Genomic DNA, 144,179 nt, shown 5'->3' with positions numbered 1-144,179 from the left:
TAGTATGGAAAAAATTAAGCAAATTAGCCTTTTACAGAACTCAATTTGGATTTTATTTGAATTAGTTATGATTTTTTGAAGATTTGACAAAATCGAAATGTCTTGATATTTTCCTGCGATCGCATAACTGTCCGTACAGTTTCGAATTTTTTCTTTTTTCTTCAATTTTTCATACTTTTTCATGGAATTAACTTCCAATTTTTTGTATGTTTTAGTATATATACTATTACTATTCCTAATTCAATTCTAATTATCATTTTGAATTAATTTAATATTTTTTTAATTTAATTCAAGATATTAGTGTAATTTGAATTTGAATAGAATTAGTATTTATCTTTTTGCTTAAAAATCTATCTTATTTTTAAATTTGATTATATTTTTTTTAAATTTAAGGTCAGATTTTTTAAGATATTTATAATATCTTTTAAGATATTTTAAAAATATCTTATCTTTTAAGATATTTTAGAAATATCTTATCTTTTAACATTTTTTTTAAATTAAATCTTTTTAAATATTTTGACCTTATTTAAATTTAAAATAAGATATTTATAATCATGTAATTTTAAATAGATGTAAGATATTTTACTAACTTTTAAATTTTGTTATTTTATTTATTTAAATTAAATTTAAAATCTGAAAAGATATTTTATTTATCTTTTCTAATTTTTATTTTTAAAATAACATTTAATTTTTAAAAAGTAGTTAGCAAATTTTTGAAATGATATTTAGGTTGGTTGAAACCTAATTTTTCAAAAAGTAGGTTTAATTTTAAATATTTTTTTTTATTTCAAAATTTAAATTATTATTTCCGAAATTAAAATAGATTTTTTTTTATTTTATTTTATTTTATTTTTCGAAAATTAAAATATTATTTAATTATTTATTTTTCGAAATTATTTATTTAAAATTAAATAAATCCTACTTCCAACTATCCAGCTAACCTTGTTGCAGGAGTATGTGTTTTTAGCTTGTGTGTAAGTTTTAAAAACCTATTATTACTTGATTGCAAATAGCCATGGTTACTTTTTGCCAGATCTAATGATCTGATGGCTCCCTTGGTCAAGTTAATAATTTGTAACAGGTAAATTTTACAATCTTCTTTCATCTGTGTATGACCTAGCAACATGATAGGATCCATCCAAAGTGTGCCTGTGTGAGCCTATATGTTTATTTTATTATATAGATGCATATAGGTTGTTGCTAAATAAAATGTCACACCATGATAGATTTTATTTAGGTCCATTTAGTTATTGGACCTATTCAATTAATAACATTTATTCATTTTAAGGTTAAATTCCTCTCTTTTGGGCCTTGTGTGAGAGTTGGGAGCCATAGAAGTGGGTACGACATACTGAACCCAGTACCCCCTCACATGAACTACCCCAATTGTGAAGGCCCATTTGCCTGATTTGAATAACTGTACTAGGTTAATTATATTAGTTTGACCTAATAAAATTGAATTAGCAACATAATTAACTTTTAAAATATATAAAAATTTATTTTCATTTTAATATTTTAAAGTTAATTTTAAGAAAAACACTTTTAGTTTAGATATTATTTCTAGATAAACTATTTTTATTTTTCTTGTATTTAATTAAATATAGAATTTTAACTAACTAAGATTCTTTCCGGAGCTTATTTAATTAAATATTCCTATTTAAGTTATAAATTAGTTATATCAACTAATTTTTCTTAACTAACTTAAATTTGAATATTTGATTTAAATTTTAAATCAAGTTGAGGAATCTTAGGCATTATTTATTAAAGATTCTTAAGATATTTTTTAAGTTAATATCTTTTCAAATATTAACTTGAAATGGAATATTTTAGATATTTTTTTTGTTAATATCTTTTCAAATATTAACTTTAAAAAGATATCTTCAAATTAAGTGGTTACAACTTAATTTGTGATATTTAATTAAATCTAGATTTGAAATTATTTAAGTTTTAGATTTTTTCTATATAACTTAAATTAGATATTTTTCAAATTTTGAAAAGATACTTAGTCAAATAAGATATTTTCTAGATAGTAATTTCTAGACTACTTATTATTTCTAATATTTAAATAGGAAAATATTATACTTTTGTGAAATTAATTATTTAAATAATTAATTTTGGTACAATTTTATTAAGTATATTTTTCCTAGTATTAAATAGAAATTAATAATTAAGCTTTCTCTACACTTAATTATTATTTCTTGAATTTAATACATTTAATTAAGTTGAAAAATCTAAATATCTAAGTTGATTTTCATCATGATACTTAAATATTTATTGATTTTTCATGACACTTAATTAAATAGAAAATTATTTTTAGGTTGAAATTTAATTTTTCAACTTAAATTTAAATAATTTTCAAAATATATATTTTTTTTATTTTATTAATCAATTTCGAAAATTGCATTTTATTTATGCAATATTTTCGAATTTTTATTTTGAAAAATAGATTGAGTTGTAAATTAATTATTTATTTTAATTAATTCTTGGACCAACTACAATCAATGATTTTTTCATTTAATTGATTAATTTAAAATATATATATATTATTAGAAATTGAATTAACTAGTCAAAAGAATATCTAGATAGGTGATAATTTTGCTTGAAGTATTTCTTTTCTATTTTTATTATTTTTCGAAAATTGTATATTTTTATATACTTTAAATTTTCGAACCCAATAAATATATTCTCAAAGGAAATTTTTAAGTTGCTAATTATTTATTTAATTCAACTTAAATTAATTTCCTTAATATTTATATTTAAGATTACTACTAAGATGGAAATAATTAATTTTATTTCAATCACCATCTAAGTATAATTTTATAAATATTATATTAAATTCTTATTTTGAATTTTAATTCTTAATTTAGAATTTAATGAGATTTATTTATTAGAATAATAAAGAAAATACATTTTAAATAATGAGCTTTATTATTATTAAGATATTCGATCTCCATTGTGGGTTTTACACCGCGTTTGTTTTAGTGAGTAATCCTCCCTAATGGAGGAACGTTCATTAGCAATTTTGCACCGTTTAATCTCGCATGATAAGTGGTTTGTAAGTGTTTTATATGGTATAGATCACCCTAATGGTGGCGACCATATTTGACTTGCAAATTGCGAAACAATGGTAGAAGCTCATGAGATAGAATAGCCTTGACTCTCGCCTAAACGGGACAACGCTGGATTCTGATCTTGATCGAATAAAAGGTTGCTAGAATGTTTAACATTTTAGATGAGCTGACAACTCTATTCAATGGATGGTAGCTTTGACTCTCGCCTAAACGGGACACTGATATCAGTTTGTTGAAAACCTTGGAAATTATTTAGGATTGAATTTTTTCTCATATCATTCCTACTTGCTATGTGCTTATAATTTCTGAATTGATTTTGTGTATTAAACCATTATTAATTTCTATTTGTTGATTTCTATTATTTTGTAGTATCCTGTTTTATCAAAATGAATCCCATGTTATCACTGTTGACTGAAAATAAGCTGAATGGATCTAACTTTAATAAATGGAATGAGAACATTAATATTGCTCTCATAGGAGAAAGTGCCTTGTTTGTTTTAACTGAGCCGTCACCTGAAGTGCCTGGGGATAATGCATCCAAAGCTGTGAAAGAAAAGTATGAGCGTTGGCAGAAGGCAAATGACAAAGCTCTATACTTTATGCTTTCTAGCATGGTTGACACCCTCAAAACTCGGTTTTCTAAAACTGAGAAGGCTGCTGAAGTTATGACGAAGTTAAATGAGCTATTCGGTAAGGCATCACTTCAGTCACGCTTTGACGCGACTAAGAAGTACATTAACCCACGGATGGAACCTCATCAAAACGTGCGTGATCATGTCCTCCTCATGTCCAGTTATTTCCAAGAAGCCCAGGATCATGGTGCTGAAATGGACAGTGCTACTCAAGTTAGTCTTATCTTGAATAGCCTGACTCCAGCATTTCTACCATACACATCAAATTATGTCATGAATAAGAAGGAAATTGACTTTCATGAATTAGTCAATGACCTTCAAACTTATGAAAATTTGATTGGAGGACCCAAGAAGAAAGGGAGTAAACCTCATAATCCTGGTAATGGTAATGGGACGATGAAACCTGAAGCAAATGTTGCCTCTGCTTCAAAGCCCAAATCAAAGAAAAAGTGGAAGAACACCAAGAAGCGAGCAAAAGCCATGAAAAAGGCTGCTCCTTCTGGTGATGCTACACTTAAAGGAAAGTGTTTCCACTGCAATGAAAAAGGTCATTGGAAACCCCAATGTCCTAAACTTCTTGCAAAGAAACAAGGTATTTCCATTAATAAACTTTAAGAGTTTTAGTGAATTATTATCCAATTGGATTTATGATTCTGGACTAAACTTTGTTTATTTTCTTCTTCTTATAGGCCAAGCTACTTGAACTCAATTGAGTTGGATCAGAAAGCTGGACCAAGGGTGAAATCGTCCAGATGAAGATGAAGCTCTTCAATTTATTTTTGAATTAATTGTTTTAGTTTAAAGACAATTTGGATTTCAAATTTTAGTTAGGGATATTTATCCCTGTTTCTCTCATATTGTTGCAATATTTTTTTTTAATATTAATAAAGTTTTTTTTTTTCGAAATTCCCTATTGCAAATTATGAGATTGAGCTTCATTAATTTTATCTTCATCAATTATTACCACATTATATTTGTATGTTTGTATGTGTAAGTGTTTTTATTATTGATGCAAATTCTATAATATTTACAACTCTTCATAGAGTTATATTATATAAACACTAGAAATTATTTCTATGTTTATCAATAATTGTTAATTCTCATACAATCATTAAGAATTTGTTTAATAAAAGGATCTTATGATCTGATAGGGGTGGAGAAAAGTTAAGAAAACTATGCAGTTCAACGATCTTTTATATCTAATGAACTCTGGATAGTATTCAACTCCACATAAACTCTATCACACTTAGAGAATCATGATCTTTACAACCTTTAGGGGTGGATCATAATCTCTATATACTTAGGGGTGGAGGTTATCCATAGTACCTTATATGTATATTCTTAGGGGTGGAGTCTATTCCACAATTCCCTATGAAACACATATCTTGTTTAAACATAGAAGTAATATAATGAGTCAGCTATTGTCAATATAAATTCTTGATCTTGATTGTATGTTCCATTTCGATTTTACTGTTGTAAGTAAAAGTTTGATACCTTTGAAAGTTCTTTGTTAAAGTTTCACACTACCTTAATTGAGTGGGAGAATTTTAAAGTTCTATACCCATCTTCATTAGGTTGATACTTGTGATAGGTACTTAAGAACACTACTGAAAAGCAAATCTAACCATTCACATGGATAGGTATAGCTTATCAGAATTATGAGAATAAGATAAAGAACTCTAGTTCAGTCCATTCAAATGACTTGAACATAGAATTCTTAATCCTCATAAAATTTAATGGTATCTTAATTTTGATTACTTTAATCTCTGGCATGTATTTTTCACTTCAAATACTAGTCTGCTATGTTGATGACTTAGTCTTGACTCAAAGTTTCAGACTAATACAAAAGTCACAACTAGGTAACTCTCTAAACAATCAGAGGTTAAAAGTATTATTTAACCAGACATCTGCTATTGAGTGGGAGCTATCTGAGATGTAATCAAATAGGGAACATTAGAAGATATTCAAGAAGGATTTATGAAAGTGATCTATATGTCAGATATTAAGGAACTGTGTATCAGTTGTCCTTGTATCTCACCATCTAATTTCGATTTATATGAGATGGTGCTTACTTTGGGGGTGGAGGAATTATTGTATAATAATTCAAGCTCTACCAGAGAAGAACTATAACTTGGTCTATTCGAAAATACCAGGAAGTTATATCACTGAAGAAAAGTCTACACTGTATTATCTCAATTACATATTTTAAAATATGAGAGATATGTCTTCTGTTTATTCAGATGTACTTTTAAAACAGTAAAGATTTCAGTATCCCTTGATAAGTAAAGCATATAGTAAAGGATGTTTCATAAGAGTTTTTATGAACTGGTTTCCAGAAGTTTGGGTGGATTCAAATATACTACACTTGATCTGAAGATCATGACATCAGATTGACCTATTTGCACAGTTTGTTTTATATTAGTGCAAGTGGGAGTTTGTTGGGTTTTATGCCCTAAATAAAACTCTTTACAATCTGATTAGTTATCAATATAAGAAATTTGAAGTGATTGATGTTTGCATGAATTTTACATGCTAATGGTTTAATATGTTTAATATGTTTATTACATTCATACACACAAAATCAGTTAAATCCAGATCATATGTTTATTCACAATTACAGTATCGTCAACACAGTGGAATGTGATTGTGATCATATGAATCAAAAGTTTTGGTCCCTGTTTCATCAGTGTTATTGGATTTACACTAATGTGATAATCAGCGATGATGTATACTTACACTTGGAGTAAGTGTTATGTTCTTTCCAGGACATTAGTAAAGTATACTAGTTTCGAATGTATGGAGTATACATTGGACTGGACCGATATTGCAACTAAGTTAAGATATTACAAACTTACCGTTATACATATCTTTCCAAGTCAATATCAGTAGTTGATCTTAAGATTAAAAGAATCTAAATCCTGATATGCTTAGGCTCAACTCAGGAGTGCTATTCATGTTCTTAGATTTATTAGTTAAGCCTACTTTCGGGCCAGGGTGATACGTATATTTTGGGAACATGATAGTATGATTGAGTGGGAGTGCTGAACATAAATATGGAATCTATAGCTTCTACTGGTGTATAGAAGTTAAGTGATGATTCCCTTCGAGCTTAGCAAATAGAAGTAAATGGATGAGCTCTTGTTTAACTGACTAATTATTAGATCACTAAACACCGTTTACAGGTAGCTAAGTGTTTTAAGGGGCAAAATACATTGAGGGGTGAGAACGGTAAAGAAATCCCATCTCGATGTAAATCATCTATATAGAGGATCTTTAAATCACAATAAGATTATAACAATGGTTAAATGAGATAGTATATTGGTATCGTGAAACATACAATATGCTTTATATAAGTCTGAGAGTGCAATTCTAAGTTCTAAGAGTGGATTCAACGAAGAATTAATAAGTAGGAATTTACTTGGTAAATTTGGTTCACTTATTGGAAGCTCAGCATATAGATCCATGGTCCCCATTCTAGTTGAGAACATTCTGCTTGTAAGACTCATTAATTGATTCGTGATTGATCAATTATAATTCTAAAGTTAGACTATGTCTAATTTTATGAATTTTCACTAAGCAGGGGTGAAATTGTAAGGAAAAGAGTTTTCTAGGTTTATTTATTTATTAATAGACTTTATATGTCTAATTAATAATTAAATTAAATGACAATATTATTTAATAATTTATTTTAGTTATTAAATAATTAGTTTTGGCATTTAAAAGGTTAGAATTGGAAAATTGGCATTTTTGAGAAAATAGAGATAAAATTTGATAAAATTGCAAAATTAAGTAAGGCCCAATAACACCATATGGCCGACCACTTAATGATGATTTTTTAAATTATTATTTTCATTATTTTAATGCCAAATAATTCTAAACCTAGACCTAGTAGTTGCCTATAAATAGAAAGTGATGGCTCATTCACAACACAAGTTTTTAACAAGCCTTTCTGACAGAAATTTCTCTCTTCAGAAAACTGAGCCTTCCTCACTCTCTACCTTGGCCGAAATCTCTCTCTCTCTCTTTTCCCTTCATCTTTTTCGTGATCCTAGTGAAAGAGTAAGTGCCCACACACAGCAAGCAGTAACTCAATCATAGATTGGAAGACTGTGAAGGATCAAAGCTTGAAGAAGAAGGAGATTCGGGCTCAGATCTTGATTATACTCTGCTACAGAAAGGAATCAAGGGTTAGAGATCTGAGTGGAAGGAGACATTAATTCCGCTGCATCAATGTAAGGTTTTCTTAACTTTATATGTGTTTATTTTATCGTTTTAGAAAGTTCATATTTAGGATGTTAATAAACATACTTGTGAGTAGATCTAAGATCCTGGTAAAATAATTCCCATCAATCATCCTTTGCTTACTATTCGCCAGATAGAAGCTATAGATTCCATGTTTATGATAGCGCTCCCACTCAATTGCACTACCATGTTCCCAAAATGTACGTATCACCCTGACCTAAAAGTAGGCTTAACTAACAAATCCAAGAACACGAATAGCCTTTCAAGATTGAGCCTAATCATATCAGGATTAAGATCATTTGATCTAGGATCAACTAGGCGATATTGACTTGAATAGATATTACGGTAAGTTTAATAAATCTAAGTCAAAGTTCAATATCGGTCCCTTCCGATGCATACTCCATGCATCCAACCTGAGCTTTACTTTAACCAATGCTCTGGAAAGAACATAGCATTTCTCCAAATGCAAGTAAACTCTTGTTGTAGATTATTATATCAGTAAAACCCTATGTCTGATAAATCTAGGAAACTTTATTCACATAGTCATGTTTACTTTCCAATGTGTTGACGGCACAATAAACAGGATCAAGTATGTGAAAAGGGTTTCAGATGAATTTATACATTATGTACATATAATCATGAAATAAATCATGTGAACCATGCAACATTAAATGTTATTTCTGATCTATATTAATAAGTAAATCTGATTATATTGAAATGAGTTTTATTTAGGGCATAAAACCCAACAGTTACAGACCAACTTCCGGAGACAGTTTGTCGCCGCAAGAAAGGTCAATCTGGAGGTCAGAGCCTTGACTAACATCAAGCAGCTGCCTATGGAGACCCTAAAGAACTACATAAAGAGGTTCCGAGAGGAAGCCTCGAAAACTAAAAAAGTTGATGACGGACAATAGCTTGCCCTTCTCCAGGTAGGCATCCGTACAGGGACTCCATTCTGGAACGAACTACAACAGGAAGGAGCTGCAAACCTTCAGGATTTCTAGAAGAGAGTCCAAAAATACATTAACCTTGAAGAGGCCCAAATAGTGGCCTATGGAGGATATTATCCCACCGGGATAGCGGGATATGTGCTCGGAGCCCAGCCCTCGGGCACTGGGCCAGCAGTAGCTCCACCGATGAGCGGCATAAAGTTCTCTGCTACTCTCGAATATAGCCAGGGCCAGGCCTTGGCCCCCGCATTGTGCCACTTTGGAAATCCCTCAGGGATAAATGGACAAGCCCCCTCGCACTCCGCTCCAACTGCCAGCCTAGCTGGTCCTTCACATGGCTCGAGGAGTAAAAGGTCCTCCAAAGGCAGCACCCGAACGGAGGAAAAGCAACAAAAAAGGGGATACACTCCCCAATATACCCAGTACATGAAGTTAACGGACTCCCAAGAACTTGTGTACTTTGCTACTAGGCAAAATACACACTACCGGAGACCACATCCTCTGTATAAAGAAAGTTCCCGGAGGGACCCCAACAAGAGATGCGAGTACCATAACGACATTGGGCACAGCACCAATGAATGCAAAAATCTCAAAGACGAGATCAAAAACTTAATCCGATTGGGACACCTCTACGAGTGGATCAAGAATCGGATGCCTCATCTCAACCCGGGTCAGGCGGCTGGAGCTTTGCCACAGGGAACACCAGGGGGTGCGACAGGAGTATTGGCTCCAGTTGTTCCCCCCGGAGATGCCCAGCATATCCCCGGCCTGCCACCCAGACCTAACGGGAGAGTGGCCATGATCTCGGGAGGACCCCATATCGGAGGAACTACCCGCAAGGAACTGAAGCGGTATGCAGGGGCCATGAAACACAATGAGGTTTGGGAAGTTACTCAACTCCAAGCTCAAAGGCCCCGGCTGATGGATCAACCCATCACATTCACGGAAGAAGACGCTAAGACGGTGCGTTTTCCCCACCATGACCCGTTGGTCATAGAGACCCCCATTGCCAATAAAGTGGTGGCCAGAGTCCTGATCGACAACGGGAGTTCCGTGAATTTGCTTTTCAAAGAGGCCTTTACTGCAATAGGCCTGACGGACCGAGACCTCTCACCGAGTGGTTCTCAACTCACGGGGTTTAATGGAACAACACTTATCCCAATGGGGAAAGTGAGGCTTCCGGTCACCTTGTGCCCGGACACACCCCAGAGCACTTTCAAGTACTGTACTTTCGTGGTGGTGGACTGTCCGACAACATACAACGCAATCCTCGGCCGACCGGCCTTGGTAGACTTTGGCGTAGTCACATCAATACGGCACTTGTGCCTGAAGTTCCCAACCCAGGAAGCTGGGATAGGGACGGTGAGAGGAGATCAAGGGGAGGCGAGGCAATGCTACAACGTTGCCACCCACCTACCCGTGCTGATGGTCCGAGAAACTATTGAGCCAGAAATGGCTGAAGAAGACGAGTTGGATCCCCGCGTGGGGTCCGAAAAAATCGTAGAACCAATGGAGGACGTCGAGGAGATATCAGTGTGTGACCTCGACTCCACCAAAGTACTCCGGCTAGGAAAGAGCCTAGACCCGGAGGAGAAGGAAAAAATAATAAAGACACTGAAGGGTGCGATTGATGTTTTTGCGTGGTGCCAGGAGGACATGACTGGCATAAGTCCCCACGTCATCACCCATGTCCTCAACGTCAACCCAGACATGCCGCCGGTCCAGCAGAAGCGATGTCCCCTCGACTTAGTGAAGGTCGAAGCCTTAGAGAAAGAGGTGGACAAGCTCTTAACAAGCGGCATGATCCGCGACGTTTACTACCCGGAATGGCTAGCCAATCCGGTCCTGGTGCCGAAGCCTAACAGAACCTGGCGAGTTTGTATAGACTTTACTGATCTAAACAAAGCTTGCCCAAAGGATTGTTTCCCTCTATCCAGGATCGACCAGATGGTAGACGCCACCTCCGGATTCAAGCTACTGTCCTTCATGGACACGTACGCCGGTTACAACCAAATAAAGATGCACACGGCAGATCAAAAGTGCACAAGCTTCAGGACCGATAAGGGGGTATACTGCTACCTAGTCATGCCTTTCGGATTGAAGAACGCTGGTGCGACCTATCAAAGAATGGTCAACCGGATGTTCAAAGGCCTCCTGGGGCGAAACATGGAGGTGTACGTAGACGACATGTTAGTCAAGTCTAAAGCGTGCAATAGCCACGCGGATGACTTAGAAGAATGTTTCGAGGTAGTCCGGAGATACGGAATGAAGCTCAACCCAAAGAAATGCACCTTTGGGGTCAAATCAGGAAATTTTCTGGGCTTCATCGTCAGCCAGAGATGGATTGAAGCACACCCAGAGAAAATTCAAGCTCTCCTAAGCATGCCATCCCCCAAGAAACACAAAGACGTGTAGAGCCTAACCGAAAAGGTTGCTGCCCTCAGCCGTTTTATCTCCTGGTCTACAGACAAGTACATTCCCTTCTTCAACATTTTGAAGAAGTGCCAAAAGTTTGAATGGTCTGACGAGTGCGAGGAGGCATTCAAAAAATTGAAAGAGCACATGGCCAAGCCTCCAATCCCGTCAAAACCCGTTCTCGGAGATGACTTGTTCCTGTACTTGGCCGTCTCCGAGCACGCGGTCAGCGCGGCCTTAGTTCGGGAAGAAGAGAAAACTCAACATCCCGTGTACTACGTCAGCAAGCGCATGATAGGGATGGAGACGCGGTACCCCGTCATTGAAAAACTGGTTTTTTGCCTCCTAATGGCCTCAAGAAAGTTGAGGCCTTATTTCCTAGCTCACCCAATCAAGGTGTTGACCAATCACCCACTCCGGCAAGTCCTGCAAAAGCCAAAAGCGTCCAGAAGGCTCCTCAAATGGGAAATGGAGTTAAGTCAATTCTACTTACACTACATACCCCGTATCTCCATAAAGGGACAAGCGTTGGCAGATTTCATCACCGAATGTAATGAAGCCGAGGCAACCGCGAACGCACCAGCACCGTCGGTCCCAACATGGAAAGTATTTGTGGACGGAGCCTCCAACGAAAATGGATCCAGAGCGGGGGTTGCAATGATATTCCCGAGTGGACTTCGACTCCAGGAAGCCCTACGGTTCGACTTCTCAACTTCAAACAACGAAGCCGAGTACGAAGCCTTGATAGCAGGGCTGAGATTAGCAAAGGCTGTGGGGGCCCAAAGAGTAGAGGTCTACAGCGACTCCCAACTGGTCGTGAACCAGATATCAGTAGAGTATCAGACGCGCGGCGAAAGAATGGCCGCATATGTGACAATAGTCCGAGAACTGCTCCACGAGTTCACGGATTATAAAGTAGAAAGAATCCCCAGGGAAAAGAACGCTCACGCGGACTGCCTGGCTAAGTAAGCTTCAGACATTGAGATTGAAGGACTGGGGGTAGTACCCGTGGAATGCTTGGCAGAGCCAAGCATCAAAATAAAAGAGGCCATAGCAACGGTTGGGCAAGAGCCCAACTGGATGGTCCCCATCATAGAATACATAACGAAAGGTGAGTTGCCCCAAGAAAGGGCACTGTCCAGAAAGATTCAGTATCAGGCTCACCGTTATGCAATGATGGATAAAATTCTCTATCGAAGAGGACTCAGCATGGCTTATTTAAGGTGTGTATCGGACCCTGAAGCTAGACAAATTATGCTAGAGGTCCATGAAGGGTTCTGTGGAGATCATACAGGAGGATCGACTCTCTCAAAGAAAATATTGAGACAAGGATACTTCTGGCCAACAAAAAAAAGATTGCATAGACTACGTCCAAAAATGTGATTCGTGCCAAAGGTTCGCGAACATACCGAGAGCTCCTCCCAATGAGATTACCCTGATGACTAGCCCCTGGCCCTTCGCGGTCTGGGGGATAGATCTTATTGGGTCCCTGCCAACAGGAAAAGGGAGGAGTAAAGTATGCAATAGTAGCAGTACACTACTTCACCAAATGGACGGAGGTTGAGCCAATGAAGACTATAACTGCTAAAAAAGTACTAGACTTTGTTATTAAAAACATAGTGTGTCGATATGGCTTGCCTCACAAAATAGTCTCTGACAATGGAAAGCAATTTGATTGCGAAGAATTCACTGACTTCTGCAACCAACACGGAGTCGTAAAAAGCTTCTCCCCGGTGGCAAGGCCGCAAACAAACGGACAAGCCGAAGCAGTCAATAAAATTCTAAAGGTCACTCTGAAGAAAAAGCTGCTGGCCTGCAAAAACAACTGGCCCGAAGAGTTGCCAAGAGTGTTATGGGCCTACCGGACGACCCCCAGAACCACGACCGGCCACTCGCCCTTCTCAATGGCGTACGGTTGCGAAGCAATGGTCCCGGTAGAAACGTTATTCCCGTCTCACCGGAGAACAACTTATGATCCAGCTACAAACCAAACTTTATTACAGGAAGCGCTGGATCAGGTTGAAGAGCTCCGGGACGAGTCGCAAATACGAATGGCAGCTTATCAAAAGAAGGTGACCAAATATTTTAACTCCAAAGTTAACAGAAAATTCACTATTGAGGATATGGTCTTAAGAAGAGTCTTCCCAGCCACCCAAGAACCCGGAGTGGGGGTACTTGGGCCAAATTGGGAAGGGCCATATGAAATCGAGGACGAAATCGGCTCCGGAACCTATAAGCTAAAAAGGATGGATGGAACCATTGTGCCAAGGGCCTGGAACGCCGATCACCTCCGCAAATATTACCAATAGTCCAAATATGTAACTTAAGCTTTGTTTAAAGGATTTGTACCGTCTAAGTGTATGCAACCTCTAAATTTTAAATAAAACTGAGTGCCTTAAAAACAAAGTTTTCATGCCACTCAGGGGGTACTGAAGCATACCACACGGACAGATGAAAAACAAGCCGAAAGTAAAATATCCTGACCCAAAGGGCAGGTCCAAAAAGAGAAATTATGCATCAAAAAAGATCATATGTATAAATATCCTGACCCAAAGGGCAGGTCCGAAAGAAAAAATATGCATCGAAAAAAAATGACCATGTATATAAAAATCCTGGCCCTAAGGACAGGTCAAAAAAAATATATATATACAAAGAGCCCGGGGACAGGCCTTAATCATTGTCTCCCCTTAGAAAATAAGGCAGCTATTAAAATAAAGATTGTCTTAAATAAAAGAAAAATAGCTGTAAATAAAAAAAAACAAAAAGAAGAAGAAGAAAGAGTAATAAGAAAAAGCTTGATGAAGTGAGCTGGATTCAAACGGCCTAATCAATGCGAGGAGGAAGGCGAGGACCAATACGCGTCTCGAGCATGGCGTCAAGTTTCTTCTGTTGGATTTTATGCCCTAAATAAAACTCCATTTCAATGTAATCTATTTTATTTAACATCAATAACGAAACAGAAGTATTTTTCATTCATTTGTGTATGTTTTGGTTCACTTTATCAATTGCTTGTCTATTTGATTTATAAATTCATCTTAAACCCTTTTCACATACTTGATCCTGTTTATTGTGTTGTCATCACATTGGAAAGTAAACATGACTATGTGAATAAAGTTTCCTAGATTTATCAGACACAGGGTTTTACTGATATGATAATCTACAACAAGAGTTTACTTGCATTTGGAGAAACGCTATGTTCGTTCCAGACCATTGGTTAAAGTAAAGCTCAGGTTGGATGCATGGAGTATGCATCGGAAGGGACCGATATTGAACTTTGACTTAGACTTAATTAAACTTACCGTAAAATCTATTCAAGTCAATATCACCTAGTTGATCCTAGATCAAATGTTCTTAATCCTGTTATGATTAGGCTCAATCTTGAAAGGCTATTCGTGTTCTTTGATTTGTTAGTTAAGCCTACTTTTAGGTCTGGGTGATACGTACATTTTGGGAACATGGTAGTGCAATTGAGTGGGAGCGCTAACATAAACATGGAATCTATAGCTTCTATCTGACGAATAGTAAGCAAAGGATGATCTCCTTCGAGCTTGACCAAACGAACATAAATGGTGGAGTACTCATTTCACATAAGCTGAAATATCATTTATACGGGGTCAAGTGTTTTAAGGATAAAATACATAGTAGGGTGTTACGGTAATCTAATCCCTTTACAGTGTAGATCATTCATATAGAGGATCATTGATCAAATTAGGATTATAACAATGGATAACTAATGATGTGTCTATATGGTGGAACTTATAGAGCATTCTATATACTGAGAGTGCAATTCTAAGTTCTATGCGTGGATTCAACGAAGAATTAATAAGTTAGTGAATTTTAGTGATAAATTCTTGATCTACTTATTGGAAGCTCGGTTATATAGACCCATGGTCCCGGCACTAGTTGAGATAATATTGTTTGTAAGACTCATGTAATTGGTTTTGATTAATCAATTATAATTCTCAAATTAGACTATGTCTATTTGTGAAATTTTCACTAAGTAAGGGCGAAATTGTAAAGAAAGAGTTGTTAGGGGCATATTTGTTAATTATGATACTTTGTATGGTTCAATTAATAAATATGATAAATGACAATATTATTTAATAATTATTTATAGTTATTAAATAGTTAGAATTGGCATTTAAATGGTTGAATTAGAAAATTGGCGTTTTTGAGAAAATCAGATGCAAAAGTGATAAAACTGCAAAATTGCAAAAAGTGAGGCCCAAATCCAATAAGCCATGGCCGACCACTTTTATAGGAGTTTTACCTCTGATATTTTCTTTATTTTAATGCCAAATAATTCAAACCTAACCCTAGTAGAATGCTATAAATAGGTAGTGAAGGCTTCAGGAAAATTACACTTTCATTCAGAAAAAACCTGAGCCTCTCTCTCTACCTTGGCCACCACTCTCTCTCTCTCTCTTCTTCCTTCATATTTCGAAACCCCTTAGTGATTAGAGTAGTGCCCACACACAGCAAGCAATACCTCAATCATAGTGAGGAAGATCGTGAAGAAAGATCATCAGCAAAAGGAGTTTTAGCATTAAAGATTCAGAGAAAGAGATCCAGGTTCAGATCTTGATAATACTCTGCGACAGAAAGGATACAAGGGTTAGAGATCTGAACGGAAGGAGTCATTTAATTCCGCCGCACCTAATGTAAGGTTTCCTAAACTTTATATGTGTTTATTTCATCGTTTTAGAAAGTTCATATTTAGGGTGTTAATCAACATACTTGTGAGTAGATCTAAGATCCTGGTAAAATAATTTCCAACAACTGGCCTCAGAGCCATGGTAATTGATTTGCTTACAAGAAATTTAGACTTTAAAACGATTGTTTGATGTTTTGGATGGTATCATGTTGTATTGAGTGTTATTTGATGATTGATTGATGTTTGTGAATTTTCGTGAAAAATAATTGAATATCTGTTTCTAAAATTATTTTTATTGGATAGTATGGAAAAAAATTAAGCAAGTTACTTTTTTACAGAACTCAATTTCGATTTAATTTGAATTAGTTATGATTTTTTGAAGTTTCAAAAAAATCGGGGTTGAGCTGAATCTCCCCTGCGCGTGCGGAAATCGTGCGTGACACTCATTTCGCCGAGGATTCTCGGCCCAGCACCCATGCACGCGCGCGGACGGGTATGCACAGCATCCCGTCCGTACAACTTGCAATTTTTTCGTTTTTCTTCGTTTTTTCATGCTTTTTCATGGAATTAACTTCCGATTTTTTGTGTAGTTCTATATTTATATATTTACTATTCCTAATTCAATTCTAATTATCATAATTAATTTATTTAATATTTTTTAAATTTAATTCATGATATTAGTGTAATTTGAATTTGAAATAGTCAATATCTATCTTTTTTTGCTTAATTATCTATCTTATTTTTAAATTTGATTATATCTTATCTTATTTTTAAATTTAAGGTCAGATTTTAAATTTTTTAAATTAATTTTTTTAAAATAATTTGACCTTATTTAAATTTAAAATAAGATAACTATAATCATGTAATTTTAAATAGATGTAAGATATTTTGCTTACTTTTAAATTTTGTTATTTTATTTATTTAAATTACATTTAAAATCTGAAAAAGATATTCATTTATCTTTTTTAATTTTTTTATTTAATTTTTATTTATAAAATAACATTTAATTTTTAAAAGTAGTTAGCAAATTTTGAAATGATATTTAGGTTGGTTGAAACCTAATTTTTCAAAATTGTAGGTTTAATTTTAAATTTTTTTTAAAATTTTCGAAATTTTTTTAATTTTTTTTTTAAATTTTTCGATTTTTTTTATTTATTTAATTAATTATTTTTCGAAATTATTTATTTAAAATTAAATAAATCCTACATCCAACTATCCAACTAACCTTGTTGCAGGAGTATGTGTTTTAGCTTGTTTGTAAGTTTTTTAAAACCTATTATTGATTGATTGCAAATAGCCATGGTTAACTTGTTGACATATCCAATGATCTCATTTTAACTCATGGCTCCCTTGGTCAAGTAAATAATTTGTAACAGGTACAATCTTCTTTCATCTGTGTATGACCTAGCAACATGATAGGACCCATCCAAAGTGTGCCTATGTGAGCCTATGTGTTTAATTTCATTATAGATGCATATAGGTTGTTGTTGCTAAATAAAATGTTATAGTTCTTGATAGATTTTATTTTGGCCCATTTAGTTTTTGGGCCTATTCAATTAATAACAGTTGTTCATTTTAAGGTTAAATTCCTCTCTTTTGGGCCTTGTGTGAGAGTTGGGAGCCATAGTAGTGGGTACGACATACTGAACCCAACACCCCCTCACATGAACCACCCCAATTGTGAAGGCCCATTTGCCTGATTTGAATAACTGTACTAGGTTAATTAAATTAGTTTAACCTAATAAAATTGATTAGCAACATAATTAATTTCATTTATTTTTGAAATTAATTTAAGAAAACCATAGTTTAAAGAATTTTATATTCTAAGCTAAACTATATGTATTTTCTTGTATTTAATTAAATATAGAATTATAACCATCTAGATTCTTTCTGAAGCTTAATTTAAATTTTTCATTAAATATTCCTATTTAAGTTGATATTTAGTTATCTACAACTAACCAACTTAAATCTGAATATCTTTTGGATTTAAAATTTCAAAATTAAGTTGAGGAATTTTACGCATTGGTTATTAAGATTCTTTAGATATTTTTTAAGTTAATATCTTTTCGAATATTAACTTAAAATGGAATATTTTCAAATTAAGTGGTTACAACTTAATTAAATCTGATTTGAAAGATATTTAAGTTGATTTTTTAGATTCTTCTAAAACAACTTAAACAAGATATTTTTCAAATTTGTTCCATTATATTCGAATTTATTTTTTGAATTTAAATAATAATTGAAATTTAATTAAAGTTGATTTTTTATTTAAACCAACTTTGATTTGTAAATTTTCATTATTATATGGAACTTGTTCGATATTTATTCAAAATTATTTTTCGAATTAAATAATAATTGAAAATTAATTAAAGTTGATTTTTTATTTAAACCAACTTTAATTTGTAATTTTTCATTATTATAATATCGAATAAAATGATTATACAAAATACATATATTTTTTTTAAATAATGAACTTTTAATCAAGAGACATTCGATCTCCATTGTTGGTTTTACATCGCGTTTGTTTTAGTGAGTAATCCTCCCTAATGGAGAAACGTTCATTAGCAATTTCGCACCGTTTAATCTCGAAAGATAAGTAGTTTGTAAGTGTTTTGTATGGTATGGATCACCCTAATTGTGGCGACCATACTTGACTTGCAAATTATGAAACAATGGTGGAAGCTCATAAGATAGAATTGCCTTGACTCTCGCCTAAATGGGACAACGCTGAATTCCAATCTTGATCGAATGAGGTTGCTAGAATGATTATCATTTTAGATGAGCTGACAACTCTATTCAATGGATGATGCTTTGACTCTCGCCTAAACGGGACACTGTATCAGTTTGTTGAAAGACCTTGGAAAATAAACTATGTTAGATTTAATATTTCTATAACATATGTCATTACTTGTTATTTTCTGAATTGTGTATGAATTTATGAATCAAAACCTTACTTCTGTTTTATTGATGTGTTGTAGTGTCATTATGAATAACCCTCACCCTGATCCTTTCCTAGTTAATATCTTAGCAAAAGAACTCTATAATGTGAAAATGCATCCTGGTAGTTGCATAAACTCGCACCTGTTGATGATGAATCTGAAGTTCCAAAAGGCAAATCTACTAGGAATTGATTTATCAAGAGACCAATGGGTCCAACTCATCCTTAATAGTCTTCCTCCGGAGTATAATGAATTTGTTATCTCTTATATGATCAACAATTCCAACTCCTCCGACATGGACAAGCTCGAAGAAGAATTACGAGCCCATGAACGGAATCTGATTGCAATAGGTCCCCCTGGGTTTGCAATTCATAATCAGAGGAAAAGGACTAGGTATGAAGGATCTAGCAAAGCTGCTTCTTTAAGTACAATTATCAGACATAATCTTCTATGTTCGAATCGTAATGAAAAGGGACATCATGAAGAACGATGTCCCAGGCTTCTAAACAATTCAAACGAAGGTAATGCTTTTGTCTTTGAATCATGTGTTTTAGAGAACGACAAATTCGTTTGGATTGTTGATTCTGGGTCTACTAACCATGTATGTTCTTCACTGCAGTTGCTTGAAACTTGGGAAAATCTGCTTCCAGGAGAGTTAAAGCTTAAAGTTGGCAATGGCGAATTAGTGTCGGTCAAAGCTAGAGGAAAAGCCCGCATCAAGTTTCAACAAAGATTTTTAATTTTAGAAAATGTTTTATTTATTCCAAACTTTAGTAGAAACTTGATTAGTGTCTCATGTTTGCAAACAGAATCTTATATATTGAATTTTTCGAGTACAAATTGTTCAATTTCTCGTAATGGATTTCAAATATGTGTTGCTACCATGGAACAAGGGCTTTATGTTTTAAGACCGAATACTCAAATCTTACTAAATAGTGAACTTTTTCAATGTAGCTAGACCTAGAAACCTCAAAAGAAAAGAGATTGATAATGATGATCAAACTTATCTATGGGATTTACGTTTAGGTCATATAGGCTTTGATAGACTCAATAGGCTAACCAAAGGCGGTCCATTGAAAAATATCGTCTTAGGTGAACTGCCAGTATGCGAGTCCTGCCTAGAAGGAAAAATGACTAAACGTTCTTTCTCTGCAAAGGGAGAGCGTGCCAAAATCCCTCCAGGGTTAGTGCATTCCGATGTCTGCGGACCTTTGAATGTCAAAGCCCGAGGTGGTTATGAGTATTTTGTCACTTTCATTGACGATTACTCTAGATATAGTTTTCTTTACCTAATGCAAAAGAAATCTGAAACGTTTGAAAAGTTTCAGGAGTTTCATGCTTTGGCCCAAAACCAATTAGGTAAATCATTAAAGATCTTGCGAACTGATAGGGGTGGAGAATATATGGATATGCAGTTCAAAGATCATTTAATTGAACTTGGAATTGAATCCCAATACACTGCCCCAAGCACTCCACAAAAAAATGGAGTTGCAGAAAGAAGAAATCGCACTCTTTTGGAAATGGTTAGGTCTATGCTGAGTTATTCTACTTTGTCTTCGTCCTTCTGGGGATATGCTATACAGATGGCAAATGACATTTTAAATGTTGTTCCATCTAAAGAAGTCCCTAAGACACCCGTCGAACTTTGGAATGGTCGTACACCTAGTTTACGCCATTACAGAATTTGGGGGTGCCCTGCTCATGTCTTAAGAAAGAAAGAAGGCAAACTTGAATCACGTACCGAAGTATGCATATTTGTCGAAAATTCTAAAGAGACTAGGGGTGGACTATTTTATAGTCACAAGGATAACAAAGTGTTTGTTTCAACAAATACTACTTTCCTTGAAGAGAACTATATTAAAGACTACAAACCGAAAAGTAAAGTTGTTCTAGAGGAATTGCTATTAGATATAAGTCCTTCCAATGTTCCGTCCTCTTCCACTCGTGAAGAAGACAATCCCACTCCCTCAGTTGAACAAACTGAGAAATCTACTACTAAAGTTTCTGTTCAGAAGATCACCGCACCTCGTCGTAGTGGGAGGGTTTCAACAAAACCAGCTCGTTATGGCTTGGATGGTGAAATCAATATGGTCGTAGGTGACGGTATTGATGATGATCCATTAACCTATAAACAGTCAATGGCTAGTCCGCAACGGAAACGATGGTCGGCCGGCATGGATTCAGAAATGGATTCCATGAAAAAGAACAAAGTCTGGGAATATGTAGACGCACCTGACGACTATCATCCGATAGGATGCAAGTGGGTTTACAAGAAGAAAAGAGGAGCTGGAGGCGAAGTTGAAACTTTTAAAGCTAGACTTGTAGCCAAGGGTTATAACTAAAGAGAAGGCGTGGACTATGAGGAAACTTTTAGTCCTGTTGCCATGCTCAAATCCATCCGAATTCTTCTCTCCATAGCTGCTGCTTTCGATTATGAAATCTTGCAAATGGATGTCAAGACTGCCTTCCTTAATGGGGTACTTGAAGAAACCATCTATATGGAGCAACCGGAAGGTTATGTTCTTCCTGGGCAGGAAAAGAAAGTTTGCAAATTAAATAGGTCTATCTATGGACTTAAGCAAGCTTCTCGCTCATGGAACAAAAGGTTTGATGAAATCATCAAGACCTACGACTTTCTTCAGAATGAAGATGAACCTTGTGTTTACCAGCTCAAGGAAGACCAAATAGTAGTATTCCTGGTCCTTTATGTTGATGACATTTTGATTATTGGAAACAATGTCAAGAAAATGACTCACATCAAGGAATGGCTCAACACCCAGTTCGATATGAAAGATTTGGGTGAAGCTGCCTATGTTCTTGGTATTCAGATTATAAGAAACCGGAAGAATAGATCTCTTGCTCCCTCTCAAACAACCTACATAGACAAAGTCTTAGAGAGATTCTCCATGAACAACACTAATGGGGAAAACATGCCTTCTAGATATGGTATTCGTCTATCTAAGGAACAGTCTCCGACTGATCTTCAAGAGATAGAGGACATGGCGAAAATTCCCTATGCCTCTGTTATGCACTAGACCTGACATCTGTTATGCGGTTGGAATAGTGAGCAGGTATCAGTCTAATCTAGGACATGAACATTGGAATGCAGTAAAGTATATTCTGAAATACTTAAAGAGTACAAGGAATCTTGTGTTAGTCTACAAGGGTGGTGCTTTAAATCCCATAGGCTACACTGATTCAGATTTCCACGCAAGTCTAGAAGACAGGAAATCCACATCTGGGATGGTGTTTACTCTTGGGGGTGGAGCAGTGGTTTGGAGAAGTGTAAAACAAACCGCGATATCGGACTCAACTATGGAAGCTGAATACATAGCTGCAGCCGAAGCTGCTAAAGAACTTGTCTGGCTAAGAAAGTTCTTCACCAGTATAGGTGTCGTTCCTGGAATGGAAAAGCCTCTGGTCTTACTTTGTGATAACAATGGAGCAATAGCAAACAGTAAAGAACCTCGAAGCCACAAGAGAAGCAAACACAATGAAAGGAAGTATCACATTATCAGAGAATACGTGGCAAGATGGGATGTACTAGTTGAGAAAGTTGACACAGAGGACAACCTAGCTGATCCATTTACCAAAGTCTTGGCTGTGACAGCATTTGAAAAGCACCGTCAGAATTTAGGATTAATTGATATGTACTAATTAGTTTTATATTAGTGCAAGTGGGAGTTTGTTGGGTTTTATGCCCTAAATAAAACTCCATTTCAATGTAATCTATTTTATTTAACATCAATAACGAAACAAAAGTATTTTTCATTCATTTGTGTATGTTTTGGTTCACTTTATCAATTGCTTGTCTATTTGATTTATAAATTCATCTTAAACCCTTTTCACATACTTGATCCTGTTTATTGTGTTGTCATCACATTGGAAAGTAAACATGACTATGTGAATAAAATTTCCTAGATTTATCAGACACAGGATTTTACTGATATGATAATCTACCACAAGAGTTTACTTGCATTTGGAGAAATGCTATGTTCTTTCCAGAACATTGGTTAAAGTAAAGCTCAGGTTGGATGCATGGAGTATGCATCGGAAGGGACCGATATTGAACTTTGACTTAGATTTAATTAAACTTACTGTAAAATCTATTCAAGTCAATATCACCTAGTTGATCCTAGATCAAATGTTCTTAATCCTGTTATGATTAGGCTTAATCTTGAAAGGCTATTCGTGTTCTTTGATTTGTTAGTTAAGCCTACTTTTAGGTCTGGGTGATACGTACATTTTGGGAACACGGTAGTGCAATTGAGTGGGAGCGGTAACATAAACATGGAATCTATAGCTTCTATCTGGCGAATAGTAAGCAAAGGATGATCTCCTTCGAGCTTGACCAAACGAACATAAATGGTAGAGTACTCATTTCACATAAGCTGAAATATCATTTATACGGGGTCAAGTGTTTTAAGGATAAAATACATAGTAGGGTGTTACGGTAATCTAATCCCTTTACAGTGTAGATCATTCATATAAAGGATCATTGCTCAAATTAGGATTATAACAATGGATAACTAATGATGTGTCTATATGGTGGAACATATAGAGCATTCTATATACTGAGAGTGCAATTCTAAGTTCTATGCGTGGCTTCAACGAAGAATTAATAAGTTAGTGAATTTTAGTGATAAATTCTTGATCTACTTATTGGAAGCTCGGTTATATAGACCCATGGTCCCCGCACTAGTTGAGATAATATTGTTTGTAAGACACATGTAATTGGTTTTGACTAATCAATTATAATTCTCAAATTAGACTATGTCTATTTGTGAAATTTTCACTAAGTAAGGGCGAAATTATTAAGAAAGAGTTGTTAGGGGCATATTTGTTAATTATGATACTTTGTATGGTTCAATTAATAAATATGATAAATGACAATATTATTTAATAATTATTTATAGTTATTAAATAGTTAGAATTGGCATTTAAATGGTTGAATTAGAAAATTGGCGTTTTTGAGAAAATCAGATGCAAAAGTGATAAAACTGCAAAATTGCAAAAAGTGAGGCCCAAATCCAATAAGCCATGGCCGACCACTTTTATAGGAGTTTTACCTCTGATATTTTCTTTATTTTAATGCCAAATAATTCAAACCTAACCCTAGTAGAATGCTATAAATAGGTAGTGAAGGCTTCAGGAAAATTACACTTTCATTCAGAAAAAACCTGAGCCTCTCTCTCTACCTTGGCCACCACTCTCTCTCTCTCTCTCTTCTTCCTTCATATTTCGAAACCCCTTAGTGATTAGAGTAGTGCCCACACACAGCAAGCAATACCTCAATCATAGTGAGGAAGATCGTGAAGAAAGATCATCAGCAAAAGGAGTTTTAGCATTAAAGATTCAGAGAAAGAGATCCAGGTTCAGATCTTGATAATACTCTGCGACAGAAAGGATACAAGGGTTAGAGATCTGAATGGAAGGAGTCATTTAATTCCGCCGCACCTAATGTAAGGTTTCCTAAACTTTATATGTGTTTATTTCATCGTTTTAGAAAGTTCATATTTAGGGTGTTAATCAACATACTTGTGAGTAGATCTAAGATCCTGGTAAAATAATTTCCAACATCTTCTTCTTCTCCCGAAATTTAGCAATCATCTCCTCAGGTTTGGGGTAGAAGTCAAGCTTGATGCTCTGGCCATTTGTCGACCAGGCCATGTAGACGCCATCATCAAAGCGCTTGATACAACGCTTGCAGGAAACAGGGGAGAGGAGCTCATCTCTTTTAGCCTTCTTTAAGGCTTGATCTCTGAAGTCCTTGAGCTCCTTCATCTCCACGGCTAAGTTAGCCCTGGACTCCAAGTCCGCCTGGTGCAATTCCTCTAAGGACCTCACCTTGGCGGCCATCTCGTCTATGGCCTCCTTGGCCTCCCGAAGCTCGCGCTTGGCCTTGGCAGTGGCTTCGCCCTCCGCCCTCAGCGCCTCCCGGTGCCTCGCCTCCAGCCTATCCCTCTGCAAGACCTCCTCTCGGAGCATCACCTCCGCTTGGGTTTCCCTCTGTTTAGCCTCCTCCTCGAGCTTCGCCTTAGCAAGAGCCTCCTTTCGCTCAGCCTCCTCCTGGATCGCCCGCCTTTCAGCAGACAAGTCCTGCAGGATCCTCACGACCTCGTCTATGCCCCCAAATTCGGACAGGACGAAGCCATGATTAACTATGGTCTTGGAAAGGTGGCTGGTCTCTGCAGTAATCTGGAAAAGGAAGTAAGAGTGAGAATAAAAGCCTTAGGAAAAAAATCGAGGAAAGAAATAAATCACAAGTACTTACCGCAGCCAGGGCGTTGCTGATGTCCTGAACCTGGTAGACGGAGTTCAAGGATGCACAAGCAGCGTACCGTTTAGGCGGGAATTGAGTCAGATGGGAGACATACTCACTGGTCAGCTCCGAGGCAAAAGGGGCCAAGGTGGGCCCGAGGAAACGGTTGAACCAGTCCATCAGGGGGTCCATGTTCAGATCCCACGGATTCTGGAAGTTCTCCTCGTTAAGAGTGTTTTGCAACTCCTCTCGTAAGACCCTCTTCAAGGCCTCCACCTCAGCATGCCCCCGGGTGTACTCGTCAAGGGCGTAGTTATGTTTGGCTATCCGAAGATTCTGCCTCTCCTCATCTCCGGGGATCGGAGTCAACACAATGCCATGAGGCACTGTATACTCCTCCGCCTCGGAGGGGATCCCGGAGTCATGACTCGGGGCCGGAGTGTCCACCCTCCGCAGGCGTTTAGGAGGCTCCTCTTCTACCATCTTGCCTTTACGCTTGCGCACGAGAGCAACCTCTTGCTCTTCTTCACCTTCTTCAACTTCCTCAGGAAGTACCCCTTGCTCTTCTTCACCTTCTTCAGCTTCCTCAAGAAGTACCTCCTCCTCGTCCACTAAGTCAATAGTGTTCGGAGGGGCGCTGGAAGAAGCTTTCCCGGGGGTAACCACCTGGGAAGAAGTAGGAGGAGCGGAAACATCAGGACTGTGGGCTCCCATGGGAACGGCTGCTGCAACAAGAGAAAAGGGTTAAGTGTTAGAATATCTGTGAAAGCAATGTACACTTAAAAAGCAATCAAGATAGCCCTACCCTGACTCTCTAATTTGGCCCTAGCAAAGTCCCGAATCTTAGCACTGGCTGCTGTTGGAAGTTATTTTACCAGGAACTTAGATCTACTCACAAGTATGTTGATTTAACAACCTAAATATGAACTTCTAAAAACGATATGAAATTAAACACATAAGAGTATCAGAAATCTTACAGTGATTGCAGCGGAATATATATGTCTCCTCCCACTCAGATCTCTAACCCTTGATTCCTTTCTGTAGCAGAGTATAATCAAGATCTGAGCCCGATGGTCCTTCTTTGTTGTCTCTGAAATCTACACAGCCTTCCTCACTATGATTGAGGTATTACTTGATGTGTGTGGGCACTACTCTAGCACTTATACATTTCGAAACAGTGAAGGAAGAGAGAGAGAGAGGGTGGCGGCTCAGAGAGAATTTTCTGAGAGAAAATTCTTTCAGAATAAAGCTGTGAAAAGGTTGTATAGATGTGTGTAACTCTGAAGCCTTTGCCTTCTATTTATAGAAGACCACCAAGGGCTATGATTGACATTTGGAATTGAAAAAATCAAAGAGAAAAGGAAGCTAAGTGGCCGGCCTAGGCATTGTGGAAACAAGGCTTGCCACTTTTCCAACTTTCCTTTTCCTATACTGATAGTTTCCTGTTTTGTGAAAAACTCCCAATTCCATTGTTCAACCACATTAATGACAAATCTATCTATTTAATAATTAAAATTAATTATCAAATAATATATTATCATTTATTTTATTAATAATGAAACTAATTAAAGTTTCCTAATTAATAAATATGCCCTTCAAAATCTCTATTTACTGTTTTGCCCTTAATAAGTGATAAATTCTCAAATAGACAAGTCCATCTTGAGAATTTTTAATTGATTAATTAAAATCAATTAAATGAGTCTTACAAGTAATATCATCTCAACTAGTGAGGGGACCATGGGTCTATATATCCGAGCTTCCAATAAGCAGATCTAGAATTTACCACTTAAATTCACTGACTTATTAATTCTTCGTTGAATCCACACATAGAACTCAGAATTGCACTCTCAGTATATAGAAGGCTCTATATGTTCCACCATATAGACACATTATTAGTTATCCATTGTTATAATCCTAATGTGATCAATGATCCTCTATATGGATGATCTACACTGTAAAGGGACTTAAACTACCGTAACACCCTACAATGTATTTTATCCTTAAAACACTTAACCCTGTATAAATGATATTTCAACTAAGTGAAATGAGTACTCAATCATTTATCTCGTTTGGTTAAGCTCGAAGGAAATCACCCTTTCCTTACTATTCGCCAGATAGAAGCTATAGATTCCATATTTATGTTAGCGCTCCCACTCAATCGCACTACCGTGTTCCCAAAATGTATGTATTGCCCAGACTAAAGGTTTAGGCTTAACTAACAAATCAAAGAACACGAATAACACTCTTGAAATTAAGCCTAACCATATCAGGATTTCGATCATGTGATCTAGGATCAACTTATGATATTGAATTGAATAGATGTTTATGGTAAGTTTCAAAATCTAATTCAAAGTTCAATATCGGTCCATTCCAATGCATACTCCATGCATCCAACCTGAGCTTTACTTTAACCTATGTTCTGGAAAGAACATAACATTTCTCCAAATGTAAGTAAACTCTGTTGTAGATTGTCATATCAGTGAAACCCAGTGTTCTGATAAATCTAGGAATACTTTATTCACATAGTCATGTTTATTTTCCACTGTGTTGACAACACAATAAACATGTTCAAGTATGTGAAAGGGGTTTGGATGAATTTATAAATCAAATAGACAAGCAATTGATTAAGTGAACCAAAACATACACAAGTGAATGAAAAATTACTTCTGTTACTTTATTGATATTGAATAATCTGGATTACATTGAAACAGAGTTTTATTTAGGGCATAAAACCCAACAAACTCCCACTTGCACTAATATAAAACAAATCAGTACATTTCAATTAATCCTAAATTCTGACGGTGCTTTTCGAATGAAGTTACTGCCAAGACTTTGGTGAATGGATCAGCCAAGTTATCCTGCGTATCCACTTTCTCCACCAGTACATCCCCTCTTGCCACATATTCTCTGATAATATGATACTTTCTTTCTATATGCTTACTTCTCTTGTGGCTCCAAGGTTCCTTACTGTTGGCTATAGCTCCAGTGTTATTACAAAGCAGGACTAGAGGCCTTTCCATTCCAGGAACTACACCAAGACTGGTGAAGAACTTCCTAAGCCAGACAACCTCTTTAGCTGCTTCAGCCGCAGCTATGTATTCCCGCCTCCATGGTAGAATCCAAAATCGCAGTTTGTTTAGCACTTCTCCAAACCAGCTCCACCCCCAAGAGTAAACACCATCCCGGATGTAGATTTCTGTCTTCAAGACATCCCCGGAAATGCGAGTACGTATAGCCTAAGGGATTTAAAGCACCACCCTTGTAGACTAATACATAATCTCTTGTACTCTTTAAGTATTTCAAAATATACTTAACAGCATTCCAATGTACCCTTCTGGATTTGGTCGATACCTGCTCACGATTCCAATCGCATAGCGGATGTCGGGTCTAGTGCATAGCATAGCATACATTAGACTTCCAAGCTGCGAAGCATAAGGAATTTTTGCCATGTCTTCTATCTCTTGAGGATCGAGTAGGACAACTTGTTCCTTAGATAGACGGATACCATGTCTAGAGGGCATGTTTGCCCCTTTGGTATTGGTCATGGAAAATCTCTCTAGAACTTTGTCAATGTAAGGTTTGTTTGAGAGAGAGCAAGGGATCTGTTCTTCGGTTTCGACAATGCGAATACCAAGAACATAGGCTGCCTCACCCAAGTCTTTCATGTCAAACTGAGTGTCAAGCCATTCCTTGATGTGAGTCATTTTCTTGACATTGTTTCCAATGATCAAAATGTCATCAACATAAAGGACCAGGAATACTACTACTTGGTTTTCCTTGAGTTGGTAAACACAAGGTTCATCTTCATTCTGATGAAAGTCGTAGGTCTTGATGATCTCATCAAACCTTTTATTCCATGAGCGAGAAGCTTGCTTAAGTCCATATATGGACCTATTTAATTTGCAAACTTTATTCTCCTGCCCAGGAAGAACATAACCTTCTGGTTGCTCCATATAGATGGTTTCTTCAAGAAGCCCATTAAGAAAGGCTGTCTTGACATCCATTTGCCAAATTTCATAATCTAAAGCGGCAGCTATGGAGAGAAGAATTCGGATGGATTTGAGCATGGCAACAGGACTAAAAGTTTCCTCATAGTCCACACCTTCTCTTTGGGTATAACCCTTGGCGACCAGTCTAGCTTTAAAAGTTTCGACTTCGCCTCCAGCACCTCTTTTCTTCTTGTAGACCCATTTACATCCAATTGGACGAAAATCTTCAGGTGGTTCTACATATTCCCAGACTTTGTTCTTTTTCATGGAATCCATTTCTGAATCCATACCGGCTGACCATCGCTTCCGTTGCGGACTTGCCATTGCCTGTTTATAGGTCAATGGGTCGTCATCAATACCGTCACCAACGACCATATTGATTTCACCATCCAAGCCATAACGAGATGGTTTTGTAGAAACCCTCCCACTACGATGAGGAGCGGTGACCTTCTGAACAGGAGCTTTAGTAGTAGTTTTCTCAGTTGCTACAACTGAGGGAGTGGGATGTTCCTCTTCTTGAGTAGAAGAAGATGGTACATTTGAAGGAACAGTATCAGTGAGCATTTCCTCTAATACAATTTCACTTTTCGGTTTGTTGTCTTTCATATAGTTATCTTCAAGGAAAGTAGCATTTGTAGAAACAAACACTTTGTTATCCTTGTGACTATAGAATAGTCCACCCCTAGTCTCTTTAGAATTTCCGACAAACATGCAAACCTCAGTTCGCGATTCCAGTTTGCCTTCTTTCTTTCTTAAGACGTGAGCAGGGCACCCCCAAATCCTATAATGGCGCAAACTAGGTGTGCGACCATTCCATAGTTCGACGGGTGTCTTAGGGACTGCTTTAGATGGAACAACATTTAAAATGTCGTTTGCCATTTGAATAGCATATCCCCAGAAGGACGTAGACAGAGTTGAGTAACTCAGCATAGACCTAACCATTTCTAAGAGAGTGCGATTTCTTCTTTACGCAACTCCATTCCGTTGTGGAGTGCTTGGGGCAGTATATTGGGATTCAATTCCAAGTTCAATTAAATGATCTTTGAACTGCATATCCATATATTCTCCACCCCTATCAGTTCGCAAGATCTTTAATGTTTTACCTAATTGGTTTTGAGCCAAAGCATGAAATTCCTGAAACTTTTCAGACGTTTCAGATTTCTTTTGCATTAGGTAAAGAAAACTATATCTAGAGAAATCGTCAATGAAAGTGACGAAATACTCATAACCTCCTCTGGCTTTTACATTCAGCGGTCCGCAAACATCTGAATGTACTAACCCTAGGGGTTGTTTGGCACGCTCTCCCTTTGCAGAGAAAGAACGTTTGGTCATTTTTCCTTCTAGGCAAGACTCGCAGACTGGCAGTTCTCCTAAGACGACATTTTTCAATGGACCGTCTTTGGTTAGCGTATTGAGTCTATCAAAATCTATATGACCTAAACGTAAATGCCATAGATAAGTTTGATCATCATTATCAATCTCTTTTCTCTTAAGGCTTCTAGGTTTAGCTACATTAAAAAGTTCAGTATTTAGTGAGATTTGAGTATCAGGTCTTAAAACATAAAGCCCCCGTTCCATGTTTGCAACACATATATGAAATCCATTACGAGAAATTGAACAATTTGAACTCGAAAAATTCAATATATAAAATTGTGTCTGTAAACATGAAACACTAATCAAGTTTCTACTAAAATTAGGAATATATAAAACATTCTCTAAAAGTAAAAACTTCTTAGAATTAAACTTGATTTGGGCTGTCCCTCTTGCTTTAACTGATACCAACTCGCCATTTCCAACTTTAAGCTTTAACTCATCTGGGTGAAGATTCTCCCAAGTTTCAAGCAGCTGCAATGAAGAACATACATGGTTAGTAGATCCAGAATCAACAATCCAGGAGGATTTGTCGTTCTCTAAAACACATGATTCAAATACAAAAGCATCACCTTCGTTTGAATTGTCTAGAAGCCTGGGACATTGTTCTTCTTTATGTCCCTTTCCATTACAATTCGCACATAGAACATGATGTCTGATATTTGTATTTGAAGAAGCAGCTTTGTTAGAGCCCTCATGCTTAATCTTCTTCCTCTGATTAAAGCTTGCAATGCTAGGAGGTCTCATTGCAATCAGATCCCGCTCATGGGCCCTCAACTCAGACTCGAGTTTGTCCATGTCGGAGAAGTTAGGATTGTTCAATAAATAATATAGAACAAAACTGTTATACTCCTGAGGAAGACTATAAAGTATGAGTTTTACCCATTGTTTCTTTGATAAATCAATTCCTAGTAGATTTGCCTTTTGGAATTTCAGATTCATCAACAATAGGTGCGAGTTAATGCAACTACCAGGATGCCTTTTCACACTATTGAGTTCTTTTGCAAAGATACTAACTAGGAGTGGATCGGGATGAGGGTTATTCATATTGGCACTACATCATATCAATAAACAGAAGTAAGGTTTTGGTTCTATAAATTCATACACAGGTTCAGAAAACAAATAATCACATATGTTATAAAAATACTAAATCTAACATAGTTTATTTTCCAAGGTTTCCAACGGGCGATACGGTGTCCCGTTTAGGCGAGAGTCAAAGCATCATCCATTGAATAGAGTTGTCAATTCATCTAAAATGTCAAACATTCTAGCAACCTTTTATTCGATCAAGATTGGAATTCAGCGTTGTCCCGTTTAGGCGAGAGTCAAGGAAATTCTATCTTATGAGCTTCTACCATTGTTTCGCATTCTTATAAGTCTTACATAGTCGCCACCATTAGGGTGGTCATGAACCATATAAATAAACCTATAAGAATACTTATCTTTCGAGATTAAACGGTGCTAACTTGCTAATGAACGTTCCTCCATTAGGGAGAATTACTCACTAAAACAATAACTATGTAAAACCAACAATGGAGATCGAATTTCCTTTGATTAAAGCTCATTATTTAAACATGTATTTTGTTTAATCATTTATATTCCATATCTCAATAATGAAATATTACAAATTAAAGTAAAAACTTTAATTAAATTTCAAAAATGGAATAATTTTGAAAAATATCTTATTTAAGTTGTTTAGAAAAATCTAAATACCCAACTTAAAAATATTCCTCAACCAATGACTTAATTAAATATTACCAATTAAGTAGTAACCACTTAATTTAGAAGATATTCCATTTTAAGTTCCCATATTTAGAAAATATCAACTTAAAAAATATCTAAAGAATCTTAATAACCAATTTCCAAAATTCCTCAACTTAATTTATAATAGGAAATTCAAAAATATTCAAATCTAAGTTGATTTGATAGATTTAACTAAATCTCAACTTAAATAGGAATATTTAATGAAATTATAAAATTAAGATTCAGAAAGAATTTATATGGTTATAATTCCATATTTAATTAAAAACAAGAAAAATACATATAGCTTTCCAGAATATAACTATTCAAACTATGTTTTTCTTAAATTAATTTCAAGGAAGAATGAAATTAATTATGTTGCTAATCAATTTTTTATTAGGTCAAACTAATATAATTAACCTAGCACAGTTATCCAAATCAGGCAAATGGGCCTTCACAATTGGGGTTGTTCATGTGAGGGGGGCTGGGTCCAGTATGTCGCACCCACTTCTAAGGCTCCCAACTCTCACACAAGGCCCAAAAGAGAGGAATTTAACCTTAAAATGAATAACTGTTATTAATTGAATAGGCTCACAACTAAATGAGCCTAAATAAAATCTATCAGTTATGATATTTTATTTAGCAACAACCACCTATATGTATCTATAATAGAAATTAAACATATAGGCTCACACAGGCATACACATTTGGATGGATCCTATCATGTTGCTAGGTCATACACAGATGAAAGAAGTTTGTAAAAATTACCTGTTACAAATTATTTACTTGATCTATCGTCAATTGAACCTTTGGTTAAAACTAGATCATCGGATCTATCATCAAGTTAACCAAGGCAATTTAGATCAAGCAATAATAGGTTTTAGAAAACTTACAAACAATCTAAAACACATACTCCTGCAACAAGGTTAGATTTGAATAGTTGGATGTAGGATTTATTTAATTTTAAACATTTATTTCGAAAATAAAATTAAAATTAAACCTACCATTTTGAAAAATTAGGTTTTGGGTAACCTAAATGTCATTTCAAAATAAATTGTTAACTTTCCTTTTAAATTTCATGTTATTTAATAAATTAAATAATAAAATAGAAAATGGTAAATACATACCCTTTTCTTGTTTTACAATTTAATTTAATTAAAAAAATAACAAAATTTAAAAGTTAACAAAAATACCTTATTTCCTCTTTTAAAATTATCATGATTATTATGATCTTACTTTAATTAAGGTCAAGTTACCAAAAAAAAATTAATATCTGACCTTAAAATAAAATAAAATAATCAAATTTTAAAGGAAATAAGAAAAAGGTAAGCAAAACATGATTTTTTCCTATTTTCAAAATCAAATTACACTAATATCTAAAATTAATTTTAAAAAATAAAATTAATTTATTTCTGATAATTAGATTTGAAATTTGAAAAATAAAAATCAACATACAAAACTACACAAAAAATCGGAATTTAATTCCATGAAATAGCATGAAAAATCGAAAAAATTGGAAAATTGGATGAACTGTACGGATGGCATGCAGTGCATGGCCATCCGCGCGCGTATCCTGGGTGCTTGACCGAGAGATCACGGCGCAGGAAGGCTGCAAGCAGCCATTCCACGCGCGTGATGGTGTTGCTCGTCACCCCGATTTTTCCAATTTTCAAAAATTCATAACTAATTCAAATTAAATCGAAATCGAGTTCTGTAAAAAAGTAAATTGCTTAGAATTTTCCAAACTATCCAAAAAAATAATTACAGAATAAGAACAGTAACCATTTTTCCCAGAATTCACAAACATCAATATGACACTCAAAGCAACATGATACCATCCAAAAAACAAGCAAATCGTTTTAAGTCCAAATTTCTTGCAAGCAAATCAATTACCATGGCTCTGGTACCAGTTGTTGGAAGTTATTTTACCAGAAACTTAGATCTACTCACAAGTATGTTGATTTAACAACCTAAATATGAACTTCTAAAAACGATATGAAATTAAACACATAAGAGTATCAGAAATCTTACAGTGATTGCAGCGGAATATATATGTCTCCTCCCACTCAGATCTCTAACCCTTGATTCCTTTCTGTAGCAGAGTATAATCAAGATCTGAGCCCGATGGTCCTTCTTTGTTGTCTCTGAAATCTACACAGCCTTCCTCACTATGATTGAGGTATTACTTGATGTGTGTGGGCACTACTCTAGCAATTATACATTTCGAAACAGTGAAGGAAGAGAGAGAGAGAGTGGCGGCTCAGAGAGAATTTTCTGAGAGAAAATTCTTTCAGAATAAAGCTGTGAAAAGGTTGTACAGATGTGTGTAACTCTGAAGCCTTTGCCTTCTATTTATAGAAGACCACCAAGGGCTATGATTGACATTTGAAATTGAAAAAATCAAAGAGAAAAGGAAGCTAAGTGGCCGGCCTAGGCATTGTGGAAACAAGGCTTGCCACTTTTCCAACTTTCCTTTTCCTACACTGATAGTTTCCTGTTTTGTGAAAAACTGCCAATTCCATTGTTCAACCACATTAATGACAAATCTAACTATTTAATAATTAAAATTAATTATCAAATAATATATTATCATTTATTTTATTAATAATGAAACTAATTAAAGTTTCCTAATTAATAAATATGCCAATCAAAATCTCTATTTACTGATTTGCCCTTAATAAGTGATAAATTCTCAAATAGACAAGTCCATCTTGAGAATTTTTAATTGATTAATTAAAATCAATTAAATGAGTCTTACAAGTAATATCATCTCAACTAGTGAGGGGACCATGGGTCTATATATCCGAGCTTCCAATAAGCAGATCTAGAATTTACCACTTAAATTCACTGACTTATTAATTCTTCGTTGAATCCACACATAGAACTCAGAATTGCACTCTCAGTATATAGAATGCTCTATATGTTCCACCATATAGACACATTATTAGTTATCCATTGTTATAATCCTAATGTGATCAATGATCCTCTATATGGATGATCTACACTGTAAAGGGACTTAAATTACCGTAACACCCTACAATGTATTTTATCCTTAAAACACTTAACCCTGTATAAATGATATTTCAACTAAGTGAAATGAGTACTCAATAATTTATCTCGTTTGGTTAAGCTCGAAGGAAATCACCCTTTGCTTACTATTCGCCAGATAGAAGCTATAGATTCCATATTTATGTTAGCGCTCCCACTCAATCGCACTACCGTGTTCCCAAAATGTATGTATTGCCCAGACTAAAGATTTAGGCTTAACTAACAAATCAAAGAACATGAATAACACTCTTGAAATTAAGCCTAACCATATCAGGATTTCGATCATGTGATCTAGGATCAACTTATGATATTGAATTGAATAGATGTTTACGGTAAGTTTCAAAATCTAATTCAAAGTTCAATATCGGTCCATTCCAATGCATACTCCATGCATCCAACCTGAGCTTTACTTTAACCTATGTTCTGGAAAGAACATAACATTTCTCCAAATGTAAGTAAACTCTGTTGTAGATTGTCATATCAGTGAAACCCAGTGTTCTGATAAATCTAGGAATACTTTATTCACATAGTCATGTTTATTTTCCACTGTGTTGACAACACAATAAACATGTTCAAGTATGTGAAAGGGGTTTGGATGAATTTATAAATCAAATAGACAAGCAATTGATTAAGTGAACCAAAACATACACAAGTGAATGAAAAATTACTTCTGTTACTTTATTGATATTGAATAATCTGGATTACATTGAAACAGAGTTTTATTTAGGGCATAAAACCCAACAGCTGCATCATCCCCGAGATAGCTGTCCGAGGGACGGAACCAGCTAGAAGAAAGATAGGCTGAAGAGTCCAAGGGAACGGGCACTGGAGGTCCAGAACCCATCCGGGACCGGCCTAAATAATCGCCTAAGTGAGAGAAGTAATACTCCTTTGCATGATCCCCCCACCGAGTGGAGGGCATCCTAAACCTATGGAGACGTTCATCGAACCCTATAGGCCTAAGGCTAGCATACTCACGGACAGGAGGAACGTAATGTATCATTAAAGGGGACTTACCAAAACCAGAAGTGTTGGCATCGGGAGCCCCCGTATTCGGCACCTGGACCGCAGGCCGTGGTCTGGGGGTCCTTCTCTCCACTGGGCTCCCGATACGAAGGGGCCTTCCGGCGGCCACTTGGGCCTTATTATAAGCCTGCTCCTGGGCCTTCTGGAAGAGGTACTTCTGGTACTTATCTTCCGCCGTGGCGATGATGTCCTCCCAGAGTACCTTCTCCGCGGCCGGAACCCTCACGTTTGGGCAGATGACTTTGGAAAGGTTGGAGTCATCCACTGACTGATGCCCCTGGATCAGCTTGGCCTTCCGGCAGTTCTCCGTCGTGACCAACTCCCCGACGTCGAGGGCCTTCCTGTCATATGTGGCGAAGGTCTTAGCTCGTTGGAGGAAAAGTTGAGTAGGTTCAGTCCGCGCATATGGAGGGATCCTAACCCACTCCGTGAGAAGCTCCGGATGTTCCACAGCCTGGAACCCGGAGGAAAAGAAGAAGCGGTGACGGTACTCCTTCACGTATTTTTGCTGGTTGAAAGGGACCGGGCCCTCATTCAAAGGATGGGCCCGGAAACCGTAAAAGTCGTCCTTAAGTTTGTCTCCCTTTTTAGGGACGGAAACAAGTTCATAAAAATACAAAATCTCTGCCGGACTGGGAGAGCCCCAGCCCCGGGAAGAATAAAAAATAAACAAGCCTGAAAGCAGGCGGTAAGCTTGAGGAATAAGTTGATATGGCGCAAGGCCGACAAATACTAGAAAATTAATAAAGTAATCCTGAAGGGGAAGCATGGCTCCGGTCATCAAGTGCGTTTGGCTCCAAGCTCCGAAGCCCCCGTAGTTGTGATTAGGCATCTCCGCGTCCCGGGGCGGCCGGTGGTAAGTCCCGGAAGTCGCAGGCTTGATGCCTGCCACCACCATGATGTGCTCCAGCTGGTGGGGGCAAGTAAGGGTAGAGTGAAGCTCGGTCGCTTCCCACCCCTTAGCACGGTGCTTATACCCTTCCTGGGCCACTGGACCCTTCATTACTTCCTTCAAGGTGGCCAGACGTTTCATGCCTTTCTGCGAAGATTTGGAACCAGATGCAGACATCTTGGCTTTGAAAAAGATTGAAAATTCCAGCAATAAGGCCCCAAACCAAACCCTAAATCAAAAAAGGGAATGAGGGTCCCCTAACCGCTGGAAAGAGGCCCCCTCCGGACAGTTGTCAACAAGAAAGCCTTAAAAGGTTTTCCTTGACAGAAGTCGGGTGCAAGAATCCCACAGATGGTGACATTACGAATAAGCAAAGAAAAAAAAGGGGTAAAAATCAAGAAAGACAAAGTCCTCTCTGAACCCTTGAAGGTCATTGCGTAAAGAAAAGATGGGTCCTTGACAAAAAATACGTAGAATAGAAGTAACTCGAACACCAGAAAAGAGGAATCTGACGTATTACACAAAAACTCAAGACATAAATTCCCAAAAAATTCAAACATCAAACCCAGAAAAAGCAGATGAACAGTAAAGCATGCGATGTGCACGAACAATAAACTAAAGTACGAGATGCAAGGAACTTACATAAAGCTTGAGAACTGGGCGTTGTTGTTGATCAGCAGTAAAAAGTTGATTGACAACGGCGAAGGAAGATCAGTAAGAAAACTATAGTGTTTGAGGTTTTTCTGATTCGAAGGTTTCTTTCTCTCTGGAAAACTTGAAAAAATTTGGTGAAAGTCTGAAAGTAACCAAATGAAGTGAGAATGGTGGCTTTTATAGGCCAAAACGCATGTGGAACAGGCGCGATCATCTACCAATCGAACGGTTGGGAAGGCACACGATTCGAATTCCCAGGATCCAACGGCTGAATTGATTCGTCATCAAGGCGGTGGAAACGCTTGAGTTTCTGTCTGACACCCATTAATGTGCCGTATCAATTAATGGACAAGAAACGAATCGACGCCTGCAAAAAGTGAATCGTTGCAGTAATGGTGATCATTAAATACACCCCCACGCGCCCAAAGCACGTGCCAGGAAATCGAGGAGCCAACCGGAGGCATCTAAGAAAGCCTTGTTCCTTTAACAATTAAACAAGGCTTCGGGGGTAAATGTTGCCCCTGATTTTGCTCAATATACGTGGACCAACCAGACAAGGACACGTGGACACAAAGGGTTTAGCACTTAAATTAATAGCTAAGTCTTTGTGAAGAAAGGTATTATCTTGGATATGCCTCCCGGAGAAGGCATGTAAGGTTTTAAATGCTCCTGGAGAGCAAGATAGCATCACAACATCTCCGGGTGGTGTCAGGCTTCCTCTAAGTAGTCATCTCGCATTTAATGCCGCATGGGAGGAGGCGTGTTGGAACTGCCACACGCAATAAAGTCTGACGACACAACCCCCGATCTGCACCTACAAGGCTATGACCAATAAAGTCTAATGACGGCTACTCTGTGAAGAATCACATCAGTCAAAAGGGAATAAGGACAACCCTCATAAAATCCCTAAGGCACCTAGGGATTTAACCATGCATTACCCATGGTATATTCATTGGGAATGCACAACTTTATTGATAGTTACAGAAATACATGTACCTTAATTCTGGGGATCACCCCACGAAAACACTATAAATACCCCCTCAAAGCTCATTAATGGGGGTCGAGAATTCTGGGTTGCATAAGTGCAAGAAGAGTAAATACTCACCAAGAACATTTTCTATATTAAATACAATCATAAATACACAGACTCGTGGACTAAGGCTCGTTAACGCCCCAACCACGTAAAAATCTCTCTCTTAATTTCTTACAGCTCTCTAAACTAATATTATTTTATTGGTTGCCGAAAACCTCGGTCAACAATTGTAAACATAAAAATAGACATAGCCAATTTATACTATACTAAAATAAGTATATATTTTTTTTCTATTGTTTCTATGTATTGATTATTTTTTAATAAGTTAGTGAAGGAATTTTCTATTGAAATATAATTCTTACATCAAAAAATAAGCAAACAAACATAACTTTATTAACTCCAAAAATTATTTAATTAGAAAAAATAAACATGACACAATAAACAAAGAAAAAGATAAAGAAAAGCAATTTTTTTTATATATATTATTTATTTTTTAAAAAATTACTAGAAAATAAACATAACACACATAGAGTGATATAATAAACATATGTGAATATTATTATTTTGTTTATTAAATTAGTATGTTTAATTAATAGAAAATAAAATAAACACATATATAAAATATTTTATATTATTGGTATGTTTATTATAATTGTAAACATAAAAATAAACATAGCCAATATTGCCATATATATAATAATCAATAATTATTACCATATATATTATAAAAAAAAATTGAAAAAAAGTTTTTAGTTATATATAAAAATGTATGAGAAAATAATAATAAGTTTTTTTTGCACATATTTTGTAATTAATTAAAATAATGTATACAAAATTGTAAAATGCCCTTCTTTTTTTAATTCTTTTTTTATTTTCTCTTTTTAAAGAAATATTAGGAAATATAGGCATGGAGCTGGCCTCTAACTCAGACTCCAGCCTCGGCCCCGGACTCAGACTCCAACATTGGCCCAGACCCAGACGCCGTCTCAGATCCTGACCTCGTACCCTGACCCAGCCCCGAACTTGGATCCCAGACTCGAACTCGGATCCCGACCCAGGACTCAGACTTAAACCACAGTCCCAAACTCGAAACCTGGTCCCAAACCCGAACCCAGAATCCCAAATCTCAACCTAGACCCGAACAAGGACACAAACCCTGAATCTCAACCCAAACCCGGACCAAGCCCCAAAACCCCAGCCTCAGACCTGGCCCTCAGACCCTCACCCCGATCCCCAATCCTTGACTCGTACACGAACACGGACCCCAACCTCGTGCTAGGGTTTTATGCCCTAAATAAATTAAAATTTCAATATAATCCTATATACTTATCAATAAAAGATTAGAAGTCATCTTATTACTATTATCTATTGATTGGTTCACATTTACTTTCATGATTATTTAATTAATATATAAATTATGCTAAATACCAAACATATAATTGTTCACGATTATAGTGTTATCACCATAGTAAAAAATAATCATGATTATATCTTTCAAACTATTTAGTCTCATGACTTATCAGTGTACTGGATTTACATTGACGTGATAAACATAGATGTTGTTTACTTATACTTGGCTAAGTGGAATGTCTTTTTTAGGGCATTAGCAAAGTAAACTAGAATTATACGTATAGGTTTACATCGAACAGAATCGATACTAATAGTAGAAAAGATATCATAAACTTACCGTTGTATATTTTCTATGTCAATATCACTTAGTTGATCATAGATCAATCGATCTTAATTCCGGGATAATTAAGTTCTTTCCAGTTGTAGCATTAGAGTTCTTTGACTTGTCCGTTACTGGCTTACCTCTCTGAATCGCTCATACTTACATCTTAAGAACTTGGTAGTGCAATTGAGTAGGAGTATTATCATACATCATTACTACAAAATTGGGCTTTAGAGGCAGTTTTTAAGGGCTTTTAGAGTCGGTTTTGGTAAAATACGCTACCAACGTTGTTCCAAGTGACGTTGTAGGGTAAATAACAACCGACGGTATAGGGACCCTATGGCGTTAGTTTTTTCATAACAACCGACGCTATAGGGTCCTTATGGCGTCGGTTATTTTATGTGTCGGTTATTATACAATAACTGATGCCATAAGGACCCTATGCCGTCGGTTGTTATGAGAAACCGACGCCATAGGGTCTTGTTTTTTTCCAGCTTTACAATTTTGTGTTTCAGCATATTTTTTATATATATTATTTTATTATTAATATAATTAAATTAAGTATAAATCATATATAATAAGCATAAATAAAAATAAATTGAAAAGGTAAATATATTCACATTTATATTAATCAAAGTGTTTGTATATTAGCTATTTTTTATTAATATTTTATATTATGTGTTTGTATTTTTGTAGTATATTAGTATCATTTCTATAATTTTTTAAGTTATATTTTATAAATTAATTAGTATATTACATAATAAATAATGTGTAATACTATAAATTTCATGTATTTAATATTTTTATACATTTAAAATTTTCAAGACCAATAAAATGAAACAATAATTTAAGGACTAGAGTAAATAAAAAAATTAGAGAAAGGGCTAAACGTTGCATGAAATTTTTTAAAAACTTTAAACATTGATAACGTTTGATCCAATTGTCCGTTTGAGGCGATTTTTTTTAAAACTTGGGTATTTTTTCACGTTCTACGCATCCCAAACAGCATACGGCAGTTTGGCCAACCATTTTGTCTAAAAAAATACTCTTTTGTATACTAAAATCATGTTATGCACCCCCTTTCACCCAATTTTTTGTGTTTTATTTTGCTTTTTACTTAAAATAAACTAATAGAATTCTAATTTTGAGTATTAGAATCAATATTTATGATGTATTTGTTAATTCTACTACAATGAAATGTGCAATACTAATTTCTTTTTATATCTCTTCTAATATTTAAATAAATTTATATAAAGATTGTGTTTCGGTATATTGGTAAAGACTTATCAATCTATACTTTTAGTCACAAGTTCAAATCCCAATAGACTATTTTTTGTATTTTTTTTAGGTAACTATATCTATCCTTAGCACTCAACAATATCTATCATATGTATTAGATCAATATTATTCTAAAATTACTCTAAGTATTTAAGGATTATCTAAACATATATAAGAAAATATTTTTATAAAAGTAAATTAAAGAAAGCATACCTTATACCAAAAATTATGTATTTGACTTCCGATAAAGTCACTTCCGATAAAATTCTAACAACCAAGTTTAAGAGAAACTAAAATCAAATATTATCCTAAATCTATCGAAATTTCGGCAACATAACAGCTATAATTGAACGTTTCCAAAAAATTCAAACATATTAATAACAACAAAACACAATTTAAAATAATATAAAATAATCACAACAACATTTATCAATATAAAAGTTTACCACCCATCTTATTGCAGTACATGTATTCACAGAACCTACTTCACTACGGATGAATATTTAAGATATTCAAACTCATCTAACATGTATATTATTCCACCCATTGATCCGGCGCATTACAATATATTACAGAACCTACTTAACTACAAATGAAATATTAAGATATTCAAACTCTACTAAGCATTCATCATTAATTTATAATAAAAGTTGATAAATGTATACATCGAGCTACCTTGAAACCGATCAACACCAAATAAGTCTCATCCTTGCAAATTGACCTCACAACCTACAACATAAAGAAATACTACAAAATTACCAATTTCTTTATTTAGCTACTTACTAGCTATATAATTTATGAGTAACTATAGTTACTAACTAGTTACTAATGAGTAACTAGTTAGTAATAAAAATGTATGAATATGAATGAAAATTAATAACTTGCTAAGTAGTTGTAACTAACTATTTACTAGCTACTAAAAAAATAAAAAGACATGAATAAAATTGAAAATAGAAAAAAAAAATTGATACAAAATAGAGTTAATTTCTGAATTTTTGTTTCTAAACTAATTTTTGAGAAATTAATTTCTAAACTTTTATTTTAATACTCTCCTATTTCATTCTCATTCACAATATTTAACAAAACTATTAGTTTAAAATACTCCATATATAAAATACTCTCCTATATCACATTTCTCATTCACAATATATATACACACAATACACATTCAATACAATACAATAAAATACATATTTAATAATATAGAAAAACCCTAAAAAATTTATAAAATAAAAAATAAAGCAATGTACATTACTAAAATTAGTAGAAATTAGGTTTATACCTTTTAATAGACGTTGAGATATAATGTTTTCTCCACTAAAAATGGTGGCCGGAGGTATAACCACCACAACCATTACCTCTACCTTCGGTTTACCCTAAAAAATGAGGAAAACTATGATCTTTTCAGGTATATAATTTTAGGTATGAAAAATAGAAGATTTAGAAACAAAAATAAGCTAAAATGGTGAAAAAATGGTGAAATGGGGGTGATTTTCCGTGGTGGTTGGCGTAGAGGGTTTGGGGTTTCTCTGGTTTGGGAGTTTCTGGGTTGGCTGATCGAATGAGGAAGATGAAGGACTGGGCTAGGATTATAAACCCTTTTGGCGTCGGTTATTTGGAAATAACCGACGGTTATAAACCCATGGTGCCCCTATGCCGTCAGTTATTTCCAAATAACCGACGCCATAAGTGGTGTAAAATTCCCTTCTTCAAATTTTTAACCCTATGTCGTTGGTTATTTATTATTATGCTGAAAAAAAATACCTCTAAAGGCTTGTTTTGTAGCAGTGCATATGGATATCTGTAACTTTTATGATTATTTTGAAGTGTAATGATACTTTCCTTTAAGCTTTGTAAAATAAGTTAAATGGTGGAGTACTCATTTTCAGTAATTATATTAGTTTACTGAAATATCATTTACAAGGAGTTAAGTGTTTAAGGGATAAAATGCATTGAAGGATAAAACAGTAATTTTGTCCCTATTCAATATAGATTATCTGTATAGGATCATTGATTAGTTTGATTAAAATAATAGATAATTTGTAGCGTGTTTATATTGGATATATAGAGTGTTCTATGAAAATTAGAGTGCGATTCTGAATCTAAAATAGAGTTTAGAGGAAATAATAAGTTAGGAAATTTACTCGGTAAATTTCAAAGCTAGTTATTGTGAGCTTGATTTAAGAGGCCAATGGTCCCCACATTATCTGGAATAATATCATTTTAATGACTCAATTAATTAATTTAATAAGCCAATTGGATTTTAAAAATAGAGTATGTTTTATTTGAGAATTTTCACTAAGGTTGAGCTGTTTTGAGAAAAAAAAAATTATTTGTTAATTAAGATACTTTGTGAGATTAATTAATAAATATATTTAAATTGTATTTTTATTTAATAATTATAAATTAAAAGTTAATATTTAAAGAGTTTAGATTTGATAAGTGGTAAAATTAAAAAAAGACATATTGTTTCATTAAGTTGAAATAAAATGGAAAAAATCAAACCATGGGCCACACATTATGTATTTCGGCCATGGAGTATTTTTTTCAGCTCAAATGTCTTTTATTTTAGCCCATCTAATCTAACTCTAACCATATGACAAGTCTATATAAGGAATATAATCGAGCTTTTTCTAATAAGCTGTGAAAACTTAACTCTGACAAAAGACAACAAAAGCTTTAGTCCTTAAGCCAATTTCAAAATTATAAACTCTCCTTTCTCTCAGTCCTATAATGAGTTGAGCACCAACCCACTCTAATCAAGGTGGTACTTAGATCTTTATGGAAGATCATATCGTTTGTCGCTTATCGATTTAAGAAAAGCAATCCAAGTTCATTATTTGGCAATACTGCTGGAATGAAAGGAGTCACTTAATTTTGATGGAATCAATGTAAAAAATTTAAAACTTTATACATGTTTATTTTAACGTTTGATAAATCATCTTTTAGAATGTTAAATTATTATGCTAATAATCAAACATACATAATAATAAATAGATTCTGGTAAAATAAGTTCTAACAATTAGTCTTTGTGCCTAGGCAACATTTATTTTCATGTTAAATATGTTTTAAAATGATTATTCCATGTTTTGAATGGGATCATGTTTATTGTTTATGATTTGGTAAATTTTATGTGAAATTGTATGTAATTCTATGAAAAATATTTTATTTTGCCTTATTAGTGATTCAAGATATTATTGGTTGAAAATTATACATGCATGAATTTTACGGAATTGATTTCGGGTCAAAATTGACCTGAAACCCCTTTTGAGGGGTGCTTCCTATGCAAGCTCGAGGCTGGCAGACAAAACTCACCTTGGAAGCCTATCGCGCGCACGTATCAGCCTCGAAGCCCCCAGGCCTCATTCCTCTCACGCGCACATCACTAAGGATGTGACAGAGAGATCTCAGTCTCTTGGGAGATGCACACCTTCAATTCTCGGGCCTTCCATGCCCATCCGCACACACACAAGGCTGTTACTAGCAGCCTTGACAAGGTGACTTGTGACCAGCCCTAGCTGGTTACTAATTAGTCACCATTCTGAATGTTACATGATTTTTGATTAAAAATTGATTTTTAATTAAAATAAAAGTAGAAAATTCTAAAAATTAGTGAAAAATCATAATTATTCATTTTTGAACCTAAATATAAGCTCTTAATTAGTAATATTTATTTTTTAATAGATTATTAATAATGAATTTTATTATTTTAATGATTTTATAATATGGTTTGAATTTGAAATTGGTTAATTTATATATTTTTATTTTTCATATAATTTATATGGTCAGATATCAAAATATTAGTATATTTTGATTAATTTGTAATTTTAGCCTTTTATTTAAAATATTATATTCTTATTATCTTATATGCTATATAAATATTAATAAAATTAAAATTAGTCTAGATATTTTATAGGTATCCTTCAATCTCAAATTCAGCATATTTTATTAATATTTTGATTGTTTGAATTATAAATTGAGAAAAATGATATTATAAATATTTAATTTATTAATTACTTTTTAATAGCAGATATTATATCATTTTTGACATATTGGTTATTTAAAACATTAAAATATAATAAAATAACCTAAATAATTTGTATATGAGTAAAAATTTCAATTTTTAAGAGTTATTTCACAACCTTTAAATTTAAAAATTAGCATTATTCTTATTTTTAATATTTTTTTTTTTTTGTTAAAAATGATAATATCTCAACCATCTTGTTACTTTTTTGTGTTTTACAACTAATTAATTATTTGATAAAATCTAAATTAGTTATGGTCAAATTGATGATAGATATTTGAGGAAATTACATTCTATACCTTTTTAATATTGTCCTCTTTTATTTTTACCTTCTTTTTAAAATCTATCATTTTTACCTCTTTTTTTAAACATTATACTAATTTTGCCCCTGTCACTTCAAGATACTCTCCATGTGATTCTCTTATGTAAGGGTATTTTGGGTACAATACATATAAAAAGAGGTATGTTTCAAATAAATATAAAATTAGAAGTAAATTTGATTAATTAATGAATAAAAGAGGCATTTTTCAACTTACCCCTAGATATTTTGATATAAATTGACCGTGGTAAAATTGATGGTAGATTTTTACCAACTAAATTGATTATTTTGAAAAAAAAAACTATTATTTAATTGATTTAATGACTATGATTAATTTGGTGATAGATCTTTCAAATCTAAATTAATCTTAGTTAATTTGTAACATCCTACTAATTTAGGTATGCCACTGTGTTTACTAAATTACTGTGCTCATCTTTACTAATCAAAGGGTTTAGTGTAAAATAATGTTTAACAAAAACTTTTATAATAAACATAAACTTTTCTAATTAAACAAATATGTAAAGTTTACAAACTCCAGGATTCCAATTCTATTTTTCAAACATTTATAAAATACAATAAATCAAAAAGTGTTGCCCAACGATTAACAAAATTGAGCCCATGTCTTGTGGAAGATCTAAACATTCCATGTCTAACCATCTAGATATGTACAATTTTCATTGAGTTCCAAACCTATTGCTATTCAGCTTTTGCCTTATATTTACCTATACATGGAAAATATATCAGTGAGTCAACAGACTTAGTAAGAAAAACATAAAATACAAAGATACAACTTGACTTGCAACGAGGCATCCATACATCTAATTACCAAGTCTGAAACCCTTGTCCTATGCGTATGATTCTTGAACATTCTTGGCTATAGTACGATTAACCATAATACCACATGCACTCAATGTTGGAAATTATTTTACCAGGATCTAGATTTACCACCATGTATGTTGATTAACACCCTAAATATGAATTCTCTAAAACAATAGAATTTAAACACATATAAAGTTCAAGAAACCTTACATTGATTGCAGTGAAATAATATGTCTCCTTCCACTCAGATCTTTAACCCTTGTTCCTTTCTGTCGCAGAGTATTATCAAGATTTGAGCCCGATTCTCCTTCAGATGTTGGATTCTTCATAGTCTTACACACTATGATTGAGTATTTGACTTGCTGTGGGTGGGCATGTACCCTTTCACTATAGGGTTCGAAAATATAAAGAAGAAGAGAGGGAGATTCGAATTCTATAGAAGGAGGTTCTCAAGTTTCTAGTTGTTTGACAGAGAATGAAAACTAGGTAAACTTAAGTTGGATAAAATGAGAACCATAATATTATTCATTTTATAAGATTTCTCCTAGGGTTAGATTAAAATTATATGGCATTAAAAAATGATAAAAAAATAGCTAAATATACCTTGTGGCCGGCCATAAGATGGGCCCCACTAAATTAGAATTTTGCCATTTTATTCAATAATTTATTCTTTCTTTCACAAATGCCATATTTTCTATTTCAATCTTTTAAATGTCAAAAATATTTATTTAATAATTAAAATTAATTATCAAATAAATTTATCATTTAATTTATTTATTAATTAAACTTAATAAAGTCTCTTAATTAACAAATAAACCCTAAAATCTCTTATCTTCACAATTAAGCCCTTGCTTAGTGAAAATTCATAAATAAGACATAGTCTAATTTTAGAATTATAATTGATTAATTAAAACCAATTAACTGAGTCTTACAAGCAGTATTATCTCAACTAGTGTAGGGACCATGAGCCTATATAACCAAGCTTCCAATAAGCAGATTTAGAATTTACCAAGTAAATTTCCTAACTTATTAATTCCCCCTTGCGCCACTATAGATTCAGAATTGCACTCTTAATTATATAGAACGCTCTATATGTTCCATGATATAGATACACTATGAATTATCCATCGTTCTAATCTAAATAATCAAAGATCCTCTATAAATGATTTACATCAAGTAGGGGTAAATTTACTGTTCCACCCCTCAATATATTTTATCCTAAAAACACTTAGCTTCCTATAAATGATATTTCAGTAAACTAATGTAATTACTGAAATTAGAGCTCTTCCATTTATCTCTATTAAGCCAAACTCAAAGAAAATTATCATTTTACTTTTACGTCCAGATAGAAGTTATAGATTCCATATCTATGGTTAGTGCTCCCACTCAATTGTACTATAATATTCCTAAGATGTATGTGTTACTCGAACCAATTGGTAGGCTTTAATGAACAATTTTAAGAATATAAATAACACTCTGAAGATCGTACCTAACCATATTAGGATTAAGAACTTTTGATTTAAAAGTTAAGAAGGGAGAATTTTAAGCTAAGACCCTTAGAAAACTAAAGCTATCACCACGTAGAACAACTCATATGAAAATTTATGTGTACATTATTAAGTAAATTCCCATATAAGTCATCAACTAAAGACCTTAACTAATTCTCAATTACAATAAATTAAAACTCCCTCGCTTGTGAGTTTTTTCTGGCCATGTCACTCAAGATTACAAGAACAAAAAAGCAGTTGCAACCAACTACCAGCCTAGATTGAGCTCAGGTTTACAGAAGCCTATAAATTCCTAAATTTTAAACCCACAAGATACCTGAGATAGACTTCATCAGCTAAAGAGAAAGAGTAGAGAGTCATTTGTGTGCTTGTAATACATGTAAACAGAAAGAAAAGAAAGTAAGTGACACTACTACAAAACTATGTTTTCTTGACTTTTTTAAGCAGTCGAGTAAATTATTCCCATCGGTAAGAATGACGCTTATTCGACCATCAAGAAAACTGGGTAGAATAGGCAAAAGTAGAAAACTTTCAGGAAAACTTTTTCCTAGACGTGGAAAACCATCGGGGATACTGAGCAGTATAACCGACCGTTTAAAACAGTTGCTTATACTATAGGCAACTGTTTAAAACCATCACTTATAGTATATGCAACTGTTTTAAGCAGTCACCACCACCAACACTACCACTGCATACCACCACCACCACCGTCAATCACCACCATGTAAACACCACCACCCACTACCACCGCAAGCACACCATTATAATACCACTACTGCCATTGCATTTATTAGATTCAAATTAACCATAAAAGCAATCATAACTAAATCATCTTAGATCCTGATGATCCACAAAACAAAGATAAAATGCAAAAATAATCTCAGATCTAGAACAAAACTAAACAAAATACCAAAATAAGAAAATTAATAAACAAAAATATAGAAATAAAAAGAAATGAACAAATATGAACTCATGGTGCTCATGGAGGAGAGGGACAGAGTCACGGTGGTGCTTGTGGTGGCTCGTGGTCGCATGACTATCTCTGGACGAGAGAGAAAGAGATGAGTGACAGTGGTGGCGAAGAGAGAGAGAGAGAGAGAGAGAGAGAGAGAGAGAGAGAGAGAGAGAGAGAGAGAGAGAGAGAGAGAGAGAGAGAGAGAGAGAGAGAGAGAGAGAGAGATGGTGGGGGTGGTGGCTCGTGGCTGAGGAGAGAGAGCGGTGGACCGAGAGAGATTTGGAATAAAATGAGATCTGGAATGAATGTTATTGGGTTTTTATATTTAAAATGGTATCCCTGACGGTTTAAAACCGCCGGGTTTCGAAATAGAGAAAGGGTTCAGACGTTTGGGGTTGTAAAATGAATTTTTTTTTCTTTTATATAATAACGGGTATCCCTGACAGTTTAAATCGTCGACTATAGATTTTTGACGGTTTAAAACCGTCGGGGATACCCGTTACACTTATTTTTCAATTTTGAAATCATGACTATTTTAAACAGTCGAGAATTCTAAACGATTATTTTAAATCGTCGGGAATACTCCACTATTACCGATAGGTTTAAATAGTTACCTAACTTTATAAGTGATTGTTTAAAAAAAAATGGATATGAGGACCGACGAGAATAAACCTTTTTGTAGTAGTGTGAGAAGAGAAATTGATACATTGAGAGAAAAATAACAGAGAAAGAGAAAGTTACCAGGTCGTATTTATGACTGGAAATTTGAGGCTTGTATTGGCGATTTGCCATTGTTGATAGTAGAAACTCAAGCTTTCTCTAAGTCGACCTTGACAGAGACATATTTTGTCTTTGGGGTGAACTCCGAGATCACTCTTTTGTGTCGATCTTCAATTTCTGTTTGTATTTCTAACTCTAAATAACTCTCATTTTGTAGATTTATTGTGATTCGTTTGTTGTATTGGTAAGATTCCTAAATCTAGGTTAGATCAGAGGAGTTCTTGGTAAGGAACTCACTCTACTAGGATTTGTATTCTTTGATCTAGGTTATGTGCTTTTTATTTACTCACTTGTGTTTCTCGACTCTTCCTATGTTTGTGTGTGCGAAGTAAGTGACAATCGTTTGTCACATGTTAGGTAAAAGGTCATAATTGACCTTGACGTGTTTAACATTGTGAGTTATTGGTGTAGGTTGATAAGGTAATTTTTTTTCCTACAACTGTCTTAATAATCTACACCTTTCTTTCCCATCTTCATCCTCCACATTTAGTTTCACATTTTTTTCCTCTTCCAGCAAAACCAAAGAGCAGTTTGTTGGGAATTATATTGAATCACCTTATCATAAGTAGTGCTATTTGCTCACTTATTTTTGTTTGTTTTGCGGCTAGGAGTTCCATTTGCTCGCTTATTCTTGTTCGCGGCTAGGAGTACCATTTTGCTCGCTTGTGGCTGGCTAACTCTTTGATAGGCGTGGATCGAAAGCCCGTTAGGGATATGGCTCTGATACCAAGTTGGGAATCATGGGGTTCCATCTCAAAACCGATTGGCAATGAGTGTAGTAGCCCATGTTCTTATATATAGCTCAATATTCTTACATTTGATCCATGTGGGACAATATTGTCCAATACAGTCCAAGAGATTCTCACACAGGGGCGGATCTATTTGACACTCTACAGAGGCCATGCCCCCCCCCCCCCAAACTTTCCAATTCTTATAATATTCTATATATATAATTCATTTTTTATTATTATATAACATATGGTGGCCCCCACATGTTTTAGTAATGGTCAGTAACTTGTAAATGGTTTGGGCTTTTTAGTTTCTTCTTTTTTATTTTTTGTTTGTTTCCAAATAAAACGTATTGTGCAATAAATGATATATATTATATATGTTTGTATATTCAAATTTAGTGGAAAGAATAGAAGGCAAAATAAAGAATAGTGGATATAAGCCCAACGCCAGTGTTACTTTATATTATATATATATGTATTTATATGTATTTTCAAAAAAAAAAGATATTTATTTCCTTTTTTAAAGGCAATTATTTTCTAAGACACATATGTCTTTTTATTTTTTTTATAATAATAAAAAAAAATGGGAACTAAAAAATTTTAAAAACCTTCCAAATAGATAATTAGGTATTATTATTCTCTTCTTCCTCTCTCATAGATAATTAGGTATTACCATTTTTTTTTCTTCTCTCATTTCATACCTATTACATGAGCCACCATTTTTACGAATAAGGTGATTAAATTATGTTTTACTTTGATTATTTCTATAACATCTATATTTAATTTGTGGTAGCAAATTTACAGGAATGAATTAAAGAGCAGTACACATCAAAAAGAAGTGGCAGATATCAAATAACAAGTAAAGGTATCTTATAGAAAAAGATATATGCATTTTAAATATTCAATTCAAATTTCAATCTTATTCTTTCTCTCAAATATTATATATACAAATAGTTGATATAACTTTAATTGACATTTATGTTTTATTTATATTATATATATATATATAAATTAAGTAGGTGCCTTACATTGAAAAAAAAAATAATTCTACTAATAATTTTTTTTGTTTGGAGTGATACTTAATGATAAATTAATATAAAAATATATACATACATATACACATGTTATAAGCTTTTTTTTATTAATATAGTTTTGTTTATTAATTATTATAGATAGGATTTTGTTGATAATTTGATTAATATATAGTTTTTTTTTTTTTAATTGTAGATGAAAAAGTCAACCACAATTGATACATTCTTTAAAAGAAAGAATGTTGAAGTTTCAACATCTAAAGTCTCGTCAAATCCATCAGTGGATGTAGATCATAACAATTCAAAAAATCGTCCAACAAAATCTTTAAGACTTGACATTAAAGAAGGGTTTGATATTAATTCATTAGAGCGTGATCCAGGAATACGCCTGCCAATATGGGAGTATCCACCTGAGAAGCGTGACGAAGTTCGTAGAGCTTACATTAAGGCTGGTCCGTATCAGATTATACTCTCTAGCTATCAAAAATCAGAAGAAGCTCATTCACGTTCTTTTCAGCCATCTTGGTTTAAGTTATTTCCATCTTGGTTGGAATATTCTCCTAAAGTACATGCTGCATTTTGTCTACCATGCTTTTTATTTCACTCTAAAGATGCACATCCTAGATTGGATGCATTTACTATTAATGGATTTCGATCATGGAAAAAGGTGAGAGGAAAAAATTGTGCATTTTTAGCACATATCGGAGAAGATATAAATTCACCTCATAGAAATGCTGAGAAAGCAGTTGCAGATCTCATGGACCAACCAACACATATTGGAAGAAGGTTTGCGAACTTCACATCACAAGAAATTGCTGACAATAGACTTCGTTTGAAAACATCAATTGAGGGGATTAGGTGGCTCGCATTTCAAGCATGCCCTTTTAGAGGTCACGATGAATCTAAAACTTCAATTAATCGGGGAAACTTTTTAGAGTTATTGAGTTTCATAACGTCCTACAATGATAAGGTAGCCGAAGTTTTGGATAAAGCTCCACGAAATGCCACATATACATCACAAACAACGCAAAAACAAGTTTTACATGTCTTGGGAGATAAAGTGAGAAACGCGATTCGTGAAGAAATTGGTGATGCAAAGTTTTCAGTAATAGTTAATGAAGCACAAGAGGAATCTAAGAAAGAGCAAATGTCAATTGTTTTAAGATTTGTTGATAAAGATGGTTATGTGCAAGAACGTTTTTTCGGGCTTATTCATGTCAAAGACACTGCTGCTTTAACATTAAAAGAATGTATTTTCTCTATACTCTCTAATTATAGTCTTGATGTTCAATCTATTCGTGGACAAGGTTATGATGGCGCAAGTAACATGCGTGGACAATGGAATGGTTTGCAAGCATTAATTTTAAGTGAATGTCCTTATGCTTACTATTTTCATTGTTTTGCACATCGTTTGCAATTAGCATTAGTTGCTGCATCTAGAGAAGTTATTCCAGTCCATCAATTTTTTACAAAGTTAAACTCCATTGTTAATATTGTTGGTGCTTCATGTAAGCGCAATGACCAACTAAAAGCTGCTCAAGCTGCAAATATTGCTCATTTACTTGAGATTGATGAACTAGAAAGTGGAAAAGGACTCAATCAAATTGGTTCTTTACAAAGGGCAGGTGATACTCGTTGGAGTTCTCATTTGAAATCTATTTCTAGTTTGATAAAGATGTTTAGTGCAACATGTGAAGTTTTATTGAATATTATTGAAGATGGCACTACTTTTGCTCAACGAGGAGATGCAGATGCAGCTTATGAGTCATTAACTTCTTTTGAATTTGTTTTCATTTTGCATCTTATGAAAAAAATTCTAGAAATTTCTAATATACTCTGTCAAGCTTTGCAACTTCAGTCTCAAGATATTTTAAATGCAATGCATCTTGTTTCTTCTACAAAGACTCTCATTCAGAAATTGAGAGAAGATGGATGGGATGAATTAGTTGATGAGGTGAAATCTTTTTGTGAACTTGTTAATATACCTGTGCGAGATTTTAATGCTCATTATACTGCAAAACGAGGAAGAAGTTGTGGTCAACAAGATGCAATTACAGTGGAGCATTATTACAGAGTTGATCTTTTCAATGCAGTGATAGACTTTCAACTACAAGAATTAAACAATAAATTCAATGATAGCACAGTGGAGTTACTCATTCTCAGTTCAGCTTTAGATCCAAGAGAGATGCACACATCATTTAGAATTGATGACATTTGCAAGTTGGTACAAAAATTTTACCCAAAAGATTTTACAGAATACGAGATGGTACAATTAAGGACGCAATTTGAACAAAATCATATACGAGAACTTCCTGATTTTAATGTTTTGGCAACCATTTCTAATTTATGTCAGTGATTGGTAAAAACTAGAAAAGCAGAGATTTTTCCAATTGTGTATAAAGTGATAACTCTTATTCTTACACTTCCAGTTTCTACAGCTACCACAGAACGATCTTTTTCAGCTATGAATATAGTAAAGACTACACTTCGCAACAAGATGGAAGATGAATTTTTAAGTGATTGTTTGCTCGTGTATATTGAAAGAGAAATTGCCAAAAAATTTAGTATAGATTCACTTATCGATGATTTTCGTGATATGCAAGAAAGACGTTCTGTATTTTAATTTTAATTATGAATTTAATAAAAATATTTAGATTTTTGACACTTAAATTTATAATATAGTTTAGCCCCCCAAACTTTTTATGCTGGCTCCGCCCCTGTTCTCACACCACAATCACTACAGAAAACTATAGCTATTATATTATAATACATGTAACAAAATTTCATCACTTGGGAAATAAACTATGGATAGCCCAATTAATAACACATTATAGAGATAATATAGTATTTCATCCACAAAACATTTTTTAATGAAAATATTGCATAATTTCATACTGCCATTGTGATAGACAAGACAACTATTGGTCAAAAAAATCTAACACAAGAAAGTGTACTTGATTATCATATAGTGTACTGTAGTCTAAATCCATACCATGATTCCAAATTATGAAGTATCAATTATGAGATTTTATACCATTACTTTTCTTTACATTTGCTTTCATTTTATAAAATAAATCAAAACAGAAAGACCCACGTAACTAACACATGTGCCTTTATTTTCCATTTTTTCTTTAAAATCTAAGGAACACAAATTACGTACTCAAAGGAGAGAAGCAACAATGATAAGAATAGATACAACAAGACAAAATATGATAACATGCAAAATTTAGAGAGAGAGAGAAAGAGAGAGACTCTAATTAATGTAAGACTAGATAGTTCGATACAAGTCACTCTCATATCAATAATTCTAGAAACAAAATTGGATGAAAAACTAGAGAAAAGTATGTATTTATTGAATCTCCTTGCCATGAATGAAAGAATGAAATGCAGAACAAGAAAGAGGAAGAAAGAGAATCAAAGGAAAGAGATGAAAGAATCTCTCCTTCTGTTATTGAACAATGTTACAGCATTATATACAAGCATAGCAGAGTAAAGGAAGCTAACAACTAATTACAACAGAAATCATAACAGAATTACAGCTGTACAGTTAGTTGCATAACTAACTAGCTGAGCTGTTAATTAGCTCTAACACCTCCCCTCAAACTCAGAATTGAAGCATCTTCAATGTTGAGTTTGTTTCTGAACACAGAGAACCTTTCAGTCGAAATAGCCTTAGTTAGACCATCAGCTAACTGATCAAAGGCAGGGACATGTTTGATTTGCACCAACTTGTTGAGCACCTTTTCCCGAACAAAGTATAAGTCAAGTTCAATGTGTTTGGTCCTAGCATGAAGGACCGGATTTTGAGTCAACATTACTGTACTCAAATTGTCACACCAAATTGTGGGAGGCTGAGGTTGCTGAATTTTAAGCTCCGAGAATAGGTAGTGCAGCCATGTTAATTCAGCAGTTACATTGGCCACACTTCGATACTCTGCTTCTGTGCTTGACCGAGAGACTGTTGGTTGCTTTTTACTTTTCCAAGTGATCAAGTTCGAGCCAAAGAAGATGGCAAAGCCAGTGGTGGAACGTCTATCATCAGGGTCTGAAGCCCAATCAGCATCACAGAATGCTACCAAATCATATGAGCTAGGTCTTTTCAAGTGAAGACCAAAGTTTATAGTGCCACTAATGTACCTGAGAATTCGTTTAACAGCCATCCAATGTGTGGTTAAGGGCTTCTGCATAAATTGGCAGACTTTATTCACACTAAAGGAGAGTTCAGGACGAGTGATAGTGAGGTATTGCAGAGCACCTACTATGGAACGATAGTGTTGAACATCTGCCAATGGTTCCCCCTGGTGAGCTGATAAACGAATGGTACTGATCATAGGTGTTGGAGAAGACTTGGCATCAGCCATTTGAGCCTTTGCCAGAAGATCCCGAGCGTACTTAGCCTGACACAGATGCAGACCCTGATCAGTATGTTGAACCTCGATTCCCAGAAAGTAATGCAAAGGGCTCATGTCTTTAAGAGCAAACTGAGAATTGAGAGTGGCAATGAGATTAGTGATTGCAATCGGGTCACTTCCTGTAACAATGATATCATCAACATATACAAGCACCAAGGTGGTGAATGTAGGAGTGTGTAGTGTAAACAGGGAGTGATCTGAATTGGAGGATACAAATCCAAGTGATACTAAACTGTGTTGCAGCTTGTCAAACCAAGCTCTAGGAGCTTGTTTGAGTCCATAAAGGGCCTTATTAAGCTTGCAAACTAGATCAGTTTGGCCAGGAACTTCAAAACCAGGTGGCTGCATCATGTATACCTCCTCTTGCAATTCTCCATTGAGAAAAGCATTGTTGACATCAAGTTGTCTTATAGTCCAACCTTTGGACAAAGCAAGAGTCAAGACAACTCTAATTGTCACTGGTTTCACCACTGGACTGAATGTTTCTGTGAAGTCAAACCCAGGTTGTTGATGGAAACCTTTAGCAACCAACCTAGCTTTGAGTTTTTCAACTGTACCATCTGGATTCTCCTTGATTCTGTAGACCCATTTACAACCAATGGCCTTTCTTCCAGCAGGCAACTTGACTAGAGTATATGTCTTATTTCGGGTTAGGGCCAGAACTTCATCAGCCATGGCATTGTTCCATTGAATATTTTGCAATGCCTCTTGCAGTGTGGTAGGAACTTTAGTAACCATAAAGGTTTTTGGCTTGTGAATTCCAGATTTGGATCTGGTCTTCATGCTGTGTTTATTTTGTTGTTCAGGATTGGGTGCACAACTAGCAATATCTGGTAAGATAGCTTGGATAGTTTGGTGTTGCTGCTGTAAATCAACTGCTGCTACAGGAATGGAATTAGCAACAGGAGCAGGTGTCGACTGCTGTTGCTGTGCTACTGCTGTGTGCTGCACTGTTTCAGCAGATGCCTCATGTTCTGGTGTTTCATCTTGTGTTTCAGCACTTTGCCTTGAGGATTGACCTACATCAAACACAGCTTGTTGGCTTGTGGGCCAACTGTTAGGTACAAAAGCAGATGTAATAGGTTGAGAGATATCAGATAATTGAGGATTGTCAAATAAAACATGTTGGTCAATTCCTGCTGCATTATTTGACAGCAAATCTGTCATGGTATAATGTGTCTTAGGATGAGGACAACTTGGTATAATGGCAGACACAACTGAAGGTTGGACAGATGGAACACAAGTGCTACTGGTTTGGACAGATGACTCTTCATAAGGGAAGACAAATTCCTCAAAAACAACATCCCTTGAGATGTAGAGCCTCCCATTTTTATCAAGACATTTATAACCCTTATGATTAAGGCTATAACCAAGAAACGTGCAAGGTGAGGATCTAAACTCAAGTTTGTGTTTGTTATATGGCCTTATATTTGGGAAGCATTTGCAACCAAAGGTTTTAAAGGATGAGTAATCGGGTTTGATGTTGAACAAGGTTTCAAGAGGACATTTATTGTTCAACACAGGTGTGGGCAACCGATTATAAATGTAGACTGTGGTTCTAAATGCTTCATCCCAAAATTTGAGAGGTAAGGATGCTTGAGCCAACAAGGCAACGCCATTTTCAACAATGTGCCTATGCTTGCGTTCAGCAAGGCCATTTTGTTGATGTGTAGTAGGACAAGGGTGTCTATGATGTATTCCATTTTCAGCAAGGTATGTGGAAAAGGATCTGAACTCACCCCCCCAATCGGTTTGTAAGGTTTTAAGAGGTTTTCCTATTTGAAGTTCAGCCTCAGCTTTAAAATTTAGAAAAACCTTAAAGGCATCGGACTTGTTTTTCAGCAAGTATAGCCATGTGAACCTAGAGTACACATCAACAAAATGAATGTAATACTTATAGCCATTGAAGGAAGTAGTATGTGAGGGTCCCCACAAATCTGAAACCACTAGCTGTAATGGTTCGGATACAACAGTATTGGAGGCCTTTGGGAAGGGAAATTTGTGGATTTTACCAAGGCAACAGGCTGAGCAAATTGAAAACTGAGAAATTTTATTGCTGAGAGAAATATTACAAGTTTGCAAGACTTTTTGTACAACTTTTTCAGATGGATGGCCTAGCCTATTATGCCACAAGGTAAAATCATTTTCAACATCAGCATTGCACTTAATACAGCTAGAAACAGAGGCTTTAGTGTTATTTAAAGTGACAACAAATGTGCTTTTTGAAGCAGACTGGCAGCTGTTATTGGAAAAGGATGGCTGGTGTGACTGAGTTGGTTCAGAATTGGAAAGCCCAAGTGTGAACTGAGATGGCTCAAAAGAATACAGGCCATTCTTGTGCCTCCCCATCAGCAAGGTAGAATGAGTCAATTTGTCCTTAACAAGACACATATCATCATGAAATTCAAAGAAAACATTATTGTCATGAGCAAATTTTGAGACACTAATTAGATTCTTTGTAATTTCAGGAACATGCAGCAAGTTATTTAATGCAAGAGGTTGAGATGACAATTTAGGAAAAATAAAGGATTGACCAATGTGTTTTATAGACAAACCTGAACCATCACCAACATACATCTGATCTTGACCATTATAGTCAAAGCAATTTGCCAAGTTTTGAGCCTGTGGAGTGCAGTGATTAGTAGCTCCAGAGTCGGGATACCAGTTGGTGTCATTGCTGGTGTTGGATGTTGTCAAATTGGCTTGTGTATGAGGCTGATTAGACTGTTGAGTGCTGCTACTGGATGAGCTGAGAGATGGACCTGAGAAAGCTTTGTCAAAGCGATAAAAACAGTCTTGCACAGTGTGTCCAAACCTTAGGCACAATTGACATTGTGGCCTATTATTTGAGCTCATTCCAGATCTGCCACCTCTGCTAATGGAGAAGCCACCTCTGCCTCCATAATTCAGATTGGGAACAAACTCGTTTGCACGTGTATTGTTCCTGTTGCTGAACTGAAATTGACCATTAGCATTGGTGAAGTTTTGATTTCCTCTGCCTGCATACTGTTGTTGTTGTCTAAATCTTCTAAATGCAATATTAGCTTCAGCTACTGGATCAAGTTCAGAGGTGGTGAGATTAGCACTGAAATCAACATCCTTGCTCGATTTTTCAATCCTCGATTCAGAAGCGAGAAGAAGAGCTTCTATTTCACCAACAGTGTAATTTTCAATTCTTGTGTTGGAGGAGATGACAAAGGTATCATACTCGCTAGGCAAACCTTTGAAAATAGCAGCCACATGATCTCGATCACTCAACACTTCTCCAACTGAAGCTAAAAGATCAACAGTATGTTTAACTTTTAGCAGATAATCATTCAAACTCAAAGAACCTTTCTTCAAGTTTTGAAGCTTGGTTCGAAACTCAAGAATTTTCGATGAGACCTTCAAGGTGAAGTGCTTATCCAATGCTTTCCAGATCTGGTGCGAAGTGTTGCATCCAACCATTCTTGTCAACAAGCTTTCTGTCATTGATGACAGCAACCATGACACCAAGAGCTGATCTTGAACCTCCCAATCAGCATAAATCGGATTGACTCTCATTGCTGCAGCATCTCCTTCATTGAGAAATTCTGGTGGCGGTGGGTCTGTAATGTATTTCATCAGTCGATTTCCCTTTATTGCAGCCAAGATCTGTTGTTTCCAGAGTAAGAAGTTGTGATCATTAAGTCGGATTGAAATGCTGTGATTGAAGAACACTGGATCTTGACTCGTGCGATTCCTGCTGTGAGTTTGAGCTCCATTGATTCCTCCATTGATTCCTGTACCAGTAGTATTGTTTTCAGCAGCAGCAGAGTTATTTCCCACAGTCGCCATGTTTGCCACAAGAGGTGGAAACTGCTCTGATACCATATTGAATCTCCTTGCCATGAATGAAAGAATGAAATGCAGAACAAGAAAGAGGAAGAAAGAGAATCAAAGGAAAGAGATGAAAGAATCTCTCCTTCTGTTATTGAACAATGTTACAGCATTATATACAAGCATAGCAGAGTAAAGGAAGCTAACAACTAATTACAACAGAAATCATAACAGAATTACAGCTGTACAGTTAGTTGCATAACTAACTAGCTGAGCTGTTAATTAGCTCTAACACAAAATACAAAATAATTCTGTAACTGGCGACTGCTGGAAATAATAAGAATTAAGAAATTTGGTCATGGATGAAAAACTAGAGAAAAGTATGTATTTGAATTTGAAATAGTATGTCTTCAAGGTGGAGCCACTCAAATACAAAATAATAAGAATTAAGAAATTTGGTCATGGATAAATACCAATTGATAGTGCTAAAAACCTTATTATATTTATTTATATATTAAATCATGTCGTAACTGGCGGGGAGGACTTGAAGAAGACCAAATACACTTACATTTCGATCAAATGACATCATTTTCTTAGTCACAATTACGTTATAATGATTTATATATGTCTCATTTTTATATAAGTGCCTCTTAACTTTTGTTTATATATGACCCACTAAGTAGTGGTAAAGACTCAAGAGTAGTGTGCTTTGAAATTGAAGGTACATAAAAAAATAAAAAACTTTTTGCAATGCTAACCCATTTCAAATAAAAGCTTTAACCCCTTTCAAATATATCATGATGGAGGGATTTGATTAATAGTTAAATCCACTAATACAATATGTCAAATAAACTTTATGGGCGTTTTTCTTTTTTCATTTAAAAGCTTCAATCTTTTCTTTCTCTTATAATGTCATCAACTAGTGATCTAATTTGCTTTCCCTAAAAAAAAAAAAAGAAAAAAAGAAAAGAAAAAAGAAAAAAAAAAAGAAGAAGAAAAAACTAGAGATCTAATTTAATTATCATCTATAAAGCTATAAAGATGATAATAATGCTTTATATCTTTAGAAAAGTATAAAAGTTTATCATAAAGAACACTTGCAAAAATTACTTCTTTGTGATGAAGAATTGCTACTTTTTTTTTTTAATTAATTAGGAATGTTGATCATTTTCACTATCAAGTTCAACTAGTAATCAAATTTTTTTCAAACAAAAGTTCATGCTATATGTTTAGACAAAGCAACTAATTTAGAACCTGCTCCCAATAAAGTGGTTAGTAGGAAATTAATTATGTTATGGTTATGATTAAAAAAAGCATTTATAGTTATTTACTAGTGTGTATGTAATTTTTGTTGTGAAGATAGGGAATCCAAGGACAAAGAAACAGTGACATTTTATTTTCATCCACTGAGAAAAAAAGGTTCAACTTAGCTGTTTCTGAAAATTATAACGAATGAAAAAGATAAATTGACATACTTATAAATGATTTATGAGGAATCATATATGGCAATAACTGATTTGTCCTTGTATTGTATTTTTTCAATGGGAACAAGAAAATAGTCAAACCCATGTGGAATATTGTATTTTGGAAGACAGAGTTAGGTTTCCCACCACATTATTAACCCTAAAGACTTTTCATATTAGATCGAAAATGTCAGGAACTATAATATATTACAATACCTTTTTTCTTTCAATTATAAAAGAATCTCAAATTGGTAAGGTGGCATTATAAATCAACAATGGCAGAAGCACCAACTTAACTCACTATTGCTCTACATAAAACGCAAAGAAAGAAAGAAAAAGAAAATTAGCATTTTCACAATTTGAACTTTGGAAGTGTTGTTTTTGACTCACTGAACTTTAATTCTTCAACTGAGTTATAAATAGAATAATAAATACAATAGATTCTTTCCCTAACATATACGAAAAATGATGTTAAGCATGGTTAAACAACCCGAGTCAAATGTCAAAACATTTATTACACCTTAATAAATATTGAAAAACTATTACTTGACTCGTTCTCAGAATTATATGATTGAAACTTCAGTATTCATGGTATAATGAGTGATATTTAATACTAAATTTGCATGAAGTGGCAGAAATTTTTTAAGAGTGAATATTCAAAGCATTTCTTACGAACTTTTCTGGAACACTTTTTTAGGTGTAAAGGAAGATAAGGTTGAGATAATGAAGAAAAGAACAAAAAAAAAGAAATAGCAGCAGACCCATAAAGATTTCAACAGAGACTGAAGCTGGAGCCCATTTTCTTCAATGCTACTTTATATTTAAATGGAAGGAAGGCAAAGAAAGTCATAGCAGTGGGACCCTTTGTTCCAAAAGAAAAATCTTCAATGACCTTTACACCTTCGTATCCAAGACTCCAAACAACTGATCCCAAACAATAGTCACTAACGGCACAGCCAATTCAAACCATGGTCCATGGCCCCCCAAATGGGTTAATATTATTTTAATCTTAATTATGATGATGATGCTAAAATCTAAACCCAAAAACCATGTGTGAAAACTCTCTGTCATCAACCCCAACAAAAGTGGTTATTTTAGTCTTAATTCTTCATTCATTTCATTCTCTTGGTTAGTCCCCAGAAGAAGAGTCTTAATAAACAGACATGGTTTTCTCTTTCTCTTTCTCACCATAAACATAAAAAGAAGAAAAAGATTAAGACTTTGGTCAAGGATCACAATTTTGATTTCATATCTGAGATGGGTTTTCTTTCCATTGTGATTTATCTTTCTCTTTTGCTAGCTTTTTATACTTCTAGTCATGTTTATGGGAATTCAGAGCTTGAAGCTCTACTGGAGTTGAAGTCCTCTTTAGACCCAGATAACAAGTTTCTGAGAACATGGACTAAAGAGGGTGGTGGTGACCCTTGTAGTGGCTCATTCGAAGGAGTGGCCTGCAATGAGCACAGGAAAGTGGCCAACATTTCTCTTCAAGGGAAGGGACTCTCCGGCAAGCTATCTCCGGCGGTGGCCAAGCTCAAATGCTTGTCTGGTCTTTACTTGCATTACAATAATCTGTCTGGAGAGATACCAAGAGAAATTTCCAATCTTACTGAGTTGACTGATCTCTATCTCAATGTGAATAATCTCTCAGGTGCCATACCTTCTGAGATCGGCAGCATGGCTAGTCTTCAAGGTACTTGTTGTTATAAGTACACAATATAATAACCAAAAAAAATCAGACCTTTTTCTTTTCTTTCTTTTTTTCCTTTTTCTTAATATACTAAAACTCTGCTCTTCAATGCAATCTGAGTAGAGTAGATAAACATAAAAGTTATGTATTTGATCTATATTGGCTCCATTTCTAGCCATTAATTGCATTTAAGACAGCATATAAGTGAGATATTGTGTAATTCAATTCGATTAATTTCCATAATTTTCTGTATTGAAAGCAACTTTGAAGGTTTTTAACGCATACTTCTCTCTCTCTTGTATAGTTCTACAGCTTTGCTGTAACCAGCTGACAGGAGAACTACCTCCGGTAATGGGGTCCTTGAAGAGACTAATGGTTCTTGCTCTACAGCATAACAGATTAATTGATGCAATACCTCCTAGCATAGGAGATTTGGGGATGCTAAAAAGGCTTGATTTGAGCTTTAATAGATTCTCTGGTCAAATTCCCTCTAGACTATCTAGTATTCAATCATTGGAATTACTAGATGTCACAAATAATTCTCTTTCTGGAGTTGTCTCTTCTGGTATGTCTGTTTATTTTGTTCAGTCCCTTTTTATATATTTTCCATAAAATATGGATTTTTGTTCTTTTTTTTCTCAGAATTACACTGATTATACTTATGGAAAAAAATGAAGGTTTTCGAAGATTAAATGAGGGCTTTAAATTTGAGAACAATCCAGGCCTGTGTGGAGTTGGGTTTTCTAGATTAAGAGTCTGCACAGCTTATGACTTTTCTGATGTGGATGGAGATGGATTTGGTGCTATCATACCAAACAGAAATGACAGTGGTGATCCAGCACACAACCCTGAATATGCAAATGTCAAAGGACATTGTAACCAAACACATTGTTCAAAGTCAGCAAGATTTTCACAGGCTGCAGTTGTTGCAGGGGTAATTGTAGTGACTATCACAATGACTGGGATAGTGTGTCTGATTATTATCAGATACCGGTGGCGAAAACAAAAGATTGGCAGTACTTGTGATCCTTCCGACGGTCGGCTTAGCATTGATCAGGCCAAGGAGGTTCAGTTTCATAGCAGGAGTGCCTCTCCACTTGTGAGACTTGAGTATTGTAATGGATGGGATCCAGTAGGAGATGGTGGAAATGGACTTGGGTCATCCCAAGAATATCTTAATGATTATAGATTCAACATGGAAGAGATTGAGTCTGCAACTCAATACTTTTCTGAGGCTAATTTACTTGGGAAGAGCAAATTCTCTGCTGTCTATAAGGGGATTCTTAGAGATGGTTCTGCTGTAGCCATTAGAAGCATTAGTATCACTAGCTGTAAGTCTGAGGAAGCTGAGTTTGTTAAAGGGTTAAGTTTATTGTTTTCACTAAAACATGAGAACATTGTTAAGCTTAGAGGTTTTTGTTGCTCAAAAAGTAGAAGTGAGTGCTTTCTCATCTATGATTTTGTTCCTAAAGGAACCCTTTCCAGTTATCTTGACATAAGAGAAGGAAGTGACCAAGTTCTTGACTGGTCCAAGAGGGTCTCCATCATTACTAGCATTGCAAAAGGTCAGTTGACTTTTTCTTAATAGAATTTATTTAGTTTAGTTAAACTGTATCCATGCTTTCTTTCAGTGCAGCTGACTGGTTTTTTTCCTAAACCAGGTATTCAGTACTTACACAGCAATGAAGCAAACAGACCTGCCATGGTCCACCAAAATATATCTACAGAGAAAGTTCTCATTGATCACCAATTCAACCCGTTGATATCAGATTCCGGGCTTCCTAAGCTTCTTGCTGATGACATTGTCTTCTCAGCTCTTAAGACGAGCGCTGCCATGGGATATCTTGCACCAGAGTACATAAACACCGGCCGATTCACTCAGAAAAGCGACATATACGCCTTTGGAGTCATTGTCCTGCAAGTTGTATCTGGGCAGTGTATGCTCACAAGCTCAATTCGAGCAGGAGCAAAATCTTTGATATTTGAAGATTTCGTTGATGCCAATCTGAAAGGAGAGTTCTCTGAATCTGAGGCTGCTAAGCTGGGAGAACTTGGACTAGCTTGTACTCATGAACTTCCTGAGGAAAGACCGAATGTTGATGAGGTTGTAGAAGAGCTCAGCAAGATTAGCTTCAGTTTTTGATGACTTGAGGCTTAACAAGAAACAAGATAAAATGTTCCCTCATTCATGTAAATTGGATATGGAAAGAGGAGTATCTTAGAGAACGAGGCTTCCCTTTGATAGTTGTAATAATTTTTTTCACCTTTAACCTATTGTTAATTAATTACATAAATACTATGCTGCTCTTAACTTGTACTATTAAGAAAAATATGTAGTTAGAGATTACAGTCTCAGCCTTTTATGTGCTATATCATTTTCTTAACAACATCAATAAGAGTAGCTTAGCTACCAATTATGTAAACTTCAACTAACATTAATTGATGACAGTTACACGTTCATGTATTGCAGCTTGAAAGTTTGTTCTTTTCAACTAAGCTTTATTTTTCTTTACATTCTTTTTTCTTATTTTTCTTTCTTAAACAATGATAACTACATTGACCAGAAACAAGACACGTACAACAAAGCTTTGGTACGCAGTGAAATAAACAAAATTTGATCTAAAAGACAAAATTCATACGTCTTTCTATGAGCATTATTTTGGCTTTTATCTAAGAAATGTTCATATACTGCCCTGCCCTGTTGATAATTTTAAACCATTCAGCAGGCCACCAATCTGGCCTACCAATCTGGTCAATGCACTTGATCCTTTCAAGGCCTCCTCCAGCCGCAAGACACGTCCATCCCTCGACATCCAACCATGGTCGTTATAGCACCAATTTTCTTTCTCGATTGGGAATTGATAAAGCAAGTCTTCAACTGTCAGTTAGTTAGGCTATTGTATTTACCTGTATTTTCTTGTTTCTGTTACAAAGGTTGTTATTTCTGTTTCCTTTGTAACCTTGTTGTACTCTTTCTATAAATACAATTGCCTTCCTTGAGTCTTGCATCTTTTGCAAGCTCTATTTTTGTTTCATCTCTCTGTTTTCTTTTCTTGCTTGTATTGATAAGATCATTCATGGTATCAGGAAGCCATTGACAAAAGTCTCCTATGGATCCTACCTTTGTTGAAAACCCACCACGTCCTACTGGACCAAACTCTGGATCTTTGAATCCCTCCCCAAACACATGGAATCCCTTTCAAAATTCCCTCAGTTCTTCCCTTACTGTCAAATTAGACAGATCCAACTTCTTCGCCTGGAAATCTCAGGTCATTCCCACAGTCATCGGCCATGGTCTAGATGAAATCCTGCTTGCTGGAATTGCTCCGACTGAATTACTGGTAACTGGAGTTGTCAACCCTGCGTTTCTTGCGTGGAAAAGAAAGGACCAACTTCTACTCAGCTGGCTCCGATCGTCTATGTCTGAAACGATCCTCGGTTCTCTTGCTCATCACAACACCTCTCACTCTGTATGGCGTGCCCTTGAACAGCGATTCTCCTCTCAGTCGAAAGCTCGATTACTTCAAATCAAGTCTCAGTTTTCTACGATTCAAAAAGGTTCTCTCTCCATTGCTGATTATTATGACAAAGTTAAGCTTCTTGCAGATTCTTTGTCAACTGCAGGTCATCCAATGGAGGAAAGTGACCTTATTATGCATTTTCTAAATGGATTGGGTCCTGAATATGACCCTGTGGTGGTTCACGTCACCAGTCTCGTCGACAATCTCTCGTTCGAATCCATTCAATCACTTCTTCTCAACCACGAAAGTCGCCTAGAACGCCATTATACTGCTGAAGCTCCTCCTTCCACAATGACTGCCAATCTCTCGGTTTCTTCATCAAGATTTGGTTCTGGCCCGTCCAACTATCGCTCCTCCAACTATGGTGGTTGCGGATCAAACCCTAATTCTCAATACAGATCTTCTGGGCGTGGCTATGGATCTGGTGGACGGGGGAGTAGTAACTCGAGGCCTCTCTGTCAAGTTTGTCACAAGCTTGGGCACACAGCCGCGGTGTGCCACTATCGCTTCGACAAAACCTTTGTTCCACCCAAAAATGGAGAATCTCAAGCATTTCTGACTGAAATTGAAGATGATGATCACCATCACTACTCATCCAACACAGTTCCTGATTTCGCTCATGATCAAGATTGGTATGTCGATACAGGTGCGAACACACATGTGGCCACATGCATGGAACACCTCGAAATAGAGACTCCTTATCATGGCCATGAATCTTTGGCGGTTGGCAATGGTAAGCATCTTCCTATTTCCCATCTTGGTACCACTTCTTTACCTTCTCAATCTCGTCCTTTAAAGCTCAATTCCATTTTCAAAGTCCCTCACATAACCAAAAATTTAGTTAGTGTATCTAAGCTAACCAAAGATAATCATGTTTTTCTTGAGTTTCACCCCACTTTTTGTTTTGTGAAGGACAAGAACACAGGCAGGTTCTTCTCAAAGGGAGAGTTAAGAATGGCTTGTACATGCTAACTCAACCATCCATTGCAAAACAGTCTCTGCAACTTGAGTGCAATTTAGCTACTAAGGAGTCCATACCTTCTATTCCTCCTGTTTGTTCTTCAAGTTGTAATAATACTTGTAATAAAGAGACTGTTATAACAGTCTCCCCCACATGTACCAATTCTGATATTAATAAAACATCCATTTCTGTACCTACTGTCAATTCCACTAATGAAATTTTTCATGTTAATGTTGCTCAAGACATCAATATTTTGCACTCCAAATTAGGGCACCCTGGACCTAGAATTTTAGCCAAGGTTCTATCCAATATTAATCATACTGGTACTTTAAAAAGTCTCCAGTTTTGTGATGCTTGCAAAATTGGCAAGAATCACAAACTCCCATATGCCTTATCCACCAATAGAGCCTCGGTTCCCCTTGAATTAATTCATACCGACCTATGGGGTCCATCACATGTGCCTTCTAAAGAAGGTTTTAGATACTATATTCACTTTCTTGATGATTTCAGTAGATTCACATGGATCTTTCCCCTCACTGTCAAGTCCCAAGCTTTTCCCACCTTCTTGCAATTCAAAACATTAGTGGAAAAACAATTTAACCTCCCCATTAAAACTGTCCAATCCGATTGGGGAGGTGAGTACAGGTCCTTTGCTTCCTTTTTGAAAGAACATGGTGTTCACTTTCAACATTCCTATCCCCATGATCATGAGCAAAATGGCCGTGCGGAACGCAAACATAGACACATAAATGAAACGGGAATGACACTATTGGCTCAATCAGGTCTTGATCTATCTTATTGGTGGCATGCCTTTCAACATGCCACCTATGTCATCAATCGGCTACCAACACTAGTTTTGGATGATGTAAGTCCCTATCAATGTCTGTTTTACAAAAAGCCTGACTATGCCTTTCTAAGGATTTTTGGATGCACATGCTTCCCTTACTTGAGGCCTTATCACACACACAAGATGACTGTCAAATCTGAGAAGTGCATTTTCATTGGGTACTCTCTGCAACACAAAGGATATCTTTGTGAGAATTCCTCTGGCCGAGTGTATATCACACGCAATGTGGTGTTCAATGAGACTGAGTTTCCTGCTCTTTCATCACCTAAGACAAACAAGGTATCATCACTTGCACCTACTACCTTTCCTTGCACTATTTTTCAGACAACTCCTCTATTTGGCCATACTAATACAATGCCATTTGGTGTCACTGAGGTAATTCCTCCTCGCACTTCAGGAGTTGGTGCCAGCAGCTCTCACTCTCCACCTGTCCACACTGCAGCTGCAGTTCTCAATACTGCCTCAGAAAATATTTTGCCCACTGCTGATATTGCTTCTGCACCAGCAAATACTGCTTCTGCACTAGGAACTATTTTGTCTGCTGCCTCTGCTGATGTTGCCTCAGCACCAGCAAATAATTTGCATGCTGCACCAGCACCCAGTTTCCCTGCTGTTCCAGTAAATAACTCAGCTGAAATCACTGCTGTCCACACCACTATACCACCAGTAACCACCCAGCCTTCCACCAGTAACCCTATCACCTCCTCCCAAAACACTCATCCTATGAAATCAAGATCTAAAGATGGAATTTACAAACCAAAAGCCTACCTTGCCACAAAATATCCTCTACCTGAATCTCTCCTTCCCAGTGAACCCAAAACACTAAAACAAGCCTTAGCTGACCCAAAATGGAATGCTTCCATGACAGCCGAGTTCTATGCCCTTAAAAAGAATGGCACTTGGACACTTGTGCCATATCAACCTCACATGACATTAGTGGGAAATAAATGGGTTCATAGGGTAAAATTAAACGCTGATGGCAGTTTGGACAAGTGTAAATCGAGGTTGGTAGCCAAGGGTTATCATCAAACACCTGGGATTGACTTTCAAGAAACTTTCAGCCCGGTAGTTCGACCAGCCACTGTTCGTATAGTCTTAACTCTAGCTGTCTCTTACAACTGGGATGTGAAAAAACTCGATGTCTCAAATGCCTTCCTAAATGGCACCCTTGAGGAGACTGTCTATATGCAACAACCTCCCGGGTTTGTTGATCCCACACAACCTCATCATGTATGCAAGCTACATAAGGCCATCTATGGGTTGAAGCAAGCTCCCCGAGCTTGGAATTATAAACTTAAGTCCACTCTCACCAAAAAAAGGCTCAACCATCAAGATCCGATCCTTCCTTGTTCATTTATGGGGCTGGTCCAACTCTCATCATACTACTTGTCTACGTAGATGATATATTAATAACAGGTCCGGATCACAACAACATCTCTGCCCTAATATCTGCCCTCAATAATGACTTTTTTGTCAAAGATCTTGGCTCCATTCATTACTTCCTTGGGGTAGAAGTGATAAGAAACACTACTGGACTGTATCTTTCTCAGTCAAAATATATTTCAGATTTGCTCACAAAGCTCAAAATGGAGGGTGCCAAACCTAGCCCGAGTCCCACAAGTTCGACTCATACTCTTGCTCTCAGCATAGGAGAGCCATTCATTGATCAAACACTCTACAGAAGTACCTTGGGGGCCCTTCAGTATCTAACCTTAACGAGACCCGATGTTGCTTTCATCGTCAATAAACTCAGTCAATTTATTCATGCCCCTACCAATATCCATTGGGACGCTTGCAAAAGATTACTTAGATACTTAAAAGGTACAATGTATGAAGGTTTGCATATTCGACTAAGCTTGCATATGACTCTTCAAGCATACTCCGATGCTGACTGGGCTAGCTGTCTCGATGATCGGAAGTCCACAGGTGGCTATGTTGTTTTCTTTGGCAGAAATCTTATCTCTTGGTCTGCAAAGAAACAAAGTGTTGTTGCTCAGAGCAGTACCGAGAGTGAGTTCAGGTCCTTAGCCAACACAGCAGCAGAGATACGATGGCTGCGTTCTGTCCTATCTGAAGTTCATTTCTCACTACCAGCACCTCCCATTATATGGGTCAATAATCAAGGGGCTGCCTCCCTTGCAGCCAACCCTGTCTTTCACGCGAGGTCGAAACATATAGAGATTGATCTTCATTTTGTTCGGGATCAACTCATTGCCAAAGAACTTGAAGTGAGATATGTTCCATCTCTTGACCAAGCTGCAGATATTCTCACAAAATCTCTCAGCAAAGACAGATTTGCTTACCTTAAAGCCAAACTCAATGTGTCTATTACACCATTTCGTTTGAGGGGGGATGATAAAGCAAGTCTTCAACTGTCAGTTAGTTAGGCTATTGTATTTACCTGTATTTTCTTGTTTCTGTTACAAAGGTTGTTATTTCTGTTTCCTTTGTAACCTTGCTGTACTCCTTCTATAAATACAATTGCCTTCCTTGAGTTTTGCATCTTTTGCAAGCTCTGTTTTTGTTTCATCTCTCTGTTTTCTTTTCTTGCTTGTATTGATAAGATCATTCAGGAATCAACAACTTCCGATCGAGGAGAGATCTTCTGCTCCAATTCTTGAAGGACCAAAGAAAGAAACAAAGTTGAGACTGTTATATACAACCCAAGAAGTAAAGGTGAATAGGAAGTAGAAGATATTTACATGCTCCATGGCTATTAACAAATCTCAAAGGAAGCAAACGCTTGTGAATGACCCCACGGTGGTGTGTCTGGGCTACAAAGTCTTGGCCAACATAACAACCTTTGTCAAAGCTTATTGCTTTTAGACCCACCAGGTTGTATTCAAGAGTAATTGTTTCACAGGGGTGAACACTTCTCAAAGGGTATTAACTGACGGTAATTAAATAAATTTAACTATAAATATTAATTTAAAAATATTAAGTCATTAAATTTTGATAGATGGCTAATAATAAAAGAGAAATTTAAATTTCTATGCTTAAATTAGCTACTTAATTAAAGAAAATATCAAAAAATACACATTTTTTTTACACTATACCAAAAATAAATTTATATGAAAAATATTTAAGTACAACTCAATATTTATTTTATCATGACGAATTTATTATTATTATTTTCTTTATAGCGGATAGAACAACCTCAGTCTATATAATATCAAAATGAGAGTTTTACTATGGGATTTTAAAGATTCTTATGATAAATATGACACATTTAAGTTTGACTACTTTATATGGTATTTTTTTGTTTTTAGGTCTTTTTATGGTATTTGATATGCCATATATATGTAATTAGGTTTTCAAATCTCATATTTAATGTTTTCATTTGTTTAGAAAATTTTATTTGTCACTGATGCCGGAAAAGTCACCACAGTTTGCTGTCGGTGCCGGAAAAGTTGTCGGAGTAGCCGTCGATGCCGAAAAAGTCGTCAGAGTTGTTGCCGGCGCCGGAAAATTCATCAGAATTAGCATTATCGCTGGAAAATCACTGAAAAAATCACCAAGAAATCGATTTCTTCTTCAAGAAACCGGTTTCTTGGTGATTTTTCCGTTGACAATGCCAATTCTGACAACTTTTCTGACACTAGCAGCTACTCCAACGACTTTTCTGACATCGACAGCAAACTTCAGAAAAGTCATCAGAATTGGCATTTCTTGGTATTTTTTCAGTGATTTTTCTGACGACAATGGCGATTCTGACGACTTTTCTGGCGTTGGTAGCAACTTTGACGACTAATACACCGACAGCTACTCCGGTGACTTTTTCAGTACCGACAGTAAACTCTGGGAAATTCGTCAGAATTGGCATTGTCACTGGAAAAATTACTGGAAAAAAAACCAAGAAACTGGTTTCTTTTCTTCATCAAGAAACTAATTTCTGGATGAAGAAACCAGATTCTTGGTAATTTTTTTTGTGATTTTTTCGGCAATAATGCCAATTTCGATGACTTTTTTAGCGCTGGTAGTAATTCTGGTAACTTTCCTAGTGCCAGCAGCAACTCCAACGACTATGCCAATTTTGATAACTTGTTTCAGTTAACTTTATTGTTTAACATTTATATTTCGTTATGATTTTTCATAGTGTCGAATCTGGTTTCATAGGGTTCATAAGTTCGAAACTAGTTTTACAGGTTTTAAGGGTTCTTTAATGAGGTAGCTCTATTTTATGATGTTATTGTATATATTTTTTTTAAGTTTCTTTTTATTATTTTGTTTCTAGGTTTGAAACTGGTTTTCACACTTATATTTTGTTTTAGATTATTGTTGTGCATTGTGCGTTGTTTTGTTTATATTTATGAGTATTTTTTTCTGGTTTTTTTTTTCTCTATTTGGTTGATTGATGAAACTGGTTTGTTTTGTCTATTTGGTCAATTATTTTCAGTGTATATCATTTTTGTTTTGTTTTCATAATATTTATAATTGTTGTGTAATGAAACTAGTTCTTTGAAGAAGAAACCACTTTCTTAGTGATTTTTCTAGTGATTTTGCTAGCGACAATGCCAATTCTGACGACTTTTTTGACTTCGGCGATTTTTACGACACCGACAACTACTTCGGTGACTTTTCCGGCACCGACATCAAACTCCAGAATAGTCTTCGGAATTGGCATTGTCACCGGTAAAATTAACAGAAAATTAATTTGGTTTCTTGGTGATTTTTCCTGTGATTTTTCCAGCGACAATGCTAATTCTGACAACTTTTTTGGCGCTAAAAGCAACTCCGAAGACTTTTCTGGCACCGGCAACTACTCCGACGACTTTTCCGGTGCCCGAAGCAAACTCCTGTGACTTTTCCGGCACGAGTGACAACTTCGGCGATCACTATAATTTTATTTATTTTATTTTTTAAAAAAAATAAATATGAAGGGAATTTTAATATTTTTTATCGTAATTTAATTAAGTTTTTATTTTTTATGAATCTTAAATTCAGATTTTCTTTTTAATGTTTTATATGATTTTTTTTTAAAAAAAAAAATCATATTTTTAGTTTGATTGGTTAGATAATGTCATATTTAGTGACATTTACTTTTTATGCCATATTTATCATAACCTTAATAATTTTCCCATATTTTTGAAAATAGTCATTCTTTCTAATTAAATAAAAAAAATTAAGCATAACAACTCAAATTTTTTTAATAATCACCATTCATGGTTAATACCTATTAAGAGTGCACTCATATTATTATATATCTACGACATAAAATTAAGTCGATGCCGGCCCCGCACTATATGTGTAGGGATAAGTTGAGAATATTCTTTTTTATTACAAATTAACTAAATACAATTGCAAAATAGTTTTAATTGATAAATATCTTCTTTTATAATCAAAATGACCAAATATAACCTCACATAATTTATCAAAATTAGAGTCCCTAATATACATATTGGGGATATATGGCTTATAAAATTGGGTATAAATTAAAGAGTATTAAAAAAAATAAAAAATTAAGATAAGAAATAAAAAATAGGAACTTACAAAATACTAGAATTTGTGTTAGCTTTTACAAAAATACTGTCACATGAAATTTTTTAAAAATACCGTGTTTTTATAAGACAACAGTAGAACACAAAACTAGACAACTAAAAACAACAGTAGAACAATTAAAAACAATCATAGAACAACAGTAAAAAGTTAACACAGTAGTATAAAACTTACACAATCACTACAACATTAAGCACCAATAGCGGCGGGCCCCTCGGCCGCTATTGGTCCACCAAGTGGCCGCTAAAGGGCATTAGCGGCGGACCTCGGCCGCTATTGGTCCGCCGCTAATGCTTGGCCGCTATTAATGTTATTAGCGGCCAAAAAAGGGGTCCGCCGCTATTAATGTTATTAGCGGCGGGACCCCGCCGCTAATGCCCTTTGTCAGTTTCGTGTTTCGAAACTGACAAAGGGCATTAGCGGCGGGGTCCCGCCGCTAATGCTCCGCCGCTAATGCCCTTCAGATAAAAAAAAATACATATATATTTATATATAAATAAATAATTATTTATATAAATATTTAATAAATAAAATCTAATTAATATAATTATAACAATTTAATAAAATTTATTAATAATTTAAAATTGTCTCCAAAGTAATTAACTTTAACATATTAATCCTAATAAAATATTGTCTCAAAATTAAACTAAATTATTACAAAACATAAATAAATTATTCATTAACATCTTCATTCAGGTCTCTAATTATGAAGTCTTGATCTGAATTATTTTCGGTACGATTCCCCGAAGCCCGTGGCGGAGAAGGCACATACGCTTGGTCTGATGATAAACCCAGCGTTAAATTACTGAGCTCAGCTTGGTTGAAAATGGGAGTTGAATAAAATTGGTTCTCCTGCGATGAACTCCCAAATAATCCAAAATCAGCAAAGTTTGAGCCGAGCGGAGGAGACTCTGATGGGGTTCAGCATAAGAACTGATTTTCCAATGGCGGAGCAGACTGTTGTTGCTGCTGAGGAAAAGATTGGGGTTGCTGCTGCAAAAAATTTTCAAATTGCTGCTGTGACAAACTTTGGAATTGTTGTTGCGAAGACGGCTGTTGTGGTTGAGGAGGTTGTTGTTGCTGTTCCGGAGGAGCGGCATAACTCTGAGAAGACGAACCACCAGGCGACTGCGACTGACTATACGTTTGAATAAAATTGTCAAAACGTGGGTTAAATATATGAGCACGTTGTTCAGGCGTCAAATTACCCCCCCAAGTGGCACGCATAGCTGAGAATATTTCTGCCACAGTGCTCATCATTTCAGTAGTTAGTTGGGGAGGCACCGTCGATTGAGTTTGAGGGATTGGTTTCTTTCCTTTGCCCTTCAGCCTTTTACCCACGCCTCTTTGATAGTCAGATCTTTGGCCTAGAACTGTTTCCAAAACGTCAAACTGATAACCAGTATCAGATTCAGATTCAGTTCCAGTATCGCTCTGGGATTGTCGTTCAAGTCGCTTCCTATCAAGCTCCTTGATCAGTTCCTCCTATTCAAATCAAAATTATTAGAATATATAATTAATATAAAATATAAATTTTAATAATAAATCATTTTATTCACTTACATAATCTTTTGCAGCTAATTCATTAACGAAAGTGCCAGACGGTTTTTTCACATGGATCTCCTTCCATGCTTCAACTACATGCTCTCCAGGAGGACCCCCCTATACGAACATAAACAATTAAATTAGTTTATTATAAGAGAAAAATATTATTAACAATTAAAGAATTAATACATACCATTCCGTGGCGTATGGACGCCAACGATTTTGTGCCTTGCGTTGTTGGATATTTCATTAGTTGCCGATTCGATTTATTTTTAGTTGAACGATTCAAAAATGCCTCGCTGACGAACAATTCGCAAATCAGTTTCCAAGTCTCGGTAATCAAGTAGTCAGGGGGGAATTTGAGAACTGTCTCCCAATCTTCTGGTTTTTTATAATGTTGTTTAAAATGCTTGTGTCTGAGTGTCTTTCGCTCACTATACCGCTCCGCCATCACCGAATATAAAGTCCCCATAAGTAGGTCTCGATGGGGATTCCCATCGATATCAAAATAGTACTATGTAATAAAATAATTTAAAATTATGTTAATTTATAAATGAGGACATAAAATTATTACAACCTTTAATAATTAAAAAGCACTCACTCTAATTCGATTGAGCACTTGATCCTTGTATTGTTGGGGTACATCAAAAAAATTTAGATGACCACCCGGGCACAACATGCTTACTTGTTGGCCAAGAAATCGAACATAATTGCTTGCTTCAGTGCCAACAACTTTGCCGGTTTCAAGATCTACCTCCACCGGTAAGGGCTTACCAGCTTCTCTCCTTTTTTTTTCGAGATTAGCGTTTGCGGCAACCCCACGACCCTTTCTGACCGGAGGTGGAACTATATATATTCGAGGGAAAAATAATTTTATTAGTAAATCATACATTCACTATTTATATTCAGAACAATTTTAGATTTGAAAAAATATGAAAACCTGATTCGCAAGACGACGGTACCCTAGAAGGATCAGGGGGATCCCTGCCATCACCATCCCCACCATGGTATGTCGCTAACGTAGCTGACATTTTACTTTACTTTGAAGACGGAAAAAAATGTAAGAATTCACAAATGTGAAACACATAATTAAAAGATCACACAAATGTTAATGCGAAAGAAATTAAAAAGTCCTTTAATTGTAAAAAATTTTAGTAACAAATGTTTTCAAAATAAAAGTTACACTGACGAATCACTATCATTTCCATCATTCACTAAGTTTACATTTTCATCCTCCACATGTTCAACTAGTAAATCATCTACTTCTTCAGCAACATAATTTTCATCAAGTTCATTATTCTCTATCTCAGAATCCACTAACTGATCGGACGATTCAACAATTACTGGAGGTTCATTCGATTGCATAATCAACTCTCCAAGATCAACCGTCAACACAAAATTGGCAGAGTTAGAATCACTAACAACATCTACATCAGTCTCATCTTCGTTGTCATTAATGTCCCAAATTTGTCGATGGCTAATATCTTCAACAACCTTCCAATCGCGACCTCTGAGTGGATCTTCAAGATAGAAAACTTGCTTCCCCTGGTTAGCAAGGATGTACGGTTCATCTTGATACCAATATCCACGAGTATTTATACTAGTTATATTATTTTCAGTGATTGTCTTCTTTCTTAATGGATTAGTGTTATACCATTTACATTCAAACAATGTCACTGTATATGCACCAGTATAAGATATAGTGATTACATCTTCAAGTGTGCCGTAGTAATTAAACCCTTCAGTTCCAGCAACAGTAACACCACTATTTTGTGTCTTCCGCTTTTGGTCTCGCTTTGATGCAATAAACCGAACACCATTCACTACACAACCTTCGTAAAATGTTGCTAAGTAATCGGACCCGGAAGCGAGAGCGAGTAACTCATCACCATTTTGTAAAGTTCCAAGCTTGTGCAACTCATATATCTAAATACATAAAATGTATTAATATGAGAGGAATATAAATGGTTGAATTAAAACTTTACAATTTTGTCATTATACCTTCTTATGAAACCACGGACGGAAAGTTTGCCTATGCAAGACATCGTGATTACCATTAGGATATTCATGCCTGATCTTGTCCAAATGTTCACTGTGAAGTATGATAATGTCAAGATACGATAGAGGGAGATAGAGAATAAAAACTAAAATTTATAAAATAATTTATAAAAATGTAACAAACTTACTCTAAGTAAGCTTGGATTTCAGGAGAATTTTGAAGAATGTACCACTCAGCTTTTTCACGACTGATATGATCAAGAGGCTTGATAATTCCGCTAGTTAAAGGACGAGATTGAGAATTAAAAACTGAGAGATAGCGACAGACAGAAGGCGCATCTTCATTTCGATCAAGCCGATTAAATCTTGTTTCACACCCTTTAAAGTACATTGAACAAAAGGTTACTGCCTCATCAGCAACATAACCTTGCAATTGACCCTTCAGGACGTGCCTTGTTTCCCACATAATTCTTCAATTTTTTCATGTACCTTTCAAAAGGATACATCCATCTCATAAAGACCGGGCCACCCAATATCGCTTCTTCAGGCAAATGCAATACCAAATGTATCATTATGTCAAAAAAAGCTGGAGGAAAAATCAATTCCATCTTGCACAATAACAGAATTAAATTATTTTGAGCATCCTCCATATCTTTTACATTTAGAGTTCTAGAGCATAACTGTCGAAAAAAATTACACAGCTGAGTAATAGTTGTTGCAGTGTCACGAGGTAGAAATTTACGGACACCAACCGCTAGTACTCGCTGCATAATGACATGACAATCGTGGGATTTTAACCCAATAATGTTAGACTCATATGGAGAAACTTTGCTTTTTAAATTTGAACAGAAGCCATCGGGAAACTTTATTCCTTTAACAAACTGACAAAAAAGTTGTCTTTTCTCACGAGTCAAAACATAAGGAGCATGCGGTTTCATTAGCCTCCCATTCCCATCTTCATAAATCCACAACGATTCCCTAATACCCATCTTCTTTAAATCATGTCGCGCATTGGTTGTGTCCTTTGATTTATCATTATCCAAGATGGTTCCTAGGAGACTATCACACACATTCTTCTCAACATGCATGACATCAATGTTGTGTTTTAAAATATTCGTGCTCCAATACTCCAACTCGTAGAAAATACTTTTTTTCCTCCAATTACAGGTTTCTGCAACTCTTCTACGTTTCACACCCCCAAAATTTTCATGATGTCCGGGAATTTGGGGTTCGAGAGTATTAACTTGTGATAATATCTCTTCACAAGTAAATCGTCTTGGAGGAGGTCTTCTTTCAACTTTACCATCAAATCGAGTATCCCTTCTCATTGCATGGTTACTTGGCAAGAACCTTCTATGACCAACATATGATGTCTTCCCGATCACTCGAATGGACGTCGTGTCTTCATTACAAGTAGGGCAGGCTTTATAACCTTGACCACTCCACCCAGACAAGCTACTACGAGCAGGAAAATCATTCACTGTCCACAAAAGCGCAGCACGCATGGTGAGCATCGAGTTGGTCGAACTATCTCTCGTTGGTACCCCATTATTCCACAACTCCTTTAATTCATCCACCAACGGTCTTAAAAATATATCCATGTCTTTACCCGGAGATTTTGCACTAGGAATAAGGGTAGATAGCAAAAAATAATTATCTTTCACACATAACCAAGGTGGTAGATTATAATTAGTCAACACCACTGGCCACATGCTGTATGCAAGACTCATGTTGCCAAATGGATTAAATCCATCAGCAACTAACCCCAGTCGAACATTTCTTGGGTCTCTTGCAAACTCGGGATGTTTTGCATCAAAGTCTTTCCAAGCGAGACCATCGACCGGGTGTCGCAACACCCCATCATCTTTTGATTTTCCAGTATGATGCCATATCATGCTTTTCGCTGTAATCCTCGAACTATATAATCTTTTAAGCCGAGGTGTCAACAGAAAGTATCGCATGACTTTGGAAGGAACTTTTTTTCCTTTGCCGTTCTCGGAAGTAACCCAACGACTAGTTCCGCAAACTGGACAAGCCTCCTTGGATGCATTCTCCTTATAAAATAAGCAACAATTATACAAACAGACATGGATAGAATCATAACCCAAGCCTAATTTCTTCAATCTCTTTTTTGCCTCGTAGTAAGTTGATGGAATATTATTTTCCTTCGGAAACGCAAACTTTAAAAGCTTCAATAATTCTTCAAAGATGTTATTAGGAATTTTTCCCCTAACTTTTAAATGCAATAGCTTTGCTAAAAAGTTAAGAGACGAAATCCAATCACAACCGGGATACAATTCAGCTTCAATTTCCTCAAATAAGTCATCAAATTGTGGGTTTGTGCTTGGTTGTTCATCTTCTCCTTGTCGTTCCTCAGTTGTCGAGGGAAAGAAGTCTTCTAAAATAGGAATCATTTCATCCTCTGATTCAACATCGGCAATTGCTACATCATCGACGGCATCCTCAGGCTCCCCGTGATAAATCCACTTCTCATATCCTTGCATAAAACCTCGATCAAATACGTGTGCTCTAACCCTATCTATTTTTTCAAACCTACTATTTATACATCTCACACAAGGACATCGAATTCGTCCATCACAATCCTTATGTTCTGATGCCATTGCTAAAAAGGCTTGTAGACAATTCCAAAATTAATGGCAACCACGATTTCTGATTTTGGTCCAAGACTTATCGATTGTCGCCATCTACAATTTAGGCGACAAATGAAGTATTAAATATTTGAATGATTTGTAAAGTCTTATGAAATTTTATGAGTACAAATTATGCCATGTATAACCATCGCTCCTGTATATTGCAAGAAAAGAGAAGAACAATTTTGTTCTAGACTTTTTTGCAACTATACAAAAGTTATGATATATTTTTAAATATAATTATAAATATGAATTATTAAATAAATTATTATTGTTCTTTATTATTAATTTTTAAATTTTTGTGTTATTTTTATTATTTATAACAAAATAAATTTATTTTCTAAATATAAATAAATATAAAATAATTAATTTTTAAATGAATTATTATTTTTTGAAACTTAAAATTAGTTATCAAAATTTAAACTAATTATATTATAAAAAAATTCATTTTACATATTACACTATAAAAATTCATTTAATTACTAATTTTTAAATTTTTAATTTTTAAATTTTTGAGTTATTTATCATTTATATAAAAATAAATTTATTTTGTAAATTAAAATAAATATAAAATAATTAGTTTTTAAATGAATTATTATTATTTAAAAATTTTATAAAATAATTAGTTATTAAAATTTCTACTAATTATATGCTTAATTCCTAAATTTATAAATTAATCTTTATAAAATAAATTTATTAAAAGTTACCATTTTCTTATTTATTCATTATTTTAATTTTTTTTTACCACCTTAAAAATACAATAAAAATTATTTTTTTAAAATTTAAATAAAAGTTTATTCATTTACTTTAAATTTTAATTTAAATTAAAAAAATAAATCAAATCTTCTAATTAATCTTTTTAAGTTTTAATATTTATATTATTTATTAAGTTATTAAAAAACTAATTATTATTATTAACAAATTCATTTTATATATTAAGCTATAAATTAATATTTTTTTTTCTAATTTTTAAATTTTTTTTCATAATTCTAAATTTACTAAATTTACTTTTCAAATCTTTAGCAAACTTAACAACAAATTAATTTAATTTCAATAAAATCTAACATAAAATAAAGAAATACAAACAAATACAAATTACTAATAATACCAATCTAAAAACAAAAAGTATATCATATTATTAATTACTAAATTAATTAAAAAACCTACAAATAACAACAATACAATATACAACATTGTTACAATATATATAAATTATATATACATTAACATATACTATATATTTTTCTCAAAAAAAAAAAAACATATACTATATATTTTATATACACAAATATATAAATAAAAAAAATAAAAATCTTATATATATATATAGAATTTCTACACATTAATCATAAACCTATATAGATTAATATATACAATATATACTACACTGTTATATACAATATATATATATATAATGTACGGTTTTTATATTTTACATAATAATACAATACAATATATATACTACACTGTTATATACAATATATATAATCTGTTATATACAATATATATAATATACAGTTTTTATAGAGTATATATACACACATAAAAAAAATCAAAACTTATATATATACCCAATTGTATATACACAAATATATACAAACATATTTTTATATATAAATATACCCAATTTTATATACAAAAATATATATATACACAGACTTTTCTATATAAAAACCTATATTTATAAACTCAAAAATTTAAAACCTAAAATATATAACATTCGAAATTTAAATACACATTATATATACCAATCTAAAACTTAAAACTATATAATAACAAATCTAAAATAAAAAAACAATACTTACCAAAAATAGCCGGTGGTAGTGTTCGGTGGTGGTGCGTCGGGGTGGTGGTGCGTCGGAGTGGTGGTGCGACGGACTGGTGGTGCGTCGGAGAGGGGAGAGGCGGTTGGGATTTTTCAGTGCAAAGGAGAAGGAGAGGGGCGGTTAGGGTTAGGGATTTTGATTTTTAGAGAAGAAGGAAAAAATGGGGAAGAGGGGTCTGATGGGGTTTATATAGTGTTATTAGCGGCGGACCCCGCCGCTAATAACAATTAATTCTTTTTTTTTTAAAAAAAAATGAAATACTATTAGCGGCGGGGTCCGCCGCTAATACTTTGAATCACAACGAGGGGGATTTTTCCCGCCCACTTATTAGCGGCGGGGTATTAGCGGCGGACCCCGCCGCTAAAAGTAATAGCGGCGGGCATTAGCGGCGGACAGCCCGCCGCTAATAATTTTTTTTAAAAAAAAATTATCAGCCCCTCAATAGCGGCGGAGACTGTGCTCCGCCGCTAATACTGCCATTATTAGCGGCGGAGGAGCTCCGCCGCTAATGTCCCCGCCGCTATTGAGGAGAATTCTTGTAGTGAATGTTATTTTAAAAAAATTCCGCCCACGGTGAAAAAAAAATAAAAAAAAAAGTTAAAAATTTCAGTATGTAGTGTTAAATAATCTATAAAAAAATCGGTATAAAGAGTAATTTTCTAAAATTATAAATTAGTTTTCTCTTGCTATAGGGATATATATATTGTTGGAAAAATTCTCATTACAAGAGAGAATAGGAGGATTACAATCAAAATACTCAAAATACAAATAAAAGTATTTCATCAAGATTACAAGAAATCTAGAGAAGAAGAAGGATAACACACAAAAAGCTTGACCAAGGTTTAAGGACCTTTATCCTAAAAGTCATTTCCTCCCTCATATGGACACTTAGGGAAACTCTAGAAATGCTCTTAAGGATTTATCAAGCCTCATATGCTCAGCCTAGTGTCTAAGGATGAGCATATCCTCACAAGGTTCTAACCACAACAAATGGTTTCAACCACTTCTTATTACAAGTGAACAATATGGTATCTATTTATAGAGTTTTCACTCTCATATGAACATGAATGACCACCATAAAGCCCTTGGATGTTACCAATCATAAATTGGGCATTTGTGTTATTAATTTGGTGATTTGGAGGAGTTTTGGGCTGTTACAAAGGCTCTCAAACTTTCAAAAACGTGTGCAATAATATGCTGAAAAAAACAGTAACTAGTTACTAGTTACCAATTTTTCAGCTTTGGCCAATTCTTCTCCAAAGTGTTCCAAATCATTCACACTTGATTTTGAACCATTTATACACCTTATAAATGAATAAATCAAGTCTCCAACAACTATATTTTTAATAGCTATCATTCATTCACATTCATAAATAATTAGTAACATCTTTTACTAATTTAAGAGTGAAAAAGAGATGAGAGTTACATATTCAAGTGATCATCAATTTAAAGGATTTGCAACTCCTATTTTGTGATCATTCTACATATATTTTGTAACTCCATAATGTATGTTACAATTTGACAAAATTAATACTTTGTCACACTTAATTATTTACAACTTAATTATTTAATCTAAATATTATATTATATAAAATAATATAACATATATTATATAGAGAAATTATAAATTAGTTTTTTTATATGATAAAATTTATTATAGTTATATTTTTGTCTATTTTTGAGAAATTTTATTTACTATATGGAGAAATTGTTAGACATTTATATGTATAATATAAAATATATGTATGTGTATATAACATGCGGAATGAATAAACATATACACTATATGAATATAAGGATCGAAATACCTCCAGCCATTGATTCTTTGAGCATTAATCCCACATAAGCTTGATCTGCAAAAGAAACCGATTGATGTGGGTAATCGGGCTTCCTCGCTCTCTCAACTCTCTTTAGATGGATTTTGCTGTTATGAACAGAATGAGTGAGGAGCTCGGGGACCGAGACCCTATATTTATAGGTGAGATACTCCATCAGTATCTGCGCCACATTAATTGTCAGAATATTTTGACAATTAATTCAGGATATCAAATCAGGTAATCAATATAGAAATCTGACCATATATATAGAATATTACATAATTGATTTTGTCCAGATTCAATGAATATAAAATATTCATTTAACAGAAAATCAATTATTTATTTATTTCCTTAAATAGAAAATCATTTCCTTAATTAGAAAATAATTTCCATAAATAAAATATTCTAATATTCTCCCACTTGGTCAGCATTTAAACTAAAATATTCAAACCCAACGTTCCTCATTATATAATAAACATACGAATCATAGCGACATGTCCTCATTATGAATCGAGTATTATCTTCCATGTATTACAATACATTTACTATATAACAATGTACTTTATGTGGCAATATACTTAAGCGAATAAACCCTAACCCTTATGTTTATTCAGGTCCTCTTACGATAATTTTCTCAGATGAAATTAAGGTGCACATAAATATGAGAAAATATCGAAATTAGAGTTTCATTAAATAATTTTTGGTTGTACAAATAAAAAAAAAACTGCATATGGGTTAACTGAATCCCATATTTACTTTATGATCCTTGAATTTGTGTTGCGGCATGCCTTTAGTCAAGGATCTATGCGATCACCCAATTCAGTTTGCGTGATTAATGACCACTTATCACGCCTTTTTATGGCTAAATACTTAATGTCGATATGCTAGCTTCGACCAGTACTCTTAGAGTTATTAGCCATAAATATTGTAGCTGAATTTATCGCAAAATTTTCTTAATGGCCTAATAAAACTGTAATTCTGAACTCTAGGCCTACTATGAAACTCTATAATACATCATACGAGATGTATCCTCAAAACAATAAATGAATCTGACTTCTATAGTGGAAATAACAATCAAGATTCTCTACAATATATGTAACGCCCTAATGCTAAGGCACGCTACAGTGCTTTTTCAATAATTGTGCAATCTTTGCTAATCAAAGAAATTTCTCGAAAAACGTGTCAAATTAAAACTTTTGCATTAAACATTAAACTTTATAATTTAATGAAATATTTACAAGTGCCGGGATCCCGATTTTTAAAACTTTACAAACTTTACTTTTTAAGCATACATTTCAAAATATACAGATTTACAGGTCGCACAGCGACTTTCAAAATACAACTCCCAGATGTCCCGAGACCGAACACTCCAGGTCGCGCTGCTTGACATGTACAATCTCACCCGAGCTCAGGTTCACTCCTGTTCAGCTTTCGCCTTTCCTTTACCTACACATGGAAGCAGAAACTGTGAGTCAACAGACTCAGTAAGAAATGCATATAACATATCATATAATTTCCGACCTGTAAATAGGCGCCCCTACACCTATTTACAGAGCTTAACAGATGAGTATGAACGTTCTAACTGGGACACGACCATGTACCATGTACCACATACACTCATTATACTTTCGTATTAGTATAGGTAAGGTATGACCGCACCCTGAGTACTATCTAGTGTTGTACCACAAACACCTCGTACCTTCCCGTACAAGTGTTGGTAACACTATGATGTACTTCCAAACATCACACACCTTACCAATGCACTCCGTACCACAACCGTACAAGTGTTGGTAGTGTATGAATCACAATAAATAAGCATGTATACATATTAACACATACATACATTCAGATAATCACATCATACATTATACACAGTTCTTACCTGTTTTCCGAATTCAAGTGTGCTAGCCGACCTGAACGGAATTTCTGTGCTAGATGGATGCCCTAATCACATTTTGAAACCGGGTAAGTCACATGATTAAAACCCTAATCCCGGGAATCCCAAAACCAAAACCCTAGGTTCTGCTATGCTCTAAAGGGGTTATTCTAACTCTGGAAATGGGGAAACACCCAACCGAGGTACCGAAATGGACAAAAATTGAGAAAACGAAGTGTTCGGGAATCCTGCCAAAACCGGCAAACCGGTTTTTGGGGCATGGCAAACCGGTTTGCCGGTTTGCACCAGTAATCCCAAATCACTTCCTTCTTTGCTCAATTTTCCACCAAATGATACCAAACTTTCCAGAGCTCCTAAACAATGCATACACAATAAATCCCAGCCAGTATTTCACAGAAAAACACAATAAATAACAACTTGCCATTAAAGCTTAAAGCTTGAACTCAAAGCTTAGAATTGCTCAAAACCAACAACCAATCTCTAAACCAGCTACCATGAACTAGAATCAAGCTAAATAAACCCTAAAATTCGAACTAAGCAAACCTTAAACCCTAACAGCCCCTAATACCCAAAATCACCTCCAAAAACCAACTTACAACCTCATGAACTTGAAAGAGAAGGGAGCTAGGGTTACCTTAAATATTTTCCCTTGAATCCTTGGATGGAAATCCAGAAATTATGATGGAAACTTTGGGTTTTCCTTCTGGTTTGAGAGAGCCGAACCCCAAGAGAGAGAAAAGAGGATTGGTTTTTGATTTTCTTTAATTTTTAATCTCTTTTTCAAAATAAAACCCCTTTCATTTAATTAAAATTCAAAAGTAAATAGGTGTCAACACTAAGGGCAGCCACCTACCCCTCACCAATTAGGAAAAGACTAAAAAGCCCTTAAGGTTATAACTTAGTTAATTCTAAAGCTAGGGGTAAAATGGTCAATTCCATAACCCCGCTCAATCCCGATAAAATATTTTCTCTAAAATATTTTCCACTATGAAATAAGGTTCTAAACTTACCCATGTGATCAAACTAGCCATCCATCGCATTTTCCGTTGTCGCCAAACAAAAATTACAAAAATAACATATTGCACATACAAGCTAGATAATACCCCTAGAGTTTAATAAAATCTCTGAAATTGAGAAATTATAACTCTAATATTTATTTCTAAATATTGGGGTCCACATTTAAATTTAATTCACAAATAATAATAAAATAATAAAAATTAGTGCTAATTGCCTTTTTCTAATCCCTATTACTAGAGCGGTCATTACAATATAACTTACTGGTAATCTTAAGGACGTAATAAAATATTGATTTACGCGAATCAATACAACCAGTGAAGTATGTTAGAATCTAATTGGTTAACTATATTTCCAGATGATCAATTCATCTTAAAATATGTATGAATATAATTTTTAGTATCTTAAAGATACCTCATCACTTTGTATGAAAAATAAAGTGGTCTTAACTTTAGTTATTCTGATACTACTTAACGATCCTGAAAGAAATGTAATGCAAAATCTTATTCAGACTCTTAGGCATACATTAGGCTTCTAAAATAGAAGCAAATGAATGTTCTTAATTTATTCTCACTCCAGATCATTTTTCAGATGCTGGTTCGAGTTGAATTTATCACACTTAAAGATAAAAGTTATATCTGATGAATAATACATAATTTTATTTAATCAGAGATGCTGTGGCTACTCTCTAATTAATTAAAATTATATATATTATTTATATTCCTTATCTCAAAATAATAATTTAAGATATGAATGATTTCAACTTATATAGAAAACTTTTATCATCATTTGCAAGTAACATACTGTCGACGTATAAAACAAATATTACTCCCACTAACTTTCTGGTATATAATTATTTCCATAATTCTCTTTTCAAACTTAAAGAAAAGATGATATAATACCAATTTGTGAGATGTTTGTTTTAATCTATAGGTAGACACTTTAAGCTTGCATATGTTCACCACTATTAGAGGAAAATCTTTATGGCAGTCTATATACCTTCTCCTCTAGTTCACTATTTGGAATTGATTAATGAATTAAAACAAGCAACAAATGCCAAGGTCTATAATAGAATCTTTTATAAAAACAAGTGAGAATGTAAATCTCCTTTGTTATTGATTCTTATTTCAAAATGAACTTCTTAGCAATGAATATTCTTTTATATCTTTATGTTTCTCAATGTCGCCTAATGAATATTATTGGTGAAAAAAACTATGCTTAATTAATGTTCTCCACCCCATTAGGCAACTTTACTAAAGATAAACTTTATTGCTATTTAAGATATTCATTTCTTCATTCATGGCATATTGTACTACAACTTCAATTCTTTATCATTCTATAATTTAATTTGTGTCTCAAATTAATATTGTAGTTGAACTCTTATTGTACAAAATGTGATCACTAGAATACATTGATCTTACTGTTCTAATAAGTCATCTTAAGGATGGACCAACAAACTCTTAAAAGAGCAAATGGTTCAATAGCATGTTAATTTAGAAATTGTAAGCAATTACTAAATAACATAACTTATTAGAATTTTACCAATGACTTGTATATTATTAATGATTAGTTATGAATTCTCAATAACCAGTAATCTTAAGGGTTGTTGTGAATCATAATTAATCTAACACTTGAGGTGGAAGTTTGAGAAAATATGAATGATCTTTCTCGGAAACTAGGTTCCTAGATTGATCACTCCCACTGATCAAGTCAATTCTTAATTCCACAATTCTAGTGTTGTGAGATGGATAACAAAATATGTAACCCTTAAACCTTATAGCTTTTCAAATGAAATATGCTCATTTATGGTTTAGGACCCAGATCTTTTCTTTGACAATTGTACTCTAACTGTATATGGGTATTTATAAAAATGTGTACATGTCATCAAGTCGGTTTTCAACCTTATCACAACTCAAAATATGTTTGAGAAACAACTTTGGTTAGAACACGATTCGATATGTACACCCCCATTGAAGAGTATCAATAGACAAAGATTTAGGAAAGATTGGAGTTTGCTATGTAGGCTCCACCCCATGTCCAAAAAAATGCTTAGTTTCTTAAATCTGTTACACACTATAATTTGGGTGTACCAAGCATATGTATCGGGCAATGAACCCATGCTTTTAAAGAAACTTTGCAAATAGACTGGGAGTTTATCCATACTCACGAATTTTAATGTAGTATTCTCTATTTTATATTTGATCTCACTATCTTAATATGCAAAATGCACCATTTCTCTACTTAAGATTTAAATGTCTTTGAAACATATAAATCTATACTTTTGTAGAAAATAATTTATGTGAGTAATCGTTAAAAATGAGATGCGAAATTTGAGTCCATGTCTTCAAAATTAATTGACTTGTATGATTTCTAATATGATAGAATTCTAATATACACCGATTTTGACTTGTTGGAATACAAATTCTTAATGAATTTCTCACAAGTTCTAAATAAAGTTAGTAAAATCAAGTGAAATGAATATCCCCACCATTTACTAACATTTATTCTATTTATGGATATATGTTTCATAATTTTTGGTGCTATAATGTAGAAGAATTCTTATTAATAACACATTTCTTATTGTCAGATTGAATTTGCATATCTTTATGAGTGACATCATTTTGTAGTAAAGACCTCTAAATGTGTCTAAATCAAGTTTCAATAGAATCTTGGAACATAAAGGTCTTTGCCAATTTTAAAACAAAGTCACTACTATATTGCTTGTTCCTTAAACTTCTAAATGTGAGAACTTATCTTGTCTGTGGATGAGATTTGCTCACAGTTACTGACTTTCTTAGGTTTATTTGTAAACCTTGCAAGAAATTATGAATGTGGAATAACAATCTAAAATAATCCACTATGTGTTAATAATCACATTAACTATATTAGAATGAATTCATACACAATAAATTAAAATTTATTGGGGATAATAAAGTGATTTATTTTTCTTAATTATACAGTAAAAACTGTATATTTTAAATGAAGTTATCAGAATAAATTTTGAAATTTTCTACTGGTATGGAAGAAATTTATGAATAGTGATGTAATAAAATTACATATAGTTTTGAGGTTTAAATGAATCATGTTTTTACCAATGAATAAACATGCTTAAATATGAAATCTTATTAAACAAAAATTGTCTGTGGGCTAAATTTTTAATTTAATAAGATTAGATTTAGATGTAGATTATGATAGATTTACACAATTTATGAAAAAACTTAAAGTTTAATATTTCTATCTCAATGAAAAGTATGAAACACTTAATTATTTATAAATGTTTCAAAATTTTATACTTTTTGATAAAATTATTAAATTAAATCTACATAATTCCCTGTGGGATAAATTAAGAGAATTTAATTTAACATATTAATTATGTAAATATAATAAAATCCCTGTAGGGTAAGATTATTATGTTCACATAATTCATGTCCATTATGTGATCTTAATCCACTTAATATATATAATTTTATATAATTAAGGATGCTGTGGCTACTCCCTAATTATTTAAAATTATGTGGTTCACTAGACACCAAAGTATAAACTGAAGATTAAAATTTTACTAAATCTAAAATTGCCTGTGGGCTAAATTTTAAATTTAATAAAATTAGATGAACCTTATGATAGATTTAATTAAACAATTAGTTTAGGAAAATGAAGGATTATTATCTATCTTTAATTAAATTTGTGATAACACTATTAAATTAAATCCACATAACTCCCTGTGGGGTAAATTAAGAGAATTTAATTTAACATATTATCCTAATTAATTATACAAATATAATAAAATCCCTGTGGGGTAAAATTATTATACTTATATAATAAATTACAAGTTATGTCCATTAAGGTGAATTTTAATTAATATATAATTTTATACAAATAAGGATGCTGTGGCTACTCCCTAATTATATAAAATTATATTTTCACTTTGACATTAGGTATTGGGCTCTACCTAAAAGTAATTTCGTTGTTAACATAATAAACAATCACTGAGATTAGTGCTCCTAGTGTGGTCGTCCGAAGATCATTAAAAACCGTTCTAGATATGAGCATTTGTCCCAAGTTCATGTTTTCTTATGTCAAACCATAAAATTACTTACATTTTATTCATATTTTATTCATTTTAGGAAGTTTTATGAATATTTTATGAATAATTTTATGAATTTTTATGAAACTTAATGTGCTATAATAAAATATTCAACCTATCTTAATGTTTGAATATTGCTAAATATATCTAGCACTATAAAAGGAATTTATGTATAACATTTAAATCATACAAATCAAAATTAATTGTATTAAAAATAAATTTGTCAAATAAATACAAATTAAAACAATTATTGTATGATAATAAATTAAATGCTTAATTCCATGATATGTAATTAATTATGCATTTATAACCATATAATATCTTAAATATTTGTACTAATAATTAATTTGTATAAATAAGGTAAATATACAAATTAGTACAATTAATTATATGAAATGAATTAAATGCAAAATTAAAGAATATACTTAATGGCAGATTATCAATTAATTTAATCAATAAATTACTTAATTGGTAAATAAATATAATAATTGTGCACTTAATTGTAGAATGATCAAATATTCACATTCTTAAAATATCACAATTATTGTAATTACATGTAAAAATAAAGCATGTAATTAATTTACCAAATTAAAAACTTTCCATAATAATTTATTACTAAATAACATATAATATATGAAAATATATGTTAAATAAGAATGGAAAATTTAAACAAATGTAATTTAATTGACTAAATTAACAAAATAAGGAAATAAAATAAAATTCTAAAAATAAATTTTTAGAATTTAAATTTTACTTAATTTTCCTTCTTTTTTTTTTAACTGTCAAATAAAGCAAATTGAGGCTATATGTGGTCGTCCATGACCAGGTCCTTCCGTGCATGGGTCCAATGAATTCATAGGAAAACAAGTTTCCTTATATTGATATTAATGGTTTAAGGCCCAGATCAAACAGAAACTCAGAAATTAAGAGATTTATGAATTTAGTTTGCATTAAAAAACTTAAATAAATCAAACTTTAATTCTCAAAATTCTTTCCAGTCATGAACATATACCAAAATTTCAGCCCGACCTCTTGCTTGGGTCGTTTAGACCCGTTTTCCTGCAACGCGGGTCACACGGATCCGACTAAAGACCCGGTCAGAATTTACAATTCTAACGACCAAAATTCATGTTTTCAATTCCAAAAAGGATCTAAATGAAATAATTAAGAGATCCACGTAATTTTTAGGAAATGAAAACATGTAAAAATTGAACTTTAATTTCAATAAAAATGGGTCGGGTCCGAATGTGTTCTTCAAAAAAAAAAAAATTCCAGATTTTGATGGTTTTCAAAACCTTTTCATGCATAGATTAAATGTATAACATCATATGAAAATGATAAGGCTATTAATATTGAAAAACGCATCAAAGATTCAAAGAAAATAAATAAATTTTTGAACCCACCATCCTCCAAAACACGTAAACACGTGAATATATATACATATATAATTATATACAGTAATTTAATTGTTTAAATATAGAAATAGAGATAATGAAGCATTCAAATGAATGATAAACAATAAAATTACAAATTCATAATAATTATATATAAACATATATACATGAATACATATATATACCATATATATATACCAATTCTCAAAATGATGATTTTGTATATATATAAGCATACATAAATATATATATGAAAGGTGTATATATGTATATGAATATATATACATGAATAAATTTTATGTATACGAATATATGTATGTATATGAAAGTATATATATATATATATATGAACTTGAATATGAATGAATATATATAAAAATAAATTGAGTACGAATATATATAATCGGGATTATATAATATGAATGTATATATATATATAAAAATATACATAATTTATATTATAAATGAAAAACCCCGTAAGTATATATATATATGAAACTCAAAATAAATCAAGGCAGAGATATATAATCCGCTCTGATACCAACTGTTAGACATTTATATGTATAATATAAAATATATGTATGTGTATATAACATGCGGAATGAATAAACATATACACTATATGAATATAAGGATCGAAATACCTCCAGCCATTGATTCTTTGAGCATTAATCCCACATAAGCTTGATCTGCAAAAGAAACCGATTGATGTGGGTAATCGGGCTTCCTCGCTCTCTCAACTCTCTTTAGATGGATTTTGCTGTTATGAACAGAATGAGTGAGGAGCTCGGGGACCGAGACCCTATATTTATAGGTGAGATACTCCATCAGTATCTGCGCCACATTAATTGTCAGAATATTTTGACAATTAATTCAGGATATCAAATCAGGTAATGAATATAGAAATCTGACCATATATATAGAATATTACATAATTGATTTTGTCCAGATTCAATGAATATAAAATATTCATTTAACAGAAAATCAATTATTTATTTATTTCCTTAAATAGAAAATCATTTCCTTAATTAGAAAATAATTTCCATAAATAAAATATTCTAATAGAAATAGAATTCAAATATTGGCTTGCATGTGTTCTTATTTCATTTTATACACTATTTTAAATTTTGTTTCATATTTTTCAATCAGTAAAATACTAATTATAATTATAGTGTACACTGTTATTAAAAAAAAATTGGATATATTTTTTAAAGTAAAAAATAATAAAAAAATATTTTTAGCTTATGAGTTATGAGCAAGAGTGATACCCCCACGGCTCTCTAAATAAATATCCAAATATCTTTATATATTAAAAGTGCCTATCTAACGGCATTTCTTGGTTTAACGTTTTTCTTCTCCTCTTCCGTTAGTTTTAACAGAACATTTAAATTATATTTCTTTTGAATCGTTATCGTTAACAATTAACATCAAAATAATAATAATAATAATAATAATAATAATAATAATAATATGTATAGATTACCACTGCCTACAAATATGATAAGTCGTTAACATATAAAAAATATATATGTATAAATTCTCGATTCCCTACCAACCCGCAAAGTCGTTCAGTCGACGATTGAAGGCATAAATTCAGTCGCTTCAGTCGCTTGCAAATGATATAGTATTTCTTCAAGTTTGAAACTTTATTTTTGGTCACTTTGGAAGATGTTAATTCAGTGGAGAGGCCACTCAAGGCATAAATCGGTTGTTGTTAATCAGTGGAGAGGCCACTCAATTGGGTAATGTTTAATGATATAGTATTTCTTCAAGTTTGAAACTTTATTTTTGGTCACTTTGGAAGATGTTAATTCACTTATGAAATTACATGTTGTTTCATCTATAGTTAGTTATTGGGATTTAAGTGTTTACTAATGACAATGCTTAAAAATGAGCATAAAGATCAAGATGGTTGTTTTAAACTTGAAATGTAATCAATAAAGGCAAAGACTGTATATCATGTTTTCTAACTTCTGTTGTTGTTGTTGTTGCTAATTTCTAAGTTAACTTTTTTAGGACGAATTAATGTCGAATGAAGAGGGGATTGCTTCTTACTGGTGGAGGTGATAAGGTATATTCTACCTCACACCAAGATAATAGTAGAGTTTTTTCACTTATGATTACTTAGTTAGAACATGAAAATGAGAGATTCTGTGCTGATTTTGACATATGTTCTTGCTTAGTAGACTGTAATTATATGTTGGTTTTTTCTCATCATAGGTAAGTTTCCTTTGCAGACGTTCTGTTTAGATCTTACATAGGCTTTAAGAAGTTCACAAGTAGAATGTATTGTTATTTAAATAAATGAATCTTCAACATTATTTCCAGGTTCTCATAATGCTAGGTCACATTAGTTATTAGCCTCCATAGTAAATTATAAATTTAGAGCTCTTATGTATGCAATTATTTTCTTATAAATCTTTACCCTTAATAATTGGTAAATTACTGTTTTTCTATATGTTTCTTATGGTAGGTTATGCGTCTCTGGTCGTTAGGAAACTATAAATGTTTGGAAGAATATTCAACACCAGACTCAACCTCTGTAGTTGACTTCGATTTTGATGAATATAAGGTAACTTGAATACATCAGCAAATCATTGTAGTTCATGATTTTCTTTCCTATGTTAGTGACATTGTTTGTGTTTCATAGATTGTTGGATTACTTGGCACTTGTATATGTATATGGAGGCGAGATGGGGCAAGAAGTGTATTTCCTCCTTATGAGGGTACCTTTTCTAAGGGTTTATGCATGCGGTATGGTGCTTCATCCTCTCATTTTTACTTGGTCATTTGATAAAAATGTTGTAAAAAATTATGAAAATTTTAGTTAGAAAGATAATTCATGATCACTGGCTTATGTTAAGTCCGAAAATGTGCATCACTTGGAACTAAGCAGCTTCGCCTTTTACGGTATTATTGCTTCTGACCCTTTCTCTTTCATGTCTAAATTTGCCCTGCTATCCTTCTAAATCAGTTTATAGATTTTACATTTTGTTCTTGAAGAAAATAATTGCAACTCTTTGATGTAAATAAACTATCTGATGGAGGTCATTTTTATGTTTGGTTTTCTAATTTCAGGATACATACCGGGTCAGTGACGTGCTTATGTGTGAGCGACGATCAACTGGTACTCAGCGGTTCTTCTCTAGGCAATGTCAGCATCTCAAGTCTTTCGTCCGATCAACAGGTTTCCAAGCTAAGAACAAGAGATTCCACAGGTTAGATAGTCCACTCACTCGCTTAGCTAGAAAAATAATTAGGAATGCTATTCGTGATACTCAAAATTTTTACAAGTTAGAATACATAACAAACTTTTCAAATTAGACTTGAGGGCTTTGTGTTTTAATCCACACTCTCACTTGGTATTTGCGAGAGCAACTTCTGGAAATATGTCTTGTTGAGACCTTAGGTAATAACACATACTTTTTTAAGATTTTTCTTAACATTCCTATCATTTTTGAAATCTATGAACCATTTTTTCTTTCTCAGTTACATTTTGCAGGACAATAAGAATTTTATGGAAAAATCGAGTTAGCGCCAACGTTTTGTACTCCTTGCAACACCTAAGAAATGACTCATCAACATTAGTTGTGGGCGGGATAGACGGTATACTGCGTGTTCTGCGCATGTTCTGAACCAGAACACAGGTGAAGTTGTTTCCAGAATTGTTTTGGCAGGAAGCATTTCAAGCTCTCGAGACAAGAATGGAATAGTTGCGAGAACAAGAGGAGCAAGGCTTGCAGAAGATGTTCACACATTAAGATAATTACTATATGAGTATGAATATATTGAGATAAACTTACTGTTTATTATTAATAACAATGTGTATATCATAGGTTTATATACACAATTATGACACTCTTAAATTACTTTTATAAAACAAATCGTTTAAACAATAATTTACAATTAGTTACCGAATCCTTGAACAAAAACTACTAAAACTTAAATAAAACTAATATTTACGTGGCTCGCCACGTAACATTCATCTAGTATATATATATATATGGGTGACTATTCAATGGTTACATTTTTATTGTAACCATATGGTTACATTTTTCTTTAACCTGTAATAGCAGGTTACTAATAGGTAGACTTTCCTTTTTTAGATTTAATTAATTATAATTAACTATTTTCTTAAAATAATTAATTAAATAGTAGACATTCCTTTTTTAGAATTATTTAATTATAATTAATTATTTTCTTAAAATAATTAATTAAATATTTAACAAGACCTCTTTTAGCAATTAATATTTATATTTAAATCCTTACTTGAATTATTTTAATAATTAAGCCATTTAATTATAATATTTACAATAAAATTTATTTTTTTTACAAAAATTAAATTTCTTTTGACACAAATTAAAATTCTCTTCTTATAATAAATTTTTAAATAATTAATTATTTTTAAGTAATATTTAATTATTTTGTTACAATTATATGAACTAAGTATTAGGCCTCAAGCTAATCAATCAATAACAAGTGCAGCTATTTTTTTTCTAAAAAATTCTTCAATTTATTTCATTTTTTACTTTTTAAATATTTAAATAAAAAAATTAAATAATTAAGTGTAATAATTTAAAATTAAGATTACAAGTATAATAAAATTTAAATTATGAAATTGTATGTGTATAATTTTAAATTATAAAAAGTTTTGCTATAAAATTTTAAATAATGTAAGTATAAAAAAATAAATTGCTAAAAGATCCTTATATAGTAATAAATTGCAAAAAATTAATTAATAATTATAATTAACTTAATTTTAAAATATAATTAATCTTAATTAAAGTTTTATAAGGAAATAAATGATTAGGTTACTTTTAGGTTACAAGTTATTTATTATTTATTTTTATTTAATTTCTAAATTAATCACAACCATTTAATAGTAATCCAATGGCTTAAAAAAATGGTTACATTTTTATTGTAACCATCATGGTTACATTTTTTTAAGCCATTGGATTACTATTAAATGGTTGTGATTAATTTAGAAATTAAATAAAAATAAATAATAAATAACTTGTAACCTAAAAGTAACCTAATCATTTATTTCCTTATAAAACTTTAATTAAGATTAATTATATTTTAAAATTAAGTTAATTATAATTATTAATTAATTTTTTGCAATTTATTACTATATAAGGATCTTTTAGCAATTTATTTTTTTATACTTACATTATTTAAAATTTTATAGCAAAACTTTTTATAATTTAAAATTATACACATACAATTTCATAATTTAAATTTTATTATACTTGTAATCTTAATTTTAAATTATTACACTTAATTATTTAATTTTTTTATTTAAATATTTAAAAAGTAAAAAATGAAATAAATTGAAGAATTTTTTAGAAAAAAAATAGCTGCACTTGTTATTGATTGATTAGCTTGAGGCCTAATACTTAGTTCATATAATTGTAACAAAATAATTAAATATTACTTAAAAATAATTAATTATTTAAAAATTTATTATAAGAAGAGAATTTTAATTTGTGTCAAAAGAAATTTAATTTTTGTAAAAAAAATAAATTTTATTGTAAATATTATAATTAAATGGCTTAATTATTAAAATAATTCAAGTAAGGATTTAAATATAAATATTAATTGCTAAAAGAGGTCTTGTTAAATATTTAATTAATTATTTTAAGAAAATAATTAATTATAATTAAATAATTCTAAAAAAGGAATGTCTACTATTTAATTAATTATTTTAAGAAAATAGTTAATTATAATTAATTAAATCTAAAAAAGGAAAGTCTACCTATTAGTAACCTGCTATTACAGGTTAAAGAAAAATGTAACCATATGGTTACAATAAAAATGTAACCATTGAATAGTCACCCATATATATATATATGTATATCAAATTTACTATAGCAGTGAAAGACTTGGTAAAAAAATTATATATGCATGCGTCCTATATATTATACTATATTATCATCACCAACCTTAACATACACGATTACACGCTCTAATTATTCATTATTGAATTGGTTTAAAATTAGCATACAAAAATGAATACAATACCGTGGCTTATTATTATATAAGTTGAGAATAGGTATATATAATAGCAGTCAAACATATTTATATATACATTCTCCACAGAGAATGTTTCATATTGGTCGGCCTAAAACAATTGAAATACTATGTTACGTCTATTGAATGTAATTTAAGGAAAGTATTATAAAATTTCAAAATATTAAAATTAAAATATTCCTAATATTAAAAATAAAAATAAAAAATAATAATATTATAAATAATATAATAAAAATTGTATATATTTTAAATTAATTTGAAATTGAAATTGGTATAACTTCAATTAATTTAAAATAAATAATATTAATATTTATATTTATATATATGTATAAAATTAATTGGTTTATTAATACAATTAAATTTAACGAAATATTTTAATATTTTTAAAATATATTATTAAACTAATAAAAATTATTAAATAGTAACATTTTACATTTTATATATAAAGAGAAAAATATAGATGTAGTCTAGATATATAAACCGTGAACCAATATTATTCTTTAAATATGAGAAGAGATATACATTTCATATAAACATATAAACGTGTATATTGATAAATATTGACGTAGAGCATAGGTGGAATAATATATATATTTGAAATGGTTGGAATAATATATTTAATATATATTATACAATATACTAAAAGCGTATATACCTTTTACAACAAAAAATTCGTCTAACCTTTTGAAAAAATTTCATTCATATCTTTTCTTTCTTGTTGTCTTGTAGTGTATACTAACCAATTCGTTTCTACTTTTTTTTTTTGGTCATTCGTTTCTTCTTATTTTTAAATTTTTCTATTTTAATTTATTTATTCATGTAATGGTTATAATAGTAGTGATAATAGACTTTTTTAATATTTTAACTTTTTAAATTCGTAGGCTATATTCTTCTAGCAAAAATAATTATTTAAATGTAAATAAATCTGTTTCAAAAAAAAATGTAAATTAAATCGCACACTATATGATATGTCGTATTACAAAATAAAGAAAATTACTAAAAATATTTGATGTTATTATATATGGAGTGGACTACTAAATAGTACATAAGAATATTTTTTAATTAAATTATTAGTTGAACCTTTTATATTATTAAAAAATAATAAAATAAAAATGCTGAGAGCACATACCTTGAATGTGCTATATAAGGAAGAAAAAATTTAATGATTTTGTGGAGAAATGCTAAAAGATACCAGTAGTGGTTAGTACCCTTCTATGTGTCAATATTGTTATTGGTCCAACTAAGTATCGGGTCTCATATAATTTAATATAATAGCTTTAAAGAAGTATCGCTAGCTAATCGCAACGCGACATGTCGAGAAGTTGCTAGGCACTACTAGTGCCTAATAGCAATGCTCGGTTTTGTGTGGTGTAATGTTAATTAGTTTTGGGCGGTTTTATTTGAGCAATCAATATCTAAATAGAGTCGTACGCGGTGACCTTTTTGACTTTTTCTCCACTTGTCATTTGACTATTTCACATAGTACTGCATACTAACTAGTCTACTACGTACTTTCTTCCATGAAACAATATATATGGGACATATTTATAGTGTACAAAAAGTATTTACAATCAATAGATAATAAATTTAATAATAATAAATAAAAGAAATTTGAATTTTTATTCATATTTTATACCCAAATAGGATTACTTTTCCCTAAATCTTAAAATATCCCTCTCATTTTTTTTCAACCATCTCTCTCTCTTCCTCCTTTCTCTCTCAAATCAAACCCCAAACCAACACATACCATACCGACCGAATCACCACCCACCCACCCAAATCTCTTCCTCGTGGAACCACCCACGCACGACGTTCATCACCCACGCGATCCCTCTCTTCCACGCTGATCCCTCTCTTCCTCCTCGAACCACCCACGCCCATCCATCTACACCCATCTCGACTGAACCATGCACGCCGATCCACCATGCACGGCGAACCACGAAAACTGGCCAAACACCACCAGAGACCCACAGCCGCACCATCTCGATCGAACCGACTTGCGAGTTGGGAAAAAAATTGGGTTGGGCCCGACGAGTCCGCTGGGGACCGATAGGGGGTCCGACGGGGCCGAGGGGGGGGGGGTCCGAGGCTTGCAAGCTGGGGGGTCCGATGGGGCCTGATGGGGGGATCCGATGCATGTGCGGGTTGGGAAAAAATGGGGTTGAGTTATGTGAGGGTTATTTTTGGGTTTTGGTTAAAAGTGCCAAGTCCTGGAGACCGATAGAAGACAGCTAATCTGGTTTACCATCACTGATCTTCCGAAGCTCATCATCGACGGTGGGTAAGACTCTGTCCATATGCCTACGAGATGCCTCTATGGATCTCTGCCCCATGGCTGAGTTCGCCCCTCAGCTAGGCCTCTGGGCACCTTTTCCCAAAGACCGAGTCTTCATCAATGGAGGGTGAACGATCATGGGCTACCCAGTTGGTGTAGGCCCAAGAGGAGGCGGAGGAAGAGAAGATCCTACAGCATCACCGGAGCAGGTGGTCCGGGCCACCTTAGCCCTAAGGCAACCTGAAGCCTCGCCTGAAGGCCTTCTAACTAGGTCTCTGAGCCTAGAAGCCATATCTACCAGAAGGAAAGTAACAAATTCAGACAAGTTACAAATATTCAATACAAGAAAAAAGGAAAAAATAAATGGTACAATCAACTATCAACTACCATCATCCTCAGAAGAGGAGTCATCTAAACTATCATTAGCTATTGCCTTGCCCTTGCCTCTAGATGTAGGCGAGGGGCGAGTAGGTCTTACAGAACTCTGGTTGCCAGCCTGGCAATGTGAGGATCAAAAGGTGGTGCTCTACGGTAAGATTGCTTGGTTCTGGCCATATGTATCAGTATCAACCTCAAGATCACTCAAAAAGTTGCTAGAGAATAGACTGGATGCTAGTTCACAAAGGCAAGACTGACTGGACCTGTGATAACGCAGTTGTCACCTCCCTAGACCGATCTCAAAATCACCTACATAGAAGAGACAAGGGGAGGTGAGAAACTTGGAAAAGTGACAAGGTACAAAGAAAACTCTAGCTAATCGTACCTAAGGGTACTTACCAGAAAAATTACATCGTACAAGGCTGGGTATCAGAGAAGTAATGTGTAACGCCCTAAATAATTAGGCACGCTACCTAAAAATGATTATGAACCCTAATCCCCTAATCGGGATTACTAATTAAAATAGCGCAGAATTTAAACTTTTATATTAAACAGACTGAAAATAAAACTTGCAATATATCTAAACTTTTCAAAATAGTTGGGATCCCAAAAATATTTACAACTTATTACAAGTTCTTTCTTACTAGCCGACCTATGCGGCAAAACAGAATACAAAAGTCAACACTGATAGACCCATAACCCGCTTGGTCTGAAGTGGCGTGAACATGTACATTCTTCGTCCTACTCCTGAAACTCATGGTTAATCAGCCACTGACTTACCCTTTCCTGCACAGTAGAGCACCCGTGAGCCAAGCCCAGCAAGACAGTATAAATCATAATAAACATAATATGCTCATTTACATATGTCTGTATAGCACAGACCTGATCACTATATTAACATGCCCATTTATGTCTACGTGGCATAGACCTATGTGTTGCGCTCACACATCTAATTAAATCTACGTGACGTAGACCCACGTGTTGCTCTCACACGTCTAAATACATTAAGGCCTTAGAAGTGGTTCATCTCGGTTATGTGTACCGAGTCCAACCTGATTATGCCTTGAGCGCATAATCCATAAATTTCATTTTAATTAACATGGCATGGCATTTATACACATATTTCACTAGGGTAATAACCCTAGGCTAACAAATCGTTCCTATTAGGGTAATAACCCTAATCCCGGTTACCATTACTCACATATGTCATATTCAACATAAGCGTCACTACGCATACTCTACGTGCAAACTACTGTCTTACCTCTTGTCCAGCTATAGAAGGAATTTCCAAATCCCCGGGTGCTCCTGATCAGGTGCCGGTAATCCTAGTCACACAAATCTGGGATAATTCATACTTAGGGTTAACCCCTGACTTTTAACTCAATAAAATTCAAGCATGGCATTTACAATACAGATAATCACATAGAGCTCGAAAATAGCTTTCCAACGGTATAAAGAACGTCCCAAACGGAGTCCCGAGTCAAAAGTTATGGCCAAAACAAAATCAGAAAAAAGATGGCTCACTGCCAGGTTTTATGGCCGCGGCGACCATAGATCTGGCCGCGGCCACTGGGTTCGAAAAACCCACAAAACCAGATTTTAAGATCTAAACATGCCCACTTTTCCATATAATCGAACCTCAACCAAAACAGGGAGTAAAACACAATTTCATGCTTAAATTCATCACAGAATATGCATCCCAAACATAAGATTAACAACCCTTAAGTCAAGCTCAACACTTGAGCAAAAATTCAACCTAGAATTCAAGTCCATAACCATGAACATCAAAACCCCAAAACACAAACTCAAGAACAACACTAAAATCAGAGCTGCAAACTCAACCAATAACTCATAAATTCTGACCTAAGCTCACATTCCATACTCAATAAACATATATCACAACTAAATTATGCTTTACACACTCTATTCACCAAGATCAACATCAAAATCAAGAACATGCTATTCACAATATCACAACCATTTTCATGCTCTTCTAACAACAAAAATCAGCAAACTTTAATTAGAAATAAAGCTGAGAAAACTACCTTAAACTCAACCCAAAAGCAAGCTCAAAATTCCACAATTGCAAAGCTTTGATTCCACACCAACTTCAAGCAATTCTCCAAACAAATTTTGAAAAATCAAGAGGGTTTGGAAGAGAGAAAGAGGGTCGGATGAGAGAGAGAATAACACCAGAAAATACAATTTAATTTCTCTCAAAATCAATTTTTGGTTCAAGTAAATCACTTATGGTCAAATGACCATTTTGCCCTTAAGGCTTAAAATACACATATTCATTTTCAAGGGCATAAATGCCATTTCACACCCAAATATTCCCAATTAAATTTCAGATTATCACATATCAAATAAAATACCAAATAATCAATTCAATTTACATTTCGGTCCGGCCCAAAATTCCCGAGTGTGACTATACCGTGCCAACCTGTCACAGCACACCTGAAAAGACAACACAGGCATATTATATAATAATATAGTTCTATTAAGCACGTAATTAAATTAATCTCAACAATTTACCCTTCTCGGGTCATAATTACCAAAATGCCCCTGGCTCACCAACGGGGTCTTTAACATGTTAAATTTCATATAATTTCACATATATTGAACTATATAATAATATAATTCCTCAATTAACTCATAATTATCTAATTAGGGTTTTTGCTAATCCTTTTTTTTATTCCGAGTATTACAATTACCCCCTCCTTATAGAAATTTCGTCCCGAAATTTACCTGAACAACTCCGGATATTTCTGCTGCATATCCGTCTCGAGTTCCCAGGTTGCCTCTTCTACTTTACTGCTCCTCCACAGTACTTTCACCAGTGCCACAGTCTTGCTTCTCAAGACTTTCTCTCTTCTATCAAGTATCTACACTGGTTGTTCCTCGTATGATAAGTCCGGCTGAAGTTCCAATGCTTCATAACTCAGAACATGGGACGAGTCTGAGACATACTTCCGAAGCATTGAAACATGAAACACATTATGTACAGCTGCCAGCGCTGGGGGCATAGCCAACCTGTACGCTACTTGCCCTATCCTTTCTAGGATTTCAAAAGGTCCAATGAACCTCGGGCTAAGTTTTCCTTTCTTCCCAAAGCATTTTATGCCTTTCATCGGAGATATTCGGAGAAATACCATGTCCCCGACTTGAAAATCAATATCTCGACGGTTTGGATCGGCATAACTCTTTTGCCTACTCTGAGCCGCGAGCATTCGCGCTCCAATTTTGTCAACTGCCTCACTTGTTTCTGAACAGCTTCGGGACCCAAGAACTTTCTTTCACCCACTTCATCCCAGTGAATAGGTGATCTACATTTTCTTCCATATAAAAGTTCATAAGGAGCCATCCCGATTGTTGCCTGATAGCTGTTATTATAAGAAAACTCGATCAGGGGAAGGTACTTTACCCATGATCCTTCAAAGTCAAGCACACATGCCCGTTGCATGTCCTCTAAAATCTGAATGGTCCTCTCGGATTGTCCGTCCGTCTGAGGATGAAAAGCTGTGCTGAACTTTAACTGAGTTCCCATAGCTCGATGCAAACTTTCCCACAATCTTGATGTAAAATTCGGATCTCTATCCGACACAATGGACTTTGGGAGACCATGCAGACGAACAATTTCTCTAACATATAACTCAGCATACTGATCAATGGAGAAATTCGTCCGAACAGGTAAGAAGTGAGCAGACTTTGTAAACCTGTCCACTATGACCCACACAGAGTCAAATTGTCCCGTGGTTCTAGGCATACCTACCACGAAGTCCATGGCTATATCTTCCCATTTCCACTCTAGTATTTTCAGTGGTTGCAGCAACCCTGCAGGTTGTTGGTGCTCAGCTTTCACTTGCTGACACGTAAGGCACTTTGCAACATACTCAGCGATGTCATTCTTCATGCTTGGCCACCAGAACATGGCTTTTAGGTCTTGGTACATCTTTGTCGACCCTGGATGAACTGAATAAGGAGTCGTGTGAGACTCATCCATGATCTCTTTCTTGATGTTCTCATCCATAGGCACACAAACTCGATTCCCAAATCTCAACATTCCCGTTTCATCTACTGAAAAATCACTAGCCTTCCCAGCCAAAACCCTAGCTCGGGTTTTTATCAATTCTGAATCCTGCTTTTGTGCTTCTTTAATTCTCTCAAGAAGAGTGGATTGCAGGGTAATATTAGCCAGTTGCCCTACAATCAACTCAATTTGAGCTCGAGTCATTTCATTTGCCAGCTGTTGGGAGATTTGCTTCATAGAATTCAACTGACTCTGACCTTTTCTACTCAGGGCATCAGCAACCACATTGGCTTTACCAGGGTGATAAAGGATCTCACAATCATAATCCTTCACCAATTCTAGCCAACGCCTCTGCCTCATATTCAAGTCTTTTTGGGTGAAGAAATATTTTAGACTTTTATGATCAGTGTATATCTCACATTTCTCGCCATAAAGGTAATGCCGCCAAATCTTTAGCGCAAATACCACTGCTGCGAGTTCTAAATCGTGAGTAGGGTACCTCTGCTCGTACTCCTTTAACTGCTGAGAAGCATAAGCTATTACCCTCCCAGCCTGCATAAGCACACAGCCGAGACCCTGTCTCGAGGCATCACAATATACAATAAACTTTTCCTTATCTGAAGGAAGAGTTAGTACAGGAGCGGTAATCAAGCGTTGTTTTAACTCCAGGAAACTTTTCTCACACCGATCAGTCCAAACAAACTTCTGGTTCTTTCGGGTCAGCTCCGTTAAGGGTACAACAATCTTTGAAAAACCCTCAACGAACCGACGATAATAACCAACCAAACCCAGAAAACTTCTAACCTCTGTAGCAGATTTCGGTGCTGGCCAATCCCGAACAGCTTCAATTTTGACCGGATCCACCATGATCCCATCTTTATCCACTATGTGCCCCAAAAATGAGACACGAGATAACCAGAACTCACACTTTTGAGCTTGGCATAAAGCTTGTGATTTCGTTACCTTTGTAAAACTGCTCTGAGATGCAACTCATGCTCTTCTTCGGTCTCAGAGTACACCAAGATGTCATCAATAAACACAATCACGAACCTATCCAGATAATCCTTAAACACTCGGTTCATCGAATCCATGAATGTCGCCGGGGCATTAGTGAGTCCAAAAGACATCACAAGAAATTCATAGTGTGCATACCGAGTACGGAACGCAGTTTTCGGGATATCTTCCTCTCGAATTCTCAGCTGATGATAGCCTGAGCGAAGATCGATCTTGGAAAAGATCGTCTTCCCTTTCAGTTGATCAAACAGATCATCAATTCGAGGTAAAGGATACTTGTTCTTAATGGTAAGCTTGTTCAACTCTCGGTAGTCAATACACATTCGCAGGGTTCCGTCTTTCTTCTTCACAAATAGAACCGGAGCACCCCAAGGTGAGTAGCTCGGTCTAATGAATCCCAGATTTAATAACTATTGTAACTGTATCTTCAATTCCTTCAACTCGGCTGGAGCCATACGATACGGTGCCTTAGACATTGGATCCACCCCTAGAGCCAGTTCAATAACAAATTCAATTTCCCGAACAGGTGGCAATCCCGGCAAATCTTCTGGAAAGACATCAAGGAACTCACATACCAATTTTGTATTCTCAGGCCCTGATGTCACAGGTTGGCTAGTGTCCACTGCAGTGACTATGAACCCTAGACAACCTCTACCCATCAGGTCTTTAGCTTTCAACAACGTTATTCTCGGTATGCGCGCCCCCTGAACTTTACCCACGAACACCGCTGGGTTAGCACTCTCGGGCTCAAACACCACCATCTTCCGTTTACAATCAATCATTGCTCCATACTTAGACAGAAAATCCATTCCCAGGATTATGTCAAAATCAGATAATTGCAGTTCAATTAGATTGGCGGTCAATTCACAACCGTCAATCCAAAAAGACAAGGACCGAATCCACCTTGTGGATACTATCAGGTCTCCTAGGGTAACAGGGTTCCAAACCCCGAAGCATAAATATCACATGGCTTATATAAACTTTCTATCACTCTACTCGATACATATGAATGAGTAGCTCCCGAATCAAACAATACAGTATAAGCACAACCATTAATAGACAACTGACCTGTCACAACTGACGGACTAGCATCAGCGTCTGCCTGAGTTATAGTGAAAAGTTGCCCCGGGTTCTGAGCAACATTCTTCTTAGGCTCTTCTCTCTTAGCTTGGGGACAGTCCCTGATAAAGTGGCCCACCATGCCACACTGGAAACATGCCTTGGCTCGGCACTCACCGGGATGATGCTTCTTGCATTTAGGACATTCTGGATATGATCGGAATGAGGACCCGCGACCCTGACGGCCACCTCTGTTTCCCCGAAACTTTCTATTTCCCCCTGAAGCTTCGGAAGCTTCAGCCTTCCGCTTATGCTCAGGGTTGCTACTGTCGATTCCCTTACTGACATTACCACCAGCAGGAGGGTTTGATGCCATGGCGGCATCCTTTGCAGCCTGCTCCTTCATTACCTGCTGCTCGGCCTCTTCAGCAATTAAGGCCAAGTCTACCACTCTCTTATACAGAGTGTCATGGGATGTGGTAATTTTCAAGTCTCTACTGATTGTAGCATTCAGTCCTCGAACATACTTCTGCTTTCTGGTGAAATCTGTAGGCACCAGATCACCAGCAAATTTAGATAACCGATCGAATTCCAGAGTATACTCGGCCACAGACATTTTCCCCTAAGTCAACTTCACAAAATCTTCTTGGTGTGAAGTCCTTACAGCCACATTATAGAACTTTTCCTCAAACAGTTTCTTAAACTCATCCCATGTCATCACACTGACATCCCGGGTTTGATTCACTATGTCCCACCAGACGCGGGCATGATCTTGAAACATAAAGGCTGCACAATTTACCCTCTCAGTTCCCATCACCCCCATATTATCAACGATACGGGTAACAGTGCTCATCCACTATCGGCCTTAATAATGTCAATACCTCCCAGAAAAACTGGAGGTTGCAGCTTCACAAACCGCTCGAACACAGAGTCCCGGTGCGGCATAACATACCCTTGGTTACCCACCACTGGCACAGGAGCTGGTGGTAACCCTTGATTAGCTGGGACAGCTTGTTGCCTCAAACGTTGCAACTCTTCTTCTTGACGAAGTATGACACTCCGCATTTCATGAAACATCTGCTGTCAGTCAGCAGGAGGATCAGCATTAACAGCCTCCGCATTATCCCCCAGATTTTGCGGAGGTGGAGGCGGTGCTGGTGGATCGGTTCGGGTAGCCCCGGGCTCTACTTGCTCGCCCTGTGGTGTGGATGATTGCGGAGGGTCCATTACTAGTACCCCTGTAATCAACAATCCCAGCGAGTTAAGCACCGATACCACACTTACGCACTTATTGCCTTAAACCCTAACTCATCTATTTACCTCATACATATTTACATAGAAAATTAGCATTTATAGCATGGCATCACATAACACATACATACTCTAGATGCTTGCATACTGCCTAAAATGGAAAGCGGTAAACAGATGATCACACATACAGTCAAGTATTTACTCTCAATACTTACTGCACCATGAGTCGAGCTTATCTTTGACGACGAATGTACATGTTCGATCGGTCTACAGGAAGTTTAAAAACCTTAGCGCTCTGATACCAAATTGTAACGCCCTAAATAATTAGGCACGCTACCTAAAAATGATTATGAACCCTAATCCCCTAATCGGGATTACTAATTAAAATAGCGCAGAATTTAAACTTTTATATTAAACAGACTGAAAATAAAACTTGTAATATATCTAAGCTTTTCAAAATAGTTGGGATGCCAAAAATATTTACAACTTATTACAAGTTCTTTCTTACTAGCCGACCTATGCGGCAAAACAGAATACAAAAGTCAACACTGATAGACCCATAACCCGCTTGGTTTGAAGTGGCGTGAACATGTACATTCTTCGTCCTGCTCCTGAAACTCATGGTTGATCAGCCACTGACTTACCCTTTCCTGCACAGTAGAGCACCCGTGAGCCAAGCCCAGCAAGACAGTATAAATCATAATAAACATAATATGCTCATTTACATATGTCTGTATAGCACAGACCTGATCACTATATTAACATGCCCATTTATGTCTACGTGGCGTAGACCTATGTGTTGCGCTCACACATCTAATTAAATCTACGTGACGTAGACCCACGTGTTGCTCTCACACGTCTAAATACATTAAGGCCTTAGAAGTGGTTCATCTCGGTTATGTGTACCGAGTCCAACCTGATTATGCCTTGAGCGCATAATCCATAAATTTCATTTCAATTAACATGGCATGGCATTTATACACATATTTCACTAGGGTAATAACCCTAGGCTAGCAAACCGTTCCTATTAGGGTAATAACCCTAATCCCGGTTACCATTACTCACATATGTCATATTCAACATAAGCGCCACTACGCATACTCTACGTGCAAACTACTGTCTTACCTCTTGTCCAGCTATAGAAGGAGATTCCAAATCCCCGGGTGCTCCTGATCAGGTACCGGTAATCCTAGTCACATAAATCCGGGATAATTCATACTTAGGGTAAACCCCTGACTTTTAACTCAATAAAATTCAAGCATGGCATTTACAATACAGATAATCACATAGAGCTCAAAAAGAGCTTTCCAACGGTATAAAGAACGTCCCAAACGAAGTCTCGAGTCAAAAGTTATGGCCAAAACAAAATCAGAAAAAAGATGGCTGACTGCCAGGTTTTATGGCCGCGGCGACCATAGATCTGGCCGCGGCCACTGGGTTCGAAAAACCCACAAAACCAGATTTTAAGATCTAAACATGCCCAATTTTCCATATAATCGAACCTCAACCAAAACAGGGAGTAAAACACAATTTCATGCTTAAATTCATCACAGAATATGCATCCCAAACATAAGATTAACAACCCTCAAGTCAAGCTCAACACTTGAGCAAAAATTCAACCTAGAATTCAAGTCCATAACCATGAACATCAAAACCCCAAAACACAAACTCAAGAACAACACTAAAATCAGAGCTGCAAACTCAACCAATAACTCATAAATTCTGACCTAAGCTCACATTCCATTCTCAATAAACATATATCACAACTAAATTATGCTTTACACACTCTATTCACCAAGATCAACATCAAAATCAAGAACATGCAATTCACAATATCACAACCATTTTCATGCTCTTCTAACAACAAAATTCAGCAAACTTTAATTAGAAATAAAGCTGAGAAAACTACCTTAAACTCAACCCAAAAGCAAGCTCAAAATTCCACAATTGCAAAGCTTTGATTCCACACCAACTTCAAGCAATTCTCCAAACAAATTTTGAAAAATCAAGAGGGTTTGAAAGAGAGAAAGAGGGTCGGATGAGAGAGAGAATAACACCAGAAAATACAATTTAATTTCTCTCAAAATCAATTTTTGGTTCAAGTAAATCACTTATGGTCATATGACCATTTTGCCCTTAAGGCTTAAAACACACATATTCATTTTCAAGGGCATAAATGCCATTTCACACCCAAATATTCCCAATTAAATTTCAGATTATCACATATCAAATAAAATGCCGAATAATCAATTCAATTTACATTTCGGGCCCGAACCCAGTTCGGCCCAAAATTCCCGAGTGTGACTATACCGCCCCAACCTGTCAGAGCACACCTGAAAAGACAACACAGGCATACTATATAATAATATAGTTCTATTAAGCACGTAATTAAATTAATCTCAACAATTTACCCTTCTCGGGTCATAATTACCAAAATGCCCCTGGCTCACCAACGGGGTCTTTAACATGTTAAATTTCATATAATTTCACATATATTGAACTATATAATAATGTAATTCCTCAATTAACTCATAATTATCTAATTAGGGTTTTTGCTAATCCTTTTTTTTATTCCAGGTATTACATAATGTCTCAAGTATAACAACTTAGACGAATGGTGAGTCTTAAGTTGTGCGTTCGACCATAATAGACTCACCATTAAGTCTCATACAGAGTTTCTAAGAAAACTACGTGTGAGACTAAGGTTGTACATGCCTACAAGGCCTCAACAAAACCCTTATTGAGGTTAAAAAAGAACAAAAACTTAGTCGCCCGCTTGGAACCTACGCCTTGGCCGACCAGGGTTCCCAGGTAGAGAGAGGGTCGACCAGGGTTCCATGACCCAGTCAAGGGCCGAGCAGGGACCCTAAGCCCAGGCATGGGCCAGCCAGACGTTAAGGTAAATCCCTATGGCCGGCCAGCTACCATGAGAAGACCCTATGGCTAGCTAGGTCTTAAACAAGGCCCCTATGGCTGGCCAGGTTGTGATATGGATTAAAGTGTATGTTTTTCAAGAACTCAAACATGTTCTTCGTGAGTCAGAGAGTCAAGAATCATAATGAAGGTCAAAATTGAATCTTTTTTGTCAAGAAATCACACATTACACACCCCCAAAACTATCATGCGGATCAAAATACCAAAAAGATTACAATCTAACGTGGAAATCAGAAAATATTCAAAGCGAAGAAAAACTTCATAACAACCATGGAAAAATCAAATAAACAAGTGAAGAACGGGACTTGAAAGCTTACCCGCTACCAGAAAGTGTTGACGAAGAAGATGGGAAGGTTACATCGTCAAAATGGTGCAAAAATCCTGAAAGAGATGGAGCACTATTGGGTGTCACCCTCTAGAGAGAAGGAAGAGCTTTTAAGGGTTATTTTTTATAAAGAGACATTGCAATCTGGGAAATGTGAAGTGATTTCCCTCCCATAAGCTTATATAGCTTTCATGGGACCTCTTCTCACTTTCCATGCAACATGTAACTAAAAAGCATGCAGAATAGTAGTGCAGTTAACTTAGCAGTCAAGAGAAAATATTTTAAAGGCTAATATTTTCCTAATCAAGGTTACATCAGTCTCGACTAAGTCGGAAAGTCCCTATTTGCACAGACATCTACATAGAGACTTAGGGGTAAATGTTATCCCGATTTTTACCCACCTGACGTGGCATGTCTACGTGGCCAATGTCGCGTGGGAGTACAACTCGCTAATAAGAAGGCCAAGCCATCTACTCAGTACTTCAACCAACGTGGGGTCCGAGTACTTAGGAAGGACGACAAAATGACGAACTAGCCACCTCAAGGGGGCTGGCCAGCCACCCTTGTCCGGCCCTATGGCCAACATAGGCTGACCAGTTTTTGGACACCATATGGTCGGCCAACATGCACTTTGTAGGTGCATGGCTAGCCAACCATTGGCCTAGCAAGTTTTTGGTGCGCAACTTTCATCCGTGGACAACAAGTCAAACCACTAATTGGCCCTTAACAACCCACGAAAATAGAGGGAAAATATTAGTAACTTCCCTATTTTGAGGGGCAATTTAGTCATTTTTTTATTAATTTATTTTGCAGATAATAACTTTATTTACCTATTTTTAAGGAATATTAGGGATGTATGCTCTACTCTATAAAGAGCGTTAATCAAACCCTAAAACCCTAAGTCTAAAACCCTAAGCCTTAAGCTTTAAGTCTAATAACTCAGTTCATCTCATCTCTCTCTCTCTCTCTCTCTCTCTCTCTCTCTCTCTCTCTCTCTCTCTCTCTCTCTCTCTCTCTCTCTCTCTCTCTCTCTCTCTCTCTCTCTCTCTCTCTCTCTCACGCCTACTATTGCTCTATTCTCACTTGATATATCCCAACTCTGGTTCTCACATTGAAATATTAAGAAAGCCACTTCAGATCCCATTACTATAGTGATTTAAGTGGTATTATCTCTGATATCAATACAGCTAAAAAGAAAGTAGGTCATTACTAACTAAGGGGACCGAACCTTTATAGAATCTTATGTCTATTTATTTTTATGTTCTAATTGTGTAACACGTGGTAAGCATCAGTATTATATTCGACTCCACTATCAATTGGCCAAATCTGAGGTCAATAATGAGTTTGAGATGAAAGAACTAGGTGCAGCGAAAAGAATTCTTAGCATTGAGATTATCAGGAACAAGCCACATACAATTACTCTAACTTAGGAAGGCTATCTCAATAAAGTGATTGAGAAGTTTGGCACAAAGGATGCCAAACCTATTTCTACACCACTAGCACCTCACTTTAAACTACAACAAGAACAATCTCCCAAAATAAAAGCTGAAATGGTAAAAATGGAGAAATTTCCATGTGCTAGTTGTGCTGGTATTCTCATGTATGTTATGGTCTATACAAGACCAGACCTTGCTCATTGTATGAGTGTAGTTAGTAGATACATAGTCAATCCAAGAGATCATTATTGGACTGCACTCAAGTGGATGTTAAGGTACGTCAAAGGGACTTTGAGCACAAGTCTGGTATATGGAGGAAAAACAGATCAAAATGAAGAGGAAGTGATTGGATTTGTGGACTCAGATTATGCTACAAATTTAGACACAAGGAAAACACTAACTGGTTATGTGTTTACAGTTCTAGGAGGTTGTGTAAGTTGAAAATCCAACTTGCAAAAGGTTGTAGTACTCTCATCAACTGAGGCAGAATATTGGCTACATCAGAAGCTATTAAAGAGGCTATATGGATCAAAAGTTTAACAAAAGAAATAAGTTTCAACTCAGACAACATCACAGTACACTATGATAGCCAAAGTGCATTAGATTTGATTAAAAATCTCATAATCCATGAGAGATCCAAGCATATAAACATAAAGTTACACTGGTATACCAGAGATGTTATTGTTGTCAAGATAGTTGGTGTGAAGAGGATTAGTACACATGTCAATCCAACTGACATGTTTACCAAACTAGATACAAGGAAAAATTTTAGGCTATGCCTATATTGAAGATAGAAGGAAATAGAAGCCACTATTTAGAAGCACTCAATGATTCATGGAGTGACCAACTTTTTATTTTGTTAATTTTTGTAGTTTTTCTTAGTTTTATAGTTTTATCAAGTGACTAAAATAGGTAGAATTGTGAGAGATTTTAGACACTTGGCTAAGAGATAACTAACTTACTGTCAAAATAGTTAGTTAGCTGGTTAGTTAGCTTGGTTTTTCCACCCTTTTGGAGCCCACATATGAGTCGGGTCTTTTGTTCTTAGCTCTAAGTGATGATCTAGAGAGAGAATTTGAGAAGAAAATGACGAGCAAGGAGAGATGTACAAGAGTTGTGTGTGTTTGATTACAACATCCTGCGAGTTAATTGTAGGTGTAAGACACCATTCACTACTACAAAATTCACTATTCACGTCGGTCAACGTGACTGTTCATCGCGTTGACCGACGTGAATAGTACCATATTCAATATATTCGTCATTTTTAAAATGTCACAAAAAATAAAGAAATTGCATCGGTTTTTTGTCCGTCACTAATAACCCAACCGACGGTAAAAGTCAAAAAATTAAAAAAATTTGTTCATTATTAGCGTCGTTTTAAAAGCCTCACTCATATTTTGTGTGGCATTTTAAAACCGACGGTAAAGATATTGTGAGTGTGAGAAAACGACGCAAATCCTACTATTGTTCACTTACCCCCAAACAGTCGAATCACACTTTCATTTCGAGCTTCTTTTTCCCTCTCTTTTTCTCTGAACAACGCTCTCTTTCCCTCTCTTTCTCTCTTGCGATTTCGAAGGTCTGAAGGTGTCAATCGAACTGCGATTTTCCCACCTCCGTAAGTCTCTCTCTTTCCCTCTCTTTTTCTCTTGCGTTCTCTCTCTCTCTCTCTCTCTCTCTCTCTCTCTCTCTCTCTCTCTCTCTCTCTCTCTCTCTCTCTCTCTCTCTCTCTCTCTCTCTCTCTCTCTCTCGCTCAGTCTCTCTGTGTTATAACAGCTCTCGCCCTAGCTCTGAAGGTTGCGATTTCGAACCGGCCGGCCACCTCCGTAAGTCTCTCTATTTCCCTCTCTTTCTCTCTTGCGTTCTCTCACTATTCTCTCTTTTCTTTTCTTTTTCTTTGTATACGCATATTGGATGAATGATGTTTAAATTACTGTGTTATCTATCGGCAATTTCCTATCAAGGAATTGAAGACGATTATAGTTGATTGAGATCTAGTTTTCTTATGTTTCTTCTTCATTTTTCTATTGCGTTTTTTTTTATTATTTTCTTCATTTTTTTGTTACATTATGTTTTCAAGATCATCTTTCAGTTATATCCACCCTATGTGACATTCGTTTCTCAGGTTTCTGTGGAAATATGAGGAAAGATGAACTCAATCTGTATTTGTTTGAATTTTTATTGTGATGGTTCAATGTTTATATTTTGGTAAATGGGATGGTTCAATTCAATCTTCATGTTGTATGATGGAAATTTGTAATAAATAGGATTTCAATTTTTTGCAAGTATAACCCTGTTTTTAATATTTCTAAATTTCTATGTGTTTATTGCTTAACATTATTAATTGATTGTCTGAAATGAAACTACTTTATTTATACTTTTACAGTCTCTTTATGTTCATATACCTGCTAAACATCCTTCCTCTTTGCCTGAGCTGGAGTTAAGGAACTAAGGCCAATTTTAGACTTGAGTGCATATGAAAAGTCATTATGATTTCATCAGAGCATTGTGCATCACTGGTACCCAGCACTAAAATTTTATTGCTATCTAAAGTCATAAAATTTATACTGTGAGATCTGTTTTGGTGTGTAGTGCTGACCATTGGTAATGCTCTTTAGTGTTTTTCTTATTTAATGGGCAACAAAGTATCATTAATAAATTATTTCATTAGAGATTTAAAATCTATAATTACAGTTCTAGTGGTGGAATGAGTGTACGCAAGATGGTTGGGAACTAATTTTTTGTTATGATAAATGGTAATTAGAAGTAAGATGCAAATGTCATTAAGCATGATCTAGTTGATTGAAGGCCATTAAGTGTAGAAAGAGTATATATGCTCTATTTTCATCATCAATGGATAATTTCTCATTTTATTGAGAGTTTTTAATCCAAAATTAGGGCTTTCTGAATGTTAGAAATTTAGAAATACACTTTCAAGTCCCAACCAAAGTCAAAAATACCAACCTTGAAGCTCTCCTTTTGGTGGTTTTCAGCTCTAAACATTTCTCTGATTGGACCCTTTAAGGGTCTTTTTGTACTTGTCCCTACATACTACCTAGAAGAAATCCTCACTTCAAAATATATATATATATATATATATATATATCTGGTATTTTGTGAAATTTTTTGAATGAATACAAAACTTATAACTCTTGTGTTTATTTTGATAGAAAGAATATGAGTTAAGGATTGAAAATAACATATTTTTGTATCACTAGTGATCATTAATAAGCCTTATCCCCTAACTATCTTTTTGTGAATTGGTTAAGCCATTAGTTTTCTTATCATTTTGTGATATCATGATTAACAATCAACACAAACAAACAAGAGACAAATTAAACTTTAAGCAAGATTTTTATTTCTATGTTATTAAAAACAAAAATTGAAACTGTTTTTGAGACTTCCATCTTGCTATGCTTTTGGTTTAGCTTTGAAATTAGGCTTTTCTTTTTCCTGCAAGTGAAATTTTTATTTAAGAAAAACGAAGTGCTACCACAGTGGGGCTAACTCCAAATTTTAGATCTTAAGTTTGAGGTTTCATTCTTGAGATGTGATAAATAGTATTTATTATATGTTATAATATTTATCTATTCTTCTAAGGTTACACTCAATTTTTTTTTTATTCAATATAAGTGGCAAAGGTTTTGGATACCTTGAAACCTTTTGTGGCTACTTTTAATGAGAAAATAATTCTTTGTTTCTGTATTGTTATTTTCTATCCGAGTAACATTCTTGTCTAGTATGATATATAAATTGTATGTACGTACTTTTGTTTTCGCATTTTTGGCTATTCGACCAAATATACAATTTTTCACATCACTACTTTTATTCACAATGCAGCTTTTCAATTGTGGTAGTATCTTTCGCAGAAATTGCTTGAACGCTAGCTTGGAATTGGTAAGCTATTCAAACTTTATTTTTTTATATTTTATAAATCCTAGAAGAGTTTGAATATCCTAGATATTCATCCATAGTGAAGTATGTTCTGGAATTGCATGACTGCGGTCGGATGGGTGGTAATATTTGTACTGTTAATTATAGTTTTGTTAGTTTGTATTATTGTGGATGTTTTAATAGATTAATTGCATGTTTAAAATTTTCGGGAACATCTGAATTATAGATGTTATGCTGTCGAAATTTCTACTGAAAAAACACTTTTCATAAGACCAAAATAGTGTTATGAAAATTTACCATAACAAATAGTTGAAGGTACATATCCAATTACAATGCAACCACAATCTATGAAACAATACACATAATTTAAAACAACAAAACATAAATAGAAAAGCCCACAATACATTCTAGAAGGCCTTCCTAAAATTCATTATGCTGTCAAATGAATTCTCTCTTGATGTTTGTTGTATTCTCATAAAATTCCTTTTTTCTCTTTGATTTCATTACAAAATTTGGGTCCATTTAATTGAGATCAAATAATCCAAAAAAAAAAAAAAACCAATGACTAAACATTCTGCAAATGTTTTCACTATTGGGACTGGGACCAAAATCTGTTACATATATATATAAATATATATATATATATATATATATATGAATATTGTTTATTGATAGAGAGGAGTAGTGGAGTAAACCGTTTTATGAGATTAACTAAAATAAAATTAATCAATGATAATCCATATTCATTTTTACAATTGAAAATAAATATTAGAAATATTGAATATCACATTACATACATGCTCACACTTGCCAAACTCTTTTCCGAAGAACATATCTTCCCACTCTTCTGATCCAGCCAGTCTTGATATTGTCGTATCGCCAACCCACTTTTTGCCACAATTATTTAATGTCAAAAAAATGCAATCAATTGGCTGATCTAAAAGAGCTATAAAAAGTCCCACTTGATCCAATATCAAACCCAAGTGTGTAAGTCAATAATATCTTAAAAATAATTAACTAGAAAGCATCAAGACTAACAAACAGGTTGAACATTATACAGCTCAAGTATTAGCTAAACATTTTCAAATTGACAAAGTACAGTGATAAAATTTTCTATTTTATTTCTACAAGTTAATACAAGCACAAAAACTAAAAAAAAAAACCCAGTAAGTTCTGCAACTTGTATAAATGAGACAAATCTAACTACAAAATAATAAATGCCAGTGAACCCTCACTTTACTTTTAGCAACTCCAACCTCAAACCAAGAAACGAATTTACCAAGTAATGCCAGACAACATTACTTATCAAGTTCTTGTAAGAAAAACAACACTACTAACATAGATTCCAATATATCAATATCAATCAATACAAAATAACAGAGTAGAGAAATATAGTTATACACTCTTAGTGACTAAATAGTAATTATAAAATTTACCAAATATTTCATAGAATTGGCCTGCTAAGAAATCAAAGAGATACTATATTAAACCAGAAGTGTTCGGAGGAGAAGGCCAAGAGTGTTGGATCAGCGCTGACGAGGTGGAAGATGTGTGCGAGCTCCATAAGATTGGAAATACTGTTATGTCTCTTTGGTGCAGGTATAATAGTTAATAACTAAGTTAATATCTAAGTTAAAAATTATATATACAACTGTTTATTAATAATCTATTTTAATTTAGTTATTTGCAAGAACACACACTTAATCTTGGTGGGTTGAGGAATACATATGCATTTAATAATCCTGCTTCGGTATCAACTGAAGCTGGTAAACTCAAACAACGTTCAGAGAATCTATGTGAGCGAATGATGGGTATGCAACCTGAACAATGGTTGATATGTCCGTGGAATTCAGAGTAAGTATGCTTTTATATTAATAAATGTAACAAACTAATGGATCGATTAGTGAGTTGACTGAATTAACATGTTTTGTTCTGTAGTGATCACTGGTTGACAATTATGATTCATGCCAATACTCAAAGTGTTGCATATCTTGACTCGACGAATGACTTTATCCGAACTGATATTATGAAATGTATCCAAAAGTAAGTTATAATTTTTTAAATTTAGATTATGTTACAAAGCAATTCATTAATTAATTTTTTTTTTGTTTAGTGATGTGGACATGTACAGGATCGAAAAAAATATACGAAACAAGGGTCCAGTAAAAATCAACCAATACACGTGTCGACAGCAGCCGGATGGAGTACAATGTGGTTATTATGTTATGAAGATTATCCAGAGTTTCATGACTATTGTTAATCCTGCAAGTTTTTTGAAAAATCATGTAAACATGAATAACTACTCTTCTTTATTTAGTTTGTATTTTAATTATATATACTTTTAATATAATTATTAATATTTTTTTATCTTTTGTTTTACAGTTCAAGTTAGATGCTCCTTATAGTAACGAGGAGATCAATGCCGTACGGGATGAGTGGGCCGAATTTGTGAAGCCTTTGATTATAGATTAAGTACTTAAGGTTACTACACTTTTCTTATAATACATGAGTAACAATTTTTATGATTATTGTTATCTTTTGCATATATTATTAGTTTATATTTAGTTTACGATATACATGGAATTTAAGTTTTAGAATCGATTTTATTAATAATTTTGGTATTGTGTGATTAGTTAATAGAATCAATTACTAATTTTATATAAGTTTTCGAAATGTTATTTTAATTTTTTTTGTATTATGTATTTACTATATTATATAGAGTTATTCTAAAATTTGATAATGCAGGTGGGGAAAATTGCATGAAAAATTTGCAATTTTCCCTTACTTATATTTGTGCTTCATTTTATAAGTGACGCGATAAGTAAAAAAAAAAGAGTATTTTTGTAATAGATATGGCATTTTTAAACCGACAGAATAAGTTTTTTGTGACAGTTTTAAAATGCCATGAAACATTTAGCGTCATTTTTTAACCGACGCTTAAAATAAAATAGAAAAGTAATTTTTTAGCGTCGGTTTTCAAATGACGAAAATTGTATTTTGCGTCTTTTTAAAAACGACGCAATAAAATACTATTTACGTCTACGGATTATACGTCGGTTCTGTAGACCGACGCAAAATCTTTATATGTCACTTATAAAACGACGAAAATACCTCTTTTTGTAGTAGTGATTACTAAATTAATATCTAAAGATCATTACTGTAACTCTGAGTAACGTTATTTTTCAATAAAGATTGGTCACAAGGTGGTTCTTCCTGGAGATTAGATCCAAGTAGTAATTGTTTGAGATTGAACCTCGTTAAATTAGTTGTCTTCTGTTATTTATGCTACAACAATCTTTTATAGCATGTTATTTTAGTTAATTTCTGATTTCTTTAATTGCTATTAATTTTGTTTATTCTGCATTAATATTAAAACTAACATGTTCTTGAAAACATATTTGAAATAAATTAACTACATTAAAAGATAAAATATATATAAAAACAAAAAATTAATTATTGTAAAAGAAAAGGTTATTTTGTCATTATTCATACCTTAGTTATGTACATGGACAAAATCACTCTTATTCAAATCTTATTAGCATAATAAATTGATGAGACAAATATTGAATTTTACTAAATATGTTTTTAGATGAATTCGTAATCAAATATGTAATCACACGTTTCTTTCTAGTATCAACACAATGGCTTATTAATGCGATATTCCATAGCTAGATTTTGCATTTTCACACTATAGTCAATATTTTATGACTTTGAATAGTAGTATTATTGTTAGTGGGCACTAAAGTTTTTTTTTTTTTTTAGTGCGGTTATCTTATCATCATTTTCACAAACAAAATCCATTGTGGATCTAAAAAAGAAACATAAATATTAATATAATTAGTGGCTACTTTTTTACTATTTTCTTACACAATATATTAAAGGAAAATTCTACAATGCACCCCTTAAAATGGATATATCGATGCACCCCTATCTGTTTTAGCATCTGAAATAATTTTTTAGTTAAATTTTTTCTCATGGTCATGTACGTTATAGTTATTTAAGACATCCTGTAAAATTTTAAGAAATTTGAAAAAGTTTAACATGCCGAAAATTATGTTCAAACAGTGTATTGCACGCGTGACTATTTTATTTTATACGCGTGTAAAATAGACTGTTTGAACATTGTTTTCTATATTGTAAATTATTCCGAATTTTTCAAAATTTTAAAGGATACCTTAAATAGCTATAACGTACATGAATATGAAAAAAAAAATTAGACTAAAAAATTTTTCTAGATGCCGAAACAAGTTAAGGCTGCACCAGTACATACCTTTTAAGGGGGTGCATTGTAGAATCACCCTATATTAAATGAACGGTTATAGAAGCTAATCAATCAAGGGCCAGTTCCAATCTCAGATATGTTCACAACAAGTTGCCATTAGATACCTTTTCCAATTAAAAAAGAAATGTAGTTTAAATTATTAATTAATTGAAATCCCATAAATAAACATGAGCTATTAAAAGCAATTCTACTTTCATCCCCATCTATTTCAAATTAAAATGATGATATTGTTATATTTTACTATATTAGTTAGCCCCAAGATTTATCTTATATAATTAATAAAAGACTAATCTCTTTTTCAAAGGAGTGATCTGTTTAATGTCTTTTCTTGACTAGACTTAAACTTTGGATCATTTACCTAGAACGAACTTAATACTTATTCCAGTAGACAAGTATAAACTGTTAAAAATGGATTCTTTTCTATGCTTACCTACCATATTATATATAGTCTTTTATATATATGAAAAAAAAAGGAACTTGAGAAACAAGATAAACCCTAATAAAACTTACATAGAACAAACATAATAAGACTAGTTGGTGCCAACCTCTTTCTGTTTTTTTTTTTCTTTTTTTTTTTTTGAGTGAAAACCACCTTGAAATATTAATATTTATATTATATATACATGTTTGACAATAATATAATAATAAACAGGGTTGCTGTAGTACAACAATATCTGGGGTACTAGTATTTCTAATTTAAATAATAATGTTATAAAATAAAATACAATAAAAAGAAGAGAGAATTAGAATAAGAAGTTGCTAATACTAATCCATTGGAATACAAATCCACACGTTGGAGACTTCATGGTTTACAACTTAAAACTATTATCTATTAAATAATGTCAACGTTCCAACAAATTACAAATCAAAATAACAAAAAGAAAAAAAACAAGAAAAAATCTAAGCTCATTTTTCAGTCTCCTAATAAAAAGCCAACTTGAACTCTTTTTTCCCAAACCAAAAAGTTTGGCTTGCCACCAAAGAAAAAACCTCTCCTTTATACATATACAATAACTCTTTATATATACAATTTTAAACCCATATTCCAATTTACCCATTAATTAAGAAGAAGAAAAATGAAGCTAGTTTGGTCTCCTGAAACAGCATCGAAAGCTTACATCGATACTGTCAAATCAGTAAGCAATTTTCTCCAAAGGTTTATATAATAAAAATAAATAAACGTTATCGGATTATTCTTAATTTTAAAGAGTTGGGTATTGTATAATTGTTAAATTTCAACAAATTTCTGATCTGGGTTTTATCTTCAGTGCGAGATTTTTCGAGATTCGGGTGTGGCGGAGCTGATTTCGGCCATGGCGGCCGGCTGGAACGCGAAATTCATCGTGGAGACATGGTCGCACGGGGGACCCATCACCACCAGCATCGGCCTCGCCGTGGCTAGCCGCCACACGTGTGGAAGACACGTGTGCATAGTCCCGGACGAGAGGTCGAGTACCGAATACGTTGAGGCCCTAAGCGAAGCTGGGGTTTCGGCCGATGAGGTAATCGTGGCCGGCGATGCGGCGGAGGAGGTTATGGAGGATTTGGTCGGGGTCGATTTTCTGGTGGTCGATGGTCTGAGAAAGGACTTCGCTAGAGTTCTGAGAGTGGCGAAGATTAGCCAGAGAGGGGCCGTTCTGGTTTGTAAGAACGCGTCGGCGAAAAACGCCGCCGGGTTCAGGTGGCGGAGCGCGGTGGAAGAAGGTGGTTGTGGGTCGCGGCGGCTGGTTCGTTCTGTGTTTTTGCCGGTCGGGGATGGACTTGATATTGCCCACGTCGGCGCCGGTGCCGGAGGGAGTTCGAGTCCGGTGATGGGAGATCGTCGGAGATGGATTAAGCATGTCGATCGACAGTCGGGAGAAGAATATGTTATTAGAAAGTAATTTTTAGATGAGAAAAAAATAGAAGAAAAGAAAATCTAAGAATTATTTTTATTTTTATTTTTGGGATTTAATTATATTTTTATGTACATATTTTACACTTACCACCAACTAATTGGTAATTGTTATGATATTGCTCTTTTGTTTTGAACAAATTGAATCACTTGAAGAAATTTTGGTGCTATGTGATCTGTGTTTATATAGTCGTAGTTATGAATTAATATCTTTTCATTGTAAGCAAAAATTTAAAGAAATTGATTTTAAAAAGCTAATATTTGAAAAGTAGTTGAAATGCAGTTAATAAAAGCTATTTAATATGCTAGTAGTTAAACTCTGCATGAATTTCGCAAGGTTTTTTTTTTAATTTAAAAACGTAAAGATTAAAAATTGATACTTTTTAAATTGCGAGAAACGAGTTAAAAAAGATCGGGACCGAAGAAAAACTCAAAGTGCTCTAAATGATACATTGAGTAGATAAATGTTTATGAGCATGAATATAGGACACTATGGAATGTTATTTTAATAGATCTTTTCATCATTTTGATAATGATGAAATGATTATTTTATTTTAAAATAGAAAAAAAAAATTATTTTAAAGAGAAAATTTAATAATTTTTTTTATCAATGTATTTTAAATTTTATTTCATTTTTATTTTTATTCTCATTTTCATTTTTATGTTTTCATTACTTGCAACCAAATGTCATTTAAAGGTCTAGTAGGAGAGACTATGCTAATTGGTTAGAAATGTCATCCTATGATTTATTTTTTTAATATAATAACTAATTTATTGCTAAGAGTGAGACAATTTGTTGTGTTAGACAACAACCTCAGCCAATAAACAAACAATAATCAACACACCAGAAATGAATTAATGAATTGCAAAAAATATAATAACAGAATTTAAAGAACACAATCAAGATTATAGAGGTTCGAACTTCCTTCACAAAGTGAAGAGCCTAGTCCTCTTTGAACTCCCTTAGGATTAGTCTTTATTATGAATCAAATGGCAAGATTACACTATGTTTAGTTGTACAAATTACAGAACACAGAAAAGATGAGATATTCCCTTTGTCTTAGCTTTAATCCTGAAGCTTGAACTCCTTGAAACCACCTGAAGCTTTAACTTGCTTCCCTTGGTTTCTAACCCTTTAGTTCTTCAATGCTCCATTAGTTTCCCTCTCTAAGAACAAGTAATCTTCCTCACCATACATAATTCTCTCTCTCTATCTATCTTATCTGCTACATTTTTTTTAAAACAGAAAAGAATAGAACTATATATAGGCAGCACCACATCAGGTTTTGCCATTACAAGAATAACTGAAAAAACCTAACTAAACTAACACATGCTGATGTGTCAAGTCCTCACTTGCCATGTCATCATTCCTTTTACTTAATTGGTTTTATTAAGGACTGAAATAAACAACAAATTCCACCTCAGTACTTAATAAAACCAATCTAAAGAAAACTTCTCCTAAGATCATTGTTCAGTCCACCTACTGACTTAACCCTCTTCTATGCCTAGCAATTCCAAACAATGTTAGAATTTGCTAAGTGTAACTGGTTTAGTACCCATGTTAGCAGGATTTTCTTCACTTGGTACCTTTTCAATGTTGATATGTTCTTGAGTAACTTTCTCCCTTATGAAATGGTACCTTACTTCAATATGTTTTGTTCTATCATGAAATACTGGGTTCTTACACAAGTATAATGCACTTTGGCTATCTGTATAGACAGTAGCTTTTCCTTTGAACAAATTCATCTCTTCTAGCAAACCTTGTATCCATAACCCTTCCTTAATTGCCTCTGTTGCAGCTATATACTCAGATTCAGTGGAAGATAAAGCTACCACAGGTTGAATCTGAGATTTCCAACTTACACAATTGCCTGAAATGAGAAATCTGTAAGTTGTAGTAGACTTCCTTGAGTCTTTATCCCCTGCAAAATCTGCATCCACAAAGCCTTCCACCTGAATTTTGTCTTGGTTTTTCTTGAAGCATAAACCAACCTTGGTAGTGATGTTGATGTACCTGAGCATCCATTTCATTGCAGCCCAATGGAGTTTCCCAGGATTTCCCATGTATTTGCTCAGCACACTTGCTGCATATGCTAGGTCTGGTCTTGTACAGACCATAGCATACATCACAGATCCCATAGCATTTGAGTATGGTATTTCTTCCATCTCTTGCCTTTCTTTATCAGTATTAGGAGACTGTTTATTAGATAGTTGAAACTGACTTGACAGTGGCATTGTTGCCTTCTTAGAACCATTCATTTGGAATTTTTCAATTACCTTTTCCAAATAATCCTTTTGACTGAGAAATAACAGATTTTTGCTCCTATCTCTCTTCATGTTAATTCCCAGAATTTTACTTGCAGCCCCTAAATCTTTCATGTCAAACTCAGATTTTAGAATTTCCTTCATTCCTTCAACCTTTTTCTTTTCTTTGCTAATCAGTAGCATATCATCTACATAGAGTAGAAGGTATTCAGCTTGTAATATTTCAGTGCCTTTGTAGTACAAGCTGTTGGGTTTTATGCCCTAAATAAAACTTATTTCAATATAATCAGATTTACTTATTAATACAGATCAGAAATAACATTTAATGTTGCATGGTTCACATGATTTATTTCATGATTATATGTACATAATGTATAGATTCATCTGAAACCCTTTTCACATACTTGATCCTGTTTATTGTGCCGTCAACACATTGGAAAGTAAACATGACTATGTGAATAAAGTTTCCTAGATTTATCAGACATAGGGTTTTACTGATATGATAATCTACAACAAAGTTTACTTGCATTTGGAGAAGTGCTATGTTCTTTCCAGAGCATTGGTTAAAGTAAAGCTCAGGTTGGATGCATGGAGTATGCATCGGAAGGGACCGATATTGAACTTTGACTTAGATTTAATTAAACTTACCGTAAAATCTATTCAAGTCAATATCGCCTAGTTGATCCTAGATCAAATGATCTTAATCCTGTTATGATTAGGCTCAATCTTGAAAGGCTATTCGTGTTCCTTGAATTGTTAGTTAAGCCTACTTTTAGGTCAGGGTGATACGTACTTTTTGGGAACACGGTAGTGCAATTGAGTGGGAGCGCTAGCATAAACATGGAATCTATAGCTTCTATCTAGCGAATAGTAAGCAAAGGATGATCTCCTTCGAGCTTGACCAAACGAAAATAAATGGTGGAGATCTCATTTCACATAAGTTGAAATATCATTTTATACGGGGTCAAGTGTTTTAAGGATAAAATACATAGTAGGGTGTTACGGTAATTTAATCCCTTTACTGTATAGATCATTCATATAGAGGATAATTGATCACATTAGGATTATAACAATGGATAACTAATGATGTGTCTATATGGTGGAACATATAGAGCATTCTATATACTGAGAGTGCAATTCTAAATTCTATGCGTGGATTCAACGAAGAATTAATAAGTTAGTGAATTTTAGTGCTAAATTCTTGATCTACTTATTGGAAGCTCGGTTATATAGACCCATGGTCCCCCCACTAGTTGAGATAATATTTCTTGTAAGACTCATGTAATTGATTTTGATTAATCAATTATAATTCACAAATTAGACTATGTCTATTTGTGAAATTTTCACTAAGTAAGGGCGAAATTGTAAAGAAAGAGTTTATAGGGGCATATTTGTTAATTATGATACTTTGTATGGTTCAATTAATAAATATGATAAATGACAATATTATTTAATAATTATTTATAGTTATTAAATAGTTAGAATTGGCATTTAAATGGTTGAATTAGGAAATTGGCATTTTTGAGAAAATCAGATACAAAAGGTGTTAAAATTGCAAAATTGCAAAAAGCAAGGCCCAATCCATTAAAGGTATGGCCGGCCACCTTTGAGTGTATTTTAAGTTGATTTTTTCATTATTTTAATGCCATATAATTCAAATCTAACCCTAGTGGAATGCTATAAATAGATAGTGAAGGCTTCAGGAAAAACACTTCTTCTGATTCAGAAAAACCTAGCCTTCTCTCTCCCTATCTTTGGCTGACCTTTCTCTTTCTCTTTCCCTCTTCAATTTCGAAATCCTTAGTGTATGAGTAGTGCCCACACACATCAAGTGATACCTCAATCATAGTGAGGAAGATCGTGAAGAAAGATCATCAGCAAAGGAGATTCAGCATCAAAGATTCAGAGAAAGAGATCCAGGTTCAGATATTGATAATGCTTTGCTACAGAAAGGAATCAAGGGCTAGATATCTGAACGGAAGGAGTCATTATATTCCGCTGCACCCAATGTAAGGTTTCTTAAACTATATATGTGTTTAATTTATCGTTTTAGAAAGTTCTTATTTAGGATGTTAATAAACATACTTGTGAGTAGATCTAAGATCCTGGTAAAATAATTTCCAACACAAGCATGTATCATGCATGCTCCTTGTGAATCCATGTTGTGTAATGAAGCTATTGAATCTTTTATTCCATTTTCTTGGAGCTTGTTTTAACCCATACAAGGATTTCTTCAAGAGACACACATGATCATTTTTGCCTTTTTCTTTGTAACCTTCGGGTTGTTCCATGTAGATAGTCTCTTCTAAGTCTCCATGCAAGAATGCAGTGGTTACATCCATTTGCTCCAATTCTAAATCAAACTGAGTAACCAAGGCTAACATTATCCTTATTGTCTTGTATTTCACAACTGGTGCAAAGATTTCATTAAAATCAATTCCTTCTTTTTGACTAAAACCTTTTGCCACGAGTCTAGCCTTAAACCTTGGCATTTCATCATCTCTAAAACCTGGTTTGTGCTTGAAAATCCACTTGCAACTGATCACCCTTTTTTCTTTTGGTCTTGGAACCACTATCCAAGTCTTATTCTTTTTCAATGACCCCATCTCATTATCCATAGCCTTGTTCCAATGCTTTGCTTCTTTACTTGAAATGGCTTCTAAATAGGTCTTTGGCTCAGTTTTTACAAGTTCTGTAGCTGTGACAAAAGCATATGCCAGCATATCTGTGAAAGCAGAAAATCCATATCTTTGAGTAGGTTTTGAAACCCTCCTATCTCTATCTCTAACCAATTGGTAGTCTTGAGGATCTGTTACATCTTCCTGATCAGGTTCCACCTGATCTATATTTCCAATTTGTCCCTCAGTATTTGTAACTTCCACCTGATCAGTGCCTTGATCATTTCCAGTTTCTCTCATTTCTTCTTCATTGATTTGTATCTGATTTCCAATGCTACCTGCAGGGTTAGTCTTATTTCCTGCATTGTCATGGTTAGTAGTTTTCAAGCAAGGGAATACATCTTCTTTAAATATAACATCCCTACTATTTATGGCTTTGAAACCTTTTTCATTGTTGAGCCAAACTCTATAACCTTTAACACCTTGAGGATAACCTAGGAATACAGTTTTTATTGATCTAGGTTCTAACTTACCCTCACTTTGGTGCACATAAGCCATGCATCCAAATACTCTCAAATTAGATAAATCAGGAGGTTTACCTGTCCATTTATGCTCAGGTGTCATGAGGTTGATAGCTGTTGAAGGACTTCTATTGATCAAATAGGCTGCTGTCATCAAGGCTTCTCCCCAAAATGTTTTTGGAAGACCTGAGCTGAACATCATGCATCTCACCTTGTTCAGCAATGTTCTATTCATTCTCTCAGCTACCCCATTTTGTTGAGGAGTGATCCTTACAGTTCTGTGTCTTTGTATACCATGGTTCCTACAAAAATCATCAAACTCTCCACTACAAAACTCAAGACCATTGTCAGTTCTTAAGGTCTTAATTTTTCTTTCTGTTAGGTTTTCAATTAACAGTTTCCATTGTTTAAACTTTTCTAAAGCTTGATTTTTGGTTTTCAATAAAAACACCCAAACTTTTCTAGAGAAATCATCAACAATAGAGAGAAAGTAAGAGTTACCCCCATGTGTAGACACTTTTTCTGGCCCCCACAAATCTGCATGGATGTAATCCAAAATTCCTTTGGAACAATGCTTGCCAACACTAAAACTCAACCTGTGTTGTTTTCCCAAAATGCAGCTTTCACAGAAATCAACCTTGCTGATTTTGTCCTTCCCAAGCAGGCCTTGATCATGGATTACTTTGAGTCCCTTCTCACTAATATGCCCAAGCCTTCTATGCCATAATATGGCATTAGAATCTTCATCACTTGTAGCTACAGATGCATCTCCAGTCACTGTATTACCAATTAGGTAGTAGAGTCCATGTCTCTTTTCTCCTTTTATAACCACCATTGAACCTTTGCTTATCTTCATTATGCCAGATTCAATCTTGTTTGTATAACCTGCATCATCAAGGGTTCCAACAGAGATTAGATTTTTAGTTAGATTAGGCACATACCTCACATCTTTGAGAATTCGAATTGCTCCATCAAACATCTTGAAATGAGCATTTCCTATGCCTTCCACACTACATGTATTGCTGTCTCCAAGAACTACTTTTCCACCACTTGTTTCCTTGAAATTTCTAAGTAGTTGCTTGTTGTATGTCATGTGGAATGTGCATCCAGAATCTAAGGTCCAATTTTCATTTTGGATGTGAGAAGCAGCTAGCAATACTTCTCCAAAATCATATCCATCACCATAGTTTGCTGAATCTTGGGATTCAAATTTGTTGTTGGAGCTATGATGATAGTTCTTCTTGTTCTTATGATTCTGACTTCTGTTCTTGTTAAAGTAACAGTCTCTTTTGTAATGTCCCAACTTTCCACATGTATAGCAACCCTTTACATCCTTGTTTGAGTCTTTGCTAGAATCCCTTGAGTTTGATCTTCCATGGTTTCTTGAATGGTTACTGCTCTTATTCTGATTGTAAGATCTTTGTGGTTGTCTTCCTCTTGTGAAATTCACTTCACCATTCAATCTTGATAGTTTCCCATTGTTCTTCAAAGATAGTTCCTTTGAATATATGGCACCAACGATTTCATCCATCACCAATGTATCATTTGCATATAAAATTGTATCTCTGAATTGTTCATATTGCTGAGGTAGTGAATTGAGAAGATAAATTGCTTGATCCTCCTCCTCAATTTCCACATTTAAACTGCAAAGATCAGAAAGAAGTTTAGTGAATTCATTAAGATTATCATCAATAGATTTACCTTCATCCATTTTAAAACCATAGAATTTTTGTTTCACATAAACCCTGCTGGGTAGAGTCTATGTCATGTAGGTTTGTTCAAGCTTTTCCCACATTGCAGCAGCTGTCTTCTCTCTAACCACTTTTCTCAAAATCTCATCTTCAAGGCTCAACACTATAGTGTTTCTTGCCTTTTTCAGGATCTCTTCCTTCTTGGATTTCTCCAATGTTTCAGACATTTTGTCTTCTCCCTTGAGAGCTTCATCTAATCCCATGTTTCCAAGATGAGCTTTCATCTTTTCTCTCCACAGATAGAAGTCATTCTTGCCATTGAACTTCTCAATGTCTATCTTTGTTGTAGACATCTTTCTTGGTCACTTTCAATCTGAATCTTGAGGTTCTTGCTGCTGTAATTCAAAACAGTAATCAAAACACTTTTTCTTCTCTGTCAAATTCTGCAGGTTTCTTGATTGTTGCTTAGCCGATCCTTCTCTTGAATCCTAGCTCTGATACCATTTGTTGTGTTAGACAACAACCTCAGCCAGCAAACAAACAATAATCAACACACCAGAAATGAATTAATGAATTGCAGAAAATATAATAACAGAATTTAAAGAACACAATCAAGATTATAGAGGTTCGAACTTCCTTCACAAAGTGAAGAGCCTAGTCCTCTTTGAACTCCCTTAGGATTAGTCTTTATTATGAATCAAATGGCAAGATTACACTATCTTTAGTTGTACAAATTACAGAACACAGAAATGATGAGATATTCCCTTTGTCTTAGCTTTAATCCTGAAGCTTGAACTCCTTGAAACCACCTGAAGCTTTAACTTGCTTCCCTTGGTTTCTAACCCTTTAGTTCTTCAATGCTCCATAAGTTTCCCTCTCTAAGAACAAGTAATCTTCCTCATCATACATAATTCTCTCTCTCTATCTATCTTATCTGCTACATTTTTTTTAAAACAGAAAAGAATAGAACTATATATAGGCAGCACCACATCAGGTCTTGCCATTACAAGAATAACTGAAAAAACCTAACTAAACTAACACATGCTGATGTGTCAAGTCCTCACTTGCCATGTCATCATTCCTTTTACTTAATTAGTTTTATTAAGGACTGAAATAAACAACACAATTTATTAGTTATTAAACAAAAAAGAATTTTTTTTTCAACCAAAAAACTTCGTTTTCTATTTGTTGTACATATCTTATTAACTCATATGTTACGGTATTATCATTTGGTATTATATGTAGAAGACAAACACCCAAAAAAACAGATAACAAAGACCTAATTGATCTAAAAAAACAACTCCAATCAAAAACACTATCAGGAAAAGAATGGACAAAATCAACAACTTCAGTAACACTCTCTACAAACGAAACGAAAAAACCCATCAAGGAACAACTCTCGACATAAAGGAAATCTTAACAGCATATATGTGAGAATCTTGTACTTATGAGAATTGACTCACTTGAAGAGAAAAAATATTTTAACTAATAATAAACAATAAATACATTAGTAGGAAAATTAATAAAAATTATAACAAATAAATAAACATTGTTACAAAGTTTATAATAGATTTTCACTATAAATAAACAGTATTAATAAATAGTAATAATAGTCGTTCTAAGTGAAAAAAAAAGAGAACACTTATCTTGTCAAATGTAATTGATGGCAACAGTAGATCTTGAACGCAAGTTATTTCAAATAATTAATAACTTAAATCACTCAATAACTTTACAACTCTAATAACCAATAACTGATACACTTTAATAATAAATAACTAATAACTTTAATAGTAATAATAATATATATTTTATAAAAATTTAATATAATCAAATTTAGAAAAAGAATTATATGTTAGAAAAATTGATAATAAATCCAAGATGAATGTATTTATCTATTTATCTATTTATCTATCTATCTATCTATATATATAAGAAATTTAATGTAACTTTATTACTTAGTTATCATCAAATGAAATACATAATTATTTCATATATATAATATTAAATTTTTTAAACATCCGCCGCGAAGCGCGGATTATTTACTAGTTGGTATATGATATAGAACAAAATAATAATATATAATAATTAAGTATACGTACCTATTAATCCATAGCAATTATCTCAATTTGATAGTGCAATACTATCAAGTCTTCCTCCTCAAGTCTCTAAATCATAAGTATTTTTTATTTTATCATATTATCAAAAGTATACAATTGTGATGAGATAATACATATTTATAGAGTTAGGGAGGGGACTTAGCTACATAACTCTAGTTGGACTGGGTCTGCTCATCAAAGGCTTTAGTTAATTAGAAAAGCCCACATTTTTGCTTCAACTAAACTTTACACATACAGATGCTAAGCCCAATAATTATTGATTACTAACAATATGAGCTAATATAACAAAGAATTATCTAATCAACCCAAGTTTTGATAAAACCAATAAAAATTAATGTAAGCCCAAATAAAAGTCTATCATTCTCTCACTTGGGTTACATTAATTTTAATACATATATATTATATATTAAAATAATTTTGTTTAAAAATGACTCATGGGTTGAACAATAGGAAAATATTTTTGGCCATTTTAAATATGATAGTTCTTTGATAGCACCTCCACATACCGTTCCAATTGAACCATTGATATTGAACTATGACTATTGTTTTATTTTTAAATCAACAAAAGACATTCATAATCACAAATACTAAAGTATTAAATCGAGATGGTCAATAAGTTTAGTAGTGTAGTAAAAAATTATGTTCAACATGCGATTAATTTTAAATAACATAATATCCTTATCAGTTCTCAATTTTATTGATATCGTAATGCTTAATAAATAAGTCAGTGTCACTAAACATGCTTAAAAAATTAAGCCAATAAAATATCATTGTCATTAAGCAATTAAACTTAAAAGACAATAATTACAACAAGATATGAACTACATGTTTTTAATTCAATTATTCTCGAGAATATAATAAAATATAATTAATTGAAAGTATAAACTTCTAATAATGAAAATTATTGGCCCACCAAGTAGTTCATAACATCAGCAAGAAAATTATTGGTTGTTGTCTGCTTCTTTTGTTTCAGTTCCTTCTTTCTTCTCCGATGGTTGTTGCAATGTGTTTGATTCTGTTGTTGGTGCGTTGTTCTGAAGCATTTCAAAATTTCCTTGTTCTTGTGTTATTTTTGATGTGATCATAGGTATTGCAGCGATTTTTGTGTTATTATTCTGCGTGTTGACACTTAATGGATATGTGGTGAAATTATTTTCTTCGATCTTCAGTTGCAAGCAAAAAAAAGGCTCGGATTGTTGAATATTTTTATCGAAGGTATTCCTTCTTTTACTTGGTATTGGATTTGCATGGTTGTTGTTGTTGGATCGGATTCCAATGAAGAGAGTAGAATCTATACGAGTTGTTCATATTTGTAATCCTTTGGTATGAATTCTCCACTAGCCACATAATTGACATAATTTTTTCTTTCTTCCCATTGCCCATTGCTCTTCAAAAGAATGGGTATAGATTCCATAACCTGCAATTTTTTGACAGTATTTAAACAATCAACATTTTCACAAACAGACAATAATTGTAAAATAACGCGAAGACAACCATCGATGTTGTATTTTTTGTTTCAATTTTCCATCTATCATTTGAGTGTCCAGATTTTATCTATATCCATATTTGCCAATAAAGTTCATGTAATTAAAGAAGAACAACTCTAGAACAACTTTAGATAATTTAAAATTTTATTTTAATTCCTAATCAGCATTTTTTTTCCAGAAATTATGTATATTAAAATTCATTTACTTCAATTATGCATTTATATAAAAACAATTTCAGAAGCTACAGTCTATTTTTTTTATTAATTTCCAGATCTATGTTTCAACCTTTTTTTTAATGCTATATTTAAAAGAATTTAGTTGGGTTTAAGTTTCTAACATTTTTGATTCGTTGTTTTTTGTTGTTGTTTTGTTGTCAATTTTACTTTGTTTCCTCCATATCACCAAAATAAATAGTTTTTTTTTGGATTTTTTTCTGGTTATGTTTGTTGTTTTGGAAGGTGGAGGCGTATATGTACTTTTCCGTCCGTACAGTATAAAAGTAATATAAAATGGGCCAGGACAATATTTTTGTAATTGTTGCTTTGTAGCAGTATAACTGTAATATTTACCCCCAAATCTAATATATATGTAAAACCCTCAAAAAAAATTTAGAAGGCACAATTTAGTAGTAATAATAGTTAGAGGGACAATACTATTAAATAACCTTTTTTTAATATATTGGTAGAATTGTGATATAAAAGTGACACTATATGTCTCTACCTATGGAAAGAATTATGATTATTTTTAAGTGACAGTATAAATTATAGAGGGTACGTCTATAGTACTCTTTAAAAATGACATTTTGGTAGAATATTGTCAATTTTGGTATTCAAGAAAGTTTTTAGTTTATTTTTTTTATGATTATATATGTTGTAGTTATTAAGGATTATCCACGGTGAATCATTCAAAAAATTTAGAAAATTTACACTTAATCTTATTTAACTACATCGTACACAATGATTAAAAAACAAATTAAAAAGCTCTCCTAGATATTTAAAAAGAAGTCTATAAAAATACTCATGTAATGTATTACATATTATTTCAATTATAGATATTGTATAAGCATATATTATCTATCAAATTTTCAGAAAATTCATAATTTTTTTTTCTTTTGTATAAGCATATATTTATAAACCGCTGCGAAGCACAGTTTGTTTCCTAGTTTCTAATAAGAGAAGTTCATGATTGTAATCTAAATTCCTATACCATATGAGTCTAAAGAAAAAGAGAGTACGAAAGAAAGAAAAATAACATAAACATTAAGAAATGTTGCCACCTAAACGTGGTGTTTAGTATTATTGTGAGATGTAATATCAGTACAATTTAATGTCTGATCTCACCTATTTTAATTTAATAAATATTACATATAACCGTCAATCAATTATATTACACAAAGAAGTTGGCTGAAACGGCAAAAAGAGTTGGCCAATTTAATAGCCCTCAACACAACTAATCTTAAGCTCAAGTTTCAACTCACGCTTCTCATTCCCCTCTCTTTCCTATGATTCCTACTTCTATTATGACCCTTCATATACAAATAAGAATACAAATTTGTGACTACATTCAAATTATTATACGAATTCTTACTACTTGAAACACCCAAATGGTTTTCTCCAACTCCTTATTAATCTGAACAATAGAATGAATACCGATACCATGTCAAATGATAACAATGTTGCTAGAGATCTATTCACATTTTCTGTGGCAAAAGTATTTTGGGTAACACGATCTTGCTTAGCCATCATAGCCACCAATCTTGCAACACGAGCTTGAACTCTCATAGGTGAGTCCCCGAGAAGAACCTGCATAATAACTAATGTCCCGACCTCACTCACAACACTCCTAACCCTCTCTCGCTCATTCGGCACTAGAAAGCACTGTGGCGGCCACAATTCAAGACTGATGAAGAGCACTCCTCCAAAGGCTTCAACAATGGCGAAACCCCATCTTCCTCGACTATAATATTTTGCTCCTATCATTGTCTTGAGCCAACAACGCAAGCAGGTTAACCATTTCAATCCAATATGAGAGTTGACCCATTTGAATAGGAAGCTATCATTGACCAAATCCACGATCGACTCATTAATAGTGATTGGAGGAAGAGAAACGATTTCGTCGTAGAGTGATTGAATATCAGCTTCCATAATAATGAAAGAAAAATAAATTAACCTATCACAGTTTTATTGGATAAAAAAAAGTCCAATATTGGTGTCATTTGTTAAGGTCCCATGTGAGAATTTTTCTTAACATATATTCTGTCGAGAACCAATTCAATTCAAAGATTTACAAAACGCACTCACTTTTAGACTAGTTCTCCATCGAGAAGGAGAACTACAATGTACAATGTTATATCATAATCAGTAATTTTAATGTGTAATCAATCTAAAAAGCAGAGTTCTTCAAGGAATTTACAATAATGTTCATCTCTAGATTTTTGTTTGTATGGATTACTAATGCAAAATGCATCACCGAGACCCCTGCAAAAAACAACAAAGAATAACCTTTATTAGAAATGGGTGAAAAGGAAAAATAGAGATATCGAAACAAAATAATAGGAGTCATATATGAACAATCATACTCCCAAGTGATGAAGAAAAGGCACTAACATATATATGATGATCTCTACACCATATGGTATGTTAATCCCAACTATTCCGACTTCTTCTGAATGCCTTCTTATCGGAAAGAACCTTCTTGCTTTTAAGACGTTTTTGTTCGCCAATAGCAGCCCTTCAAAAGCAACAAAGATCGACATTAAAATCCAGATTGGATACACTCACTTTCCGTGCAATAACACAGTAAAAGAAGTAGAAGACATCATAGATTGGCAGGTAAAAACAATGGAAAGAGAGCTTACATCTTTGCAATTTTCTTCTTTTGTTCTTCAGAAGGAGGTGGAGGAACATAAGCAGCAGCATCAATGATTGCCTATTTTAAGATTTCATTGACATCATCGCCGAAATGATGAAGAGAAATTTCAATACTCATCATAACTCGATATAGAAATAAGAAAGACAAATCCCTTCATTAATACCTGAAGTTTCTCCAAAGCATCTTCAATGTTACCCCTGAAGAAGAATGGTTGAATCAATCCAAAGGCTTTGGCAACTCAGAAGCAACATGGATAATTAAAGGAGAAGAGGAAAGAAGTACTTCTGTGTTCTAGTCCTTGTTGAAGATATCACAAGCTCCCCATCCTTGTTTATTCGATTCTTTTCCTGCTCATTACAAGGAAAATGGCAAGTCATTGTCGAAAGACGGAAAAAGAAAAATGTCCCCATCCAAACATAGTGAGTTGAAAACTAAACATATAAACTAATGAGCAGTGGAAAACCATTTGCATAATCCTGTCCCTGATCCTTTCACTTAGCCAATGAGCATTTTTAACATTGAAGCGCATATCCACCTTCGTATTTACTGTAAGTGAAAAAAAAAACTAGAATTGGGCATCAAAATAAGATGGGAGATAAACATAAAAAATACCGATCTAAAATAGTCTTTAAGCAAACCTTTATTAACATTCTGACCCCCTGGGCCACCACTTCTAGCAAAACTCACTGTTACATGGTCTGGTGAAGAAAAGAATGGAAAATAAATAAATAACAGAATGGCGATTAAAGATAGTACTTTCCATGTGTAGTAAGGCTTGTTTGGTGAGTAATATATAGGATAAAATTGAATTGGATTAAGAAAGTAAGAACAAGAAAAAAAAGGAGCGAAATGAACTTTAATCTACAAAAAATTATGAGGAAAAAAATATATATATAAAATTGTAAACTTTTGTACATATGGAGAAAGAAGTCAGAAGACTAGGTAGGATACTGAAAATAAATATCCTATATTAGGCGACTTGATTAATTTTTTTGAAGATACTCTCTAATTACGTAAAAATAAAAATTTGATGCTGAAAATTATCCAATACAAACCTATTGATTTTACTAACTAGTCTGACACGCCTGAACTAATAACCATCAACAACAACAAATGGTCTGTAGTCTGCAACACATAAATGAGAATGTTCTTTACCAGGGAGAAGTAGAAAGAGTGGATCAATGGATATGTACACACACATATTATTTTTGGAAACTAGGTACTCTGTCTAAACAAAAAATATTTGGGGATCAAGAAATTATTACAATTACTAGGTAGGTACCTAAGGACATCTAGAAGTAAACCATTTAACTATATACCTGACCATTTGTGCTCTGTTGGAAATTTTAAATGATCATCAACAAATTTTAAATTGAAGATAGCTCAGAAGTTTAACGTCACTCGACTGTGATTTCCTCTTCTTAACTAGTATTGCTACATCAAACAAGATAAAGATTTTGGTCTTCCTACTTCCTCTGATACCAAACAAAACAAGGGCAAAGTTCTATCCCTACTATTTATTTCTAAATACCTCTCATTTTCTTCCACATACCTAGCCTTCAGTTAAAAGCCGAATCAAAAGTCACTCTATTCTGTGATTAGACGAATGAATCACCAGGGGCTCCTATGAGAGTTGGTTTAACCGCTATAACTATTGCAGAGTATCTCCCAGATGTTAAAGAAAAAAACGTACTTCTATTTATGGTCAATATCTTTGGTTTTCTCCAAGCAATTTTTATCACAAGTCAAATTACTCATCAAGAGGCCAATGAAGATTAAAGAAACATCTTCCTTCATCGTAATCTTTCAAAAAGGAGTTCTATAGTTCATTGGTTGTATTAAGTTTTTCTCGAATCTACGCTACTGAATTGAAATAGATAATTGTGAATGAGATCAATTAGTCAATATAATTAAGTTCATAAAAAATATGAGCCCCAACATCTTAAATTTTGCATACCCAGAGTGATGTTAGGGGTAGGACCGTCGTCAGCCTCGAGAGCCCGCTCCTCAGCCTCCTGCAAGAGCTGCTGCACATGCGACAATCGAGACGAAACCTTCCCGCCACCGTCGGAACCCGAAGCCGCACACCGTACTCGGGCCAGGCTGATCCCTCGCTGCACAGCTGGGCGGTGCGGCAGCGCATTGATAGTGGCGCTGAGCTTACTGGAATCGGAGAGCAGCAGGGAAAGAGAAAGCGAGGGTTGGAGAAGTCTATTGAGAATGACGTTGGTGGTGGTGGTTCTCAGAACCGCCATTATTAGTTTATTTTATTTTTTTCAGCTCTGAAAACCCTAAAGACAATAGGATTGATAATGCGTCTCGTGTGATTAATTTGGGATCTGCTTTTCAAATCAAAGTTTTGGATTTTATATTACAAATTTTTGTGGTCAATGTTTTGTACTTTTGTCATCCATCATCTCTTATGGTCCCAATTTAATCTCGTATGAAATTTGTCAATTGTCCCAAAAACATTGTTATTGGAGCATCTTTTATTTGTGGTGAATTATAATTGGTTAATGATATCTTTTTAAGTTATATAGCATTTATATTTAATTATACTAATAATACTATGTGACACTGAGAAAGGTATTACTCACTAATAATATTTTTTAATCTTTTAGCATTTCTCCACCAAACAAATAAATTTAATTCTCTAATTTATTTAATTTTTTGAAGAGAAAATGACATTTTATTATTAGTAAACAGTGGAATTTCCATTTAGGCCCTTTACAAAAAAAAAAGAAAAAAAGAAGAAGAATAAATTCCATTAAGGCCACTCCGGCCATCAACTGGCAAATCTGTCTTAGTGTAGGATATAGACTAAGATTTAAAACCAATAACATTATGTACACACATAAATTATACACAAATAGGACATACATTTGGCAAGTTATTTTTAATTAGTGAGATCACCTTAAATAAAAATAATTGATTGAAGTGACTTGTCACATAAGTCACATTTGGGTGGGTGCATATATTATTACTCATTAAAACTAATCCTCCAATTACTTATAGATGGCATAGCAAACTGTTTGAACTTTAGTGAAAATTTACAAAATCCTTGTAGGATAAGTGAAGTGTGTGAGTGTGTTAAGCAAAAATTTCACATTTAAAATATTAAAATAAATGCAAAACACAATTTCACCTATGCTGAATTTATAGCATAAGAGTTTATTAATTTAAGTTCGACCCATCCAAGATTATAAGAATAATCTCTTAATTACAATCCTTTTATTTAAAGGAAATACCCTTTGATTCCAATTACGATGATATTAAATAATTAAAATAAATTTGGGAAATTTGGGGTAAATTTGGAATTGCAGCTGAACTCAGTCCATTTAATTAGCTGAGCTGCCTACATACCTTCTTTGTGAAGGATCAAGCCACTTGTAGTTCAGAATGCAGTATTTTAGAATTTGAATAAAGAATTCCGGTATATGACCACTTTCAGGAATTCTTTGCTATTTGAAAATTTAGAAAAAAAAATTCCTAGGTGTATGACCTTTAAGGGAATTTTAGGATTTGTATTTTTGATACCATTTTTTTGCGGTACCGGCGACTGCACTTAGTCTTAGCAACTAAGTTGCCTACGTATCCTTTTATGGGAATCAAGTCAAACGTAGTTCCGAACTTTAATTTTTTATGAGGTGAATGACCTCTTTTCCTTTGGAGTGCCATTTAATTCGTTATGGCTTTGAGTTTTAGTGCACTTTTTAATTTTTAGGTAAAAATTACCACTTTTGAGATTTTTGTGAGGTAAAGACCTCTTTGAAATTTGGTGAGGTGAATGACCTCTTTAATATTCCAAGATTAATTTTAGTGAGCTCATTTGGAATTTCGTGCCATTTTGTATGGATTTAGAAATTTACCACTTTTTGGTGATAAATTTAAGTTTGGAGATCGTTTTATTATCTTTTATAAACTTTAGAATTTTACCACTTTTTTTTTGTGATGAAATTCAGTTTTGCAATCTTTTTATTATTTTTAGAAATAAAAAGATAATTTGACTGATATTTAATTATTTATTCCAAAATTTAAGGAATAATAATTTATCTTTTATCAGATACTATCTTAAATTTAAATTTAAATTGGTCAATTTAAGATAATATCTTATTTTATAATTCAATTCTTACTTAACATTGAATTATACCATTGAAACACAATTTTGCAACAGGTATATATAATATACCATTGATATATATAGTACTACCATTGATATATAATATATAGTACGCGGTTTAATGGTACAAGATTATGTCGAACTTAACATAATATATATAGTACGCGGTTTAACTTTTTGTACTGTGGACAGGTATATACATATTATATATATATAAAATATTACTTTACAGTGTTTTCTGTCAAGCACGTATATATATATATATATATATATATATATATATATTTGGACTTAAGAATACATTACATTGACTTTTACTTTTTTTTTTCCTCTGACAGTGTACACGCATGTAATTCATAAAGCCCCTTTTTTTATTTCATCAATATAATACTAACAAATTATAGATACATATATCTGCATATATTCAATACCCAACAAAATTTCAGTGAAATTTTGATCTTCGATACTTTTTGGTTCATTCACAAATAACTCATATACATGTATATATATATATATATATATTACATGTTTATATGTATTCCCATATCAATCTCACACTTATATGCATGCTATATGTACTAATTTTATAACTTGACCAGATTTTTGTACGTACATATATATATTATTTTGCAAATTAATTCAATCTCATTTTTTTTAGGTTCATTTAATCACCCTTAAATTCACAACTGCGCGGGATTCTTTAACCACACAAAATTTTTTGACTGGTCTAGAGTACCAGTAAGGTATTTAACTTTTTCAATCAAAATATATTTTATTGCAAATAATTTTGATAATGACTTTATGACTGAGATCACCCATTTTTTTTTATGGAATGAGGGCATTCCATGAATGAGGGCATCCAATTTTTTGGTAGAATGAGGGCATTCCATGGATGAGGGCATCCAATTTTTTGTGGAATGAGGGCATTCCATGGATGAGGGCATCCAATTTTTTTGTGGAATGAGGGCATTCCATGGATGAGGGCATCTAATTTCATTTATGGAACGAGGGCATTCCATAAATGAGGAAAGAAATAAAAAAAGAACAAGAGAGGAGCAAGATAAACATCAAAAGAAAAAATAGAAATAGGAATGAGTTCATTCCATGAATACTTACCCTTGAAGCTTTCTTGATTGTTGCAAAAAAAAGTATCGTTTATATTTTTTTTTCTCTGTGTTTCCTTTCTCTCTTTCTCAGACTTTTTTTTTTTAAAGTGTCGATCCTTTTTTGTTCTCAACTTCTCCTATTTATAGACCCTATTTTTTCCAATAAAATTATTATTATTTTTTTATCCTGTAACGTAAAGGATGAGTAAAAATAGGGGAGTGGGGAGTTGAGATCCTATTTTCTCTCTATTTGACTGATATTTATTTTTTATTATTATTATTATTTTAAAAAAAACCAATAATGAAATAATAATAAATTTATTTATTCCTCTTTTTTTTTATCGTTCAACAGATGCCCCCTCAAGCAAGTGCGTGTCATTTATGTACACACATCTTGCTTGAGAATTTTGTATTTTATTTTGTCTGACCTACTTTTTTTTGTGCAGTATGTCTAATTTTAGGGGACTTGGCTCTCAAAGAGCTCCGAACAATTTAGGAAGAGAAATAGAGATTGGACCATCTTATCGACGCTCCATTTCATTGAATGAAGTAAAAGCCTCCAATGATCATCAAGATCCTGTTTCTTTGTGTAAGATTGAAGATGTAATCTCGGGTGACTTACAATATAATTCTTCGCTTGATGATAATGTTGTCCAGCACACTCGAGGCTTCGGTCCCAATTTCCAAGCTAAAGTTCTTGGGGATATTGACAATAAACAGGATGCTGATATGGATTACCAAGTCACTGTGGACTTTTATCCAAGCCTTCATCGTGTTTTAGCAGAGAAAAAGGCCAATAACAATTTTTTCTTTCATGGACATGCTGTATTTGCGACATATCTTATTGAATGGACAGACCTTATTTTGCGCACAAATCGAGATACTTTGAATCATGCTGGAATTTATGGAGCTGTTTATATATCAAGATATCCATTCAACTATGAGAGATCTGTATGGCGAGCTTTTCTGAACTCTGGGGTCCTCTGTCTAACACATTTCATCATAGCAGCGGTGAGATGGGAATATCTCTGTATGATTTGAAGGTTATTGGAGGGTTACCTATTTTAGGAATTCCTTATGAAGAGTTTATACCTCTTAACAAAAGATTGGTTGGCGGCACTCCATATCATTCTACCACTGCAGAGCTTTTAAGGTTCCACACTCAAATTTATAACTATTTGAAGAGTGTCAAAGTTTGTGCCAAATCAAATGATATAAATGTATCTTGGGAGCAGTGGATAGAATTTTTCTATAGAGGGAAAAAGATGTTTCAAGGTGTGAGACAAAACTCGACTTGTGAGGCCATAGGAGAAGACGACCAAAGGAAAGGTAAATCAAAAGTTAATCTTCACTCTATTCCATTGAACATTTCAAAAGAGGGTAGTCTTGCAGCCTTTCTGTCTTTATGGCTAAGTCGTTTTGTTTTTCCTACTGAGGGCTCCAACATTAGACCTGAAACTTTTTACATGGCTTCAATGATGGCCCACGGACACAAAGTTTCACTTGCACCCTCTGTTTTGGGATACATTTATCGAGCTTTGTATGATTCAGCCATACATGGCCAGGGGCGAGGTCAAGCCTTCTTACCTATGCATTATGTGATAGGTTGGTTAGCCGAGCATTTTCGCCATCTCTATAGTGGTTGGGATCTTATGGATCTTCCTCATTTAAGTAAGTATGGCGGGATCCCTGCTGAACGTCGAAGCATGAATGGGGCTAGACATATTTTAAGGGGAGAGGATTATGTTATGCATCGGCCATATTCATTTCCCATGGAGAAAGATCTAGACTTTTTGGATAATGAAGATTTATCTGATGAGAAATTTGAGTTACTGATTTCTATGCGTTCTTCTTTGCTACCCGTAAGAGTGGGTAACGACGCATATTTAGAACCTTATTATCCTAACAGATTTGCTCGCCAGTTTGGTTTCGATCAAGGTGTGCCCTCAGATAAGTTTTGTCTGAGTATTCCTAGGAGGAGGCAGTGTGGAATAAGCGAAATCGCTAAAGCTTGGGTTTTAATATTAAGGAGAAATACTGGCATCCACTTTCACATTCCTAGGACTCTCCGTATGGGTCAATGCACGTGGTGGTACTGTCGTTGGTGGGTGAGGAGTTGCATTCCATACTTG

The 144,179-nt window shown here is 34.1% G+C and overlaps 7 protein-coding genes, 1 non-coding gene and 1 pseudogene across 10 annotated transcripts; 6 read left to right on the top strand and 3 right to left on the bottom strand.

Annotated features, from left to right (window-relative positions):
- Positions 1-37,828: 37,828 nt before the first annotated feature.
- LOC115696806 (uncharacterized) lies at positions 37,829-55,545 on the top strand. The gene is made up of 5 exons (XM_061116593.1): positions 37,829-37,945; positions 50,685-50,693; positions 52,232-54,383; positions 54,465-54,649; positions 55,426-55,545. The coding sequence occupies exons 1-5, from the start codon at positions 37,829-37,831 to the stop codon at positions 55,543-55,545; spliced, it is 2,583 nt and encodes an 860-aa protein (XP_060972576.1).
- A 7,081-nt stretch (positions 55,546-62,626) lies between these two features.
- On the top strand, positions 62,627-65,910 carry LOC115716927 (somatic embryogenesis receptor kinase 5). The gene is made up of 4 exons (XM_030645848.2): positions 62,627-63,401; positions 63,703-63,963; positions 64,076-64,963; positions 65,060-65,910. Exons 1-4 carry the CDS (start codon positions 62,966-62,968, stop codon positions 65,539-65,541), a joined length of 2,067 nt encoding a protein of 688 aa, XP_030501708.2. The 5' UTR covers positions 62,627-62,965; the 3' UTR covers positions 65,542-65,910.
- An 8,862-nt stretch (positions 65,911-74,772) lies between these two features.
- LOC133037669 (RNA polymerase II degradation factor 1-like) lies at positions 74,773-76,068 on the bottom strand. The gene is made up of 3 exons (XM_061115054.1): positions 75,962-76,068; positions 75,787-75,885; positions 74,773-75,708 (listed from the first exon to the last, which is right to left on the bottom strand). Exons 1-3 carry the CDS (start codon positions 76,016-76,018, stop codon positions 75,145-75,147), a joined length of 720 nt encoding a protein of 239 aa, XP_060971037.1. The 5' UTR covers positions 76,019-76,068; the 3' UTR covers positions 74,773-75,144.
- Positions 76,069-76,932: 864 nt separating this feature from the next.
- Positions 76,933-80,387, bottom strand: LOC133038437 (uncharacterized). Its single transcript, XM_061116591.1, has 5 exons — positions 78,464-80,387; positions 78,288-78,352; positions 77,955-78,205; positions 77,770-77,860; positions 76,933-77,694 (listed from the first exon to the last, which is right to left on the bottom strand). Exons 1-5 carry the CDS (start codon positions 80,385-80,387, stop codon positions 76,948-76,950), a joined length of 3,078 nt encoding a protein of 1,025 aa, XP_060972574.1. The 3' UTR covers positions 76,933-76,947.
- A 13,730-nt stretch (positions 80,388-94,117) lies between these two features.
- Positions 94,118-96,308, top strand: LOC133038436 (F-box/WD-40 repeat-containing protein At3g52030-like; annotated as a pseudogene).
- Positions 96,309-113,304: 16,996 nt separating this feature from the next.
- On the top strand, positions 113,305-119,611 carry LOC133038435 (uncharacterized). Its single transcript, XM_061116590.1, has 6 exons — positions 113,305-113,613; positions 118,526-118,674; positions 118,756-118,929; positions 119,014-119,118; positions 119,189-119,360; positions 119,458-119,611. The coding sequence occupies exons 1-6, from the start codon at positions 113,305-113,307 to the stop codon at positions 119,545-119,547; spliced, it is 999 nt and encodes a 332-aa protein (XP_060972573.1). The 3' UTR covers positions 119,548-119,611.
- LOC115696135 (small nucleolar RNA snoR27) lies at positions 115,091-115,180 on the top strand. Its single transcript, XR_004007729.2, has one exon. It is a non-coding gene; the product is annotated as a small nucleolar RNA snoR27 (small nucleolar RNA).
- A 2,546-nt stretch (positions 119,612-122,157) lies between the features above and the next one.
- Positions 122,158-123,421, top strand: LOC115718156 (uncharacterized). 2 transcript variants are annotated; one of them, XM_030647116.2, is made up of 2 exons: positions 122,158-122,493; positions 122,626-123,421. In XM_030647116.2, exons 1-2 carry the CDS (start codon positions 122,434-122,436, stop codon positions 123,238-123,240), a joined length of 675 nt encoding a protein of 224 aa, XP_030502976.2. In that variant the 5' UTR covers positions 122,158-122,433; the 3' UTR covers positions 123,241-123,421. The 2 variants fall into 2 exon arrangements, with proteins under 2 accessions (XP_030502976.2, XP_030502977.2); XM_030647117.2 differs by having other exon boundaries at positions 122,233-122,513.
- A 12,707-nt stretch (positions 123,422-136,128) lies between these two features.
- On the bottom strand, positions 136,129-139,185 carry LOC115717366 (uncharacterized). Of its 2 annotated transcripts, XM_030646334.2 has the most exons (8): positions 138,779-139,185; positions 137,460-137,519; positions 137,285-137,367; positions 137,104-137,168; positions 136,985-137,018; positions 136,808-136,878; positions 136,557-136,680; positions 136,129-136,427 (listed from the first exon to the last, which is right to left on the bottom strand). In XM_030646334.2, the coding sequence occupies exons 1-7, from the start codon at positions 139,074-139,076 to the stop codon at positions 136,590-136,592; spliced, it is 702 nt and encodes a 233-aa protein (XP_030502194.2). In that variant the 5' UTR covers positions 139,077-139,185; the 3' UTR covers positions 136,129-136,427; positions 136,557-136,589. The 2 variants fall into 2 exon arrangements, with proteins under 2 accessions (XP_030502194.2, XP_060971827.1); XM_061115844.1 differs by having other exon boundaries at positions 136,129-136,680; positions 138,779-139,174.
- Positions 139,186-144,179: the final 4,994 nt, after the last annotated feature.

This window comes from Cannabis sativa, chromosome 5 (assembly GCF_029168945.1).
Source record: "Cannabis sativa cultivar Pink pepper isolate KNU-18-1 chromosome 5, ASM2916894v1, whole genome shotgun sequence".
NCBI lineage: Eukaryota > Viridiplantae > Streptophyta > Magnoliopsida > Rosales > Cannabaceae > Cannabis > Cannabis sativa.
The sequence above is the reverse complement of the archived record's forward strand: the minus strand, read 5'-3'. Positions and strand labels throughout refer to the sequence as shown.

Coding starts and splice junctions, on each gene's coding strand:
- LOC115696806 (XM_061116593.1), top strand. CDS start 37,829: ATGTGCACGAACAATAAACTAAAGTACGAGATGCAAGGAACTTACATA. Junction 54,384..54,464: donor GGCAACCATTTCTAATTTAT/GTCAGTGATTGG, acceptor TTACACTTCCAG/TTTCTACAGCTACCACAGAA. Junction 54,650..55,425: donor ATATGCAAGAAAGACGTTCT/GTATTTTAATTT, acceptor AATGAAATGCAG/AACAAGAAAGAGGAAGAAAG.
- LOC133038435 (XM_061116590.1), top strand. CDS start 113,305: ATGGAGAAATTTCCATGTGCTAGTTGTGCTGGTATTCTCATGTATGTT. Junction 113,614..118,525: donor TTACAGTTCTAGGAGGTTGT/GTAAGTTGAAAA, acceptor AATATTTCATAG/AATTGGCCTGCTAAGAAATC. Junction 118,930..119,013: donor ATATGTCCGTGGAATTCAGA/GTAAGTATGCTT, acceptor TTTGTTCTGTAG/TGATCACTGGTTGACAATTA.
- LOC133037669 (XM_061115054.1), bottom strand. CDS start 76,018: ATGAAATATCCAACAACGCAAGGCACAAAATCGTTGGCGTCCATACGC. Junction 75,886..75,961: donor CGTCCATACGCCACGGAATG/GTATGTATTAAT, acceptor ATGTTCGTATAG/GGGGGTCCTCCTGGAGAGCA. Junction 75,709..75,786: donor AATTAGCTGCAAAAGATTAT/GTAAGTGAATAA, acceptor TGATTTGAATAG/GAGGAACTGATCAAGGAGCT.
- LOC133038437 (XM_061116591.1), bottom strand. CDS start 80,387: ATGGCATCAGAACATAAGGATTGTGATGGACGAATTCGATGTCCTTGT. Junction 78,353..78,463: donor AACAACTATTACTCAGCTGT/GTAATTTTTTTC, acceptor TTTTTCCTCCAG/CTTTTTTTGACATAATGATA. Junction 77,861..77,954: donor GAAATCCAAGCTTACTTAGA/GTAAGTTTGTTA, acceptor CATACTTCACAG/TGAACATTTGGACAAGATCA.
- LOC115717366 (XM_030646334.2), bottom strand. CDS start 139,076: ATGGCGGTTCTGAGAACCACCACCACCAACGTCATTCTCAATAGACTT. Junction 137,019..137,103: donor ACAAGGACTAGAACACAGAA/GTACTTCTTTCC, acceptor ATTCTTCTTCAG/GGGTAACATTGAAGATGCTT. Junction 136,879..136,984: donor ATGCTTTGGAGAAACTTCAG/GTATTAATGAAG, acceptor ATCTTAAAATAG/GCAATCATTGATGCTGCTGC.
- LOC115716927 (XM_030645848.2), top strand. CDS start 62,966: ATGGGTTTTCTTTCCATTGTGATTTATCTTTCTCTTTTGCTAGCTTTT. Junction 63,402..63,702: donor CAGCATGGCTAGTCTTCAAG/GTACTTGTTGTT, acceptor TCTCTTGTATAG/TTCTACAGCTTTGCTGTAAC. Junction 64,964..65,059: donor CATTACTAGCATTGCAAAAG/GTCAGTTGACTT, acceptor TTCCTAAACCAG/GTATTCAGTACTTACACAGC.
- LOC115718156 (XM_030647116.2), top strand. CDS start 122,434: ATGAAGCTAGTTTGGTCTCCTGAAACAGCATCGAAAGCTTACATCGAT. Junction 122,494..122,625: donor ACATCGATACTGTCAAATCA/GTAAGCAATTTT, acceptor TTTTATCTTCAG/TGCGAGATTTTTCGAGATTC.